The 107,496-nt window shown below is 40.6% G+C and overlaps 8 protein-coding genes across 11 annotated transcripts; 5 read left to right on the top strand and 3 right to left on the bottom strand.

Moving 5' to 3' along the window:
• The first annotated feature begins 341 nt into the window (after positions 1-341).
• Positions 342-9,106, top strand: LOC140271894 (interleukin-17 receptor E). The gene is given in 17 exon segments (XM_072367201.1): positions 342-745; positions 925-937; positions 1,058-1,165; positions 1,252-1,334; positions 1,439-1,519; positions 1,628-1,730; positions 3,079-3,221; positions 3,326-3,373; positions 3,489-3,555; positions 5,152-5,330; positions 5,431-5,478; positions 5,570-5,615; positions 5,712-5,863; positions 6,737-6,802; positions 6,888-6,939; positions 7,050-7,157; positions 7,278-9,106. Coding segments are annotated over 17 exon segments (2,376 nt in total). The 5' UTR covers positions 342-658; the 3' UTR covers positions 8,270-9,106.
• A 3,317-nt stretch (positions 9,107-12,423) lies between these two features.
• LOC140272008 (interleukin-17 receptor C) lies at positions 12,424-21,592 on the top strand. Its single transcript, XM_072367313.1, is given in 16 exon segments — positions 12,424-12,712; positions 14,891-14,918; positions 15,014-15,145; positions 15,432-15,488; positions 15,623-15,731; positions 17,227-17,379; positions 17,381-17,463; positions 17,637-17,770; positions 17,870-17,932; positions 18,026-18,083; positions 18,184-18,404; positions 18,899-18,946; positions 19,060-19,111; positions 19,200-19,295; positions 19,383-19,421; positions 20,593-21,592. Coding segments are annotated over 16 exon segments (2,211 nt in total). The 5' UTR covers positions 12,424-12,592; the 3' UTR covers positions 21,411-21,592.
• Positions 21,593-22,916: 1,324 nt separating this feature from the next.
• On the top strand, positions 22,917-45,995 carry plod1a (procollagen-lysine, 2-oxoglutarate 5-dioxygenase 1a). 2 transcript variants are annotated; one of them, XM_072367247.1, is made up of 19 exons: positions 22,917-23,097; positions 25,738-25,829; positions 26,073-26,206; positions 27,864-28,027; positions 28,777-28,889; positions 29,190-29,253; positions 30,768-30,865; positions 31,303-31,404; positions 31,505-31,636; positions 32,595-32,716; positions 34,726-34,830; positions 34,916-35,041; positions 36,500-36,641; positions 36,752-36,865; positions 37,741-37,806; positions 37,897-38,001; positions 38,118-38,264; positions 40,643-40,768; positions 43,724-45,995. In XM_072367247.1, the coding sequence occupies exons 1-19, from the start codon at positions 23,007-23,009 to the stop codon at positions 43,877-43,879; spliced, it is 2,199 nt and encodes a 732-aa protein (XP_072223348.1). In that variant the 5' UTR covers positions 22,917-23,006; the 3' UTR covers positions 43,880-45,995. The 2 variants fall into 2 exon arrangements, with proteins under 2 accessions (XP_072223348.1, XP_072223349.1); XM_072367248.1 differs by lacking the exon at positions 40,643-40,768 and adding an exon at positions 40,302-40,427.
• Positions 45,996-47,011: 1,016 nt separating this feature from the next.
• tpx2 (TPX2 microtubule nucleation factor) lies at positions 47,012-54,430 on the bottom strand. The gene is made up of 16 exons (XM_072367200.1): positions 54,259-54,430; positions 53,216-53,329; positions 52,991-53,099; positions 52,580-52,642; positions 52,320-52,448; positions 51,187-51,296; positions 50,963-51,111; positions 50,524-50,695; positions 49,789-49,927; positions 49,500-49,722; positions 49,304-49,399; positions 49,021-49,194; positions 48,785-48,931; positions 48,586-48,697; positions 47,411-47,595; positions 47,012-47,254 (listed from the first exon to the last, which is right to left on the bottom strand). The coding sequence occupies exons 1-16, from the start codon at positions 54,362-54,364 to the stop codon at positions 47,144-47,146; spliced, it is 2,139 nt and encodes a 712-aa protein (XP_072223301.1). The 5' UTR covers positions 54,365-54,430; the 3' UTR covers positions 47,012-47,143.
• A 2,196-nt stretch (positions 54,431-56,626) lies between these two features.
• Positions 56,627-65,159, top strand: rhoaa (ras homolog gene family, member Aa). Its single transcript, XM_072367136.1, has 5 exons — positions 56,627-56,669; positions 59,856-60,011; positions 61,100-61,220; positions 61,313-61,443; positions 64,444-65,159. The coding sequence occupies exons 2-5, from the start codon at positions 59,856-59,858 to the stop codon at positions 64,615-64,617; spliced, it is 582 nt and encodes a 193-aa protein (XP_072223237.1). The 5' UTR covers positions 56,627-56,669; the 3' UTR covers positions 64,618-65,159.
• A 2,743-nt stretch (positions 65,160-67,902) lies between these two features.
• tpk2 (thiamin pyrophosphokinase 2) lies at positions 67,903-72,172 on the bottom strand. Of its 2 annotated transcripts, none has more exons than XM_072367639.1 (8): positions 72,016-72,172; positions 71,704-71,945; positions 70,428-70,491; positions 70,209-70,339; positions 69,992-70,110; positions 68,943-69,075; positions 68,773-68,869; positions 67,903-68,695 (listed from the first exon to the last, which is right to left on the bottom strand). In XM_072367639.1, the coding sequence occupies exons 1-8, from the start codon at positions 72,083-72,085 to the stop codon at positions 68,649-68,651; spliced, it is 903 nt and encodes a 300-aa protein (XP_072223740.1). In that variant the 5' UTR covers positions 72,086-72,172; the 3' UTR covers positions 67,903-68,648. The 2 variants fall into 2 exon arrangements, with proteins under 2 accessions (XP_072223740.1, XP_072223741.1); XM_072367640.1 differs by having other exon boundaries at positions 70,428-70,488.
• A 1,473-nt stretch (positions 72,173-73,645) lies between these two features.
• On the top strand, positions 73,646-83,223 carry gmeb2 (glucocorticoid modulatory element binding protein 2). 2 transcript variants are annotated; one of them, XM_072367534.1, is made up of 10 exons: positions 73,646-73,755; positions 74,637-74,793; positions 76,702-76,787; positions 76,897-77,045; positions 77,142-77,245; positions 79,951-80,108; positions 80,465-80,533; positions 80,660-80,797; positions 82,152-82,274; positions 82,378-83,223. In XM_072367534.1, the coding sequence occupies exons 2-10, from the start codon at positions 74,651-74,653 to the stop codon at positions 82,962-82,964; spliced, it is 1,557 nt and encodes a 518-aa protein (XP_072223635.1). In that variant the 5' UTR covers positions 73,646-73,755; positions 74,637-74,650; the 3' UTR covers positions 82,965-83,223. The 2 variants fall into 2 exon arrangements, with proteins under 2 accessions (XP_072223635.1, XP_072223636.1); XM_072367535.1 differs by having other exon boundaries at positions 73,657-74,001; positions 76,921-77,045.
• Positions 83,224-88,092: 4,869 nt separating this feature from the next.
• On the bottom strand, positions 88,093-89,868 carry pdyn (prodynorphin). The gene is made up of 3 exons (XM_072367218.1): positions 89,792-89,868; positions 89,412-89,559; positions 88,093-89,013 (listed from the first exon to the last, which is right to left on the bottom strand). The coding sequence occupies exons 2-3, from the start codon at positions 89,532-89,534 to the stop codon at positions 88,435-88,437; spliced, it is 702 nt and encodes a 233-aa protein (XP_072223319.1). The 5' UTR covers positions 89,535-89,559; positions 89,792-89,868; the 3' UTR covers positions 88,093-88,434.
• Positions 89,869-107,496: the final 17,628 nt, after the last annotated feature.

Raw genomic sequence — 107,496 nt, 5'->3', positions numbered from 1 at the left:
AAACCCACCACCTTCTACTCCCAAAACCTTTCAGGGCCTCCTGCAGAGAAGCATGCCCTCATCATGGCTGTGTGTGTCTCTTCTCAGTGGAGCTGCTATTTCTATGCTTTGGACACGTTCATGGTAAACTTTTACAACTGCTCTGGATGTTGTTGTTTTGTTTTTTTTTACGTTTTAGGTGGTCTGTTCATATTTAGTAGGATTTTCTTCCATAACTATTTATTTTTTTCATTTCTTTTATTTATTTTGGTGGTCTGTTAAAAAAAAAAAAAAATAGACACACTAAGACCTAGACGAACAAGGAGGGGAAAAAAAGAAGAAGAGTGTGGGGGAGAGAGAAATAAAGTGCTGTACATTGCAACATCGGTTCCGGGAAGTAAAACAATGACACTTGGATTCAGGGTTCTCGGTTTTGGGCTCTCTGTGACGCCTTTGAACGCACCTGTGGTGTCTGAGTATTCGCGAGGAAAAACGAGCCTTTATTTTTAAACAACCGCCTTACCGCGAGCCTGGGAAATGTGGGCTGCGTTGGGGGTGGCGAAAAAACCCAAAACACAGAGGCTTGTACCGTCAGCGGCTGTGACGAGCGCACACACAAACTAGGAACAAACGCTGCGCTTAGTCGCGACATTATTTCGCCCTTTTCAATGAGTTTTCCATGTTTGAAATGCGTTTTCTCGCCGCGTTGGTACTTCTTACCGCCGCAGAGTGCCGGCTGCCGCTGGAGGGTCAGAAAACGTGCCGGGTGAGTTCAACGCCAACAGTTTATTACTTCAGTTAAAATGTTCATTTATGAAGCTCGTCCGACCAAATTGTGCCTTGACATTTTAGCCACAGGCAGCCTTTTTCTTTCTGTTCAAAACCAAAAGAAAGACTAAGCAAAACCCATAACGCTTGTGTTTGTCTTTCTTTTCCTTACTTTAGCCGGTAAATAATGGTAAGTTCTATTTTCCATCGTTTTGCTCATGTTAAACGTCTCGTCTCATCAGCACAGCGGCTACATGTGGAGACCGCATGTTCCACCTGTTCCACTAAGGCTTTTCTCTCTGTGTGACAGGTCCTGTTGGGGGACAGTGCCCCATAACTCTGTCCTCAGTCCCGTCTAAAGACCTAAAACAAAGGTACTCTGAATGCATCACTCTTCGTGTCTGGATGAAGGATGATGGTATGTCTTCTAACTAGAGCTCCCAATTCCATCGTGTTGTCGCACAATTGTCCACAAAAAAAGTTAGTTACACCTCTTTCTTCCAGACTTTTCTCAGTCCCCGAAGATCGAAATTTTTGCATCCAAAAAGCTGATCTTCAGGCCAACCCTGAGAGAAAAGAGAAAAAAGGTTCTTTTTTTTTTCTTTCTTCCTCTGAACATCAGACATCATCATCGTGTGTCAGATGCATGGTGTTAACAGATGCAATGTTTTCATCTTTTCCTGCCCTCCAGGGTCATAAGGCTCCCAATGAAGATCTGTTTAGGTGTGGCAGGCATGTGCCAAAGCAATCGCAGCATTACAATATGACCTCGGTAAGAAGATTTACCTTTTCTTTGTGGGCTTAGGAGAGTTATTGAAGAAGTTTTTTGTTTTTTTTTGGCAATAACTGACACGGAAAGTGTGCTTGTTTTGTTTTTCAGTGGGAGTTAGTTTATAATTGTTCCAGGGCTGAAGCAAATCGTGAATTTTCTGCGACGTATAGAACAAATTCAACAAACTGCAGTGTGACATACACAGTACGAGGTGGAGTATTTTGAATTTCTCCCACCCGGGGTTGACTCCTATGTTTCCTCTCTGCCAGCTGTCCTCTGGCCTTTCATCTTCTTTCTTTTTTCCTTTTGTAACTCTGTGGGGGCAGCCTGCATAGGACTGGGGCAACGTGTCAATCCGGTGAGACGCTTTTATCTCACAAAGATTAAGTAACAAAAAAATAACTATAGTGAATCTAAGTAGGTATCTAGTTTATTACACTTAAGTTTCTCAGAGTTTCAGAATTCTATTGTGTCAGGTGACTTCAGACAAATGCTAAAGTGCGTCTATGGCTTTCCATCTAAATGTAAAATGTCATCATGAGAATGTCAGGTTACATGTTATTAAATGTGAGCTTTGTGCACGTCACTCCAGCAACCTGCAGGTGTGCACTGTGGTCAAGTTGTAAACGATGCCTGAACAAAGCATACTGCGTTGCCAGGTTTGATAGTTGCCCCCTTTTCGAAACCACGTTCATTTGAATTAACAGGAGAAATATAATACGGAGGTTTGCATGTTTGTAGTGTTATTTACGTATTTATTTGTGTATTAGTGTCGCACATCATATTATATTAAACTATTATAGAATATTGTTTAATTTTAATAGGCTTTTGAGTGGTGTTTCAGATGGGCTTTTGCGCTTGTGCATGCGTGTGTCTGATTTGCTGGCAGTTTGGGTCTACAATACTTTATTGGTGACTGCTGACTGCAAAAGTTGTTTGTGTGGTACATTATGTGCCCACTGAACTGTAAAACCGTGTAAAATTTGGTTCATCATCATTTACAGACTGCAGACATTTCGTTGAACAAGTAATACTGTAAGGATTGTAAGACTTCTGTTAACTGAAGCGAGCGCTGCCCCTGTATAATATACTGTCACTGTATGATTTGCACACTGACAATAACCCACCAGTTGCCTCTGTAACGCTGTCGGCGCACCGTGGAATAGGTTCGACGCAAACTCCTGACAGCGCAACTTCCCCTGAAATATTTCCGCCCAACATCTGACATCCTTTCCGTCCATTTGGCTTCAGATTGAAGGCCGCAAAGGGATGTGACTCAGAAACATTAAATGACTCATCGCTAATTGAAATAAACATTAAACCATCTGACGCAAACCATCACATTAATGGTTTGCGTCAGAATGGAACTCCTTTCCAGAACATCAAAGGGATGAAGAGAAAGTAATTCTGTGTGGTTTAGCTGAGATGTGAGTTTGCTTTTTAAATGATTTATCCACGCTTCTCTTTCTCCTCGTCTCTTGTCTCTGCATATTTACCTGTCGGCCGTGAGGCTCATATCCCGCAACCTTTTTATTTGTGTGTGTGTGTCTGTGACTTAGAACCCCGACCTGACTACAGTGTGTCTGTGAATAAGTCATCTAAAACCATCTCCGTCTCTGTGGAGTCTGGAGACAAAGTGAATATCCGGTTGTGTTATGAAAAAAAAAGTCTATGCACAGGGACAGGCACCCTTCAACAAACTGTGAGTATTCGAGGCATATTCTTCTACCCTTTTCTAGAAGAATAAGCAGTAAGATTGGATTTTATTTCTCTGACATACTCGTGTTTTTCACATTCCAGTCGCAGTCGGCTCTTTTCCAAATCCCCTACCTGCTGCCCTGCGTGTGCGTAGAGGTGAGCTCCGTGTTGGTTTAAAAAAAAAACAAAAAAAAACTGTGACATTCTTGGCCATCAATCAGTTTTTTTGTTTTTTTTCTTCCACATTTACTTGTCATGTCTTCACCGGCAGGTGTTTCACAAGTATCAAGATGCGTGGCGGCATAAAAAGTGCCCATTTCAAAACGGAAGCCTCATGGGTGAGTGTGACACACGATTCTGCGTTACTCTTCATGGGTAAAACCACGGTTGCTTTGCAGCTGATAAGTCAGTGTTGTTATTGCGAAATACCAACCAGAGGTTTTGGCTTTTTAACATTTTCTTACGACCAGAAAACACAAACCCTGCTCAGGCTGACTCCTACTGAGTCATATATATTACGAACATCACTGGTGTTATGCAGGAGTATGGGTGTTGTTGGGATTAAAGGCGTTGCACATTCCAGCCCTACTGACAGTTCTGTAACCCAAGCTTGCAGACATGCACTCGTCATGAAAGTGTTATTTTTTTAGGCAAGAGCCATCTGACTAAGAACTGGAAACATCTGTGGTCTGAGTGGAGCTTATTTGGGTTTTGGGCCGTTCGAGTTTTTCTGATTGTTTGGGAAAGGTTCTGGCTTTCAAAAGAAACCAGAATCAAACATTTACTCCTTATGGCCGTAGAACAGCTGGAAATTGACTTTAGGATAGTTTGACACTTTGGGAAAGACTCTTATTGTTTTATTTGCAAAGATTTAAATGAGAAGATCAGTAGCCTTGTCATATCGGTTAAGTAAATATGAAGCAACTAGCAGGTGTAATTAGCTCAGCTTACACAACTGCCAACACAAGCAGGTACAAATGATTAACTCCCACGTAAGCCACATAGGTCTGCTCAGTAATATTCATTCCAAGCAACTTGGAAGTCTCTATCAGCTTGTTCTACTGTAGATTTACGTACATAAAATGGTTAGGAGCATATTATCAACCCCGCACCCACCTTTACTGACCTCGGGTCCAGAAAAATGAAAGGCATTTGTCACAGTTTTGTGAATGGCATGTATCCACAAGTCGGTGCCACTTTCAGCTGGCAAGCCAAACTAGTTTTCCGTAGAATTAATTAATTCATCTTATCTATCTCGCAGAATTCTTTCCAGGACTTTTGACAAAAACATCTTAAAATCTCTGTAATGATCTAACTACCTGCATTACTGGCTTTGTCCATAATAACTTGCACCAACAAAGAAGGCAACATTGTGCCAAAATCAAGGCAAGATGAGGATAGAGATAAGATTCAAAACCTACACTTTATTTTCAGAACAGATTTTTAGCAGCGCCTCTTCAGACCATTGGATCATAAATCTTGTTAATATTTCCACGCTGCACAGATCTTTTTGGAGACGGATAACTAATGCTGCTAATATTAGAAACATTATTGCATACTGTGCATTCTGAACTCCCCCTGCAGTCATGTCATCATTGTTGTTTCAAGGCTGAGCTGAGAGACTCCCGACTAGCTTCTCTGAGAGATTTTGGGGGGTGGTGTTGATCTGTTATGTGTAAATGTGTTTCTCAACATGTCAAACAAGGCTCGCTGGTATGATGGAGGATATTTCAGAAATGTGTGTCCCTAAGCTGCAGCACATAGAATAAAAAAAAACATCGGCATGGAAAGAGAGGGTGATAAATATATCTAATCTGACACTTTAAAAGCAGATCTTTATGTCCTTTCGGTGTGACACGCGGTTGAATCCCAGAATGAGCCGCGCTGCAGCGTGATGGTGTTGTAAACTGCATCTATTTTACGTCATTCGACAGATGTCGGAGATGTTCTGCGAGCCTCTGCGGTCAAGGTGTTCAAGTCAAACGTGACGTGGACCTCCAAGTGTCCGAACAGCAAGCTGAACATCTCTGCCTCCCTCTGCTGGAAGCAGAGCGAACACCTCTGCGTACCTGTGTTCAACTCCACTCTGGACAAGAGAGATGGACCAACCCTGGTAAAAAAAATCAAAATAAATAAACTGCTTATGGATTTTTTTTTTTTTTTTAAAACAATGAATGTGTTTTTCTTGAACAGCCACTGTGTCCTTTTCACAGATATTTAACACATCTGCGGTGGACAAACACCCTCAGATGTGTGTGCAGGTGAGAATCAGCTGGATGTGCTTGCAGTGAGATCTGTCCTTTTACCTTCTGTTCATTTGCAGAGTCACACGTTTGTTTTCCCTTTTTACAGTTTTCTACACAAGGCAGCCGTAATATCTCTTGCCTCTTCCAGGATAGTGAGTCAGAACAAGAAATGATTTAATTAACTTTCATGATCTGTCTCGGTTCACTGCTATGTACCACTTGACATCCTCTTTCCTTGTCCTTCACAGTTGTGTCTCCATGGGAGACGTATATTGGACCAGGAAGACAAAGCATATCGGTGTTTCTCACATCTTCTTCCCCAGCAAAGTTCTCCGCTCAGCTCTGTGTCCTCACTGAGAGGGGATGCACACCCATGGGGGCAGTCCACTCTGTAACAGTGGTTAGTATAGATGTTCGGCATAAAGCAAAAAGATGCAAATCAACCAAGTTTGTGTGATGAAAAATAGCTATGTGAAATGATCGAATACACGAGCGAACAACATGAATAACTTGTGTATTCTTTGGGGGAAAAATTAATTGGGAAAATTATTATCGGCACCCTTTCAGTGAACTGAAACTTGTTCCTTAGAAAGAAAGAAACAAGACTCATCTTTGCTTCATTTCAGTTTTCACATGAACTGAATACCCAGAATTATGAAAAACTATAACAATTCAAAAGGCAATGGCAAAATATCAGAGTTTTTTTATTTTAATTTTAATGAGGCACACACATATAATTTGCTAAATCGGCCATCGCACTGTGGCCAGGTACAAGCAGCGAGCTGCCAGGACTCGCTCTGGCTGAGCCAGTGGGTGCTTTGCACTGCTGGTGAGCTGCAGTCTCATGGTCACATGCACAGAGGTAACCAGAGCTGAGCTCTGCAGTGCATCAGTTGGTTTCTATGTGACCAAATCATGAAAAAAAAACAAAAAAAAAACACCTTTCCGCAGTAAATCATGGCAGAGGTTATATCATGCTGTGGGGCTACTGGGCTGCATGTTGTACATTTACAGTTTCTAGATACAAGAAGTTTTTGGAGGTTGTCAAAGTTTCTTTCAATAAATATTAGTGAAGGGTGCCAGTAAATTTGATCAGTGGTGCATTACACATTTGTGTCTTTATTTCCCTTTACTTGTGCTTATTTAAAAGCTTTTCAAACGATCAAATTACATGAAATTGGTAAATTTGCATTTGTCTAAAAAGATATTCAAAGTTCTGTGAGATTGCTAGAAGAAAATTTCATGTGTGTGACTCCTTTAATCCATTTTACAGGAGATAAATCCCTCTGAAAAGATAAATGTGCCCGTTTACAGTCTTGCTGAGAGGCCGTGTGTACAGGTAACGATTTGCATTGTTGACTGTTTATGTCTGGTCTCGGTGTGTGACATTTTCTCTGCTCTGACTGTCGACAACTTCTCTGCAGGTGTGGCAGTCACATCCTGCTCTTCATGGAAGGAGAATTCTGTGCCCGGACTGTAAGTTTGTACAAGATACACACATGAGCTCCAACTGCGCCAGTTAACGCATGAGTGGACATTCAACTCCTACAAAGTAAATGAACCCGCTGCTTTCTGTTTATATACAGACACACATAACAGATGGGGGGTGTATGCAGCAGCAGCTTTGCTATTTCTGACCGCTGTGGCGTTACTTGGATGTTTCATCCACCGCGTCACCAAGAATGGAGGTGCGGGTAAGCTTGTCTTCCCTTATGCATAAAGGTTTAATTTTGATTTATTTTGAAGAGTCATTGCCTTTGCGTGTCCTCATCAGCCAACACTCCTTGTCCTCTTGTCATTTCCCACATATGTAGGCTGGCTGATTATCCAGAAGCCGTTGCTCCTGGTGTGTTCGTCAGAGGATTCGACCCATGTCTCTGCCGTGTGTGCCTTGGCCTCACTGCTTCAGGAGGAGTTGGGTGCCACGGTGCACACCGCTCTATGGGCTCAGAGCTCACAAAGGCTTGCTGGGAGCGGGCCTGGCGTGGCTGATCTGGGTCCACTTCCCTGGCTGTATGGTCAGTGGGAAGCTGTCCGTAAGGCACAAGGAAAAGTGCTGATTGTTTGGAGTCCTGAAGCCAAGAGCACTTACCTTAAGTGGAGGGAGGAGAGGGCCAACATTGGTAAGAATGAGGGCAAGAAGGAAGCTTGCAGGAGAGCAAACGTGACACATGAGAAAATTAGAGTAGATGAGGATTTAAAACTGAATGGAAGAAAACTGGGAAAATGCAAAAAAAAAAAATTTTTCGTTGAATTTTGGGATGATGAAGACAGGCACTTGAAGAAGGAGTCTTCGACAGTGATAGAGCCGGTATTTGTGGCTGCCCTGACCTCTTTAGAGGGGGCGCTGCAGGACTGCAAAGCTCAAGGAGTTGCCATCGTCTATTTCCAGGGCCTTTGCCACAACAGGGACATCCCAAAGGCCCTCAGAGGTGTCCCTCGGTACTGTTTACTGCAGGATTTGAGTGGTTTAATTCAGGAGCTGGGAGAGGTGAGAAAAGGGCCAAAAACTGGTGAGTTCAGTGGGCACTGCTGGCCCAGACTCCTTTCTAAAGTGCTGTCAATATGGCTGGCACGGCAGCTTGCTCAAAGACTGCAAGCACTGCTACCTCAGATGCAAGGACGTAAAGGGGAAGAGCTAAGTGTCACATAATCAGTGAAAATGGATTTAGATCAGGCACAGAGCAGGCGGCTCCCAGGCCACAAAGCGGACAGGAGCAAGAGCTTCTCCCGGGGTCATCGTGGAGAGCAGAGAGGCTTCAATCTCAAGTTTCACCGAGCAGACTTTTGTTCTGCTGGAACTTGATCCTTGAGACATGGGAGCCGTCCCACTGTTGAGCGAGGGCTGCTCACCCGTTAGGAACTAACCACCACTTGATTTGCATATTGAGAAGATGTAAACAGTGCGACCAGTCTCCTGCTTTTATCCTCCAACAGAAGCTCCATTATGACTGAAGCCATAGCAAACACCTGTCTTATCTCTGTAAATATGCTAACCACTATGAAAATCTTCTTGCAAATTATACCTCACCGTCTTTGTGCACGCATTTAATGTTTTTAAAATGCAGTGACAGCACAGGTGACGAATTGCATCTGCTAACAGAAGCGAGCCCATTTGCATGCGACTTTCTAAGCAGAGACACTGAGCAAAAGCTGTCTCAGGACATCTGAGGGAGACCCCTCAGGCTAAAAGCAGAGATGTGTTGAGGCCTGTTGCTTTATATTCTACCTCCGCATACCTACCGTATTTTAAATTTGATGCATAGATTTATTTATTTTTTGTGTTTCCTCAGGAGCAAACTTAAATGCTGTAATCATAAGCAATTTAGAGGATAAAAAGTGAAAGCCAGTATTATTCAAATATCTCACGGCCAGTTGTTACTTCAAAAATCTCAGAAGATTAGGAGAAGAAACTACAACTGGGGTGCTTTCCCCAGTCCTTCCCATTTTTACTCAGTAAAGCTCAACGGTAGAATTTATGCAAAGCAATTTCACGTTGTACAGTCGGGCCTCTTTGGGCAGTATTTGTTAAGCTCTCCACGGTTTGATTTAGTTGCTCCAGTAAAAAAGTGTTGAGGTTTTATCCTAACATTGCTGGCATTATGAGTGTGAACGGAGAATAAAAGTACTTTTGAGAAAGAAACGCGTCCTTAATGCTGTTAACATGTGTTGAGGTAGCAAACGCCACTAATTCTGTCATCACACAGTCTCTAAAGTACAGGTTTTTTGTTCTTTGGGTTGAACCCAGTTTCCTAAGCTGAGTTACACTGGAAGACCTTAACACTGATTAAACAATCTTTGCTATTTAACTCTGATGCTATAGTATCAGTTGAGTTCCGAGTGTACATGATGGTTGGGTCCCCTCGGCCACATAAGAAAAGCCTCATGATACGGTCCCGAACTATAGAGATTGAGAGCATGGTCCATGGGCACGTGTTCGTCATGGAAACAGAGTAGTACATGGAAGAACCGGTATGATTTTGCATTTTTATGATTGCACCAAGCAGCGCAGGTGTCTCTGTGTGCTAGATAAGAAAGAACACAATTTGCTGGTTTTAACTGACTTGTCCACTCGGATGGAGATTAATGATTAAATGCTAGCTTGAGGCGGCAACCATAAACCAGCAGTCACTATCTGAAAATCAACTATCACAGCCAAACCACCAAAGGCTCCATTAAGACGCAGGCCTTGAAGTATTCTGCGCAGTTCTGTAATCTGGACATCTGTCAAAGTTGCACGAGTATAATTTTTGTTTTGTCTAGGTTATTCTGGAGTGAAGGAGCTATGACTCATCCATTAGCACTGTTAGAAAGGGCCAGGCCAAACTTTCAAACCTTTATGAATACATCAAGCGGTTGCCTCTGAAAATGGACACAAAGACTGTTCATGAAGGTGAAAAAAGGAAACGGCAGAGCATTTACACAAAGCTGTTTCCCCCAATGCATGACGTAGTCAAGAAATGGCAGCTTGTGCGATTATTTGCATTTTAAAAACTTCTCTGCATCCTCACTACAAAATTCCTAAGTCTGTTATGAAGAATCCAGTGAACTTATGTTCATATGGAATTATGTTAAAACCAAATCTTTTCGGCTGCAGTGAGTAAAAGCAGGCTTTGAATTGAATGACAAACTTTGTGAGAAGATCCCCTCTAACCTTTAACTATATGTTGGTCTCTACAGCAAGATAAGGATCCTAAGCGCGAATGGAAATGCACAATGGATGTCACGGGCCTCACAGTCCCCAGACTCTGAACAGGCTTTAAAAGAGCAGTTTGTGCATGGCACGCTCAGAAACTCACTGAACTAACAGACACACTGAGAAGAATAAACAAGGATCCCTATAGAACAAATGAAAAACTCTACACTGACAACTACAAAACAACCTAAAACCTGTTGACAAAGGGAGTGTCTCAGATTGAGTTACAGACCTCAAACCCTTTTTCTTAACTGTTAAAGATGAAAATGTAAATAATCCTTCCTCAAACATTGTGTTAGTTTCATTACCTGCCTTTTGGAAACGATGTCATGTTTTATACACTTTGCTATTCACGGCTAAATTAATTTTGACCACAGACCGCCACAATTAAAAGTAGCCTGGTCCTCACTGAACTAATACAAAAACACACACAAGTACACACACTCAGTGCTTCTTGGAATTAGGAGATAATTTAATCTACTTGATTAATAGATCATTAAGGATTATGAACACCTCTATAAAAGCGGAAGTTTTGGCAGTTTGCTGGTATAGTGGAGAGACTGTAAGGTGCTGGCTCTGGGTGTCATCACCAAGTTCACATAGAGGGTCAGAGCACTTCTTAAGGCCAATCAGAGTATGGATCAAGAAAGGACTGGGGGGGGGGGTCCTATAAGAAATAAAAAACACAACTTATATTAGGATAAATAAACCTTTATAAATTAACTTAACCTGTTACTGTCACCAGACTGGTATAAACAGTATAAATCAAATAAGGTTGTACTTAAAAGATAACAATCTTCTATTTTTCTCATTACACCAGTAAGCATAATAAATCTGCGGACTGATCTCTCAAACTCGTCAAGTCATCGGTATTAACACAACACTTTTTGTGGCGGTACTGGCATGGCGCTCTTATTGTGAAAGTCCACGTATGCTACTTCCGGTGACTAGTTAGCGTTTGCTTTAATCATCGGCCAATAGAACATCACTTCAAACTAATTACCGCATTTTAGCGCATAAAAAAAAGCATAATTCAAAATGAACATGAGGCAGTCAGGCTCAGGCTGCAGGTACAAGTGAGTTAGGTGGTTCAGGAATAACAAAGATAGCCACATCAACTCAGAAATATAACAGGTCATACAGTCATTCACGCTACTGAAACTGGAATTCGGGTCCCGCACAACTGTAGCCCACCATGAGACGAACACACACACACACACACACTTTTTACTGTGCGACGTCACTGACAATACAGCCAAACCGTGAACTGTCTCACCCTGCAAGATTAACACTTAAATGAACACTGATTCACAATTAATTAAAGGCACCCAAACAATAACTGGTGACTTGGGGTCTTTAGCATTCAGGTACACAAGAGTTTTAAGACCATCTTCCAAATGATTTCGAGTTCAACATTCTGTAGTGATAATGACTGTACAGAAGTGGAGAACATTCCAGACATTTGCTAATCTTCCCAGGAAGACAGGTTTTACCCCGAGGTCAACTGCACGATGTTCAAAAAAACTGACAAAACCCCCAGAGCAACATCTGAAACTTTACTGACCTCAGCCAGCATGTTCAACGTGAAAGGTCACCAAAGTGCGGGTAGAAACAAACTGAACATGTCTGACTTGTTTTGGAGGGTTGCCAGAAAGCAAAGGCGTGCGCAGACTTTTAGAAGAGATAATAATTTTAAAAAAGGGCCACACATAATGCGTCCTCACCACTGTAGAGGGCACTTTAGCACGCGTTTTCAACAATTGAACGCCCCCCCAAGGTGTTGAAAAGGTCCAGTTGAAGTCCCTGTGGTTGGCCCTTCAGACAGTTGTGTATTCACGCATGTGAATCGATGTTTTCAATGAACAGAAGCGACCTTATATGGATGAGTGGTCCGAAATTCCTCCTCAATTATCTGAGAAACTGGTAACCTCAAACAGAAGCGGTTGCTGCAAATGATGGCTCTAAGTTGTTAAAACCACGTGTGTACTTAGTTTTTCCAACGTTTCTTTATTTGGGTTTAGTTTCTGTTTAAATGCATGATGACGCGGTGTGATATGCCATGTTTATTTATCTGAGCTTGTATTTAAGGTAGGCTTGTATCTCATTTTAAGATTTAGGGAGGACCAAATGATTTGTTTTCTTTTAGAACTGTCACATGACGGCATTTTTCTGGCAAGCACAAGTTTGTTTCATCCCACTTGAGCGGGTGGAGCAACCGCATGCCTATTCCCCCAGCTGTCAATAAAAGCCCTGGAGTGTCAACGGTAAGGGGTTATTGTTGATCCCGACGTGGCCATGGCCGTGTTTGCCTTCCCAGTCATTTCGCTGTCCGGCTGTGCTCCGGGGAAAGACGTGTAGTGGGGAAGCCGGAGACGTGCGCCTGAGAGGATTTTTTATCTGTGGCGGGCGCAAAGGCGCACTCTCCACCCCGAAATGTCTCTTTCTTCCCAGTGGGGACGACATGCTGTGCCTCTGCTGTTGTCGCTACTGTTCATTTCGGCAGCCGCGCTGGAAGTCTTTGACCAAGACACATCTGAACTCGTCTGCGGCGAGGTAAAAAAGGAAAGGAAAAAAGATAAGCCTCATATTTCTGAAGAACTGTTGAAAGATAAGCGATTATGTCACAGAGCTTGCTAACTTTGAAACAGAGCACATTAACCATAGAAGTGAAATGAAATGGCTTTACTTTATATTGGCTGTGCCTTGCTTTTACTAATTGTTTTTATGGATATCCATGAATTATCCAGCTAATGTTACACCGTGAATAACTAAATGTAATGTTCAGGTTTCACTTTTGGGTGTTTTAGGAGAGACACACACACACACACACAGAGATCCGAGTTTAATGTCCATTACTTATTTACTATTGAGCCTGAGCATGACACCTTACTCCACCGCTCCATGTCCTGACTTGTTGGTTTCAGAGAAGCAAATGAACCAAGGCAAACATTAATATGTGGTCTATAGAAACACTCGGTCCTGTGCTAGATTTCATTTTCAGACAGGTCTCTGTACTTTTCTACCTTTTGTTTTTAAAAGATCGCAGTTATTGATGTCTCTAGGAGACAAATGTGTCAGATTCAGTCCCTTGCCCTTTTAATGAATCAGACAAACACGCAAAGCAAAACCACGGCACCTACAAGAGGATGCAACCACAACATGAAAAAAGCCACTGAAATCCTTAAAAAAAAAAGAAACTTCAAAACAAGGCATGCAGCAAAGTCAAAGCAGGCGTCAGTTAAGCAAAATTTATGGATGCAAGATAGCTCACGCACACACACACTTTTATAGCCGTGTGGGGTGTTTAGACGGCTCATATCTGAAGACGGTTTAGAAGATTTAGACGGCTGTCGCTCAGGAGAAAGTTTCCATCAATGTATTAATAATAAAGGAAAAAGCCCCAGGTAGCCTGTGACACTGTACAGACTAAGAAGAGCAGTGTGTGTTTGTGTGTGTGTGTGTGTGTGTGTGTGTGTGTCTATGGGTGATTGTGGGTTGTAGTGTAATTTTACTTTTAAGTGCTTTGAGTGGTCAGCGAGGCTAGAAAAAAACCCGCTATGTAAATACAGTCCATTCACCCTTGTTTTTAAAAGGTGTTATAGGGCTTTATGGTCCTTTTGGAGGCACAGATGGTATCTTTTAATAAATGTTTAGCAGAAGTTACTGTTCTTGTACGGCCAACGTGGAGTTTCTTTATTATTGTTACTATTATAACCATCAGTTTAGTCACAGTAGGAGTCATTTACATTTCGTTTGGACATTTGTGAAATGAGATGATGATGACATTATGAAAGAATAATGCAAGGTGAAGTTTCATCAGAGAAATCCCATGTTTTGAAATTGAGCTTCATTTGTTGATATTTACGTCCCCCAAAGGATGTGATATTGGATCAGAGCTGACTCGGTGGCTTTTTTGATAATTTGGTCCAAGAATGGGCTTTGTGTTTTCAAGAGCAAATTTATTTATCCCAAGACTCTGAATATAACATATTCATGTTCGGTCTAAGTGAACTCCGTGACCTTTTCCCACATCTCGTAATGATGCTGTAACGTGGCCTGTTGGCACTGCACCTTACTATAACCACTCATTTTTTTATCTTCGGGGATCATTCTGTTTGCTTTCTGCACTGACTCTTAAATATTGTAGCTCACTTGGAAAGTCCTTTGGATAAAAGCCTCCTCTGAATAAATAAATGTCACGAAACAAACGTATGACTCAGCTTAAAACGGCACTTTTCACAGATCAGCTTTCGGGGATGCTTTGACAAAACGTGGTATAAAAGACATTCTAAAACATTGGTATTTTGATAATAGAGGTCAAACGCTTTACAACGTGCATTTGTTGAAAACTGAAATTGCCTCACAGCATCGTGCATTACGGCTGTTGGTCTTTTGTCAGCCTTGTGCCTCTTGATGCTGGGACCCAGAGGACGAAGACCACACTGAAAATCTTTCATGTAAAATTGGAATGAAAACGGACACTTCAGACGATGATTTACATTTACATTAGACTTTAGGAACTCATTGTGTGTGTAAAGCTTTAAAAAGGGCAGTTTAAATTTGACTGAAGTTTGTGACATCGGAACAGTCAGCTTTTCCATAACATGATCACGTGAAAAAATCTTACTCAATCTTACTCTTACGATCTTATGATTACAATCTTACGATAAGGCATTTTGGGGTGTGTTACTTCAACTTCTCATCCAAATTATATGTTGTTTTTCTTTGCAGGGTTTCACTGACTGCCACGTGAGCTCAGGTAGTGATCTTAACAGTGCATCATTATTATTATTGGATAATAACAAGTTTCCGTGCCCTGATTTTATATGAAGCAGAAACGGTTTGTTTTCACAGCTCAGTTCACCGCTGCACTGTCTGATCCATACGGCTCTGTGGATGTCACTCGGGTGCAGCTCAGTGTTGTTCTCTGCCGCTCAGTCGCACAAGACTTTAAACCATGTCTGCAAATCAATATCACTCTCCAAGGTAGTTTTTTTTTCTGTCTTGTCTTTGATTTTGTTGGGTAGGGTGATGAAGCAGAATTTTTATGTTTTTCAACTGTAATATTTCTCATCTATATTGTTAATCTTACTATCTTGACAGGTGTTTATTTAAAACATTTGTGCTGATCTTCTTTTCATTTCACTAAGCCACTGAGGGTGATTGTTTCTTCCATTCTTTTCAAAGCTGTTTGTCCTGTGGCGTTAAGGTTTTAAAGCCTTGCTTTTCTTCTGTTGTGTAACTACTAACCGCGGTTTGCATTGTTTTGTAGATGTGGGTTCAGCAAAGACTGATTCTGATGAGTCAGGTGATGACAGTGATGAGGAAGGTATGAAATGAAATGGAAAGTGGGACGTTTGTGCCTTCATGGGGATGGAACTATTTGGTTAAACCCTGTTCACAAAAATGTTGTTTCTTTATACTTTTCCATTGTAATGATTTAAATTGTTTTCTTTGTTGCAGCTCTGGTGAAAGTGTGTCTCTCCTATCCGGGTATCATTGATATTTGCAAGGCGGTCCATTTTAAACCAGCAAATCCTAGTTCAAACCAGACGTCCAACCAGTTTTCACAGGTAATTTTGGGCATTTAGGAAGGAAATATCTAATTTAGGTTTTCTTTTTGCTTTTGATTGATTAGTCAAGTCTCCTTCTGTTGACAAACGTGTGAAGCAAAAGTCTTGATCTACCCCTCATTTCCTTACATTATGCTCCTAGTGGAACAGAATCTCTGGTACGCTTGTCTGTGGTGGTCTTGTCAAATAGTTCTCCAGGCTTTCTGAGGGTCTTTCTAAATTTTTCTTTGGACATTTGTTGCTTTTTCTCTAATTTTCAGTCCTTGATCCTGATCATTTTCAGAGGAATGATTTTTTGTTAGTTAAGCCACTTAATACTGACCTATGAAACACTTAAAAATAAAAGAGACTCCTAAGTCTGTGGCAACAGGTCTTATGGAGGGATGAATCCTCCCCAGAGCCCGGACCTCAACATTATTGAAGCAGTGTGGGATCATCTGACAGAGAACGGAACCAAAGGCAGCCAACATCCAAAGAAGAGCTTTGGGATGTCCTTCAAGAAGCCTGGATAACTATTCCTGAAGACTCCTTAAAGAAATGACAGAAAGCTTGTTTAAGAGGGTTCAGGCTGTGTTGAAGAATAAAGATGGTCGTACTAAGTATTGACTTTCGAGCTTGTTAGAATTGTACAAACTCTGGTTTTGCTTTATACACTGTATTTTCATTTATATATGCACGTTTCAATGTGTCACTGCATAGAAAAAAAAAAATTCCAGTCTGCATATAAAGAAATGAAAGGTAGCACAAGCCTTTTCCTCATTATGGTCATTGCCCTTTACTTGATTTCATCCATATTCAACTTCTGTTCCTCTACACCAAAACTGGGGAGGTACTGCTTCACTACTTTTTTATATTCCTTAGTCATGAGTTGGACACTTTAAGAAAAAAAAAAAAAGATTGGCTTCTAACCAACAAAACGGCAGTAAAATTAATTGTGCTGCTTCACCTTTTCCTGCTGTGGCTGCTTGCGAAAGATTGGAACATGCTCTCTGCCTCTGGTTTCTCTGCATTCCTGTTAAATTAGTTATTGATTGACTCAGTCGACGCTAACTAATCTAACCGAAACCTAATGTTGTAGATTAGCTTGAGAGAACAAAAAAAATTGCATGAAAACGTCTTATCAAAGGTGCAGGAGATTTTAAGTTTGAAAACGTCCACAATGAACTGAAATCATCAACAGTGAGAAGCAGTTCTCACACTGTATCAAAAATGTCCATGAGTTGTAGAGGTATCTGCTGAAGTTACCGCGGTAACCAGGAAGCACTGGCCCATGCCACTTAGATAGTGTCATGTCCTAACTGACCTCAATCCAACAAACAAACAGGGGTTTGTTTATGACGTCATGTCTCATGTGGTGCTTCCTCTTTGTAGCTCATGGGCATTACCAGAGACAGAGATCATGTAGATTGGGCTGGCCTATTGCATATCTAAAGAGTTTTCAATATGATTATTGTCTGTCAGTGGCTTAAATACTAAAGGTTTTTCTTTATATTTCCTTGAAATGCAGCTGCTGTTGACGGAACAAGTAGATTTTGGCATTACTGTTGTGGTGGTCACAGATTCCAAGGAAACACACAACGTCCAAAATATCACAATCCCAGCTCTCGGGGAAGGTGAGTTCAAGCGTTGTAATCTGAGGGAAACTAGGAAACTGCAGGGTAACTGAGCATCTGTTCCTCGCTCTTTCAGTGTGCTCCACCAAGATCGGGAGGAATGTAAAAGAATGTGATGGTAAGAAGTTTAAGTTCATATGGTTAATATTTACAGTTTCTGCCTCAAAGTGTCACTCCATAGTGCATCTGCAAATAACATGTTGCCAACACGTTCATCGATCTTTTCATGTTCTCTGCAAGATTGATGAAGCTCGGTTGTTTTTCACGATGACTGACATGTGCCCATCTCAGTTCCCAGACTCCAAGCTGTGACTGAATATGAGAGAAATGTGGTGCGGCTGCAGCTCGAAAACACAGATTCCGCACAAGAAGAGCTCTTTTTGCAGATGGTGTGGAATGAAATACCCGGAAAAGTTCTTCCATGGGTCAGTCAGTGCCAAGCTGTTCAGTGTTCGAGCTTAAATGCAAAATCAGATTTATTTTTCTTTGTATAAATTTGTGTAAACTCTGACTCATCTGTGCAGCCCAAAGGCAAGAGGGAAAAACTTATCTCATCAGACTTTGTTGCACCATGCCTGTGCTTCCAGGTAGCTGACATGTTAACTGAGGAGAAATGAACAGATTAATCAACTTATTTCAAATGAAACTGAATTAAAAAAAGACAACAACTTGATTTACAGGTATGGTGGAAGGGGAGAGACAGAAGAGGAAACTATTGCCCTTTTCAAGATAAACAAGGTAAAGGGTGTTGCCTCAGATCAAAATCTGATCAAGATCTTTTTGCTTGGCAAATTATTTCATTGTTGTGTAGCATAGCAATTTGTTTCTTTTTTTCCAGATGCCCTTGAAAGAATGCGGCACAACGTGTCTGTGACTTTGGTGGAATCTGTGATGAGGGATGGGTTGACGGGTTTGAAATGGAACGCGACATCTCCTTGTAGACTGGAGGCGGAGGTGTGGCTGTGCAAGAAAGACATGGCAGGGGGCCGGTGTGAAGAAGTGACAGGCTCCAGACAAAAACTACAAGCTCGCTGGATTGCGACACACAACGGGCACTGGGTAACGACGGTTTAAATCCAGGGTGCACAGGGTCTCTTAGGGCTGAAGGAAATTTCTGCCATTTTCTCAACCTTGGCCTTATTTTCCCGTGTTGCATTGTCAAAATGACACTTTCTTTTGTTGCTGACATCTCTGGATGTCAGGTTGTCCGACAACTTCAAAGATAGATTCCGTGTGATAAGGATATGTTGACATGTTTGATGTAACCTTTCATCTTGCTACAGGGTTATTGATCAGTATTCCAAACACCTTTGCCATCCTTTATAATTTAGATGCCAAAGATAGGGAAATAGGTTTAGAAATACTGTCATTTTCCTTTTATTTCCTTTTTTTGTTCCAGTAAAAATAAAACTGGTCAACCCATTCTGTTAAAATGATAATGATGAAAGTTTTATGTTCAGTCTGTGGGAAGCTTTTATGAAATCCTGATTTTCTTTATTGGTGCTATTGATTAATTTATTGTTTATTTTGTTTAACTCTTTTTCATTTTTCAGCAAACAGGAGAGTTCAACGTGTCATCCCATCCTCTGCTTTGTGTTCAGGTGAGATTTGTATTGCTGCCTAATAAATGGGAAAATATTCTATCAGATATGTTCTTGTAAATGTTTTGGACTTCCTGTAGTGCACTGACAATAATGCTGTTTCAATTCTTTAGATGAAGATAAAAGGGATGGAGTCATACTTGGAGCCCCACTGTCCCTTTGCCAGTAAGAGTATTAACGGATCCACATTAGATTTGGGATATCTGATCAAATCTGAAAACAGTCACATGGTTCGCTGCTCTTTTTTTTCCAGGGTCTCGAGTGAGATGGATCCTGCCGCTCCTCATCGGACTGCCACTGATGTGTTTGGCTGTATTTGGAGCCTATTTCATACAAGGTGTCCTAAAAGGTCAGCTTTTCTTGTTTTGGCCTTTGATTATTTGATGATTGCAATCTAAAAGAAAACATCTGAATATAAGCTGTGTCCTCCATCCAGGCTACGTTTGGAGATGGCTGAAAGAAGACGACGTGAAAGGTATGAGAAAGTTTCAGAGACCAAACCCTATTTTCCAAAGCTCCTTAAGATGGTTTATAGCACAGATTTGTACTTTGTAAAAGGAAAAAAAATCTCTCATCTTGGGCCTGTGGCATACTCTTAACCTCTTGGGACCTCGCATCCGCATGTGTGAACATCAAATTTTGGGTGAAATTACCACAGTAGTTGATTCTGCTTAACTGGGGCCTTATGGACACTGTGGACACTTACACTACCATCTAGTGGTGTCAGAGGTGTACATACAGACGTGTACTTTTTATAATTACAAGGTTCCAATAAGCCCAAAAAGCAAAGAGAAAAATAAATTAATATCAAACAAGAGCTCAGGTTTTAAGAAACTAAAGGAGTGACACGACAAATATTCTACGGGTGCAAACCAGACAATTAGATAATACCACCCTCATATCTGAAGAGGTAAAAATCTCCAGCTACACATGTAGTAAATAGAAGAGCTTTATTGCTACTCCAACACATTTGGGATTAAATGTTCACTCGGCTTCTACAACAAATTTATACACTGCCCGTCTGAAAAAAGTCATCTCTTTGATTTAACTAAACTAATGATTTCGGTTGGTCAGGTCTAAGTTTGGCAACATTACGTGCTCAAACAGTGAGGTGATCTGGCTACCCCAATCTACTGAATGACTAGGTTTTAATATCAGTAGCCTATTTCCCCTTGTGGCACAGGCATATTCCAAGATGACAACGTAATAATTCATCTGGCTCAAATTGTGAAATAGTGATGGGGAGCGTGATACATCCTTTTCAGACATGGTTTGGCCAACGCAGAGTTAATCTCTTTGAGAATTTTCGGGGATGTGCAGGAAAAAAACTGAAAGCACATCCAGCTCTAGCTCCATAGATTTTGGTAGAAACTTAAAGCGATTCTGGACATGAATTAATGCTACATTAATGTGACGTTGCATACGTTTATTCAAACGTAAAAGTGCGGCGTATTTTTCTGACAAAATATTAGTGTCAGACCTTTGGTTTGGCCAGACCCGTATCTGCCTGTTTAAAATAGGGCCACTAGCATACTTGGGTACCTTTTTTAAAATATGAGATACAACATGTTTGAAAATATTGAATTCAGTATTCACATTGTATTTGATTCTAAAAACCTCAGTCAGTATTTTACCCTCTCTTTCAGTTGCTCTGGGTGGCGGTCATGTGTTGCTGCTTTACCCGCCCGATGATGATGACCAGCGTCTGCCAGAGTTGCTGTGTCACCTGGGCTCATCCCTCCAGGCCCTGGGTTTCACTGTGTCCCTGGACCTGTGGAGCCAGGCTGAGCTCGGCATGCTGGGCCCTGTGCCATGGCTCCACTCGCGACTGGACCGACTGCAAAGGCAGGGGGGAAAGGTAGTGCTAGTCCTAACGCAGGCCACCTGGACAAGGGCCGAAGAATGGGGAGCTCAGAGCTGCGAGAGAAACGCACCCAGAGAGAAGAACGGGGGTGTGGAGGAGGACAAGGAGAAAGAAGGAAGCTGCCCTGCCTCTTCTCGCCATTTGGATGTTTTTGGTGCCTCTCTGAGCTGTATTCTGGCAGACTATTTACAAGGCCGTGCCGGTGAGCGGTTTATGCTGGTGCAGTTTGAATCACTCCCACCGGAGCCTCCAGGTAGTTTCAGGCCACTGCCTCAACTTTTCCGCGGCCTTCATGTCTGCAGCCTTCCATCCCAGAGTCTGGGTTTTCTGACTGAACTAGCTGGAGCTAAGCAAATGGCTTCAGCATCAGCCAGAAGGAAAAGGACGGGGGGGCTCAGGATGGCATCCCGCACTCTGGCCCAAAGACTGTCGGGGTTCACAGCAGGGACAAATGTATTACGACTTACTGGGGTGTCACAGGGTTGTGTCGGTGTGGGACTGGAAGAGTCTGGGGAAACTGTGCCCTTACAGCCATGTCTTCTTACGCCCCCATCCAGCCCTGACACCGACCCTAAGGTCAGTGAAGTGGAATGGGTCTGACAGTTGGAGTAAACGTTCAAGCTCAGTTTTGGGATGAGCAGCCAGTAATGGCATAAAAGTACCTCAAGTGATGCAGAAGGAGATGTTCAGAAGAACACCAGTCAATCTGGCAGCTTTGTGAACTGCTGGTGAAATAATCTGTGATGTAGCAGCTACTGAAATGGAAGGGTTTACATTTTTTTTAACAGCAAAATACAGAAGCTTGATTTTTTTTTCTATTTAAATCAGCTAAATACAGCTTAACCTCCAAAGAAATTAAAAGAATTCAGCATCTCAAGAAGATTAAACTGAAGACTAGAGATGGCAGATCTTAGTGCCCTGTTCCAAAGCAAAGCACGAGGAAAGCAGCCTGACTTAGGCTACGAGAATGCAGAAAGAGTATCTCAGTGACAATGCTTCTTACATTTGATGCCTACCTTGTGGCTGTCCTAAATGCCACTGTGTGTGTTATACCTTTACCTGTACATAATATTCATCATGCACATATTGCACATTTAGAGCCCTGAAATGTTTGGTTTGTGAATCCCTTTGTTTGCTGTATACACTGAAGGTAAATGTGAATATATTCTACTGCTTTTGTTCATATATAGCGAGTTGGTTTTATACGTTTCCGTTGAATTAGTGTTGAATAAAACATTATTGGTGACTTGCTTGTTTTTATTGTTGCTTTTGGCAGAAGAAAACAACAAAAAATGTTTGGACAGTTACACATACTGGATAATTATCTATTTGACATGTTTCTGTCTCGCGTTAGAGTGTAAACTTAAGATCTTTTCATAATCCAAAATTTTGGTGAACATGGCCCTGGATTCAGCGGATGACATCACAGCAACGTGCGTCGAGCTGGGTGTTGAGTGATTGGTTGATTGATTAAATCCCAGCGGTTTTGGTCGGTGTCGTTTTCCAGCGTGGCAGCTACTCTGTGGTAAACATAGAAGGGACGGGAAGCTGATCATTCATTCCTACTGATAGTAGTCGATCCGTGCCACTGCAGCCCAACAACGGACTAGCCTCTATTAAACCTACCGACGTTAGCTAACAAGGTTGTGCTATAAAATCGTTAAAAGTGGCCGCCCAAAAACGCATCAGTTCGTGGCAGAGGCAACTAGAAAAGTAACTTCCGGTGGCAGCTACAGCTTTGCAGAGGCAGTTTCCAGATGATGCCAGAGCAGCTATAAAAGCCGTAGTTCTTTAATAAACAAGAACGACCAATAACTATATCGTCATTTTAAACTAATTATTGAGTATCAGGCAATAGATGATAATTATACTGACAACTCATTTGCGGATAATCAGCATTGGCTTCCGCAAGCAGCGGCAGCAGCCGTGGCAAGGCTATGGCAGCATCTTAGAGGGTTTTACAGCTGCTCTGGCATCTCTGGCACCCCCTGTGGCAGCTGCCTCTCCAAAGCTTTGGCAGCTCAGGCTGACACCGGAAGTGCCATTTCTAGTTGCCACTGCCACGAATTGAGCTTTCTGTGTCTCCTTGCAGGGTTAACAAATAAGGCGAGGTTTACTGAGGCAGTCATTCGGAAAAGTAAACTTTTCGGTCCATACCGGGAATCTTCAACAGATTTATCTCAACCTTGTTTAAAAATGAAACCATCCATTTTGTTACTGTTTTCATGGATTTCTTTCTGTGCACTTCTCCCGCTGACTAACGGAGAAGAGAAGCGAATCCCGCAGGGTAAGTTAAAAGTTCCGACAGAGGCAGCCCACACTCGCACCGTGTTTATAGAGGTTTATGTGGCTTTCAGAGCGGTTTCAAGACAGTGTCTCATCGTTAACAGTGTCTAAATTTAGGTTTGTTAAGAGCTGAAGTAGACTCTCCCGTTCATGTTGGCCCGAGCTGGATAAAAAAAAAAAAGGTTACTGGGCTGTAACTGTCCATAATGACTAAACCAACCGTCAGGTAACAGAACATTCCAGCAGAGTGTCGTGCAGCTGCACCAATCTGAAAAGTCGCTCTTGGCATTTTCCTACTGCATATTAACAGTTTGCTTGAGTCTAAGTTAGCTAATTTTTTTTTTTAAAAATCACTACATTTCCTGTTAATTGTGCATGTATACACGCCGAATAGTTACCTACAACTCAATGCATATTTCTAACTAATTTCTTCAACTTGGAGCGTTTGTATAGTGATTTTGAAAACGAAAAACTTTTAATTCAACATTATTTGAGTTCAGTATTTTGCTCCGTGTGTTCACGAGATACGTAAAATCTACGTAGCCAGCCGTTGAGGAAACCTCCATGCCGCTGACGTGGACGGGACTGCTTCACTTTTACAGCCTTTTAGCCCTTTTTTGTGTGCATTGCAACAATTTTTGCTGTGGACAAACTCTCATCTTTCACAATTTATCATGAAAGCAGGATCACATGTTACAGTGTGGCATTAAAAACGAAAAAACAAGACACTATGCAGTGGTTGTGGAATTGAAGGAGGGTGTGCTTTGGTGTTCACTGGACAATATCTGCAAATCTTTTTTGTGGATATGACAGATAGTATGATGGGGGAAACATAGCCTTGTTCAAAGCCTCCACAGCCTCTGAAGGAGAGATTTACTTCTCGCTCACCTCACTGTAGCCTCTGGACATGCAAAATGGAACATCCTCATTATTCTTCCTGTTTTTCTTTAGTGCGCTCCTCAAGTAGCTGCTCTATTTCCTCTAGAGACTTGTGTGAAATGAAAAAAGAAAGAAAAAATCTGCCTATTTTGTAATTATAGCTGTTTATTTTGTAGTCTCCTTTCGGGTGTGCTCGTAAAAAGAAAAGTGGTAGTTTGAAAAAAAAAAAAAAAAACTAGAAACGGAACACAGCAAATGTCTGTTGGTTGGATTGGACCGATTAAGTTTCAAGAGTAAATTCACATGTGAATTGTTGTATTTAACAGCATGCCAATCACTTCACATTAACATCCTCTGTCGTCAAACTAATATGACTAAAGAATCAACAAACACAGTATTTTATGGTTAATTTGAGAGTTTATTTGGCCCAGACTAATAAGACACGCATCTGATCTTGTAGATTTATCATAAATGTGGTAAACCAGAGTGTCCTCCAAGGCGATCATTTGTCAGTTTTAATTTGTTTTTGACACCTCTATAAACTCACTCATAAAGTCATTGATATGCTGTCTACACTGTCTAAGGCGTTCCCAAAACCAACATTTTCCTGTCGTAAACAGAATCTCTGCGTGTGAGTGCAAATGTGATAGAAATGCCATTTTTTAATTATTATTATTATTTTGTGTGTTTAAATTAGGGGGAAACTGAATAGACGGCCTGGCCTTTGTAACAGGTTCTGTTGGGCCTCAGTATCCTCCAGGACTCTGAGTAACAAAGCAAAGTCATCCAATGATTGATCAGTTAGTGTCTCCAGTTAAAGTTTGGTTTTGCACTTTGCTGAGAAGTCTGTCTTTAAAAAGGCTCACTGTGTTAAAAATCAAACGGAGACACAGTGGAATGATTTGCAAATCATTTACACCGCTGAACACGGCAGAAAGACGACACATCGGAGGTTGAAACCGAGGAATTGTATAGTTTTATTAACATATTTTAAAATAGCACACAATAATCCCACACGTGAAGGAAATTAACTGATTTTTACGAGTTAAACGAGCTCTTTTTAATTAGTTTTCTCCACAACGATTATGGTTATCGTCACATTTAGTTCTTTTCCTGTTAATCTCTTCCGATCTTATATTGAAGTAAAAAAGGAGACGATTTAATATGAAAGCAGATTATTTGTGGGCTTTTTCTATTCATCACTTTGGATTTGTTTTTAAGACTCGAGGATCTGTTTCCTTCAACTGATGACAAGACACTTTAATGTAAAACTTTATGGTAAATCATGTAGTGTCGATTAAAGGTTTCTATAATGAAACGTACCACCCAAATCAATGTTTTTATGCTACATTTTTGTTGCTACAACTAAGATCAGACGGTGTTGTACATATTATTTGATTATAGTTTGAATATGTGTGAATTTTCTTAAAGGAAAAAACTCTCAAAAGCTCAGTTCCAATAATTGAATGCGTTATCTGCACAGTTATCTGTATTATTTATTCTTGTGGGCCTGTTTTTCCTGGGAGTCTGTAATTAAATGGGAAAAGCCAGGGCTTTGTCCATGCTTATGATTTGAATAGTCAAAGCTCATACCTGTAAGCTGCTGTTCTGCCTGTGCAGCGTATGAAGAGACTCCTGCTGTGCACAGCCGGGCATAGGTCACAGATTTGTACCGGTACGACGGGGATTCTTCATCCGTAAGGTAAAAGAAAAAGGCGATTTAAAGCATTGTGTGTCTAAATTGTTCCTTTTTCTCCCCCAGAGAAACTTTTAGTTGTGACTGTTGCAACCAAAGAGACGGATGGCTTCGGGCGGTTTTTGAGGTCGGCGAAACACTTCAACTACACTGTCAAGGTAAGATCCCCGGCAGCAAAAACTCAGCCACATCTTCATTCCTCGCTGTCAAGACGTCTCTCCATCTCTTTCAAAGAAAAACTAATCTCACCTCCCACACAATCATTGCTCTGTGTTTAGATTTTTCATTGAGTCTGAGGAAAATACCAAAGCTACCGACTTGTTCAAAAAGAAGCCTCTGACGGGGATTTAATTAAGCTGATCTGTTTAAACTGCAGGTAATAAATCTGTCTGTGCTTCCAGGTTCTTGGCAGAGGTCAGAAATGGAAGGGAGGCGACTACCTGTCAGCTCCAGGAGGAGGCCAGAAGGTGCGACTCCTTAAAGAGGCTCTTCAGAAGATGAACTCTGAGGACCAAATCATCCTTTTTATTGACAGGTAGACCCACTACACTGCAGGCACAGATTCAGTCTCAGATTTTACCGCAGTGCTTTGCAAACAACCTGAGCCACCCTTTAACTTATTATATATTCCCTGGAAAGGAAGATAACATTTCAGGATTAATTCAAACATGGTCAAACATAAATGTAAATAGGTCGGGTTTGTGCAGTTCTAAGGAGCTGGAAAGAGAATATTTGGTCTGAGCACCTTTATTCTTCAACACAGCCTGAACCCTCTGAGACAAGCTTTCTGTAATTTATTGTGCTAATAAAGTACAAGAAATGACAAGAATGTCTGAGTACGAAACTAAGCAGCCAACCCCAGAAAGAAAAATGTTATTTAGTCAATCTTTCCCTGCAGTTGAACAATAAATCTTCTCTCCTCTGCTTGTGAACTGACTCAGAAAACTATTGATCCGTTCTTCATGGAACATTCGGCTAAATATCTTTGGCTGAAATTTTCCAAAACAGTTTAAACACTAACAAGGCCCATAATCATTTTTTTTAATGATTATCTTCATGGAAATGTGGATTTAACTAACAGAGATGTGACTTTTCCACATTTTATTGAGTCAGCACCTTTTAATGATGGCATCTGGCTCCCCTGTTTTTGCTGTTTTCTGTGCAGGGACGTCTCCAGGATTTAAAAACAGGGGGGCTGAGCCCTCAGGAGATGACTGTCAGCTAGTTGGGAGGTCATATAACCAGTAAAAAGCAACAGACATTCACTTCTATGTCTCCTCTGTTGAAAAACAGTATTACAAAGTTCTTTTAAACACATCAAACCTGTTGAGGGCAGTTACCGCGACCTGTGAGAGATGACATAAATGACATGCCATACCATAGGTCCATAGGTCGCTCCATCCATCTATTTTCCACACACAGTCACTTTTTGAGTCAATTTAGAATCACCAGTTAACATTCATTTCTTTTGTTTTGAAGAACATGTAAAAGAAAGGCCTGAAGAATGTTAATTAGCCAATTATTACCATGTTTTACTTAGTAAAATAGTAGTTTAGTAAAATAACCCAAGAGAGAATTTAATGCTCATAGTGAAATCTGATGAATAGGAAAATTTCTCAAATAACTAATTTATTAAAGCAAAATAAAAAAAGACAAATAGGAGTAAGAATCGTGTCTTTACGATGTTTTTATTCTGAAAATAAAGACAGACGGACAGAGTCTTTGACCGCTATCATGTGATTTACATGACTTACTTAAAAAAATCTCTGTACGCTGTTTTTAAATCAGAGACTGCTGCATTGGGCTTCGGTGCAGCTGCAGTCGGAGTGAAAGCTGAGAATGAACTGAATGGATCATTAAAGCCAGTGACATGATTAAATAAAAGATTTTAAAGGATGTTTTAGGGTAGCTGCAGGCCTAACGACGTCCATGCTTCTGTCTGTCAGGGCAAGGTTTTTGATGATTTAAAACTGTAATTTAGTTTTTATCAATGTTTCAGGCTTTCATTCTTCACAGTAAAGAGCCTGCTAACATGTAAACACTTTGATGTGGGTGTTCTGGTGAAACGTGGACGCATTTTATTCAAATAAATGTCACCACAGGCAGCTTAACTCTGCAGATGAAACCCCTCCATTTGAGCCACACAGCAATAAATCCTCCTTTTTTTTTTTTTATCCTCCTACTTGACACAGCTACGATGTGGTTTTCGCCTCGGGTCCCAAAGAGCTGCTCAGGAAGTTCCAGCAGGCTAAACACAAGGTGGTGTTCTCCTCCGAGAGCCTGATCTGGCCCGACCGACATCTGGAGGACAAACACCCCCACGTCAGGGAGGGAAACAGGTTCCTGGGCTCAGGAGGTACGGCAGCAGGGACACAACATTGACGCTAGGAGGAAACCGTACAGAGATTTTTTTTACTTTGGGTCAGCCTGAACAAATGGGGTATTCTCCTAGATAGTGGGAACGTCTCATAGTTTATGTTCGGAATAATTCATAGGAAGGGAAAACCCAGCTGTTCTGTGAGTTGGGATTCATTTTAGTCACTTTTTGTCAGAGCTGTACCGACAGAACCTCACAAGACATCAAACACATGATTGTGTGGCTGTAAAGCTACCCTGTGGGGGGGGGGCTAGAGTTGTAGCTGCATCTTGGAAATATGTTGCTGTGGGCCGACAGGAAGCAGAGGTCCTGGCAGTGGTGTCATACTGGAAACAGTCGGTAAGAAACAGTGAAAACAAGTCAGCTTTCAGTGTTTACTGCGACTTTAAATCTGTGAAGGAGAGAAATGTGTTAAACATCAACCTCGTATGACAGTTTTACGTTATTTCTCATTGCTAATGAGGGCCGGGTACCACTGCTGATTTCCTGAATCTATTAAGTTCCAATTCAGAGGGTTTAAATTCAATCGAATTCAAATAAATCCGTTTCAGTACAAATTCGGCTTGGCCAGAAAAGAGGTTTTCACAGGAATGGTTGCAAAACAAAGAACAAATGTGTGTGTGAGCCCATTAAAAACAGAGCCCAGCAGCTCCAGACATGAAAGTAGAAACTTAAATCGCTGATGTTTCATTTAAATGTGCGTCCTCTGGATTTTCTTCTGCCTTCAGGTTTTATCGGCTACCTTCCCAACATTAAAGAAATGGTTGCTAACTGGACAGGAGAGGACAGCGACAGTGACCAGCTGTTCTTCACTAAGATTTACATTGATCCAGCTAAAAAGGTGAGATTTGTCACCACATTTAGTCCTCATGGAGTGATAAACTTCAAGCTTCTGCTAATGAGACTCAGCACCTCCTGCACGCGTTTCATTTTAAAAGTTTCCAGTAACTCAGTGGGTGTAAACCCTCATATTCCCGGCACAGTTAATTTGAAACACGAGCAGCTGATAAGCGAGCGTTTATAAACCAGTAAATCGTGTCAAAAAAAGAGAGAAACGGTCTCCATCAGGGGGCAGAAAATGCTGTTGTTACGATGGACTTGTTGCACTCAACAGGTGATTTCTTGTTTTATTCATTTTCAGAAATCCCTGAACATCACCGTGGACAACAAATGCAGATTGTTCCAGAACCTTCACGGAGCCCTCGGTGAGCGCTGTGAATTTTGTTTCTCTGTCAAGCAGGTGGAGGTTATGTGGCCGACATTTCAACACCCAAAGTGTCTTTTTACTCTGCACCGGCCACAAATGTCTCTGCTACGGTGGTGGAAGTTCATCAGGAAGAACGAGGCTGAACAGTTGTGTTTGTCTGTGTGTTCCAGTCAGGATTTATTCCGTGATGTGGGTGAATACTCATAAACACTGTTTCAATCACCTGTAAATACAGGCAGAATGCAATGATTTTTACATCTGATAAACCAGTATTTTATTCACAAAAAAACAGAAAACAAATAAAATGTTGAAAGTGAGACATTTTAACTATTTCATGAAACATGTGGGCTCATCTTGACCCTGATGGCAACAACATGTCTTAAAAAAGTTGGAACGGGGGCAACAAAAAGCTGGAAAAATAAGTGGAGCTAAAAAGAAACAGCTGGAGGAACATGCTGTAACTAATCAGGTTAATTGACAACAGGTCCGTAACGTGATTGCGAATAAAGAGCACCTTAGAGAGGCAGAGTCTCTCGGCGGTAAAGATGGGCAGAGGCTCAGCAATCTGCAAAAAACTGTGTCAGAATAATGTTCCACAGAATTAAATCATCCATTATCTACTGAACATAAAATCACCCATATACAGGTTATAGAGCAACATCTGCTCCCATCCAGACGACCTCTTCTTTGGGAAGGCCTTGCATATTTCAGCAGGACAATGTTGAACTACATACTGCACCTGTTCCAACAGGACGGCTTCATGGTAGAAGAGTCCGGGTGCTGGACTGACCTGCCTGCAGTCCAGACCTTTAACCACCTGAAAACATTTAAAATACAACAAAGAAGACCCAGGACTGCTGAGCAGCTAGAATCCTATATCAGGCAGGAATGGGACAACGTTCCTCTCCAAAAGGTCCAGCAGCCGGTTTTCAGTTTCACCTTTAAGGTCTGAGAGCTCAGGAGGTTACAGTTGCAGCAGTTTAGACGGAGCTGCATGTTTGCACAGGTGCCGAACTGTCAGCAAAAGTTTGAAGAAATTTCTTCCTCTGGCCTGAGGGAGGAATTTGTGAAGTCTGTGTCAAAGCTCACAAAGACAGGAATTCAGAGACATGAATGAACCCCCTGAGGCCCTCCTGCTCACCACAGATACTCATTCTGGAAGCTCCCCTATTAACTGCTGCATCTTCAGACACCCAGCAACGCTCACGCATTTCCTTTGTACAAACAATCCTAGTTTTTTTTGTTCAAAGTAATCCTCCGTCAAGTCATGAGGCATTTGTAGACGTCCCAGTTTTATTTCTTCACACATTTTTGCGTGTAATGACACACGTGCCCGTGTAACCTGGTTTAATACTGAAATCTTTTTATTTGAGGGGATCTGGGGATGTTTGCAAAGCTTCAAGTGGTCAAAATGAAAAAAGATATGCTAAAAGTGCATAAAATGACCTGGTTTTGGCACATGTCATCACCGTTTAGGCTTCATCTGAAGGCTGAATGTGCTTTTGTTTCCAGATGAAGTGGTGCTAAAGTTTGAGGACAGTCGAGTACGAGCCAGGAACGTCCTGTATAACACCCTGCCTGTCATCATTCACGGGAATGGACCTACTAAGGTAAGGAGCACTCAGACTTTAATAAAATGGTGCAGATACAGTTACCGTAATTCAGCCAACAAGTCACGCTGTAAATGAACAACTCGCAGAATGTGTTTGAAAGTCATTTTCTGTTTAAATGGTGGTTTGTCAATCACAACAAGACCTGCCGATTCCAATTTTAGCTGCTTCAGATTTTCCTTTTTAAGAATTATAATTGACAACATGCAAAATCATTGTTGCAACTTTTTGTTTTGATTGAAAGTTAATCTGTGTGATCATTAAAAAATAGGCTTCTGTGATGGTAAATAACATGTTTCATGTAGTTCTATAGTTTTAGTGTTTATTACTGCTGCCCTGAGTTTCTGCCAGAAATATTTTAAAGATCAAGAGTTTTATGTCTTTGTTGAATAAGACATAAAAAGATATTTTCTGAATATAAAATATTTGTTTTCCAGCTCCAGATCAACTACCTGGGTAACTACATCCCCAACACGTGGACATTTGAGACCGGATACAACGTGCACTGGGAGGATCGACGTTCATTCGCAGACATGAAGGTCCTGATGTGAAAACTGACTGTGCAGCGTGTCCCAAAGCCAAGAGGCACTCGACTTTTTTTTCTTATTGTAATTATATGAAGCCTGTATTTTCCAACAGGAGAGTGAATACCCTGTGGTTGTGATCAGCATCTTCATCCAGCAGCCCACCCCATTCGTCACAGTGTTCTTTGAACGCCTCCTGAAGCTCCAGTACCCAAAGAACCGGCTCAAGCTCTTCATTTTCAACCAGGTAACTTCTCATCGACATGTGTGTAGATGCAGCTGACCACTAAAAAGACCAAACGAACTTGTTTTCTCCTGTTTTTCCTGCAGACCCCCACTAAAGCGACCCCCTCACAGTTGTACCAGACACACTGTCATAAATCAGACTCATTGCTCTCCCTCAAAATCTGATCCTGAGTCTTGTCTGACAGACACAGTGACATCCCTTGCTGTGGTGCGCTTCAGGAGTAATTAAACACTTTAAAGCAGCAAAAATAAATATCATAGCTTCTTTTAAGGCTTGTTGTTGAAGATCAGTTTGACGGCCTGAAAAAAAATTAAACATTTGTTGCTTTGCGAATTAATCGGCTTGATCCGAGAGACCCAGTGATACCTGATTTGTGTCTTTAGTACTTTTAGGCCAGAGGTTGCTGCTTTAAACATGTTCCTGATTGACTGAATGCTCCCAAGGTCTTATTTCTGCCTTTATTTGTCAATCGATGGCTTTTATTTGCGCTTTGGGACGTAACTGCTTTGTTCTCACCATCACTGCTCCTTCTGTACAGCTGCTGGGAGGTTTGATGTGATGCTGCTTCCACTGTGGCTCAGCACTCCTGAGACAGACCTGCAGCAGACAAAGACATTTTTTCTTTTGTCAACAATCTAATTTTCTTAAAGGGGAACTCTGGTATTTTTAAACCTAGACCTTATTTCTGGCATGAAATACGTTCATCTACTCACCGAGAGCAGTTTGGTGAAAGTTGGCGTCCTTTGATATTTGATACGAAAGATATTTAGATTACTAGAGAAGGAGAAGATGCAGCCTCTAAATAAGGCATTATCTGTCTTTATTTCACCAATACTTTAAGACGAATGAATGAATGAATGAACGCATACTTTGTTGAGGTCAAACAAAGCTGACTCTGCTGGTTTGTAGGTCACAGAAAAAGTGTCTTTATTACCTTTAATCTTTCCTTTCCCTGCAGGTAGCTCATCATGAGCATCAGGTCAACTCTTTTCTAAAGGATCATGGAAGTCTTTATCTGGACATCAAATCCATCTCACCTGAGGAGGAGATGGATGCCACGGCCGCCAGGGACCTGGTTGTGTGAGTTCCACGTCGCCACCAAGTGTGACTCTTTTGAAAAGTTTCTCTGCAGAACTGCACAAAACCACATGTTCAACAAACAAGCAACCCTTAGATTTCATATCTATGAAGTTGTTTTTCTCATTTGTTTGTAATTTTTGGGCAGTTTGTGCTGCTTTTCTGAGTTGAGCTCATTGATTCCCAGCATATGAGCACAGCCCTGCCTAGAGGCAGTTTTAGAGTTCACAAAAATTAAACCAGAGGAGAAAATCTGGAGAATACAGCAAAGTTTCGACTGCAGGAGCTTCCCTCGAAGGCTGAGAGCATTTGTAGCAACTTCATAGCATCGGACATATTCTGTCCTTTTTTTCACAAGACGACGCAATTTACTCAATGAAATCTCTGTGACATGTTTTGGTAAATAAAAAAAAGAACACACAGAAAGACAGTACAGCAGCTCCTTTTTCTTCCATTAATTTACACCTCTGTTCAAGTGGATCTGTTCTGGCATGGAGTGACCCACTAGACTCCACTCCACCCTTCTCTTCTTCAGGGTTCTGCCGCTTTGAGAGATCTGTAGTACTTAAAACCCTTGAAATACATTATTATAGTATGAGAGAGCATACAATTCTTATTCTGAGAGCTCAGACCAAACACCAGACTTTTAGAAACCATAAATAAATACTTAAGTGGTGGGTTTATTCTCAAATAGTTCAGTTTTACGAGTCTGGCTACTGATCCCTCTTTTGGTCTTGCATTGAATATTTCACTGATTTTTTTTTTTGCTGTTTTCATGCTGTTGATGCATTCAATGACAAATGAGAAAGACAAATTTCCAACTTCCAGCCGATTATAAAGTAGTTAGGGTTTAACTGTTAGAATAACAGAAGTCAGATGTCCTTGTCGGCATATAAAACATTAAATGAAGTACTGGTTGAGCATTATTAGCTCTTTTATTTCTTATGTTAAGTGAACTTCATAACTAATGATATTTTATGTTAATATCAAAGCAGACGGCAAGATTAGGAGTTTCAGTTTCCCCACTTTTGAGGTACAGCGAACACAGCATCATCTTAAATTGAAGTTAAGATGAGATCAAGTCCAGCGACGCTGAATAACCCTGAAAATCTAAGTGTCTCTCTAAATGTCACATTTTCAGATATATGAGGCCCAAAACAAATGACACAAATGTGTTTTGTCTGTGTTTTTCAGTTGGTCGTGAATATGTGCTCTCAAACAGAGAAATGAGTCATTTTTCCTTCAAATGTACCCTTAAACAAAGTACCAAGGAGGTATTTTACTCTTATTCCTGCTACTTTTTGGGCTGCTGCTTGCAGCCACGAACATTTCTGGTTGGTGAAGTATTCCCAACGTGTTATTTTTGACTTTGCGTCTCCATTTGTTATAGTGTTTATAGATGCAATATTAAAACTAAGACATTCAAACAATTTCAAACAAAAGCTGCAGTAAAGTCAGAGAATTGGAGAAATACGGCGTGATGATTTCTGATGGTTTTTACAGCAGTAATTGAAGGCACTGTCAGATGTTGTGTGGAAATGTTTAGTTATTTATTTTAGTTTACTGAAAATGTCTCACAGCTCAGATAGTTCTGGGGACGTCCTGAAGGTTACGGGGACCAGGAAGTTCCTCAGGGTTTGTTCAGTCAGGGTACAGTTACATGACTTTAGTTCATCTCATGCTGCTGGATTACTGAGCTCTATGAAATCTGATTGGCTACAGACAAAGACAAGAGAAAGCACCTCATGGGACTTAAAGTACCGGTTACTTCCTGTGAAAAATGTGGTTTCAATGTGAGCAACCCACTAACTTCCAGAAGATGGCTCGATTGGTTTTCACAGATGAACACTGTAGAATTTAATGAGATAATAAGACATTAAAAACTAGAAAACACACACAAGCTGAAATTTGAACACAGTTTTATCTAACGAGGCAATGCAATACGATCTAACCTTTATTGTGAATAACTTTTGCTTATGCAGACTTTATAAAGTTGATGTCCTTCCTTTCAGTGATATGTGCCGGAAGGACAAAGACTGTGACTATTTCTTCAGCTTGGACATTGAGGTGGTCTTAAAGAATCAGGACACACTCCAAATCCTCATTAAACAAAACCTGTGAGTGCATTTATCAATGATGAATTATTGATCAGTTGTAGAAACACCGTGTGTCGAATCCCTCTCTTCTGGAATTGCTCCTCAGGCCTATTGTGGCACCGATGATAACTCGAACTGGCCGACTGTGGAGCAACTTCTGGGGGGCGCTGAGTGGAGATGGATACTATGCCAGGTCTGAGGACTACGTGGACATCGTCCAAGGACGGAGAATGTGAGTTAACCCACGTTCCCTGACGAAAGATTCTGGGTTTCACTGTTCGTTTAGACTGAAGATGCAGACGGCTTCACAGCGACTGAAGATCTGAATCAAGTATTCAAACTTCTGGTAAATTCTGAAATAAATTTGCCTCACAAACAAATAAGAGCTGGATAAAAAGGTTAAAAGCAGTCATTTGCACCTTTTGTGCACTGACAGTAATGTGGAGCAGAAAAGGGAACAAACTTAAGACTTTTTGAGAAAACAAAAGAAGATTTATATCTTTCCTGAGGCCAGCTACTTATCTAGCCAATGGTGCAGGGAACAGTTTGGCCTCCTTGTGTTTAACCCAACAATCCACTATTCCAGGTTCTGGATTAGCTGGTAATTTTCACACCAAAGCTGGTAACCCACCAGATGTGGTTGAAATGGCAGCCCATCATCTATTTGTTGTTAAGACTGGAGTGCAACCATTTAACTAACAGCCGTAATTATGAATGTTTTAGCTCCGAGTGAGCAGAACTGACTAAATGTTTTCTTTAGCATTAGCTCCTTAGCTGATGTGGTTCTTTTGGCTTCTTCAAGCCACAACCTTCAGCTGCACCGGAGCGGTTCACTGCTGAGTTTAAAGCTGCCGGGATGAAAATCAGGTTTTCCAAATCGGAGGCTATGGTTCTCAACCGGAAAAAGGTGTCGTGCTCCATCCAGGTCGGCAGAGGAGTTTGAGTATTTCTGGATCTTGTTCTCAGTGATGGCAAGTTGGAGTTAGAGATGGACAGATGGATTGGGGCTTTGTCAGCAGTAATGAGGGCACTGGTCCGGTCCATTGTGGTGAAGAGGGAGCTGAGCTGGAAGGAGAAGGTTTCAGTTTACTGCTCCATCTTTGTTCCAACCCTCACCTATGGCCTCAGCCTTAGAGATAGGGGGAGGAGCTCCACCATCCAGAGGGAGCTTGGAGTAGAGCCACTGCCCCTCCACATAGAAAGGAGTCAGCTGAGATGGTTCATCTGGTTAGGATGCCTCCTGGTCGCCTCCCTTTGGAAGGTTTTAAGGCACGCCCAACTGGGAGGAGGCCCCAGGGCAGACCCAGAACTCTCTGGAGGGATTATATATCCAATCTGAACTGGGAAAGCTTCTTGTTCTCCAAGGAGTAGCTGAAGAATGTTGCTGGGAAGAGGGATGTCTCCTGGATCTCTTCCCTCTGTGACCACACCTCAGATTAGCAGACAATAATGAATGGACAGATGGCTTCTCAGTAGTATATCTCTGTTTTTGTTTCATAGAGTTGGCACAGTGGAAATTAAACTGTTCAAGTAACCGGAGTGGACTTATCAGATTATCACTTAAGAGCTAAATTAAAACAAGGTGGATCAGAAAACAGGAGCATTTCTTCCTTAAAACATTTTATAAATTTGAAGTATCCGGTTCCTGAAATCAGGTCATCGTGTTGGTAAAGATTGTGCTCTTTTGTAGAGGTGTGTGGAACGTCCCGTATGTGTCCAATGTGTTCCTGGTGAAGGCCAGCCTGCTTCGATCAGAGCTGAAAGACTACAAGCTGTTTACCTCAGACAGCTTAGACCCTGACATGGCTTTCTGCCACACCGTCCGCAACAAGGTCAGTCAGAGAGGACAGAGGGTGAACTCTTCTGTGAAGTCTGATAACAGACATAAATATAAATGTGAGAATATCCACTACAACATTCGACCTGTGACTCTTTCTCTTAGGGGATCTTCATGTATGTAACCAACATGCACACTTTTGGTCGCATCCTGTCGACAGAAAACTACCAAACCAGTCATCTGCATAACGACCTGTGGCAGATCTTTGAAAACCCAGTGGTGAGGCGGCTTGACTCGAAGCCTGACTATCAGCTGCACACTGTTCAGTACAACACAATATCAGTAGCTGTTTTAGTGGTAGAATTAGTTGTAAAGGTAATAGAATGATTTGTATAATAATGATCATTCTTAAATCTTCACATTGAGCATAAACATGTGCAAACTTCATACTGTTAGGAGATAAACTTGGTACAGTTGGATGGATTTCAAAGTGCTCCCAGTAGAAGTAATAAAACCGATAATAAGATACCTGTGTAAAGGTTGAATAAAAGTGTCAAACGACCACATATTTTCCTTGGAACATTACACATACGGTATATTCAGATCATGAGATCTGACCGATGCCAACCTTTATTTTGTGTAGCACTAAATGCTTTCACGTATTTGAACTTTTCTGACTTTATTATAATCATATGTCATGTTTACAATGAAATTCATGAGAGCTTCTCTCATTTGTGCCATTTAAAAGCAATTCTAATGAAGTACATGCGTTGGACTAACAGTAAAACAGTCAACGCTTCATACATAAATATATATAGATATACTCCCATTTAAACAGAAGCTAGGAAGTCTGATCCTTTTACAGTACAAAAAAACCCCAGTCTGCTCTGATTGGTTAGCTCTGGTGGCCTGATCAGGCTCTGCCAACATTTAAAAAGGACATTTATTTAGGCGGCAGAAATAAAAAGCTCGGTGAATCACATGGTGTCATCTCCGGTCAAATTTTGAAATATTTTTCGTCCCGTGCCGTCGGGATCTTTTTAGGCATTTGTCAGTTTAATGTTAGCAGACAGGAAGCAGTTTCACCCGACACGGGGAAGTGATGAAGGGTTTCCCCCTCACTGTGGGTCTTAACTGTGGTGTCTTTCCTCCAGGATTGGCAGGAGCGCTACATTAATGAGAATTACACCCGCATCATCAGAGACAAGCTGATTGAAACTGTGAGTTGCAACGCAAACTGACCTCCAGTCAGATTCAGTCGCTAAGAGCGTTACTCGGTTGTGATGTGTGTCCTCTCTGATGTCCTTCAGCCTTGTCCAGATGTTTACTGGTTCCCAGTTTTCTCTGAAGTTGCTTGTAACCACATTATTGAAGAAATGGAACACTTCGGGAAGTGGTCCGGAGGAGGCAATGTGGTATGTCTGAATCAGAAATAATCCCACTTCACTGAGCGCTGTTCGCATGTTTTTATTTGGGCGATGCGTCACTCATGTTCACCTGCAGGCTAAGTTGATATCTGCTCATTTGCCAGGACACGAGAATCCAAGGCGGCTACGAGAACGTCCCCACCATTGATATCCACATGAATCAAATCAACTTTGAAAGGGAATGGCAGAAGTTCTTAGTGGAGTATGTAGCTCCAATTACAGAGAAAATGTACCCTGGTTACTACACTAAGGTAAGACCCCCTCACACCGTTCCTTCCTTCTACATGTCAACACAACAGTTGATGAAATGATATAATTACTGTTTACTGGAATTTGACTGCCTTCTGTTAGCCCGATTCTTTCATTGGAAGCCCAAGAACAAGCTGGAGAAAGCGTTTATTAAATAAAGTATTTATTAGTGGTCACATGTAAAGTATATTGCAGCGCTGGACTCGGAGTGCCAGAGCTCCCGCAGGAAATCCGTCAGGCCGAGCCCCGATATCCGGAAACATTTCATATTTATATTCAGCTTTATCTCACAGAAGTTGTACTCACACTTGTCAGAGTATAATTGGACAGTTTTTAGTGGCATGAGCAGGCCAACCACTGTCCTTGTTGTGTTCTTTGGATGTGATAAACAATGTGTGTGTGTGTGTGTGTGTGTGTGAGTGCTGTTTTAGGCGTGGATCTAATGTACCAGACCTATCTACTCCAATAGAGATGTTTTGTCTGACCCAGTTGTTTATGTCATTCTAAGGTCTTGGACCATTTAAGGTCATCTATTGTGCAGTATGAGCAGAGTGGAAAAGTACCAGCTAGGAACATAGGTTATTTAGTAAAATACAGAATATGAATTTATAATGTCTAAGAACAAAGCCAATTATAACACTTCTTTGTTCTCATTTACCCTAACAGACAGTGTCAGCTGTCTGGCAGGCACTGAACATCTCAAATATCTCAACAAGCAGCTGCTTGAGAAAAATGTAGCTGGCCCGGGTTGGAGTCGCATCCTGGGGTCCTTTGCTGCATATCTTCCTCTTCTTTTTTTCTACCCACTGTTGAATAAAGGCCACGAGGGTCCTTAAAACCTTGTTAGGAATATGTGGAACCATTTGTTTGTCTCATCAGCCAAATTAACAGCTGCACAATCACTTTATTTGAACTTTTAGTTTGAACCTTTTTTAAACACTCAAGTGGAGAAATGCAGCTATTTAGGACGAAACAAACAGTTTAAAGGTGACGTATTATGCCCTTTTTTTTTTTTTTTAAACAATTTGATAGAATTTTCTTTGGTGTTACTGAGATGTATGAGACAGGCTGTGACTGAACAAAAAGTGACTCCCTGACAGAAGTGTGGAATTAAATCGGTTTAAACTGAAGTCAAAGGACTCCAGGAGAGCTTCAACCAACCAGGCTGCAACAGGACGTTGGTGTTGGTCTCTTTGGAGAGTTATGGTGTGTTTATGTACGTTACCTGTCATCAAAACCTGGACATCTGCTGTGTAATTTAATGCAGTAAACACAATGAAGCCAGTCCTCCAGTCACATGAAAAACACTCCAGCTCCATAGATAGTTACTCTATTGATCCCAGAGGGAAATGGTTCAGCAGTGTAGCTCTAAGTTAGCAGCAGATGCTAGTAAACAAAACTTTCTCATCCACAGTAATGAACCAAGCTGGAGATGTACACAGCGTAACTCGTAGTAATGCATGTGTACCGTTAATTACGGCGTTTAAACATTTAGTATATATTAACCTCATTAAACAGTTGTACTTGAAGACCTGCATCTTTATCAGAAACCTGCCGATAATGTAATGCTAACACACAGAGAGCGGTGCGCGGCGTTCATTGTAGCAATGAGAGTGAGGAGAGGACCGGTGTTGTGTTGAAAACACACCTTATCCACACAGCTGCAGGTTGTCTGAATTACAGAACGTAACCTTTCAATTATAAAGCTTCAGTTAACAAAGTAATGTGGTAACAATAATGTTAATCTTTCAGAAAGTAACAGCAATAACTCCTTAGAAGTTGCTGTACGTCATCTTCATTGGCTAAGCTGTTAGCGTTAGCTACTGCTAAAGTGAAAAATAAATCAATGAATAAACCATGAGGACTTATTTCTCAGATACTTCCATTTCTATGCTCTAAAGTTTGGGTGGCTTCAAACAAAAGGTATTTTTCCATAAAATGTCCCCTTTAAAGCTCAGTTTCTGGGTATTATTTGATGATGTGAGTATTTTAACCCCTCTTGTTGCAGCCTTTCTGACCAGCGTATCTTTTTTCATCAGTGTTCCAATCCCTTGAACTTTGTGGTGAGGTACAAACCCAACGAGCAGCCCCTGCTTGTCCCTCACCACGACGCCTCCACATTCACTGTTAACATAGCTCTCAACAGCAAAGACGTTGACTACCAGGTAAATGTGAGCGCTCGCAGGTGGTAGAAGCCTCAGGACATGACGATGCAGGTGATCTGCGGCTCTTTCTCTGCTTCTCTGCTCCGTGAATGCTGGACGAGCTGACGCTTTTTCTCCCCGAGCAGGAGCTGTGAGGGCGTTCCTGTGCACGGCGCCCACATGAGCGATCTGTGCACGAATGCTTGCATGACTTCTGTCTGTCTCTGTGTTCGCAGGCTCAGTTTGACTTGGCCTTTGTAGTTAGGTATAAGCCAGATGAGCAGCCCTCTTTAAGGCCACACCATGACGCCTCCACATTCACTATAAACATTGCACTCAATGAAGTGGGCCTTGATTACCAGGTGAGTGTTCAGAGACGACAAAACCCTGAGTTTCATCCTGATGTTCAGCTGATTTTGGACAGTAATGATATGACTATAAAGAGTTGTATTTTAACAAGGAAGGAGGCAGTTATTAATCACAGATGTACCCCAAAAATGTCCTTCATTTTTATTTGTATAGCACCTTTTTATAAAAGAGGGAGCTTCTCGAGCATGCTCTTATTAAGCAGCTTTTATTTAAACAGGCATTCTATGAATTGGACTAATTTGAGCTTTTAATGAATTTTGTTTTGTTGGATTATGATTGGCTTGAATTAAAGATCCTTGAGATGACATTTGCGGTTATTTGGTGCTAAATGGAGAAAACTGAACTGAATAAATCGAGTTGAGGAGAACCAATGGCACGTTTAGACAAAATGTAACGCGGATGTTCGTTTAGCTGCTGAAATATTTCTGCAGCATTTCGAAATAAGCGACATTTTCATCCTTTGGTGAAAAAGGAGCTGGGATTACCGCCACATCAGAGCTAACCTAGACCACAATAACCATGTTGTTGCAAAAAAGACTTCATTCAAATTAAATCCTGCGCAAAATAGGAGTTAAAGAACTTTTAATGTTGTGCAAAAACCTCAACCTTCATTAAGTTATGTTTAACTTTACCAGCTTAGATCAAGTTATGATATAATAACGATGGAACCGAGATATTAAAGTGTTCTCATGGCACTTTTCACTTCGCCTTTTAACCCTTTGGCGTATAAAATGACATGTCAGATCGTTAAAGTTATGGTACAGCATGGTGGAGGGTGTACGGAGAGTAAAACAACTCTTAAAAGTACAACAAAACGTTGTAATAATGCACCTAATGACGGCTTTTCACGAGAACGACTCCTTAGATACGACCCTCCTTAGCTAAACCTGTTCAACCTGTTCTCCGCTCTGGAGACAAAACGGTTTGGATCAAACTTTGACCAACAGAAATGTTATTTTCTCCCTTTTGTTAAAGCATGATGCTAAGAAATAAAAAATCATGTAACTGAAATGGGAACGTCATCACATTTCTGGCATGTGCCTCTACTGTCAGGGTTTCTAGTCTGTGTTTGTGAGTCTTCTTTGTCTTCTTTGCATGAAGACTTCTTATTGTTGCTTCCCTGTTGTTTCCCTGCATCTCCAACAAACTGGACTTTGAGTCCGCAGTGTGTTTTGTTCCTGCGACACGGGTCAGAACCGTGTGGGCAAAACTGAAGCTGCTGTAAAGATTTATCGGTTAATGCATTAACTTTGTTTCACAAAATGTTGGAAAAGTGTTTTGAATGTAAATTAAAAACATAATACAAACAGACAACATGTGAAATGTTAAAGATAGTGTTTTTAAATTTTTTTAAAAATTTTATGCCATCAACATGTTTGAAGACTTGAAGCTAATTTCCTGTTTGCAGTCACAGGAAATGACTGGATTCCGTTTTTCATTTGTGGTTCATTTTGATGTTGCTTGGAAAAGAAAAATGGAGAGCTGATGACCAATAGTTCCTCAGAATTAAAAGAAAAGAAAAAAATACTGAGTTATAATCAGCGAGGATTCTTGACTTTTGTAAGTTACACTGACAGTGAATCTTAACATAGAAATTAATTTTTCGGTGGCTCTATTATGGGACTGTAAAGATGAATATAAATGCAGAAAATAAGGCAGAAACTATTCTAAGAAGCTTTAAAGTGAGTATTTTGTCTGAGCAGCTCTCCAACACAGCCTGAACCCTCTGAGACAAGATTTCTGTCATTTCTTTAAGTAGTAATATGTTTTAAGGACACACAGCACACCATGCTGAGATATGCCAAGTTTTCAGCTAATAGCTCTTTGGGAATCACCTTGTTGCTGCAAAAAATCCATTTTCTGTCTGTCAAACTGTGTTATCTTTGGTGTTTTTCATAGATAAAACTAAAGTAATGGGGACAAATAGTAACAAAGTGCCTGAAGATCCAGTTTAAAATGGCTTCTTTGCTAAGTTGTCTGTTATGTGTCGACACAACACTGGCTCATCCCTTGAGTTCGGAGCCTTTTTTCTGCTTGAATGATTCAGAGGTCAGAGTTAAGTGGCTTAGCAAAGAAAAAACACATTCCTCTGAAAACAAGGTACAAGGACTGAAAATGAGTGATAAAGCAGAAAAAACGTCCAAAGAAAAACAAGAAAAGCCTGAAGAACTATTGCTGAAGACCACTTTAAAGACGACAGAAAGTAAAATGTAAAGAAATGAGGGCTGAGTCAGGACTTTTAAACAGAACTGTAAGAAGTCTGAGGAAACTAATCAGGTTACAGACTTATGATCTGTAATCTTCTACATTTAATATTCAGGTGAAAACAACAGTTAGTTTTTGGCCCTAAAAACCTCAGATTCACTCTTCAACTATGTACGTCCACCTTTCTGAGTAATCTTTCCCCAGGATTAGTCTTTTAATTCACACGTGAAACGTCTGTTTTCACCTGCATAATCTAACCTACATCCGGAACATCCTGTTCCAACTAATATTTCTCTGCAGGGTTTATTTTAAGATGTATTTTCTTATATTGGTATTTTCCACGTTGCTTTGAGGTGCTGAAAGTCTCACTATTGGTTTTTACTTTTGGCATCTGCTCTGTACAGCACCAAATAAAGTTGAGTTTATTCAGATGCAGCACAAAAACAGCAACTTGGCTGCATTTAATGAAGCTCCTGTAGTTTAAAAGTGAGCTTTCTGACTAGTTTAGGTCTAACACCAAGTTAAAAGCCTTTTTCCAAACACTTTGACGACCAAACTGGTCATCATTTAACTCAAATTAGTTCTGAAATGTCCCAACAACCTGTTGCTGGCATCAAATTCTGAAAGAGCTCCTAGTTTTTGAGGCGGTTTGATGATAATGTTTAATCAAATATTTATGTTTGAATGATATTTTCGGTGCTTCTTGAAGTCTCCGTTGTTAACGTGCCGTTTTATACCTGCAGGGAGGCGGATGTAAGTTCCTCCGCTACAACTGCTCTGTCGATGCTCCTCGTAAAGGCTGGGCTCTCATGCACCCGGGCCGCCTCACCCACTACCACGAGGGCCTGCCCACCACCGCCGGCGTCCGCTATATCGTCGTGTCGTTTGTGGATCCCTGAACTACCACCGACGGCTCGCCGCACCTCTTCAGTCCAGACCAAACGGGTCCCACACCGATTACGTTCTCCAGCATCTCTATGTTCTGCTCCGGAGTGGTGACCACTTCCTCCTTTCTGCTTCTGTTTCACCTCCATCTGTGAGGATCGGTGCTCTCTCGTGAAATATGACAAACATTACAACCTTTTGACTCAAAAACCAAAGTGTTTGTTAGCTGTGTGCTTGTTGGTGTATCATGATGTAACCAACTGGTCTGGAAAGTTTCACCGCGACAAGAGCACCATGGGAACTTTATTGTGTCTGGATCCAAATGTCGTTCATCCTTTTAGCTGTGACTGCTGTGGAAAAAATGCCAAAACCAGGTTAAAGATGAAGAAATCTGACTTTTTGTGGTGTTATTTTAGATTTTCCCAGGTTGGAGATTACATGTGCGGCAGGTCAACCGTTGCATGAGTTCCTAGTTGTTCCCAAAAGCAGCTTAAATATAATTTATCTTGGAAGTCGGAGCTGGGAATGACGTCCCACCTGCACTGACCACGTTCCAGTTTACGAGTTAGAAAACCAGTGATGTTTGCTCACTCACCAGGTTAACCAAACCAGTGGATAACCAGTGGACAACTTATTTTATGACAGGTTGGTGAGGTTCCTCCAACTTCCAGTCCAGACTTTCATGTCATGTTAACACGAAGAATCCAGACACTCCAACTTCCCACATTCATTAAACTGTGAATATAGCTGACAACATTATGACTTGTGGGAGAATTCCTTGACTTAGCATTTCATGAGAAGTTTTTGGACTTGAAACCACCAGTGTTTTAGCAGCAGCCCCTTGAGGCCATTAGTGGGATTGTAATTAATGTCAACCTTATGTTTGACCCCCAGATGAGCCTTTTTATTGGGTAAAATCTTATTATAGCCCTCAACAAGCTGGCAGTGTGAGGTCATTTGAATGAACAGGAATAGTTGTGTGTTACTAAGTGTGTGTCGTATGTGAATCGGAGCAGCTGGATTAATATACACGTACTTACTGTTTCTACTAAAAGATGAGAAAGATGGAACTTTGGAGCATGAACTGAGCAGCTGGGACCATCTAAGTCCAGTTTATTGTGTATTTAGAGTTATTTATACCCAAAGTGCTGGTCTGGCTTTGGAGAAGCTCCATTTTTATACAATTTTAGTTGAATTCACATGTTTACAAGCAATTTAAAACAATAATTCTCCTTTTTTTAATGTCATGTAAACGTGCAATGTGTCCTTTTCACGAGTCATTTGTACATATTTGAGCTTGTGGCGTGTCATTTCATGTTAGATGGTTAGAGTTAGGGTACAGTCTGGAGGAGGGTCTTGCATATCATCAAAGGGACTAGGTTAGAGTTGGGGCTAAAGTACAGGGCGTGACTGCATATTTTCATGAGACCAGGCTGAAACATGCCAACCCCACTGGTTTCTGACACTTTTACTGGAACACAGTCAACTCAGGAGCGATTCTCAGCTCCCACTTCTGACTTTCAAGGTAAAGGGAAATCAGAGCAACAGATGCATCATGGGAAGTGTAGGATCCGGTTTTCTTTAGGAGCTTCATTTATGAGATTAGACGTGTCTGTTGTGTCATTGGAGACACTAGGGGGCCCTGAAGTGAATAAGTTGGTCCTGAATTAACTAAAAACACTATGAATGTCACAACCTGATGTGGAGGCGTGTCTGTGTTGAACACGCAGCAGTAAATGCATCATCGTCACACGGAGCAGCAGATGCTGGAGCTCCTTTTTGGTCTGGAGTTGGTGCGGATGAGAAATCAGACTCTCAGGAGATCACCAACAGTTCAGGTTTGATCCTTTTATACACGTGAAAAACTCAGAAAGTTACACTCTTAGTGCCTTTTATGTTTCCAAAGCGGTTTGTAAACTGAAACACTTCAGATAGATTTTATTTATTGTCTGTATACTTGATTTAAAGCCATGCTCCTTGACTCTGCTGTGTCACTGCTTTCTCTGAGATTTCATATTGGAATCCGAGCTCGAGTTTCCTAAAGCGTGCTGATGTCAGCTTTCAGTTTGTATTAGTGCAACTTTATATTTTGGTGCTTTAAACACAACTTGAATAAAACAATGAACCCAGCTGAGCTGTTTCACTGCCTAAAACCCAATTGTCGAATTGATTCTGTTCAAAATGCAAGCTTTATATCTTTAATGCTTGACATTTTTTATCAAATTTATTAATAGAAGACTAAATATATTCCACTTTAAACTTTGTTGAGTCATCTTTGCCAGCCTCAAATCTTCCTTTTATTCATTTTGACAGAAAGTTAAACCAGGTTGGACGTGAGCTTCTCTTCTTATCAGGATATTTTCAGTCATTAATTTATAATCCAGACTCATTTTTGTCCTAGTTTACACCCTGGTAACCAGCTGTGAGACTTTATAGACTTATGTGCCTTTCCCAGATGTAAACATCGATTTCAGGCTTGAACTCGGGTCATATTGGACAACCACTGTAAAAAAAGTACACCTGGGAGGTTGATTCAGCTTTTTGTTTTAGCACAAACAATCAACCAAACACAAGTATGACAATGCTTTAAAAGTAAAGGTCTCGGCTTGAAAATTAACTGAATAAACTCGCTTTACTGATCAAAAGTATGTTTGGAAAAGATTTAGTCATTCAAGGATGAGGATGCACCTTTTCACTGAGCAAAGAAGGTTCAAACTTTTATTCTGGAACACAAATAAACTCAAACAATCCAGATCTCAAAACGAGTTCAGGTTTATGATGGAAACTGAAATGAAAGTAGTTTTTTTTTTTTTTTTAAATTGGTGAGGTCCTCAAAGAATTTAAGCTGTCAGAAAAGAGGACAATTAAACTGTTTCGTGTCATCTGTAAGTTTACTTTCTTACAAACCAAAAAAAGCTGAATGAACTTCCTCAATTTTCCAGGAGTTGTCGAATCATCAGGATGCAGCTCAGTTCAATTATAGCAGCTCAGAAGTCATAAAATAGATATTCTATCTAAACCAGTTAAAAGTACAAATGAACCTCAGCATAAGCAAAACAAATTTTAACACTCATCCATCCTAAAAGTGGAACTTTACATTTTCCAACTAACTGATGAATTTTAATATAAAAATCACCAGTCGACGCTGAAGTTGTGGCAGATTTCATATTAAATGTGGCCACTTTTATTTAGAAATAGCTAGAAAAAAAAAAAATAGACTAGAAAAACAAGTTTTCAATAGTAAAATGCGGAGGTTAGAAACAGAAGCAGGCGGCCGCTCACAGGCGGAAGCGGTCGGAGAAGTTGGGCGATTCGGGAATTGTGAGAGGAACTTCACTCTTCTTCACTGCAACAGGTTTGTAGTGTCTGACTGGCTGAGCTTTGTGCACCTGAAGAGGAGGAGAAGAAGAAGAAAAGCCGTCAAACAAGTAAGAATCTGTAGTTAATAAATCATTTGTGGTGTTTATGTACATATCCAGAACATTACGAAGCCCTTCCCCTGCTGTTCTGCATCAGTTAACTGGACAGCTTTTAGAAAGCGTCACCTGTTCCTGCCGCAGCCTGGCGATCTCCTCCCTCTCCTTCTGCTCCTCCTCCCGTCTCTGCTCCACCTCCATGCGCGCCCTGAGCGCCTCCTTCTCGGCGACCAATCGCTCGTGCTCCTGCCACTCTCGGGCCCGGCGCTCCGTCGCCAGCTCGAAGGCGTCCACCACTGCAGAAGAATTAATGTCTTCTCAAGAGTGCCATGGTGGAGGATAGTGAAGACGAGAACACAGTGAGTCACACAGCTCTGAGGGGCGCTTCGGACGAAGCCAAAGCGCCCCTCAGCACATCTGGATAGTGTCAGAAGGTGCTTTCAGACTGTAGGAACATGTGGGCTGTAGTTGGCGGAATCGTTTTGTGAGCCGTAAATAAACAAGTTTCAGAACTAGAAACGCGAGTCTATAAGCAGAGGAAGACTTCCTGCTGGCTGTTTGATCTGAAAGCACCTACAGACAGTATTAAACATCGCTGCAAACAAACCTTTATTTATTTCTGACAGCCGATCGCGTTTTCAAATACATCGGGATAACAAACCAAAACTAAGATTTTTGAAATGCAAAAACATAAATAAAATAATCTAATGGGTTCCATTTAACCGGTACGATACTTCATTGACACGATGCTGTCGAAACAGCAGAAACAGATACTGGGCCATGCAGATAACGTCACAATAAGGACATTTTAACTGAACCATCAGGCTGAACTTCACATGTTTCGAGTCTCATCTGAAGGGAGAATAATAAATATTTCTGTCAAAACGTCAGGTTTCAGAAGAAAATTAGATTGATCTGATATCCGTTTGTGAATTACTCGTCATTTTGAAGATGAAACACAAGTCTGGTGTTTTCACTGGTAGGACAGTGAAGCTTTGGGGTGTTTTGCATGCACCAGGACTGAATGTCTGGTTAACTCAACAATCCGACTAACACAAAGCAAAGGTTCACTTACTTTGACCACTCAGATATTCATACGAAATTAATTTCCTCCAAAGAAAAAGGAGCAAAACTGGTCGTTATTTTAATGAAATTTTCTTGTCTGAAGTCTCTAAACCAGGTCGGGGTTATGCAGAAATGAAAATTGAAAGGTTCACAACCTGTCGTACTTTCTCTGACAGGTTGACATGTCGTCAGCACAGGGCGCTTAAATAGTTTATATAAATCTAAGGTGCTCTTCTTACCCACTGCACTCCGGCTCTCTTTCTTGGGCCTGAAAGGCTCTTTATGAGTAACTGTGTTGGGTCTGGCTTTGAAAAGTGCCGCCTCCTCTTGATGCTTCTGCTCCTCTTTCACCTGCAGGACACAGAAGCCAAACGATGTAAAGACTTGTCGCTGAGAATAAAAAGCAGCCGGTGCTGGCGGTGTCTCCGCCTGTTGTACCATCTGCTCCCAGCGGCTGTTCTTGGTCGCTCCTCGTTCATCCAAGCGCAGTCTGAAGGGCTCCGGCTTCGTGGGCTCCAGCTTCTTCTTCTCAGGAAGGACCACCGTGTCGAAGTCTGGCAGCGGTTGGGCCTTGAACTGTGGGACCTGGAATCATTCAGGGAAGAAGACAAAGCGATTCAGATGCGTCTTCACTCTGAGGACTAAGACTTCTGGGTCTGGAAGAGAGACTCCACCTCTTCATTTCGCATCTCCTCCAGTTTTTTCTCTTTTAAGGCCCGTCTCTCACGCTCTCGCTGTTCGAAGGAGAACGGACAGACCTCCACCTGTTGTTTTTCTGGGAGCCGGGGCACGAACGGGAGGCCGAAGTGCGGCACCGGGGGTACCTTCATCGGTGAGGGCGGTTTTACCTGAACAAACGAGCCAAAAAAAAAAAAAAAAAAAAAACACCCACCAAAAGTTAAAGGAAACTCTACATGTCTGTACTTACTGACAGAGGGGAGCAAAGCATTTCCTTACTTCCTCAACCTTGCGGTCCAAACGAACCCTCTTCTTGAGTGCAAACGCCGGGGATTCCGGCACAGTTGGATACAAAACTTTTTTTTCTGGCAATCCCTGTTGAGGGGAAGATATCCGCTTTACTACACAACTGGAAAGACCTGCAGAAGCAGGTTTTCTGAGATAAAAAACAGTTTCAGGTGACTGAGACACTCACCAAAACTCCCTCCAGGACCTTTTTGGGCAGGGGATTAGCTTTAAAATTGTGGGGCTTCTCCTCACTTTCTGGAAGAGTCTTTGTGGCTTGTCTCTCCTGGAGCCTTTTCTCAATCTCCAACTCAAAGCCTTCAGGTACAGTGGGTTCCTTCACTGCTGGCTTCTTCAGCATCTCTGCACTCTCAAGTATCTTCTTGTTGAGCTCCAGAGGTTTTATTTTAAACCTGTGATAGACACCAGTTAGTGTATGGCCCCCCCAGAATCTTAATATATAAAGTGAAGGTCCTTACTTATTGAGTTGTTCCACCTCCTCAGCTTCCAGTTCTGTGCTGCTCTTGAGCGCAGTTGGTCGGCTTCTCTGACGCGTAATCAGGTGAGGGGAGTGAGGCTGTGTGAGCTTCAGGTGGTTCCCCTTCACTGGAGATGGTCCTGAGACAAAAACAGACCTCACGATAGAGTTTAAACCTTAAAATACACTTGAAACACTAAAAATCCTCTCTGAACATCAGACTAATCCCAACTCCTGCCCTCGGCCCAACTTCTTCATCCCATTATCCATCTTCTATTAACTGGCCAGCAGGGGGCGACTCTTGTTGATTTGTGACCTCTGCAAACATTTCCACCATTAACTTATGGTCTTAATCACTCAGTAGAATTAACAATAAAAACCAAACCAGTTACGTTTAGAAAACATAAAACTCCCCCTTGTGGTCTTTCACAGAAAGAAAAAAAAAAAACTATCTCTGTAAACTGTTGCTTAATTTAACTATGCATGAAAACAAAATGACATATTTTATAAATCAAGGCACCAGTCCTTAGAATATACAATAAACAGGGAATGCTTTAAGGTGGACGAGCCATTAAACATGCGCAGTTTCTGACATTCTGATTGAAAAGTGTTGAACGCGAGGCGTCGGAAAGGAAGTTAAAAACCAGTACGCGACATCAAAAAGTCCCTTTTTGTTACGGTTCATAACTTTGAAAAAACAAATGTGTTTGTAAACATTGAGAAATGTCCTTCGCACCTCTTTCTTGAGTTCGGCGGCTGTGAATATGGTAGCGGGTAGGAGTCCGCTTCTCGAACTGTTTGATCTGCTGAGCCATGGGCACATAGGCGCCCGGCTCCTCCTCCGTTTTCTTCATGCCTTTTGACAGATTGAAGGGCTTCGGCACCGTGGCTCCTCTCCTCATCTTTGCCTTTTAAAAGAAAGAGGCAAAGACAACAGTTAGGTCGTGGCTTCATGTGTATTCAGCACGTACATCTAAAAACAGCGAGTTAGGAACACTTGTGTTTAAATATTTAACTCCAACGTGTCGGAGCCAAGCTCTTTAGAAACTATATGCGCGGTGATGAGTGAAAGCAGGCACTGTGGCTCAATACCGCTTCAATACTTTTAACATGCGTTTGAGTCGCAAAGTGTCTGAATTCAGTCGCTTTCCCCTTCAAACTTCTGAGTTACTCACTGCTGAGGAGGTTTTACGGAGCTGATGGATGAAGTCCACCTCCTTGTGCGTGGAGTTTAATGTAGTGGACACCTTTATACGAGTGTCTGTGTTGAAGTGGAATTCTTGAGGCACAGTTGTGGAGAGGAGCATCTTCTTTGGTGGGGGATCTAAAATAAAACAGCGCATTAGAATTCGGAGCGGTTAGATGTCGCATCTTTACTAAAAGTCTGACATGAACTCACTGCCTGCCAGAGCAGCCTTGTAGCTGGCCTCGTTCTGCTTGCGATGCAGCGCCACCTCTCTCTGGAGGCTTCTGATTCGCTCCATCTCCAGTTCTTCAGAGGTGACTGGCCTGTGGGCACAAAATGATCATTGTTGACAATGTTTACTGATCTGACTTCACATACTTTTTCTACAGGCACTGGAAGATGAACGTGAACACTGGAAAGTTCCTTTTAAACTAAACAATCTCACCCCCACACAGCATATTAAACAGTAACAGAATTAATCATCATTCCCAATGTTGTAAAAGTCTTTCAGGCTGTTTTTTTTGTTGTGACCTTGTGTAATCATCTCCAGCTGGATCTCAACTAAATTAAACCCTTTTTGGACCAAATTCTGGTGCGAGAGCCCCTCTGGAGCTGGTTTGACTTTAGATCAGTTGAAGATCTGGTTTAATTTTCCACAGAACTGTGCCGTTACATCACTTTAAACAGCCCTTCAGCAGATGTTTTGACTGCCTGACTGTAGCTCTGACTGAGTTCCTCTGAATTTATTTAGAAAACCCACAGTGTGGAGAGACAGTTCATTACACAGATCGGTGTTAGTCTCATTTTCTTGCAGGGAAAATAACTTACTATGCCCTGTTTTTAGAAATCCAGCTGTAAACGACAACCGAATCCTTCTTTATGCAGCACAGCAGGCAGCATTCACAAAACTGGAGATATTAAAACGTTACAGAGCGAAAAACAAGAACACTAAGCTCATGCTTTTTCTCCGCTTTGTAACCAGCTCCGAACCACCTTTGGTGTGGAGAAAAAGTTTGTTTGTTTTCTCTTCTTTCCAACAGAAAAACTAAATGCGTCACAGCTTCCCTTCCAATTGTTTAACAACCATCCATCCATTTTCTGGGGGTGGGGTACACCCTGGACGGGTCGCTGGGCCATTCACACTCACTCTTTGGGACATTTCAGAGACACCAATTAACTCAACATGCAAGTTTTTGGACGGTGAGAGGATGCCGGAGAGGAATCCACATGTGCACGGGCAGAACAACCCAGCTGGGACTCCAACCAGGAACCCACTTGCTGTGATGCAACACAGCCAACCACGCAGCCCTCTTCAACAACCTGCTTTTCGTTTTGTGATCACTCACTTTGCATTTGTGGAGGTGGAAGTTGGTTCACGGGCTTTTTGTGCCGCCCTGGAGCTCAGCCGCTCACTCCTGCGGAAACTGGGTCCGGACTTCAGCTGCACAACTCTGGATCTTCGAGCAACGGGGTTCCTATATCAAAAAGCTACAGTTAGAAACTAAGAAAAATAAAACCCAACACAAAGTGGACGACCTTTCAGGTTACAGTGCAAGAAGCAAAGCAAACAATCATAAAAGAGCACAACAGAACTGGAAGAACTTACTCTTTGGCCTTCTTTGGCGGCGGTGCAACTGTACGGCTGTTCGCTTCTTTACGCTTTGAAACCCTGTAATTAATAAAAATGATATTCAGAGACAATCGAGTTTAGATATTTGAATTGAAGTATAATACAAATTCCCTAAACTAATGATAATGTCATTTTCATGAGGCCACCTTGCTTGGATTTCTGGTAAAAATGCGTCGTCTTCAAACCCAAACGAATACAACCGTAAAACCAGACTAATAACACCGAGCCACAGACAACACACCCGGTTTACACTCCGATGATGCTCCCTTTAACATGCAAATTGTTCATGTGTATATCTGTGTCGTTTTGGAATTTGTATTTAAATTAAGTATTTAATACAGTTGAACACTCTTTGAGAAAAAGCAGCACTCTTAACAATGACTTCACCTGCGTGGCTGTGCAGAGTCGTTAGCAGTCTTTGTCCGTGGTCGGGCGGCTCTCTGAGTGTCAGCATGCCAGGATGTGACGATGTTTGGTGCCGGAGACATGCTCTCAACTGGAATATCAAGCAGTCCATATTGGGTATTCATTAACAAAGTGATCAGGACAGAAAATAATCTCTTAAAGATTGGTGTGTTTTTTTGTAAACCCCCACCCCCCCAACAAACTGACCAGGGGCTGATTTTGTCTCAGGGTCGCCATTGACCCCCGCTGCATCACCTCGCATGAACAGCTGGTCAGGTCTTGAAGGAGTGATGAGGTTACCATCTGTACCCCCGATCTGTTCTGCTCATAAGAGGCAATAATTACAATCATTAATCAGTGATCATAAAACAATGTGATGATTTAATATGCAATGTTAAAACTGTTGGATTACAAGATGCTTTTCAAGAAATTACAACATTTTTAAACCAGAATTTTTTATTTTTTTTGCAGACTTCATGTGCTGTTATCCTATAATTGACTCCCTCATTACCTGTTCCTGCCACTGCGGTTATTACATTCGTTCTGTTTGGCAAAAACAAACAATATCTGGACTGACTGAGCACGACTACATTTCCATGAATTTGACCCGATTACCGACTATGATGCACCAACTGTATTCACATTCATGTATGTTGTAAACTACCACGGAACAGTTTATATTCTAGAGTTAAAGATCTGTGAATAAATGAGCTAAAAATCTAATGAACTAAACAATCAGCTTTTGGTTCATTTTACAGAATCAGACCATGAATACTACTAATCATGCTTATGATAAGATTTGCTTTAAGTCTCTTATCTTGTTAAAGATATTAAACATGTCGAGTAGAAATGGACTGAGACATGATTTCACTGATCAGGATCAAATACTTTCACAACATGGCCTGTGAACATAAAAATGCCCTCCTCTCTCAACTACACATCCTGTAAAGCAGACACCATCCAGCAGGGCCGCACTTTTTTCAGAAAGAGACACGAGTCAAAAACACGTATTGTTTTTAAATAAGAAGGGGCAGGCACTAACAGCTCACTTCCTGTACGTAAGAAATATTTCTCCTTCAAATGAAAGCAACACGTCGAACACAAATAAGACATTTTACACTGAAAGTCCGCTTTTAACAGGGTGTGGGCTAGTAGCAAAGCAGCAAACAGAGACTTATAATGTTTAAAACGGTCAGCCACTGGAGGCCTAATACATTACAGTTGGATTTAAGTGCTGATCGGACACTTACCAAACCACTTGTCGTCGGTTTCTGAATTCACCAGCTCCTTAAAATCCACATTAGTCGGAGCGTCGAACTCGTAGCGCTCGGATGTATCAGAGTCGCTTTCGGCCATAATCACAGGCTTCAGTTTGTTTGTCAACTGATCTAAAACCCAAATGAAACACAGATCTTCGATTAAAGCCTCTTCTGATTCAGTAAAAAAAAAAGACCGTGATGCGTTCAAGTGTAACAAAGCTAACATCAAGTTATAAATACATCTAAATGTGTTGATGATGGAGAACTGACTACTCGGTTACGTTAAGAGACAAAAAAGAAGAAGAAAGAAAATACGTGGAAAAGGCCAATGACAGACACACACTTATCCGCAAAGACAACCTTAATGTCTATTGTTGTTATTGTGACATTACTAATAAAGTTATCGAATGAATCAACTGTCGGGCTAACGTAACTCATCCATTAGGCACTATAAAATAATCCAAATCGTGATCCAAAGCTAATAAAATCAAATTAACGGGAGCCCAGTCCGTGTTGCTATCTTCATGCGTAATCATACTTATGGTAGAAGATATATTTAGCAATATCTAACACAAATAAAAATGTCTGAAAAGCTCACCGTAGACGTCTGTTCTCACAGCGACTCAGAATAAAAATGCAACCGTCGCACGAAATCCAACTTTACCGTTTAAATTGCCTCCATTTTTAAACCAGCCAATAGCTACCGCGTTCTGCCAGCAGCTTGCCGCTTATTGGCTCGTACATTCAAGTTCTCGCGGTTGGATCACGTGATACGTGCCGAAATCTGAGCGCATGAACAACAAAAACACGTCCGCATTTAGTTACCATCTGCAACGTTTGTAACACAAATTTTTCTCTCCTACTTTCAACAAAACGACGGTAATTTGAAATTTGAAAATCTAGTCTGTCCAGACAATGCAGATTTACAATAGGGAAAATAGCATGATAAAGGTAAATAAAGTAGCATAATTTGACACTGGATTATGGTACACTGAAAGGAATATGTGATATATTTAATACACCATTAAAAAAATTATGTTGATACTGCTTTTTCTCAGTTTGTGCCTTGATTTACTTTATTAAATTACCCACATCTATTGACTTTTTGCCATTTCATGAGATTGCCTGCGTTATCTTTTAAAAAATTACTCTGTAAAATGATGTGGAGGACAGCAACTGGAGAACGTGAATGCGTTACAGCATGTAGTTTGCATAGAATTAAAATAAGTATTATGATTACATATTCATCATCATAAACTCTGTCCCACTCTCATAGTCTGGTACTGGTTTGTTTTGCTGTTTGAATCACCAACACCCCGAGTACATGTTGAGATGGGTAGGTGTCTCTCTGCCTCCTGGGTGGAGTCATGATGTCCCAATCTTCCCACCCACATCTCATCAGATTCATCACCTGGCGGTATTTAAGGTCTGGCTTCAGCACTCAGACCAGACTGTCTGCCTCCTTGGAGTGGTAATCAGGCCAGTTTATGTTGTCTTGCTAGTTTCTTTGTACTTTTGTTTATGTTTCCCTGTCTCCAGTATCTATTTCCTGTGGTTGAAGAGTAGAATACTTTCTTATGTTACCTGTCTGTTTTCGTCAAGCTGGTCAACGCCTCCTGGAACCCTCTCTGGAACACTGGTACAATGAACAAAATAGTGACCCCTCCCTTGGGAAAGCACCTCCAGTGCCTCAGCTATTACAATGCAACTTGGTGGAATATTGGACTATGTACAATGGAGGAACCCACTAACCCCTCATCACATTTCCCAGTTTGCACACACTCAGTTACTCCTTTAATTAATCTCCTCTCCAGTGATGCAAGAAGAGGAGCCTCTTATGGTTATGCACTGGTTGGGATAATAATAATAATAATAATAATAATAATAATAATAATAATAATAATAATACATTTTATTTGTTAGGCGACTTTTATGGCACTGAAGTTTGCCTTACAACAATCAAAATATAAAACACAATTTAAACAACAGACAACAGCAGAGTTTGTAGCAGAACAAAATAAGTGGGTTTTCAGATCAGTCTTAAAAACTGAAACTGAGTCAATATTCCTGATGTCAGGGGGCAGGGAGTTCCAGAGACGGGATGTGTATGTGTCCTAATAACATGACATTTAAAAGTTAATTTTGAATTACTTTTAATGGGAGAGTGAGCAGCAGTGGAGGACCATTCATATGAAAAAAGAGAAGATGTATATATCCTTTATTTTGGAGTCCGACAAAACCGTTCGACGTTTGATGCGTGTTTTTGCTATCGATTGGCCAACTTACCCTTCACTCACGACGTAGCCGTGTCTCATTGGCTGGAACTGTATATTGTGGGAGGTAATGTTTTTTTACGCATTCTGGGGCGGGACTGTTGGGTCCAACAGGAAAACTACAGAAAGGCGAGTATCTCACTTAAAACGATAAAACTTTAGAAGTGATTTTCTAGAACGGGTCTGCACTTAGCTGTTTTATGTGTTGGTGTAACTATTAGATTCAGGGGGTTTCATAATAGTTTGTTGCCGCTTGACAAGAAGCCAGCCGTATTAAAAAGAAAACTATGCAAAGTTAGCAAGCTAATAGTTAGCTTCTTGATTTGGGCTAGGCTACGTTAGCTGACACTCTACTTCCGTAAGGAACATTAGTAGACCAATACCTTAAATTACAGTTAAAGTAACCTTGAATTTACATTATGTGTAACTTCAGTCATTTAGCTTAAGGTTTAGCTGCTAATTTAAATAGCCTTTAAAGGTAAATGTCAATAAGAGTGAAGAAGAGAAGTTTAAAAGCAACGTAAAGTTGCTAAATTCTCCAAATACCACTTAGCTAAAGAGCTTAAACGTTTAATGATCTCTTTTTAATTTCAGGCAGTGTTTTAAAATATTTAACATTGAAGTGTCCAGAAATACTGCCATTCATCTGAGAGTGAATTTACTTGGAGTCTGTACTTAAAATATTTCTTTGAATATACAGAAAATTTAATAGAAATGCATCCTTATGTTATCTGTTTTGTAATAAAGGCTATGGCAGAATGAGCCTAAAAAAACCAGTAAAGTCGGTCTCAAATATTTAACAGAGAGAATAGAAATAATGCTGTCACTTTTCATGATAAACAGTGATTTATGGAGGTTTGTTAATCAAAAATGTTGAAAACCGGTTGGTGTATTGCGTGTTTTGAGGCATACATACTGAAGAAAGCTCGCTCGTTCTTTTGAGATTTTGCAACAGAGTTCAGTCGTCAGAGATTTATGAGGAGTGGAAGTAACAAAAATGGATGACATGAGGTGATGAGTTAAAGATAGAGCAGGGATATGGGTGTAAATATGGAAACATACGGATTTATCAAAACAGTTTTGTGGAGTTGCATTTATCATTTGTCATTTGCAACACAAAATCTGCATTTCATCATGTCAGGAAAGGGGCCTAAATGGAAGTTATGAAATATATGTCAGCTGAAAAGTAAAGTGATGATTTGCTGCTGACTTGAAACTTTGTTATATTATTTGAGCCTGTGTTACTCTGATAATGTTTGCAAATTTACCCTTTACACTGAGTCAAGAACAACAACCCATTCACTCGTAGGAGAAGCTTGACTTTCAGATATTTTTATCACCAAAAAGGAAAAATACAGTTTATTTTATTTCCTCCTTTTTGAAAATGTTTGTTTCTTCCATTCTGGAGTCCACTTCCCTAAAATGATAAATGAAGGATTTTTGTTAAGAATCATTATTTTACAGTGCTGTTTGTCACTATTTGTTGCCACTTAATAAGCATGCTAATAGTAAAAGTACACGTGCATGTTGTGTTTATTCTAAAGCCACATTAGGGTGAAATATCTAGCAGTATTGTGCAAAAGTCCAGCCCTCATTACTTATATATTTCCATAGAAAATAGTTTCAGTTATTTACCGAAACATGTTGAAACATAACTATAAATACAGAAAATAAGGTAGAACAGAGATTGTACAATTCTAAGAAGCTTGAAAGTGAATATTTGGTCTGAGCAGCTTTATTTCTCCAAAAGAGCCTGAACCCTCTTAGACAACCTCTGTTATGTATTTACATCTCAAAGCTCTTCTTTGGATGTCGGCTGCCTTTTGTTCCGTTCTCTCTGGGAATCACCTTGTTGCTGCAAAAATCCTATTTTCTGTCTGTCAAACTGTGTTATCTTTGGTGTTTTTCATTGATGAAACTAAAGAAATGGGAACAAATGATGTGTCTTTGTGACAGGCTGCCAGTAACAAAGTGCCTAAAGATCCAATTTAAATTTGCTTCTTTGCTAAGTTGTCTGTTATGTGTAGACACAACATTGGTTCATCCCTTGAGTTAATGTTGTGTAATGTTTTATTGTAAGAAAGACAAAGAAATTCAGCCTTCTTTTGTCCAGCCTCATCCTATCAACACAGAACTGCACAACAAGTTGCTGCTAGGTTGTTTATGGTCTGCTTTGGCTGGAGATGCCAGCAGGATGCAGTGAGTTGCAGCAACATGACTGTTACCAAAGAGCAGGGCAGAGGAACTTGAAATAAGTTCTGATGAAATCTTCAGAGCATGTGATTGATTTGCTCACGACTCAATGGAGCTGTTTGTCAGACATTTATAAAACTTCCAAAATGGCCAATCTCATTTCAGTTTTTTGTTTCCTTTAACAAAACTAGCTTTTCATTTGGGCTCTCAATAACTTCTGCTTTTATAGAGATGCTCACACTTACTGATGATCAGTTAATCAGTGCATTCATCAGCAGCATTTGGCTGCTCCTTACCCTCTTAACTCACGTGGAAGCAGTAAGGGTTCACTTGATTTTTCACATGCTGCTTCTGTTTTGTTCAGTAAAGAATGACACAGTGACACAACCACATGTTGTTCACCTGAGGTTGGATTTACTGAGTTTTAACTCCTGCTAAGGACCAGATTATCTTTTATGTTCTTAGATGTAAAGCATTAGAATTAGAAAAAAAATAAAAAATTGAAGTAAAGATTATTGTGTTGGATCAAAACTGGACTTTAAAAATACATATAAACACGTTTGTCGGACAATAATTGCACCAAATTGAGCTTTTCTAAGCTGAATAATGCAGTTGGGTTCCGACTCAATGTGCTCCACAAATGCTCCAAGTTCCCATCTTTGAGGAAAAACACTAAAGTGTGTATTAATACAGCTGAATTCCCAATAAAGCTGCTCTCATTCACACATTTTTCTGTTTCTTTTGTCAGAAACTGGGACTGAAAATCAGACCATTAAGACTGTGTGTCAACTCGCTGCTCTAATAAAAAACAGATTTTTATTTTGTATTTTTTTTTATTATTATTTTGTTTTATAACCACAGCCTTATCTGACAAAATACCATTGAAGTAACTTAAAGACAACGTCTGTGCAGTGAATTCGGCTCTACTTACATGTACCGTGATGTCCCACAGAGGAAGTTGGAGGCAGCAGGATGACTGGAAGGTTTTCCAGGCTGTCTCGTGGAGTTTTGATCTTAGCTTGACTCGGCTGTGCATGTAACTGTACTGACTTTAAACATGAGTATTTTGTATGTGTGCATGTAGAACTTGGCTGTAAACGCTGCGTTTAACTTGTCTTTCAGATGGCTGCAATCAGAAAGAAACTCGTGATAGTCGGCGATGGAGCCTGTGGGAAGACGTGTCTCCTCATTGTGTTCAGCAAGGATCAGTTTCCTGAGGTCTACGTTCCCACAGTGTTTGAAAACTATGTGGCAGATATCGAGGTGGATGGTAAACAGGTGAGCTTTGTCGTTTTTAAAGTAAAATCTCGTGTGGTTTTAACCTTTAGTTTTGTATCCAGTTTGGTTTTTATTTGTTACAAACATCAGATGAAACGGTGTCAGGCCTTTCAAGTTTTCCACACTCTGGCTGCTATGACAACAGTTGAGCTTGAGCACTGGTCATGGCTGCCCACACAACGTTGCAAACAATTGTTTGAGCCAGAGTCAGACCCTGAGAATGGATATACTCTAATGTTTGGCACACAGAAATAGGTTTATGCCGACGGTGGCCGGAACTTCGCCGTCAAATGAAACTTTATCCACTCCCGTCGTAGGTCCTCTGAGACTGGGGTCTTATGCAGGATCTTGTTCTGATCACTGCAGCCAACAACAGAGCAACTTACATGCTTAGCTCTCAAATTCACCATACTGCCAACTGTTTTTCTTCACTGCAATGAATGAAATATGGGCGCCTCAACTGAGCTTTGCTGTTTTATAACCTCAAGGGCGTGGTGGGTGGAGATTGGGTGTTGGCCACTGCTGGAGTTCAGAATCTGTACGCGTCAGACTAGGGGGACAAGAGAGTGAGTGGCCGCAGTAGCGCACACGAAATGGACGCGGTTGTTGTTTCTCACACTGGGGGGGGGGTTGTACGCACCTGGAATTCAAATATATTAGTGTAAAAGAGCTGGAAAAGTGATTTTTGCATAATATGTCCCCTTTAATTTCGATGAAACTGGTGTATTTATCATCAAAATAAGTATCAGCATTCATCCATCCGAAATCCAAAGAGTTTCCAAACAACAGATGATGATCCACTTCCAGGGATGAGCTCTTTGGTTTCTGTTTCTTTGCTCTGCTCTCTGTTCTCGTTTATTTGAATTTGATGAACTGTGCAGCTCTGGTTAAAGCACAAATCCATGGGTCAATTATTTGATTCTAAAAATGAAATGAATTGATTTGTCTTCGTTCTGGATGAACAAATGCTTCATCTGTGTTTTTCATCGTTCTTATTTTGTTTGTACAGACCTTTGTGTCTGAAGTAAAGTTTGATGTAAAGAAATATCGAATAAAGGTGTGTCGAACCCTTCTGGTTGTCCTTCCAGGTGGAGCTGGCTCTGTGGGACACAGCAGGTCAGGAGGACTATGACCGCCTGAGGCCTCTTTCTTATCCCGACACAGATGTCATCCTGATGTGTTTCTCAATCGACAGCCCTGACAGCTTAGGTGAGGTTTCCTCTTTGTTGCTGTTGTTTTCAAACCAATGTTCAGTTTGCCTCTGCTCCATGCTCAACTCCTCCACCTTGTGTCTGATCCAGAGAATATTCCAGAGAAGTGGACTCCAGAGGTCAAACACTTCTGTCCCAACGTGCCCATAATTCTGGTGGGAAACAAGAAAGACCTGCGAAATGATGAGCACACACGCAGAGAGTTGGCCAAAATGAAACAGGTTGGTAAAGCCTTCACTTCCTGAGTCTTTTAAGATGTTGGTACATGGGGGGTTCAGGGTTCTGGCTAAATGTAGGCCGCAGTTAGCATTTTCAGGAAAAGTTCAAACAAATTAAAGTCAACTTGGAGCTTTTTTTTTTCTGAAAAAAAATAGGACTTTATTCTCTAAAGTAATGCTTTGTTTAAAGGTGACATCTTAAGCTCTTTTTAACAATTTGGTCTAATTGAGATGTATGAGACAGGCTTTGGTCGAAAATGCCTTTTGTTTTCATGACAGTGACTCTCTTTTGACACATTTTGACAGGTTTATATGAAAACCTACAGGCCAGTTTGGCAGGTGATGAATGAAGCAAATCATTGTGGTTATTCATCCTGGCAGTGCTAACCCACTACAACACTATGCCACGACGGGTCATACAGCCATTGGCTGCGTGCACGGTGTCGTTTACACGCTGCGATCTTGTCTGCCTGGACTAAGTGCAGCTGAATGAGGTGTGAAATTTAAACGAAGTGACGTGTAGAATGAAAAACAAAAATGCGGTGGTGGTTGAACGGCTTGGAGAATGAGGCGGGGGAGAATGTTGACAACAAAAGAGGAGGTGAGACAAAGAAAAAGAGGTCGTTCATTACAAAATGGCTCACAAGTAGTGATCGGCTGGTGTTTGACCAAGAAAAAAAAAACAGCCGCATCTGTGAAAGAGCAGGAAACTGCGCCTGGTCACCTGAACCTTTGAGAAGACCTGGCCTCAGTCTTTTTGATCCTCTTCTCACCATCCCAACAACTGCAGCAGCTACGAGCATTAGTGTCATGAAGCACGTAAAGAGTGGCTGGTGCTCAAAGTGAGATGCTCCGTGAGCTGAAAATCCAGCTGAGCTCAACTTATGTCTAAGTATAAGACTTTGATTCAAGCAAAGCCATTGAGATTCGTCATGAAGATAGTTTGTGCTCATGTGGGCCAGAGTTTGTGCGCTAGCATCAAGCAAAAGGAACTGAGAATATTCAGAGTGGTTAGGGTGGCTGTTTTATATCTTAATATTCCAAAATGTTGGACAGCCAAATGTCTGCATGTTATTTAAGTGTTGTAAAAAAATCTACCAAGCTAAAGGTTAAAGTTTGAAATGTGTTGAGAGCAACCTTTGTTCCTTTCTGGAAAAGAGAATGTTGTTGTTTTGCATTTTAACGAAAATGAGCACAATCGTATGAATAAATGCATTCCGTTGCACTCATCTGCCTTATTTTCCCCAAAAGAAAATATAAGCTAGTGGAAATTCTGATTGGTAACTTGAGAAATCTACCAGCCGTGTTGGCAGACGATCCGAAAAGTTGCTGATTGCTGAGTACTCAGCTTATGTATCAAGCAAGCCGAAACGCCCCAGTATGGTTGCCACGATGACGGCAGGGTGTCATGCCGGCCATATATAGTGACACGAGTCGATGCGCCAGTAGTTGCAATCTTCTCTGTCACAGAGGTGTCGCTGCTAGGTGAAGGTTACCGCTAACTACTCTGCAACAATGAAAATGCAGAAGAAAACAATTTCCCTGTCAAGAGCAGGAAGAGTAGCGCCAATGATCAGCATTCTCACCTCTGCTTACCTAACAGCTGATGAGCCTACAGAAGTTATCATTTCAATAGGCATGATGATGCCCATCTCACCTCCAAATACCTGAGCATTCTCACCTCTGCTTACATAATAGCTGACGAACCTGCAGAAGTTGAAATTTCAATAGGTGTGTTATCACCATCACAGTGATATATTACCTTTTCTTTGTTTGTTTGTTATGAAATAGTGTGCTTCAATGGACACACTCTGGAATTCTCGTTGCCTTTCAGGATGCAATAATGATCATAATTGATCGGTTTGCTGTTTTACTTATTTATGCTCTTTCAGTGCAGACGCACTTTCTCGTTGAGCCTGTTTTCGAATTGGTCCATCCAGTTTGTCCTTCTCCGCACGCTCTAAGTTACAAACTTTGACTGGTGCATGACTACCCGCCGCCTTTTCATGGCACGTGACGTCTAAATGATGCATTTCCGCCTAGCGCGCCATGATGCGTCAACTACAAAACAAACTTAAGAAAGCAGCATGAAGAAAGTTTCTGAACAGAAAGTGACAAAACCCTGAAATTCTATCAGCTTGAACCAGAGTCCAGGAGCTATGAGAGAAGTTCAGTCAACATAGTTGCAACAGGATGTTGTCGAAGCGTTAGTTTTTAGGATGTTTGTACGTTGGCTAAGGACACTGTCATGCTGCTGTGGAGAGTTACGATGTGTTTACGTACGTTACCTGTCGTTAGAACCTGAAAATCTGTTGTGTAATTTAATGCAGTAAACACAAACATAATGAAGCTGTTCCTCCAGTCATATAAAAACACTCCAGCTCTATATGTAGAAATAGATAGTTACTGATCCCGGAGGGAAATGGTTTAGCAGTGTAGCTGTAAGTTAGCAGCAGATGCTAGTAAACAAAGCTTTCTCATCAAAAGCAATGAACCAAGCTGGAGATGTACACAGCGTAACTCGGAGTAATGCACGTGTACCGTTAATTACTGCGTTTAAACATTTCGTATATATTAACCTCATTAAACAGTTGTACTTGAAGACCTGCATCTTTATCAGAAACATGCCGATAATGTAATGCTAACACACAGAGAGCGGTGCGTGGTGTTCAATGTAGCGACGTGAGTGAGGAGAGGACCGGTGTTGTGTTGAAAACACAACACATCCACACAGCTGCAGGTTGTCTGAATTGCAGAACGTATCCGTTCAACTAGAAAGCTTCAGTTAACAAAGTAATGTGGTAACAATAATGTTAATCTTTCAGAAAGTAACAGCGATAACTCCTTACTGGGGGCTCACACCAAGAGCATCTTGAGCTGCTGTGGTTGGTGGTCACAACTCGAGTTGTCACGATACGAAACCAGACAAAGTATCACAGTTCTGGGTATTATCGCGATACGGCGGCCTTTTTTTATGATTTTGATTTTGTTTTATCCAAACAGGAACCGGTGAAGTCGGAGGAGGCGAGGGACATGGCTAACCGGATCAACGCCTTTGGTTACTTGGAGTGCTCGGCCAAGACGAAGGACGGAGTGAGGGACGTGTTTGAGATGGCCACCAGGGCGGCGCTGCAGGCCAAGAGGCGAGGAAAGAAGGGCGGTTGCGTTCTGCTATAAAGCGTCGGGTCAGGGGGGGGGGGGGGTACAAACATTCCTTCTGGGTCTTTGTGTGATGTCAGTGGGCAGATTTGAATCCAAACCAGGTCAAAGGAGAAAAAAGGAAGAAAAAAACAACAGTAAAAAAAGGGAGAATATAAGTTCAAGTCCAAGGTTAGATACTTTAGCAAGCTTATAGACTTACTGTATACATATAGTTTGTTTTTGTTTTTTAGAATTACTTGTAGCTGAATTAAAGAAAGCACAGAAATAGGAACATCGTCATCCTAAACTGAAGCTCTGTGGTTTGTGAACGAGATCCCAGGTTTTCCCACAGATGTATGCCTGCATCAGTAATGGTTGTAAGACTTCCACGGCGTAGAGTGTGAACATACCTGTCTCTTACTAAACCTGTGAAGATGTGAGGTGCCCACTGAACATGGGCAAAGCTCCACAGATCATTTACACCACGCCTGAATAGGTTAATGCCTTCTTATCTGGAAAGTTTTTCTTTTTTCTTTTATTCCCTGCAGATACAAATCTGCTTTATATCTTCTTTGGACCCGTAGTGTTGGATCCATTTACATAAATGCATGGTTTTAATGAGACCATTTCAATTAGATTTGAGATGAATGATGCTTTCAAGCTAGAAAACTTCCATTCAATTGATTTAATTTGACTGAGACTCTAAATATTTAAAAACGGTTTTAGCATTTTGTTTTTTCTTCAAACCACAAGATGCATTAATATAGAAAATAAAGTAATAGTTAATTAATCTTCTTTTTACAATAAAGAGAACAGCTGTGACTGAAGTTGAAGGAGCCAAAATAAAGGGCAAAATCTCATTTATTTTATGCAGCTAGAATTTACAGATTTCCCCTAAATGCCTCATGTGCAAGCAACTGGTATTTGAAAAAGTCTAAAAGCCAAAATCTGGAAAAGCCCTTGTCCAAACAGCTACATCCCAGCTAAGTCTGGGGTAGATTAAAAGTTAAAAGTTGTATATTCACCTGGATATTATTTAGTTATTACTGAGTGAATATCCGGTTCCACTGTAACGAAGGCAAAGTTTATTATTAACAGTCTCAGCTATGATTTGTACTGTTCCAGCCTTTTAACCTAAGTAATAATCAGATAAAAACTGTTATGACAATCTGACAGACTGAAGCTCTCATCATGTTTCAAACTGGTTGTTAGAAATGGCTTTCAGTCACATTTATGTCTGCAAAGCGACTATGATAACGGCAGCCTTTACAGTAACGAACACATGTCAACCACGGAGGCTAAAATAACCCAGCAAGAACAAAAAGATGACTCCAAAAAGATCTTTGTACCTATTTTCCCTGGCAGACTGTTAAAAACACAGAGAGCCAATCAAAACGCAGCCGGATCACGTTTCTGCTCCATGGTTCTGAAAGACAAACCTGAGCTTCACACAGTTTCCTTAAAATCATTCATATTCTTTGTAGGAAGAATCGATTAAAGCTTTTCTTTGTCATTTATGAGCGAACTGATCGCTAAAAAAACAGAAACCTAAAGGCTAAAGGTTAGCCTCGCAAAATAGCCAAAAGTTAGAAATGACGCAGTAAAAAAAGCAGAAAATTGGCTTCAAATTTCTCTGAGGTTTGTTCTTAACTGATAATTGGCGCCGTACGGCTCAGCTGGCAGAGCAGGCGTCCTGTGTACTGAAGCTTAATTCTTCCCTCGCGCTCTCTTCTGGTTTTCCTGTTGAATAAAGGCAGAAACAAAAAATGATAAAATGTAGTTTTTATACTTGGTGTGGACGGCTTTAACTCAAACCCTCCGTCTGACTCACGGTAATGCATTAAGTGAAAGTCAGCGTTTGTCTTTTCGGAGGCCAAACTTGGCTCTAAAGTTCTCATCATCCAGTTCAGACGCAGCGTCCCTTTTTTTTTTTTTAACTTACAGAAAGGCGAGCCCACGATGGTCACCTGACGCGGACACACGTAAATCATCTTTAATATTTTTCAGCATTTAGAAGTTTCAGTCTCACATTTGGGGAAGATTCCTTTAAGTTATTTTGAGTAAATGCAGCTTCTGAAGCTGTATTTGTTCCCTTTTCTGAGAGCTTGAGAGAGACTTCTAATGTGTTAATATCCTGAGATTTGGATGTAAAACTGGCTCCTTGCTGCATGAGGCAGCTATTCAGATTGGAATCATCATTTTCTTTATGCTCAGGAAACAAAGGCAGATACAGAACATCCCGAAAAGGCTCATCTGCAAACATAATGTGTAGATTTGGGTTTTAAAGAGTTCAAACATTTATGCTTTAAGCGGCTTTTGGAATCTCTAACAGTAAGAGGGGGTGTGAATTTATGGAGAAGCAGATCTTTGATTAAAACGGTCATATTTAAGGCGAACGGGTGTACTCAGTACTATATTTAGGAAGAACCCAGTATGTTTAGCTGTTGTCTTGATCAGTTCAGTACGTTTCCACAGCATTAATTATCATGACATGAGATTTTACTGTGATTTTAAACCTTTGCTAAGCTGCCATCGATGAAACAAAAAACACTTCATTTCCACATTAAAAGTCCTCCAGCAGCTCGCGGGACAGATTTGTTCTTGTTTTGAAACTGTTGAAAGTCGGTGTCAAAAACTTCAAAACAACAAAAACCAGTAAAGTGGAAACAACTGGTGAAAGACAACAGGATTTCTTACCTTTGTGTGTTACAGATCAGATGAATTATTCTTATTTTAACATGTTAAACGTCCTGCATGGCGCTCTGCTTTTATTTAAAAATCAACCTTTTGATTTGAACATTTATGGTGGAACGAAGCTTTCTTTACTGTCTGCCACTTCTCGCTTTTTCTGCTTTTTATTCCATTATATGTTACTTTAACTTCATGTGATATTCTACTGGCTTACCTGGTATTATTTGCACAAAAGGGTAAACAAATAGGTCAGCGTACGTATGAAAACATTATGGTGAATTCTGAAATACAAAAGAATTGGTTACTTGTAAAAGTTGTTCTTTTATATATAAATTTATCCTCAGATTTCTGCAGTTGTCCTTTTTTTTTAGATGTATTCTAAAATAAATAAATTGGACAGAGAATGACCAAAAATTCTGCTTTATTCTTATTATATGAAAAATTGTGAGTGTGTGTGTGTGTATATATCAATGTGTATATATGTATATGTATATATATATATATATATATATATATATATATATATATATACACATGTATATATATATATGTGTATATATACACATGTATATATATATGTGTATATATACACATGTATATATATATGTGTATATATACACAGTACAGGCCAAAAGTTTGGACACACCTTCTCAGTCAATGCGTTTTCTTTATTTTCATGACTATTTACATTGTAGATTCTCACTGAAGGCATCAAAAGTATGAATGAACACATGTGAAGTTATGGACTTAACAAAAAAAAAGGTGAAATAATTGAAAACATGTTTTATATTCTCGTTACTTCAAAATAGCCACCCTTTGCTCTGATTACTGCTTTTCACACTCTTGGCATTCTCTCGATGAGAATTAATTCATCCCAAAACTTAACTTTAGTTAGACTGTAGTTTTATTTAAAAGTATAATAAACAATTAATTAATAATTTTTTTGTCTCAATCCACTGATGTCACCTCAGAAAATATCAGAGCTGTGGTTTCTTAGTGAATACATGTTGACACGTGGAACTTAAATAACCCCCAAAAACATGTTTCACCAAGCTAAAGTCCAAATCTGAGAGCTCAGGGGCCTCGAAAACGTTGCCTACATCTGGTCTCACGCACCTTTCCTCTGTAAATCTCCATAAACAGACACTGAGGTCAGGTGCACAAGATAATCATCTCGCCTGGGTTCCTCTTAAATAAAGAAAAGACTACGCAGAGTACAGTACCACACCCCCCGTCACCTGTCGTCCAACCAACAACCACAAATCCTGCCTCAAAGAAGAAGTTTACAGATTGTGAGCAGCCGGAGAAAAGAGGGGAGGACCATCGGAGTGAGTCTAACGTCTCCACGCCTGCTGACGACTTCACGTGAACGGCGTCTATAATGTGTGATGGAGACCTGCCACAAAGTCCTGATAGCACGGCTCTGCAAAAGGAAACACAGCTCATTTAAAGACATCTGCGCTGCTTTCAGTTCTGCTTTCAGGTGCTGTAATTCCGCACCTGCGTCGGGCTCAATGAACGAGTGTCTGATGAGGAAGTCCAAGACGACCATGGCAGAGTTGGGTTTGAAGTCGTCAGTGGCCAGGAGCTCCTTCACCTGAAATAGGAGGTGGCGTGCTCAGTGTCACCCTCAGAACACAGAAATATTCCAATCTATCAGAGAAGCTAACCCTCTGTATCGGCAGCAGGTAGAAATCCTGCACCTCTCCGTCTCCGACTCTGGGCTTGAACTCGAGAGGAAGTTCCAAATCGAAGACGAACTGGCTCTCTGGGAACACCCCCTCTTCATCCTCGTACGTGTAGCTAAAAAATAAGACTGAAATGCTTAATGAAATAGGTGCAAATATCTACTAATCTGCTAATTTACTGCAGTATTAAAGCCAGAGGAGTTAAGAAAATGATCAATAAAATAAGACAAATGAACACACATGATGTTCAAAGCATAAATAAAAGAATGTGTTTCTTAGCCAGATACTCATTAAATACTCAACATCAAAGTATTTGTCTCTGTTGATTCAATTAAATCCTCTTCAGGTTATTTTCTATCAATTTAGACAGAAAAAATGCAACTCTGTCAAAAATATGTGTCCATTAGTTAACCGTCTTATTTACTGAAGTTTATTCAGTTTTAAGATGACATTCAAAACATTATCAGAAATTGTTCACCAAATTGTTCACCAAAAGGATGAACAACCCTAAATTAGAGAAAGCTAGGGCGGAATGGAGAATATAAACAGTGATTCCTGCCTTAATTGGACTTTTATTTCATTGAAACTGGTGCAAAACCAAAATGTCCCATGTTCTGTCTCATCAACTTTATTTAATATCTCAATTTATATCCATTCCTGCATTTCTGTGCTGCAACATGTACCCAAAAGAATTAGGATGAGACAATTTAGGGCAAGAAATTATCAAATAAATGAACTAAACAGGTGACTGTAACCATGATTTGGTCCTAAAGCAGCCTCCATGACTGGCTGAGGAGCAAAGATGCTCTGAGGATCTCCAGTTTAACCCTAATCCTAATGTACAGCGGGAGCTGCAGAATTCACCTTATGATGTAGAACCACATTCACTGAGGATTAGGTGCATGAGCTTCTTCATGCACAGGGTACTTGTTAGTGGATACACTCCAAGTCAGTTTGGACCCTTTCAAGGGATTTTTAGAGAATGAAAAAGTAAAATATTCCCTGACTTGTCTGGGATGAGCCAAGCTCACCTGACTGTTGCCACGGGATGAGCCTTCACAGCAACGTCTGCAGGGATGCAGGCTTCCTCCTCACATTCTTTAATCAGGGTGTGTTTGATGCCAACACCTGCAGCCAGACCGCCTGCCGCCTGACAAAAGACAACACGGTGCTTCATCCGCAGAACTCTGACGGTTCAGATGGAACCACCGAGCTTCCGACCTTCTGTAAGTTACAGTCTGCACTCACCATGTTGTCCAGCAGTCCAGGATACGTCTGCTTAGTTTTGGAGCGTCGTGCCAGCCACATGCTAACTTCACCACTGTTACTCACTGTGTATCCATTTATGTGGACTCCATATCGCTTCACCCCAAAGAGACCTGCAGTGTAGCAGCAGAATCAGCTCACAAACCCCCCCCCAAAAAAGAGGGAAAACACTCAGAGCTGAAGGCGTCCATCTGAGCTTACTTGTAGCTGCTCTTTCCATCCACATCACTGGCGGGTCAGAGAATCTGGGCATCACGCTGTACTTCTGAAAGATAAAAATGATTCAGATTTAACTTAATTTAAGTATTGAGGACATTTATTATCGGACAGAAGAAAGTTTTATAAATGTCAGCAGATTAGTAAAATATCCTAAGTAAGTAAATCAATTCTATTCAAATAGCTCTTTAAGAACATATGTCACAAAACAAAGAGATAATAATAGAAGCACAATTCAATATCAAAGAAAGACCAAACCTACCACATAATATACAGAACAGTTGAAGGAAAGAGCTTTTTAAAAATGTCCACATTGCTCAATCAAATTCAGTTCAGAGTTTAGGAGCAGAAACCTGAAAAGCAGCGTCTCCTTTAGTTCTGATCCTGGATGGAGGAACAACCAACAAACCCTGATCAGAGGAGCTCAGAGTCCTGTGGTTCTGATCGGGCTGCAGCAGATCTCTGAGCTCAGAGTCCTGTGGTTCTGATCGGGCTGCAGCAGATCTCTGACAGATGACCATGCAAGGCTCTGAGTGGAAGAACAAGAACTCTGAACTGGATTCTGAACCTGACCGGGAGCCGATGTAAATACATCAGACCCGGTGGAATATGAGAGCTTCTGGAAGGTTCTGTCAGCAGCCTGGCAGCTTCTCTGGACTGCTTACAGATGGTCCAGAGAAGCTCTGCTCAGACAATAAAAAGGTAATTACAATAATCAGGACAGGATGACATGAAAACACGGACGATCATTTCCATCTCTGCTGGGACAAAACAGACATGATTCAGGTTTATTCCTAAGCTGAGAAAACATGAAAGAACTACACTGTTTACATGCTGATCGAGGCTCAGATCCTGGACCATAAAGGCACCAAGGTTACATAAAGTAGGTTTGACTGAAGAAGACAGTAAATCCAGACTTTCTTACACCTTTGGGCCAAAACCAGCTGGAACAGGAATGAATGTGTCTGTCTTTTATGGACTTTATGCATTTCACAAACACAGAGATCTTAGAAATGTCATGAGGCTTAAAAAAAACTTACAGCTGGATATCATCTGTGTAACAATGGTAAGAAACACCTTTAAATGTACTTATTAAGTGACCTAAAGGAAGCATGTATTGTGCAAACAGCACTGGGCCCAGAACAGAACCCTGGGGAATTTCCTACAAGCTCTACAAGCTGTTGGATCATATTAGTTTTTTTTTTACACACTTTTCGACAGAAAATCCAGTCAAAGAAAGATCTGTTTGTCAAAGTCTCACCTCATCCCTCCATCCTCTGAGGCAGGTCAGAGAGTCCTCCTGTCTGAGGGTCTGCAGGACAGCATCCACAGCCTCGGATCTCCTCTCGTAGGAGTCCAGACTGTGACAGAGGCTCACTGCGCCCCCGTGTGGCGGGCTGAACACGTGCGGATGCCGCGTCAGCAGTGACGCTACGCGAGGAGGAATCCAACCAACCTGTGCTCCGTCTACCTCAAACCTGAAACAGCTGGTCCTACATGAGCCTGTGGGAACAAATGGGACTCTTTAAAAACTCCCTCCGCTCCGCCAAACTGAACGTTTAAATTCCACTACCTGCTAAATGAAAGTTGTTCATTCGGTGGAGCAGCTGGAGTATTTTTTCTGACCAGGCGGCTGAAGACATCTTAATGTTCTGACTGTCAAATTCTGCAGGTGTCAAATATGAACTGAGTGAACGAGCTGACCCACTTTCACACAACTAGTAAACCCTTCACGGGTTAACTGCGCATGCGCTTTTTTTTTTTTTTTTTTTTTTCCACTTAATACTTTATTGACAAATTAAAAGCTACAAACTGAGTTACAGAATCACTGGATTGAGTGCCTTTAGCAACAATCATAATCACCATATTTGACTCCCTGTTTGAATTATAAAGGAATGTTTTCCCCATTCTACCAAAACTGAATTAAATCTGGACAATAAAATTAGTAAATGCCAAAATATGAAGACTAAATGTTCAAGATTGTGCCACTTTAAATACAGGCTCAAAATTCATCAGCTCGAGTCATCCCACTTTTATTTTAAATCTCGTAATATTTTGGCCAAACTTTTAGGTCTAAATCTGATTTTTGTTTACAGTGACCAGCTGGTGCTGCTCTCTTGGACATCCCCGGTGAAAAATATATGTACTTTTTTTGCTTTAAAATATATTCTCATTTTCAACAGTATATTACCAATGTAACTATATAAATGTAGAAGTATGCTGAAGTCACACTTTACACACACTTTGAAGTAATTGTACTATTGTAAACTTTTTTTGGGAAAATATTAAAAGAAAACATGCTTTAAGTTAAAGTTAACTAAGTTAAAGTGAATTTATGAAACTTTTTTATTTTTATTTTTAAAGATTGTAATCTCAGAGGTGCTATAGTGACAGTGAACTGAAAGATATCTTTTAGATATATATTTTAATACCTTAAACTTTTCGTATATTTAAATTTTTGCTCTTATATTCAAACCCATAAAGTAAACACAAAGTATTTCGGTAAATTACTATTAAGTACTAATTATTTTAACGTATATTAAAGGAGCTGTGTGAAAAGTATGACTGAGCATAATATTGATGAAATAAATATGATGCGTGGCACTTTTTCAATAGATTTTATTTAAACATGTTCGACAAAGTAAGTTAACTTTATTTTACTTTTCAAACATGTAAATGAGTAAATATGCAGCCATGTACTGTAAGCTGTTCCACTTTAGCACTCAAAAGTACAATAAATACACTTCAGATTCAGATTAATATTTAGATATACTTAGCACAAAACTAGTTGTTCAAAAACTTTAAATAAATATACTTAGCAAATGTATTCTTCACCAGGGCATGGATGAGCCAGACTATAGGGGGACATGGTGAGGAGGAAAACACGCATTTTTAGATTTTTTTGCATGAATTGACTATTTGTAAAAACGTAGACGCAGTGTAAGTGTAAAGTGTAAGGGTTCCAGGACGGGGCTGTAATGATAGACCTGTCAGGGAAGAAAAATGTTCCTTCAACAAAAAAATGTGTTCAACTTAAGAATGTCGTCATTACGCAGAAGTGCAGAGGCCGGTGTTAGTAAACCTTATGCGAGTCACCAAGTGAGAAATTAAACCATTTTGGCGTTTTCTTTGACCTTTTGGCTGCTTTTACAGCTGGATGCAGTACCACTCCTATCCAGTCTGAAGGGGGCAGCAGAGCGGGCTCTAATCTTCCCGACTAGCGAAGAAGAAGAGGAGGGGGAGGATGAGCGGTAGGCGAATATACACAGAAGAGGAACGTTAATTTATTGTTATCCATGCAGGGAATGAGAAAGTGAGTTTAATTGTCCTTCTCCAACCGTTTAGTTTAAAGAATATTTAACTGTGTGTTATATATAAAGAGACGCCTGCCAGCTAAATGGACCTGTTAACTGTACTTCTGTTTTGGTTGGTCTGAGTACATCAGGCTACATTCAATATCTAACTAGCAACCTCTGTGGCGGGATAAACGTTCACTTACCGGCACGTTTTACCCACAAGACGAGGCAACATTAACCAGCCATCGACTCACTAAGTGAAGGTAAGATTCATTCAATGTCTCGAATAATTTATGCCTGCAAAGTTAAGAGAAAACGCCAAATTACAGGTCTGAGGTTGACCTGTACTCATAGCCAGTAAGATAGATGCCCCCAGTCTTAGACCATCAAGTTTGGTGATGAGTTTTGATGGGATAATGGTATTAAATGGCGAACCCACCATGTTGGATGAGGACAGTGTGTGTAACATGGAAGATGAAGTGTTGCTCTTTTGTGTTGTTTTTTTTTTTCAGTTTTTTTTACATATTTCTTAAGGATTCCCAGTGTATGCTTGTGTAGCTACTGAACATATTGAGTTTTATTTTACATTTAAAAGCCACCCCTTAGTCAAAAGAGGTTGATATTCACCCGAGCTACACAAGTGTCCTCCCAGTCTGCCTGAGAAGAAATTCCTCCTCTTGCTCTCCACAGTTTGTTTAGTTCTTATCCGACAATTCTTTGGTGTGTTTTTCTATCAAATCAATTTCAGTTTTATTTATAAAGCGCCAAATCACAGCAAATGCCATCTCAAGGCACTTTAAATATAGGAAGAAACATCCATCGGAAGCAGAACCAGGAAGGGTGTTTTTTAAATAATAATTATTGTAATTTTCCTGTTGTCACGTTATTTGTCGCAAAGCTCCTCTGATCTTCATGGCTTCATCGGATGTCGGCATGCAGGAGATGAACGAGGTTGTTATCGTCACCATCCCAGAATCTGTGGGCGATGACCTCCCCTCTGTGGTGGAGGAGGACAAAGCCGTGCTGGTGACCGAAGAGCTAACGTCTCAGGCTGGGTAACGTGTGCACACCACACACACAACTTTGTGGTCATCAGCAAAGACTAATTTAGCAGAATGACTAAAACAAAACAGAGTAATGTTTTTTTTTTTTTCATCTGAAGAAATGCAAAGAGACGATAAAAGAATGTAACAAAATTACCACAAAGACACCTGAATATACAGTAAAGACCTTAAGGAGACTGAACACAACATGAGAGATAACTGCAGGGAGATGCAAGCCAAGAGCAAAGATCAACAACTAAATATGCAGAATGTTTTTAAGAGATGCAAAACGGCTACTAAAGATTGTTTTTAGTTATTTTATATTGATGTTTGGTTGTAATATGGCTGGACATGTATGTTCATAAAGCAGCAAGATAGCCTAAAATCAGAGCTTCTTCTTCATCACTGTGGCTTTATGATTGTATGTCAAGTACCAGAGAGGGATTTAGGACGCAGATGCAGGGTCGTGGTTTCAAGAGGTTTATTATTATAAACACGAGATCACGGCACTGCAGGGCGCTCTCCCGGCAGTGCAAACGAAACAGGCTAGAAACGCCTAAGCGCTCCCCTCTGTAACTAAGGTGGAGGAGGAGCACGGCTATGAAAATTAACAAATGTAAAATCTCTCCACAACGGGAGGAAAACAGTAACGCTATGAACACTTAACAAAGCAAAGTCACACTCTCAAAGTGAGGCGGAATGAAACAAAGGCGCACTCTTTCAAAACAGAGGCTCTATCAAACTTTAGCTTTAACTTAAAGGCTCTCCTTTAATGGAGGCGACTGTAACAAGTAAGAACGAAAACTCACTCCGTGAAAATGGAGGAAAAACAAAGGCGATGAAACTTACCGTTCAATAAATAACTAAGGCTGTGGAATAAATTACAAAACAAGACGCACCACAGGAGAGTCGCTCACTGCAGGCTCATTGAACGAGGGACAAGACAAGGAGAGTGGCTCGTAGTGTAGCTCGAAAAGAGACAACATACTGGCACAAGACAAGGGAAACGCAGACTATTTGAACACACGAGGGACCAAGGGGAACAGGTGAAAACACTTGGAATCAGGGAAGACAATCAGACGCTTGACACGGGAGGAAGGGCAAGTTACCTGAAACGAGAGGACAAGGTTAGTGATCTTTCAAAATAAAACAGGAAATGACGAGACAAGACGTAAAATGGAAAATAAACCGTGACATTATAATTTTAAAGTAGTGTTTGATCTCATCCACACAGCACATGTATTCTGTACCTGAATTAAAACATTTGAACCAATATGATTGAATCAGTGGGAGCCAACTCCTTGTTTCCCTGTAAGTAGACAGAAAAACTGGTGCCACGTGGGAAAAGTAGAGTAAACTTTGTCCACACAGAAACAATGAAAACAATTTCAAAAGATTTTCACTTTGAAAGGTTTAAAAAAAAAAAAAAAAAAAAAGTTTTTCTGACTAAAAGCACAGTTCACATGCGAATGAGAGGTGCACGAATGTGTGATTTTTAAAAAAAGCAAGTTTATTATTCCATAACATAACTGCTGCTTTAATGAGCTGATAAAACCAGAAAATTTACATTTCTGAGAGTTGCCAAAATGATCTAAAGCAGGTTTTTCAAAGTCTGAGACAGTGAGTCCCCCTCAGATGAAGTCTGGAAGAGAGATGCCACCTTTTCTCTAAATTCCTGGATACTTATCAGTTTGTGATCGTGTTCGCCAATATAACTTACATAAATGATCTCTCCTATAGTGGTTATCAGTCTCTGACTTTCCCAGAACTCATCTTAGCTCTTCGACCACATCACCATCTTATTCTTTGGAAACTAATGTAACATTTCCTCACCTCCATTCACCGAAACTCCTCGGGAAACTGTTTGGAGCCTCCTGGGGAGGTCCAGTTTTCTAATTTGAAACCTTGTGGCCATTCCAGGGAGGATGTTCTCACGGTGGCTCCAGTGGAAGCAGAAGCTGAGGCCAACAGAGCAGATTGTTTGTTAAAGGAAGAGGCGGTTATCGGTAATAAAATGAGCCAATTCACATTTCTGTTTCTACATGAGATTTTGTTGGTAAATAATGAAATATTGTGTAAGATTCTTTTCTTCTTACACTGTAATGGTGTTTTTAGATCATTTTCCTGTGTTCTGTGTAGTGAAGTTATCTGAGGAGGTGGACGTAGAGGCTGATGTCTTCTACCCGATCACCTGTGGAGATGCCAAAGCCACTTTGGTTTGGAAGAAGTTCGTCTGCCCTGGCATCAATGTGAAATGTGTCCAGGTGTGCATTTGATTGTGTAGAGTCTTGTTTCTCTGCACACTAAAAGATGATGTTTGTGATAAAGTGGAACTTGTTTTTCCTCTGCTCTTTGTTCAGTTCAACGAGCAGCTCATCAGCCCGAAGGAGTTTGTGTGTTTAGCTGGAAAATCCACGTTAAAGGACTGGAAAAGAGCCATCCGCCTCAACGGCACCATGCTCAGGTCAGGGCTGCCTCAGAAGTACACTTCATGTTACAGGCGTCTTTCCTGTGCAGCATTTATCTGAAAAATGTGGTTTAGTTCATTATTAGATTAAAATTCATGCAGATTTTATCACTGTGCAGAAGAAGAATTCAAATTAACTTTATTCCAGCTTTTATCTTTAAAAGAAATTAGAAACACCGCTTGTAATAAACTTTGATTGGCTATTTTTTTTACAGTAAATGTAATAACTTGCTTAAAAAAAACAGCATTTACCGGAAAAAAACAGACTTTTCTAGAACTTCAAAGTATATTTACAGACAGTAAACAAAATGTACTTTTGGAACAAAAAATTAATTACATGAGATTGAGAGGAACGTATTCGACTTAATTCTAATTTAAAACATTTAAACAAGTATGGATGGCTGTAATAAACAGCTCAGGGCAGTCCAGGTTCTCCTCTGGCTCCCATGTGTTGTCAGCATCTGTAAATCCGTTCCATGTCAGGAAGAATTCCACTTTCCCATTCACAAGTTGCTGGTCAAGAACTTTTTCCACAACTAATTCTTCAGGCTCCTCCAGGGTAATATTCTGCTTCTTGCCCATTTTCCCTCCTTAAAACTACAAGAAAACTGTGACTGATGCCTGCCTTTTTTTATTTTAAAGGAAAAATGTAAAAATGGTCAAATGAACACAGAAGCTTGCTATAAATTCCTTCCTTAGATGAAATAAAACAGGAGTTTGGAATTTCTGAAAGCTGAATTTTCAGTTTTTCCCCCCAAATTATTTATGATAAATGCATTTAAGATGGAATAAATACGACCCTAATCTGCTCCCCTGTGTGTGGGGATCTTAGAGCCCACAGCATTCTGTCTTTTTAATGAGCCGCTTCAGCCTCATGATGTGTTTTCCTTCAGAATAACCTAACAGAAAAAAAGCATCCTGTTGCATGAAGGGAAGCCATCAAATGCCTTCTCGTAGACGGTGTCTGTTTTGGTAGTTTATTGTCCAGTTTTATGCTCACGCCCATGTAAGATGTACTGCCACATAAACTCTTTACACCCATACTAGTTTTTTATCAGTTGAGAGTTGTTGCTTCGGTGAAACCTCATCTCCCCCCAAAGGAAAAACTCATACAGACGTTTATCACTGCTGTAATTCTTTATAATTGGGCATCGATCAGTCTTCTGTTTCTCCAAAATACAGCAGCTCGTCCGGTTTCAACTGGTTTTACAAACCCCGATCACACAACTCCGGTCTTGTCTTGCCTTCATTGGCTCCCAGTCTGTTTTTGGATTTATTTTAAGGTTTTTAAACTAACTATCACCGCCCTACTTCTCTGAGTTTCTCCACATTCACATCCCAATTAGAGCTCTTAGGTCAGCCAACCTCCACATCTGTACACTTCAGTCTTTCATCACTTTCAGATCACTGATGAACACGCATCTCTTCTTCTGGCATTCTGTGCTCTGCCTTCATTTTGTTTATTGTCTTTTACTGCAGCGTACAGTGTTGTGTTTTAATGATTTTACTTAATTATTACTTAGTTTTAGTCTTAGTTGGTATTTGTTTTAGCTGGTTTTATTGGATTTTATTGTCTTTTCTTAGTTATTTGGTCAGTAAATAACAAAGAAGAGAAGAGCACTAAAACATAAGGAGAGACAGATTTAAAGCACGAATAAAGATGACTTCCTTAAGAAGTAAGAATTAAATGATGAAATTATTCAGTGTTAAAAAAATAAAACACTTGTTAAATTTGGTCATCTTGACTTAAAGGTTTTAATATCCAACTAAGTGGTCTGGACTATGGATGGAGAACGTATTGAATAATGTGATTTTAAACCTTTATAGAGGCTTTATTAATCTAAAGTTACGTTTGGGTGTGTAGTGATCGTATATCGACAGGAGCGCCCCGACCCAAAGCCTCCCAGCTTCATCGTAATGAGACGATTAATCTTATTCTCCTACTCTTCACTGGTTCTAATTTTGTGGCCGATTCGTGTCAAATTAAAACATAATAAAATATTAAAAAGTCTATTCTTTTACAAATAAACGGCCAAAGTGAGTCCAGTAACTTTGACTCTCACTTGTGTTATTTTGGGGATAAGAGTAAATGCTGCAATGTAACAGTAAACAAAGACACTTCTGTGAATGTTGCACCAGTATTTAGCCCTCATATGATACGCTTTATTGCCCCTGTAGGGAAATTAGTCTTGGACTGTACGTAGTTAGCTGCCATCTAAATTAAGAACACACTGGCTTTGTTATTGCACAACCCGTGACTCTGAAGAAAGTTAATTCAAGATCTTGATTGAGTTTTTAACCTTTTTAGTTCACATTTGACGGTAAAACACTGTCAGTGCCTCACTGACAACAATCTGCTCATATATGGACTGTAAAGAGAGGGTTTCAGTGTAAAGTTAGATTTTATTTACTAGTTTCACAGATTTGATGGCTTCAGTTAAAATAAATAGGACTTTATTGAGGGATCCTGAAGCGTTGGTGAGATGGCTGCTGCCTAAAATCTAGTTTAGTACTGCTTAATTTACCCTTTAAAACATAATGTACGTGGGCTAAGATGGATGGTGTTACTGAGAGCTCATCTCAGCAACTACTTCCTCTCAAGTGGTTGACCTGCATTTGAGAAATGAACCTCTAGATGGCACAGTTCCCTCAGTAAACAAACATCCTGATGTCCTTAAAGCCTTTCACCTCTTATTTCACAGGAAAATCATGGACTCAGGTGAGCTGGACTTCTATCAGCACACGAAGGTGTGCTCCAACACCTGCCGCAGCACCAAGATCGACCTGGTGGGAACTAAAGTGTCCATCAGCAACGATCAGACGGCCGACCTCATTTCTGCCACCACCTCCTCAGCTGACTGTAAGTTCTGCAGCTTCAGCCATCGGACCAGTTCTGAGTTCAGAATGAGCTCCAGTTTGCATTGGCGAACATTTTTACCTTTTGGGAAACAAAGAAAAGCTTAATTGTGTTTCAGAAGTTTGAATTACAGTTGATCTCAATTTAAATGCATTACAAAAGTCTACCACATGGAGGTTTCATATAAAGACTTGAAGTCTTTACACATGAAAGTTGATTTTTGTGTATTATTTCTTATTAAAATATGATCTTATGATATTTTTCACACCAAAGGTGTAAAAACTTTGTTTTCTGGTTGCATCAGGTTATTGAAGCGCCATCAGTTTGCATTTTGAGCTGTTTTGCTGTCTGTGTTGTAGTGAACGGAGCAGCTGTCTCATTTTCAGAGGTGGCGGAGGAAACTTCAGAGTGGGTCACAGCCATTGGAGGTGATCAGCAGCCGAGATACTCGCTCACAATCATGTCGAACTCACTTGGTGACAGCAGTGTTATTATCTGTGTTATCTGTACAGTATTTATATATACGCAGTGTGTGTGTGTGTGTGTTTACCCAGAGGACTCTGTGATGTTCTGGCGTGCGGTAAAGGAGGCGGGGCTACTGGAGGATGTGGTGGAGGACTTCCAGAAGGAGCTGCAGGAGGTCCTGAAAGGTCTGCAGGAGAGAGTGTGTGATCCACCGCTTCAGGTCAAAGGTTAGACCCACACACAGGTGCTTCCTGATCCACCTGCAGATCAGTTTGACACTTCGTTCACCTGGAAGCTGGTTTGTGTGATAATGATAATAGTGCATCTATTTATGGAGCATGAAAAAGCAATATTACGGTAATCTTGTTAACATCAGAGAAAGACAAGAACATTTAAACAATTGTTTTTCAGTTTTATTTTGAAAACTCACCACTCTAAAGTTTGTATAACATTGAGGCAGGGGATGGAAATGGATCTTTTGCTGGACCTCCAGAGGATAAATTCCCTGAGGGCTCAATGAATGTGTGGGTACTTGTGGAATGATGAGGTCAGTAAAATCTCTGAGCTCTGCCGTTGGATATTTTAAAATCGGAGAACCGTGGCCTGGGATTTGGAAGAGCTGACGTTCATCCCGGCTGCGAACCAGCTCCTGTGAAGCTGAAGGTCAACAGAAGCCAACAGAACAACAACATCTCTGAAAAGCAGAGATGTAACCCTGAGGTTCCCAAACCAGACGCCCTCCATGACAAAGGGCAGAGCTCGTGGAGTCACACCGTAAAGAAGTTCAGCTCTTATTTTGGTTATAGAGTGACCGAATAGCTCAAACACGACACCGGCACCCCGACTCAGTTGTAAGTCTTCTCCAAGTTGACTGAACACATGCAGACTGGATGTCAAATTCCCATGACCTCCTCAGTGACTTTTAACGGGCTCCAACCGAAGGTCACACATCCCTCCAGTTTTGGCTTCTCTTCATTTTGCTGGCAGCAAATTTTAGAATTAATTTAAAAAATGTTTAGTTTGAACTTTTAGGGCCCTGCATGGTCAAGCTCCTCTTTTCCATCTCTGACCTGCTGAAACCTCATTCTTCTTCTTCTTCCCGGACTCTGAGGTCAGCAGGTCAGAGGTCGCTGCTGGCCCCACGCACTCAGGCTTTCCAGGCAGTGACATCGAGGTTGTGGAAATCTTTCAAAAAGCACCTAAAGACATTTTTATACAACAAGCTTTTGACTAACTTGGTGTTTTTATTGTTATGACATGTTCAGCTTTTATTTCTTGTGAAACACTTTGTGATTTGTCTTTGAAAAATGCAACATAAATAAATTTTACAGACTCACTTTTTTTTTTTAAAGACTTAAAATAGATTAAATAAAAAGTCCTAATGTTGGTGATAACACGCTGAAAGAGGAATTCATGCAGCTGTAATGCGTCTTTATGAGTTTTTAATTTCCAGTTGTGTGCAGCACTTTGTTTCGGCTGTGGTTGTTTTAAAGTAATAAAGTCGGTCTGGTATGTTATGGCAGAGCAGCCAAAGCTATGAAGTGGGACGACCTGCTCTGAATAGATCTGCTTGTTTTTCAGATGCTGTTCTACTCAACAACATAGTGCAGAACTTTGGGATGTTGGACCTGGTGAAGAAGGCTCTGGCCAGTCATAAGAGCCAGATGGACCATTACAGAGAGCAGTACACCCGCAGCCTTGCCGGTCAGAATCCTTCAGAGAGTCCCCACAGTGCAGAGGGAATCAGGCTCTTGCTGTAAATGTTGGGAAAACCTTGATGTGTCTCGGTACTTTTGTGTCTTTGCAGCTTTGGAGCAGCAGTGTGACGAACACAGGAAACGAGCCAAAGAGCTGAAGAATAAATCGCAGCACCTCAACAACGTCCTGATGACCCTCACCCCGGTGCCTTCACCGCAGGCGCCCAAACGTCCCCGACTGACTCGCGCCGTTTCTGGCCCGGCCACAGTCAACGCCGCCGCCACCACGCAGATTACACTTCCCCTCAACCAGCTGAGCGGCCTGCAGCTGGGGAAGGTGCTAACTGTGGCAGGAGCCCAGGCAGGCGCCAACCTCAGCGGGTACACCCTCCTGACTTCCCAGCTCTCTGGGTCGGAGCTGGCGGCAGACACGTCTAACCTGACCGTGCTGTCCACGGCGGCGGGTCAGGAGGGCACGGCGGGGTCCGCCTTCGTTAAAGTGGTCGGCCCTCAGTTCCAGCTGGTGACGCTCCCGCTGACCGCCACACAGGGCGCCGCCGTCCGGCAGCAGGTCGGCAGCATCAGCGTGATGGATGCCGCCGCCTCTGCTGAGGATTCACAAGAGGGACGCCAGACTGATGGTGATGATGAAGGTCAGCCAGAGCAGGCCGCAGAGGAAGAGGCGGGGCAGCAGTGAGACGGAGAACAGCTGCCGTGTTCCCTCCTCACAGATGGCGGCTGACTTCTCTCTGAACTGGAATTAATTAGCATTGTTTGTGCTGGCAGAGTCGTGCACAGTCTGACTTTTACACATTTCCCGCTTCGCATCGATTAAAGACGAGCAAGAAAACGAGCTGTGCACTGATCACGTGTGCGGAGTGTTGTCTGTAAATATGTGGTTGGAATATGGATTTGCTCTGTTTAACCTTGAGCACAGTGGCATTGCTTCATTTGGTATTAAATGCTCAGTTTCTAAGAAAAAGACGTGCGTTATTACATGATTGAACCAGGGGACACACCTGGTTTCTTACTTTAAGCTGACAGAGTTCAGTTCACAGCAGATGTGACGATATAAACAACAAACTCTTTTCAGGGCTTCATGTGGCGAGGAGAAACCCAACAACTCACCTTTAAGCAGGCGGGTGAGAACAGTGAGCTTTTCAGGGGAAGAATCGGACAAAGAAAGGCTGCTTTGCCATGCTGGGTTGAAAAAAGGACCACGACACATCCAGCAGGTTAGACGGATCAGAACCACAGATACCTGCAGGAAGGTAAGTTCATTCATCTGCAACATTCCCCCTTCAGAGACTAAAACAGTTGACACTTAGAGAAACACAGCAGAAGTTTGTCAGTCTTAAAACTATGTGCCTCCGACTCGGTTTTGAAGCGCTGAAATTGTCCTGCAGCTCTTTGGGCCCCAGATAAAAGCTCGGTTTCCAATCCTGCTTCGCTCTATAGTCGCCTAACATTTGTGTGCATGTACATGATGAAGGTGTTACATCCCACAACTGTAGGTGGAGCCAAAGCCATATTCTCTAGTGTTACTTTAACGAGTTCACCTTAATTTTTCATTCTTCCGTTTAAAACAAACACATTCAGTTAACAATTAACAGAAAATATGAAAACCAAACTGCTCTATGAAGTCCTGCTCTGTGGTTTCTGTGTCGGTTTCTCCATCTCGGCTCTGGTTTAGTTACTTCTCAGTGCCTTGGTTTGGGCTCTGTTCTGTACTGTTGTTTGATCTTTATTCCTGGTGTTCAGTGTTAGTTTCTGTTGGATTCTCGTTTCCTGTCTTTACTCCTTGATGTCATCAGTCATCTTGGTCTTGTCCCCTGGTCTCATTCACACCTGCTCCTGATAATCACTCCCCTTTCGTCATTCAGCTCATCAACCCTCCCCGTGTTTAAAGCTCTCCGGTCACCTCAGGTATTTGAGAGATCATTGATGTTGTTATTCCTGTGGTTCTCTTGTCAGTTTACCTCTTTGTTAGTTCAGTTCAATTCACTTCAGTTTTATTTATAAAGCACCAAATCACAACAGATGTCATCTCAAGGCAAATATGTTGTCCAATTCATTGTAACATAAAATCATAATCCAATGACATGAATTTGCTTCTAAATTAGTCCAATTCATACAGAGCCAATAAAAAGACGAAAAAAAAGTAGCCCAACAAAGGAAACCAACTGATTGCATCCAAACTTCTCTTTGATCCAATCCCCTGTCCTGAACATGCACAAGGCCACTGTGGAGAGGAAAAACTCTCTTTTAACAGGAAGAAACCTCCATCAGAACCAGAACCAGGAGGGACGGTCATCTGCCTCGACCAGCTGGGGGTTGAGAGGACAGGAAAGAGGGGACAACAAGCACTATAACACCAGACCAGGGACACCTGCTGAGAAAGAGAAACACAAGTTAAATACAACAATAATGTCACATGTACATGGAGAGTAAAGAGAGCAGAGGGAGGAGAGGTGCATCATGGGAGGTCCCCCAGCAGTCTGGGCATATAGCAGCATAACTATGGGATGTTTCAGGGTCATCTGAGCCATCCCTAACTATAAGCTTTATCAGAAAAGGAAGTTTTAATCCTAATCTTAAAGGTAAAGAGGGTGTCTGCTTCCTGAAGCCACACTGGCAGCTGGTTCCACAGAGAGGGGCCTGATAGCTGAAGGCTCTGCCTCCCATTCTGCTTTTAGAAACTCTGGGAATCACAAGTAAACCTGCAGTCTGGGAGCAAAGTGCTTTAAGATATGTTGTTAGTGATTAAGAGCTTTATATGTTTAAATCCTGGTCTGGATCCATTGAATGGATGCTAAAACTGGAGAAATATCTCTTGCCGTCAGCACACTTGATGCATGATTTTGGATTAGCCGGAGGCTTTTCGGAGATTTATTGGAACATCCTGATTTAAAATAAATAAATAAAAGGCACAGCAGATTTATTTATACAGCACAATTCAACAACAAGTCGATTTAAAGTGCTTTACAAAACTTGAAATGTAATAAAACAAAATGAATCAGCACAATAAAAAGTTAATAAAATAAAATAAATCTGATGTCTTAAAATTCCATTAAAAGTAGACCTGCAGTTCTCTGGGAGCCTGTTCCACATGTGGTGCATAAAAACTGAAAGCAGCTTGTCCTTTTTTTTACTTTTTACTTCAGAGATGGAAAGAAAAACTCAAGATGATCTCTGAAAGCTGGAAGGTTCATAACCCATCAGCTCTCTGATGGACAGGAAGCCAGTGTGGGGACCTCAGGATGGAGGGATATGGTCCACTTTTCTGGTGTCATTGAGAACTCGAGCAGCAGCGTTCTGAACCAGCTGACCAGGAAACACACTGTTACAGCCATAAATGCATGGAGCAGCTTCTCTGAATCACTCTGACACAGAGTGCATACAGACTGAAGTTGAGCTCTGGTGTTTAACCGTTCTTCTTTTGCTCCAAATACGACTACTTTGGTTCTGTCTTCGTTTAAGTGAAGGACATTCTGGATCATCCAGTTTTTCAAGACACCAACACCAAGCAGCCAGACTTTCTGTACTCTTTAAAGTGATCTTCAGCAATAGTTCTCCAGGTTTTCTGAAGCTCTTTCAGTTTTTCTTTGGACATTGGCTGCTTTTTCACTCATTTTCAGTCCAGTTCTTGTACCTGACCATTTTCAGAGGAATATGTTTTTTCTTTGTAAAGCCACTTAACTCTGACCTATGAATCATTCAAGCAGAAAAAAAGGCTCCTAACTCAAGGGATGAACCAGTGTTGTGTCGACACATAACAGAGAAATTAGCAAAGAAGCCATTTTAAATTGTATCTTTAGGCTCTTTGCTACTAGCAGCCTGTCACAAAGACACATCATTTGTTTCCATTTCTTTAGTTGCATCTATGAAAAACACCAAAGATAACACAGTTTGACAGACAGAAAATATATAGCATATCTCAGCATGGTGTGCTGTGTGTCCTTAAAACATTTGAAGAAACTGGACAAGTGGAGCACAAAAGAAGAAGCGTCAGACCTAAAAAAAACTATCTACAGCAGATGAACAGCATCTGAAAGTGATGTCCTAAAGAAAGAGGAAAAATTCCAGCAAAGACCTGACACAGGACCTGAGAGATGCATCTGGACCTTCAGCTGATCCATCTACTGTTGGCCCAAGCCTCATCAGAAATGGTCTCCATGGAAGGGTGGCTGTCAAGAAGCCATTCTTAAGGAAGGGAAACAGGGAGAAAAGGCTGAGCTATGCCAAATGACACAAGAAGTGGACTGAAAATCAGTGGCAGCAGGTCTTATGGAGGGATGAATCCTCCCCAGAGCCCGGACCTCAACATTACTGAAGCAGTGTGGGATCATCCTGACAGAGAACAGAACAAAAGACAGCCAACATCCAAAGAAGAGCTTTGGGATGTCCTTCAAGAAGCCCGGAGAACTATTCCTGAAGACTCCTTAAAGAAATGACAGAAAGCTTCTCTAAGAGGGTTCAGACTGTGTTGGAGAATAAAGCTGCTCAGAGTAAATATTCACTTTAAGCTCCTTAGAACTGTACAAACTCTGTTTTTACCTTTTCTCACTCAGCATTGTCCTTTGGAAATATTTTAGTCTGAAAACAGAAATGTGTAACAACAGCTTTTACTGCATTAACAAGAACTTTCTGACAGGTGGAGGTTATCAACAACTGAAGAGAAAACTCCACCCAGCAGATATTCACAGATTTTCTTCAGAGGTAAATGAACTTTAACTAAAAGGATCACAGAGAAGTGGAAATATCCTGCTGATATATACTGAATCTATATTAATGTTTGTACGTTAGATGAGGGGTTGTTTCAACATTGTTGCTCACCTCGATATTTCCCCATTAACATGAACTAAAGTGGTTTTTCATGTGAAGGTGTCGACGGCAAAAGACTGATCATAAATGTGGGAGAGGAGCTGCATCATGCTGACTAAACCAGCTGACTAATACTAAACAGAAATGTGAGCTATTTGAATCAAAGGTGTCTTTAATACCAGCTGCAAGTAAAGGATGCAGCAGTGAGAACGTGTTCACTGGCTTGTAAAAGACAAAAACAGTTTGTATCAGTAAGTTACTGCAAATATGAGCGGCTGAGTTCATTTTTATATATGAAATATGTAGGGAATCTGCAGAAATAAATCCACAGGAGCAACTTTTTACTTATTTACTTATCTACTTATTTTATTTTTCGACTTTTTATTAACTTGGAGTCTTTGAAAAAGATGACGGCAATATTTGAGAGGCAACTGCAGGGTAACGGTTTATAGATCAGTGATTTTTAATGGAGAGAAACATGGAACATGGAACCTGCCGCTTTCACGTGCAAACAGGCGGAAACGTTTGTTAGTTAACCACAAGATGGCGCAATAATCTTACAGTCCAATGTTTCTCGCAGATTGAAGTGGTTCAGATTTGCTGTAATATCCAGAAAACTACCTGTTTGATTTCTCTAACAGTCACTAGACTTTTTTTTGGAAAAACACTGAAGCCAAATAACGGCTGCGGTCTTATTGTAGTAAAAAAAAATAAAAAAAGTCTTAAATTATGATTGAATTATTCAGACAGTAAAACCACAACATCCAGTTTTTTGTCATGAAGGTTTTTACTCTATTTGTTATCTTTATTATTTTCTGTTTTAACTTTCAATTACATCGCTCAAAATGCGTCAGTTATGTGACACTAGACATTAAAAATCCTAACATGTGAATTAAGTTGGGGAGGTAAAATACCTCATTCAGTGCACAGAAAAGTTAGAATTTCGACGTAAACTGAATTAAGGCTAAAAGTTTAAATAGGAGGATGTCTAAAGTGCTGCTCCGTGCATGTGATTTTCTTTATTTCATATTTATGAGGTGAAATCTTGACATTTTCCTCCTAAAGCGCCCGCGTGAAGCTTTGAAACGTCCAATGAGTCCATGAGAAAATATGAAATCTGTTTTCTTTGCAGTTGTTGGACAAACAGGAAGTTGGTTTTATTAAACAAGCATTGTTTATTGAATAACTGACGATGAGGCAGGTAACACAGAGATGAGTTTTACACAGAAGGCAACCGAGTATAAGCAGGACAGGCAGGCATATGATACTTTTTCAATAAACGGTGACATTTCATGTCAACCGGCGCAAGTTCCTTTTAGTTTGTCTTCCTCGGCAGGGTTCATCTATAGGCTCAAGTCATCATAGGAGTAATATGGCTCCTCCACTGAGCGGACAGAGATTTTGAAGTGGCGGCGCAGAAAGCCTCCGTATCTCTTGTCCCACTTTAGGTTGTTCAACTTTGGCCGGACCCTCCGCATGAAGCCCCCGTAGCGCTTCTGTAGCTCCTCGGGCTCCTCTGTCTCCTGGCTCTCCTGCTCTGTGGAGCTACTCCGCTTTGACTTGGGGCCGAATTTGCGTAAAAAGCCGCCGTAACGTTTAACATAACTGTGGAGCATCTGGTCCTCTGCGGCGTCGTCTGAGTCCTGCGGCGCGGCCGCATCTCTCACCTCCAGCCGCTTCAAGAAGTCCTCGTATTTCTTGGGCAGCGCTCCGGCCTTCAGGATGAAGTTGTCGCGCCACGGAGAGGATGTGAAGATTTTGTTCTTGTTCTTGTCGATTCTCTTGATAAAGCCGCCGTAGCGTTTGACCAGGTCTGCCTGCTGGCTCTCCTGCGCCTCCGCCGCCTCGTCCTCGGTGAAGTCCGCCAGCCGCGCAGCCTGGCCGCAGCTCTCCAGCTCGCCCTCACATTCCGCACTGCACGACTGCAGAACACAGAGACAAGAGTGTGAACTGACATCTGCGGGCTGTCAACACATGCATGTGCAAAAGGCACCTTAACACATTTGTCGTTTGCTGATATTTAAAGTCTCGGTGCCTGCGCCCTGCTTGTGCTGAGCATTTAAAGATTAAGAGAAAGATTCTTCCCACAAACATTTCAAAATCATTTTTCTGAATATTTACCATAACACATTATTCATTTCATATTAAGGTAAAGTCAGGAAGTTTTTGGGACTTTTGGTTTATCTTTACTCACCAAGTAAAAGTTAGACGTCATCCTAAATTCAGTTTTAGTTTCTTTGGTCAAATTTGAACACAAAAGCGCAGTTAAAGTCCAGCAGCATTTATTTTTCCTTTTGTCTTAGCGTAAAGTTGCTCTTACCAAGCTGCTGAATGCGGCGTCGGGGCGAAGCATTTGTTGCGCGCATTTCTGACACTGTGATGAACAATCTGCGTGGATGGAGGGCGGCAAGCTCAGCATCAGCACCAGGACATACCACTCCATGCTTCACCAGATTAGATATATTCTCCTGTACGGATGGGAAAAAAATCACTCACTTCTTGAAACGATTCTCATTTTATTCTAAATGAAAACACTCTGTTGTACTGCAAGTGTAGAGCTGTGTGCGCTGCGTCATAGCGCATCGTCGCCAACTCTTTCTTTCTTTAATCTCTTAATAAATCACCTACCAATAGGATAAACAAGCGGTTCAAATTAAAGTCTAATTGATATTCTTGAAGTATAAAGTGCAGAGTTGGTACCTCAAGAGTTGGACAGATATTTCCAGCTGTGTTAAGACTCGCAGAGGCGCATCTACCATTTACCAACTCGCTGTCCTCCGTCCAATACTTCTGCGCCGCTCGTCGCCTTTTTTAACGGCGAGCCTTGGCTGTGTCATAAGAGCAGCTTTTATTAACGGACCAATAGGAGGGAGAAGTACTGCATAAACAATCCCACCGCCTTCCTGCTTCAGGAGTTTTTTAACAACGCCCACACAAGAAGGTATGGAAGCGGCAGTGCATTCTGCACATCATCATCGTGAAGCCATCTCTGGGGTGTCTGGATCAAACCTCGAGCGATAAATCAGGCAGAAGGGCTTTTTGATTTCAGTGAGACTGAGGGAAAGTAAAGCTTACCTACAAGACTGTATCTGATCCAGATGTCATAATGGTGCTTTTTATTGGAAACTGCTGGAAGTAAGGCAGAGAACTGACCCTGATACGGCTCCATACCAACCAAGTCACTGCACTCTTGATCATTCTGTGAGGCTTTTTGTCTCAGCACCCCGGATAAGATTTTACAATTAATTTATCATTACAGTTGTGATCAGTCACACAACTCATAACTATTCTGATGTTAATGACATTTTGTAATCTCTCAATTTGAACCTAAATATGCTGTTACCGACCAAGCTTTCAGTTTAGGGAAGGAAAGGTGACCGTGTGCATAACCAGGTGTGTTACAGATACTGTACAAAGTGAATGCAAATGAGAGGGATGCAGCAGAGCACAATCTGGCTGCAGCTACGAAATCCATGCTGACATAGGAGAAATTAGAGTCCTCACAAATGTCCAGAATGTGTAGTGATTTCTTCTTCCTCCTGTATTTAACAGCTGGCAAACACCTTGGTGCATGAGGGCAAGTTCTTACTCAAACAGTTCAGCCTACTAAAATCAACATAAAGTGAAACCTTTAGTACTCAATACCTGAGGTAAACATAGTGAAAGTTTGTATTTCATTGGAAGATGCTGTGGTGGATAATTGCTATGAAACCGTGTATTTAAAACCCAATAATGGTCCTTTACTAATCCTAACTAAGCATTTTACTTCCTGAATGAGACATTATCAGTCCCAACTGATAATGCCAATTATTCTTCTGTGGCGGTAAGTGACGCACCAGCTTCGGCAAAAATAAACGGTAACAAGGAAACATCATTCTGTTGTGCTGGCTTGTCATCATGTAGCACAAACAATGTAAGAGAATCTGAGGGGGAGGGTAACCTCACTTTCAAGAGTGCGACTTGTGTTTAAGTCCAACCTCTATGTGGCTGTTTTTGACTTCTGTAGCTCTACTGTTGTATTAATTTGTTATGTTTTGAAAATCAATGGTAAAGGGTAGAGATTAAAGTGAGCCAACAAAGGGTCAGGCATTAAAAGGACTTTGTTAAGGAATAGCAGTCCGGGAACCTGGGGATTAAAAGTACTTGGTTAAAGTTTAGGGATTAAAGTGAGCAATCAAAAGTATTGGTTGGAATTATGTGATAAAAGTATTTGGTTGAGATTAGACAATACAAGTATCTAGTTAAGTTTAGAACATCATATGTAGCTGCAAAGATGAACAAAAATATAATTTTTTTGTGTGTAAAAAGCTTCATCAATATGTTTCCTGCCACTTTCATGTTAGCAGTTCTGGAAAGCCTGCAGGCCCAAGAGTGAAGCAAGAAATGATTGTAAATAAGGAAGTGGATAATGCTTTGTGAAAGGTGGTCCTGTATCTTTACTGCATCCTTCATGCAGCAGCTAGTCACCTGTTCATTAATCCAGTCCCAGATCAGGATGTAGATTTAGTTTTTTCACTCATTGTGGACATTCATTGTCTCGGCCTGTCCTCGTGTTCTCCAAAGTAAGAAAAACTGAGGAAAAAAAAGTGATTTCAGACCCGACTTGAGAACTTCAAATGAAGCCACAACTTTTATATGTGCACTGAAGACGTGGCTGACATATGTCCCACATTCATTCAGGGTACTTTGACGGTTGCCATTAATCATGGTTTTTATTTGATGCACCGTGTTGTTGCTTGTAGTGGTGACAGAACCAGGACAGTTTTATAGATTTATCCATATGTGTTGCTCTGATAGATAATACACTTCTTGCATGTTTCATAAGTTTTGTTTACCTGCTCTGCCTTGGCAGGTTTGTTGGTGATTCATACTCTTTCATTTTGAACAAAATGTCTAATAGATTTTATATTGCTTGATGTTTTTGTTATCGCTAAACCTGATTCTGTAATTCTGCCGAACTTTGTCTCCGACCTGCATGGAGAGCTTTTTTTTTTGGTCCTCATTGCCCTCTTTGCTCGGTGGTGTATCAGACACTGAGGCCTTTCACATCAGATGAGTGCATACTCAGATCATGTGACACTTGGATAACACACAGGTCGACTAAATTAAACAAATGCACTTCTAAAGGTTACTTCTAAAGGTAACTGGCAGCACCAGATGTTCATTTAGATGTTCAAATCAAAGGTGAATACTTTTATTTTGTTGAGTTCTCAGCAACTTTAAGTTCACATCACTAATTTGGACGGCTTTATGCAAGGTCCATTACATAAGATTCCAACAAAATAGGGACGACACTAAGGTAGGAGAATGATTTTTTAAGGCAATGGGAATCTGTGGTGATGCTTCCTAACATGAAGTCATAGCTCATCAATGCTTTGATTTATCAAAACCAAAGGTAGTACTTTAACTTGGAACATTATTTAGCACCACGCTAAACTGCATTTCCCATCTTTTTTTCTTTTTTGATATTTGTTTCCACAGAGGTTCCAGGGCTGAGACGTCTCAACTTGTCATGTCAGTCTAATCGTTGCGACAGAAAGTAGCACCAAACTAAAAAGCTGGAGTTTCAGTTTTTGTGTGTTGAAGCAAACTGAAACCTGCAGCAAAGCCACTAAGCAGGAAGTGAGGTCATACTTCACTTATGTTTCACGTATTGATACTAAACTTGGTGTTTGGACTCCTGCGGTTGTCCAAAAAGCTTTGAATCATTTGATTGCCATCTTGGGGGGCATCAAAGTGACACTTTTTGTGTGTAAAATAACCTTCTCATTAATGACAATGGATCTGAGGTTTTATAAATAATTTTAAACTTCCCGGGGGAGATTTGATTCTTCACAATGAACTCAAAAAAGATACTCAAGCACAAATCGTACAGTCTTTATAACAATAAATACAGACTGTAATGTTCTAAGATCAAGCTATTCATCATTAGAATCAATTTATTGTGTGAGGCTTCCTTTGATACCAATTCATCAACTTTTCCCATCTTTGAAATTGGAGATTAATGTCCATAAATCTGCAGGGATGCTGACGTTGGGGGATGATTGTTGTCAAACCAAGATTTGATCTCATCTTTCCCTTGGCAACCAGGGAGTAAACAAAGTTAGATGCAGCAGTGAATTCTCCAGGAAAGTAATTCAGTTCTAAATGGTGTAATTTTTTATAACGATGGGAAATCTTTGGTGAGGAGCTCTACATTGTGTGGAGACCATCTTGAGACTCAGGGACCCCAAAGGTGAAGAAAATTGTTTGAAAATTAGTTTCCATTAGTCTAATTTCTTAGGCCAGCTGCAAACATGTGTGGATGCATTTTAATAGGTTGTCTGCTGCGGACTTTATCTGACTAACTTTTAGATCGTTTAACAATTTCTCCGCATGTTGCACAATTCGACACTTTGCAAGATAATGATTTTTTTTCTTCTCATCATTGTTTTCAAAAAGAAATGAAGAGAAATGATTTGGGAGGAAAACGTCAACTTAAATCTGGTGTAAATGCTATGTAAATCCCATTTCATTTCAAGGCTGAGGCAGGGAGAGCAGAGAGGCCTCCCCATTTCCAGCGATCTTTTCCAGATCCTTCTGGGGATTATCTGCTGCTCCCAGACCAAACGGGAGATATTATCCCTCCAGCTTGTTCTGGGTCACCCCTGGAGCCTCTACCCAGGCTTCATCATTATCAGGCGATGTTGCCTGAGTAAAAGTAATTTCTAATGTTGCATTGTCAGAGGATTCATCCCTCCATAAGACCTGTTGCCACTGATTTTCAGTCCACTCCTTGAGTCATTTGGCATAGCTCAGCCTTTTCTCCCTGTTTCCCTTCCTTAAGAATGGCTTCTTGACAGCCACCCTTCCATGGAGACCATTTCTGATGAGGCTTGGGCCAACAGTAGATGGATCAGCTGAAGGTCCAGATGCATCTCTCAGGTCCTGTGTCAGGTCTTTGCTGATTTTTTTTCCTCTATCTTAAGGACATCACTTTCAGATACTGTTCATCTGCTGCAGATAGTTTTTTTTAGGTCTGACACTTTTGTCCTATTTCAGCTAATAGCTCTTTGGTATTTACCTTGTTGCTGCAAAAAACCTATTTTCTGTCTGTCAAACTGTGTTATCCTTGGTGTTTTTCATAGATGCAACTAAAGAAATGGGAACGTGTCTTAGTAATAAGCTCTCTGACAGAATAGTTACTATGGTTACCATGGCAGGTTTCATGTGAACAGACTGAATGCTGTGTTAGATTACTGTAAAGTTATAGTTCACGTACAAGGAAAAATGACCATATAAGGACCCTTAGTAGTTATAAAGTAAGGGACATTTCAAATTGAACTTCCCCCATGAGTGTCTTTGGTAAAATATGGAAACTAAATATGAGGTTGCAAAACTGCAGGATATGCTAACACTTTTACACATCTTTCAGCTTATCATTATTAGTCTTTCATATGTGAAGGGTTCAACACTGTTATTTCTCAACATAAAGTTTAAGAATAATTTGGGAATTTAATCAGTATGATGTATGTAATACTAAAAGATTCAGAGGCAATCTTCTTGATTGGGACAAAGCTTAACCAATATTACAAACCTCATATCCAGAAAAGTTGGGAAGTTTCAGTAGAAATTCAAATCTGTTACCTAATTAATTTGAGCATTTGACACAAAGTACAAAGAAATTGTCTTTAGTATCTAATCTAGAATTTGCAACAACCTAAAGTGGCAACATGATAATAATAAAAAACTTGGGATAGAGGCAAAGAAAAACAAAGTTTATAAAATAGTTAATAGTTAGTAAATTCTCCAACCAGCAGATTATCTGGTGACAGGTAAGAGTGTCAGGATTGGGTATAAAAGGAACATCCAACAAAGGTTTCGTCTTTCCAACAAGGATGGGTCATGGCTCACCACTTTGTGCCAAACTCCATCACAGAATCATCAATGAGTTCAACAAATATTTTTCAGAGTAAGATTGTGAAGAACTTTGGTCTTTCAGCATCGGCAGAGCAGAATATTGTGAAAAGATTCTAGGGAAATCTCAGTGTGGAAAGGCCAAGGACAGAAACCACTGTTGGAAAACCTTGGAGCCCTCAGGCAGCACTGCATTAGAAACCGTCACGCCACCATCATCAATACAGCCACATGGGCTCAGGGCGGATCAATTCCTCCTCTCGCCACTCAAAAAAGATTGGTGAACTGGAGGGGTGGTAGTCCACCTGTGTGTGTTCAACAGGTGCCAACATGGATGGGTTAAATGCAGAGGACAAATTTTGTGTGTTTCCTTGCATGACAATAAAATCTGATCTTAATCTTAATGAGAAAGAGCATCCAGGCTGTTATTAGAGAAAGGTGAAAAAGCTAGTCCATACAACCATACATTGCACCAGTCTACATCTGTCTCCTTTTGAAAACAAATGGAGCATCATGAAGAGGAAAATTGGACAACGACAAGCACGGACTGTTGAGCATCTGAAATCTTGGATTCAGCAAAAATAAACACAGATTCCTCTGAAAAACTGCAACAATTAGTATCCTCAGTTCCCAAAGCATTAAAAAGTGTCATTTATAGGAAGCTGATGGGAAACAGGACTCTGGAACAACTTTTACTGAGTGCGTTGACGCATCAGATTCTACATATTTATTTTCTAAATGCAAAGTAGTTGGTCAGTGAAGACAAAATAATGTTTTTGGACTGAACAAATTATCGATTTGAGATGTAAATGTTGATAATTACAATTTTTTTTTAAGAAAACGTAAACTAAAAATATGAACATTTTAAGATATAATGGAGTAGATAACAGAAAATTAAAGAAACAAATGTGAGAAAAAAATAGAATATAGTCATTTGTCTAAATTAAGATTTTTAGAGCATGTGCGCAGCATATGCTGGTAACACAGTGACAAGATGCGTTTTCTTTAATCATGCATAAATAAGATGAAGAAGCTACTTAATGTGTTATTCTTGTTTGTGTCCCTCAAAGAGGGCTCGACTGTTAAGTGTTCGAGTAACACATTATCTCATTTGTAATGAGTTTCAATTCCAAAAGGTTCCTAAGCAACCTGGAGTGGGATTTCTCTCTGTGTCCCTCCTTTTTTCTATCGTATACGTTATGATCTGCTGCTCATTGTAGCGTTGACTGAAACACTGCGTGACTGGAGTGGCTGCTGTTTGTTTTCACCGACGGCTCTTATATGTGCGTGCTAAGGTTTCATCATTTGACAGAACAACTCTGCATCATTTACCTCTAATGTGCTGGGAGAGGTCCAACACAATGGAATACATATGGAAGCGTCATTTCTCCGTTTGCACCCGATAATTAGTTTTATATGTATATATATATATATACACATATTCAGGCATATACTGTATAGTGAGGATAGTTATTAGTCTCCGCACAAAAATTCCACAAATTTACTAAAATAGGACACTAAATGAACAAGAAGAGTAAAAACAGGAAAATTACATATGGAATGACTACAGAAAAACCAAAAATGATGATAACACTTTTATTTTATACTTATTTTACTATTTCATTATCAAGTCAAATCAGTCATTCTGACATGTGGAGGTCAGTAACTTATTTTGATGACGCTGGTGGGCAAATTGAAGTCCAGATGTAGTAAATGTTCGCCAGAGGCTGTGCTGAGTTGTTGGCAGTGGCAGAGCTGGAGGTGAGGTGGCGTGGAGCAGGGCATGGCAGCTTTGACCTGGATCTGACACATGAGGACAAAATTAATACAAACCTCAAGATAAATAAGGATAATAATGCAACTAGCGACTGATGAGTTGCGTGGCTATCTCGACTGGCTGATATATGGCAGGGGAAAGCTTTCCTTGTCTCAACAAGGACAATTTATGAAATATTGCAAAATAGTTTAAATCGCCTGGTTTGGAGGGAATAAACTGGGGCGGTATCAGCTACGTTCCACATGGCAACAATAAACAGAGCAGTGTTTGCTAATCAGAGACAAAACTGACAAAGAAAATCTGACTTCCTGTTTGCATTTTCTTCTGTCAAAGTTGGAAATTCTAAGCTACAACTTCCATTTGTTATCGAATGCAGCATCAGCAGACACATACGAGCACAATATTGGAACTAGTGGGCCATTTCGTTCCGCCGTTTGAAAATTTTAACTTCAACTTTTCATGAAATATGAACACTACAGACTTGTCACATGTCACACCATAAACAGTGTACGATAACAGCGCGCTGCATCAGCAGAAACAGGTCATCATGCAATGTTTGAGCTGCCAGAGCACGCTAATGCTAGCTCCTGGCGCTAACTTCCATAGCTCATCATTGTGATTTAAAAAAATGAACTCTTTAACCCCGTGAAGTCTAAGCAGTTTGCATGTGATTTTTCTGTTCCTGCTCCATTTCAATCTGACGAGGTTTCACTTTTCACTTCACCTTTATGGAAACAGCAGACTTTCAGTTGCATTTAGCAGTGCAGATTTTATTTATCTATTAATTTATCTATCAATTAATTAGCTAACCATTCATTTATTACAGTATCTTGTTAGTAATTGATTATTTTGGTTAAATGACACATGCAGAGTGGAGAAACCCAACTGCGAGCAACAAAGACCATCTACAACTGAATATGTGCCTTTTTTCTTTGTTTTTGTCTTTCATCCCTTTCTAAAAAACATACTTATATAAATGTGCTTTTATCTAATCTTTTCATGGCGTGGATAATTAAGTCAATTGCATTTTTCATTTTAGCTCATAATACGGTCATTTTAATTGAATTCTGTTTTTTATTTCCGCTGCCTTGAACCACTTAGAAACTGTTTCGAAAGAAGCTGTGTGAATAAAATGTATTATTATTATTAGGATAAACTCAGGTTGTTTACTGCACCTCTGGGCTACTAATTATTGTTGATGTTCTAGCGGTTCTAACACTGCATCTGAAACTAATAAAAGCAAACATTTAATGCTTTCTCTTTGAAACAACTGATGTATTAGTCAAACTGAACCTCAAGCATTGTTTGTCATCTTTAGCGGTAGAGTTAGCAACAAGCCCACACCAGAGCAGCCATTTGTGTTTTTTAAATGAGGTGTCATATTTGGGCTGAGCAGAGCCTGAAAGACTGCCCTTGATAAACAAGTGTGACTCAGGTCCAGAAAAAAAGCAAACACTTGTTTTGTGTGCCATTAAATGTCTGAGGATGTGAAAACGTGACCTGGAGCACAGTGAAAGGCAAAGGCAGAGAAACAAAGGGTAAGATTAGATTAGCCCAGTTTGAAAGTTATAAATATGTTGTTTTTTTTCCCATGTAAATTTGAAGCTGCCTTGTCAATGCTTTATTATGAACAAATGAGCAAATCACTTTGGTCTAAAAGTTCCCATAGCAACAACCCCATAGAAAACTTGAACCACTACAAATCTTAATTATAAACGATTATAAGTGGATCTGGTCAGCGTCTTTTTGAGCATCACAAATCATGTCTACGACTGTAGTTAACAACTGCTCATCAGTGAGGTTAAACGTGAACGCAAAAAGGAAGCAGTGTTTAAATACTGACTAAAAACAAAGACATTTAAGTACATTCATGTAAAAATAAACCTTCATAAAGGTAATTCTACATCAGTGCTAGATGCAGCTTGTTCTGAAAACCCAAAATAGTAAAATTATGAGTCCAAACAAAACGCAGCAAAACAAAAATAAAGAAACAACTCAGAGGAATATTGAAGTTCAGGAGGTCATTTAGAAACTCTATTGTGACTGTATTCCCAAAGCTTAAGTAAACACATACTAATAATGGCATTATATTTGAGCATATATATTTTATTATCAGTATTTCTCACATAAAGAAATATTTCAAGTTCAATTACATAGCACTACAGACTACATTCACAACTGTTAAAATTTTTGCTAAACTAGAATCTCTTCTAATATTTCAATTTATTAACCTGGCAGGATGCCTTGATGTTAATCTGCCATAAGATTATGCCTTTAAAACTTAATGATTAACAAATGATTGCCTATATTTAACAAACATGTATATTTAGTAATGACCACAGAAAAACTGATGGGAGTGGACAGTTCTGAGGGAGCAGGAGAAATGAGAATATAGAAAAATCTATTGAAAATATCTTTATGATAAAATTTGTTTGATCTGATCAAACCTTAGACTACAGATTTTATCTCAACTACATTCAGATTTCAGTTTTTATGGTTTAGCACCATTGATCTCACATGAGAAATCTGATTATTAAGTCATTAACCTTTAGGAGTCAATAAGATAAATGTCACTTATTGCTGTATCTGCCTTTATAATCACCTTTTAAAGTACTTCATAACCTGATACCCCATGTGTTGCACATGAAAATGTGCAGAATAACATCTTTTACACAAAAAAACTATCTAAATTGATGTAAAAGTTATTTTTATGCGTGATTTAAATGCTGAAATTAATAAAACATGCAACGCCCTGCAGACACCAAAGGATTAAAGCCCAATGTGTTGTAATAACAAGAAAACTTATTTCATAGTCAACTATTACTGTAGCTTCAATCAGACATTCAATTTCTGTTAAAACTAGTTATTTTAGAAAATTAAAACACATGAATATGAAACTTCCAGGACCAGAATTTCTTGCTTAATTTCTTTAAAAGCCTCCAGATGATGACCACAACTCCAGACAGATGAATGTAGAAGATTTAAAACGAAAAATCTAAGGCATACAATTGCCATCTGTAAAGATGTAAAGTAAATCTGTTCCAGAGTTAGTTTTGTTTCTCTGTGGTTTTAACAGACTCTGAACTGCATATTTACCACCCCTGAATAAAATATGTTGCAATATACTCTTTCTCTTATTACACGTTATTAAAATAAAGAAGGATGTATGTCTCCAGTCCAGTCCAGAGTTAACATGAGGCCACTGGATGCAATAAATGAGCCTAAAGCTAATTAAAGATAACTTAACTGGGTGAGTTAACAGTGGATACAGAGTACAGAGTAGAGACAAACTCATCCCTGACATTTGAAATGATTCTTTACTCACCACCTTTAAATGAGATATTTTGGGTTTTTGGTGTCTACATCAGTCATATCTCTCTGGGCAACAACCACATAAAACATCAGCTTCCGGTCCAACAAACCAAATAAGAAACTGATGTTTCTGCTCACCTCCTGAAGGACATGGCTGTGTTTGTTTCTGCTGTTTGTTTTTTTCAATAAATGATTAATCCACTCCTTAGGCTTTTCAAATTCACTCACATACATACATACACACACACACACAGTATTTAGGACTGGGGTGATTATTTCTTATTTTCTATTATCAAGAGCTGGTGTTTTAGTGTGACTTACATGTCAAATAACCTGAACTATCTTCACATGACTACTTCTTAATCCTGGACAGATGCATGTGGAACAAAAGGCTGGAAAAAATCAGTGATTTTAAAAAGAGCTGAAGGAACATGCTGCAACGTATTGGGTTAAACAATAAAGGGTAACATAATTGGGAATTAAAAGAGCACCTTAGAGAGGCAGAGTCTCTCAGAAGTAAAGCTGGAGAGACGCCCAGCAATCTGTAAAAAACTGTCTACAAATTGTGGAGCAATTTCAGACTTTGAATATTCCATCATCTAAAGAACATAAAATTATCCAAAAATTCAGAGAATCTGGAGCCCGTCAGCCAGCTCTGCATTAAAAACAGACCCGATTCTGTCCTGGAAATCACTGCATGGACTCAGGAACACTTCCAGACAGTGGCGTGCAATTGTGGCCCAATTGTTGAAAAACGCATACTAAAGTGGCCAAAACGTATGTTAAACTACCTGGGAGCCAAAACGCGTGCTAAAGTGCCCTCTACAGTGGTGAGGACGTGCTATATGTGCCCCCCCCTTTTTTTTTTTCTTTTCCGCCCCAGCCCTTCAAAAAGTCTGTGCACACCACTGCTTCCAGAAATCATTGTCTGTGAACACAGGTCATTGTAACATCCACAGATGCAGGTTAAAGCTCTATCATGCAGAGAAGAAGCCATATGTGAACATGTTCAAGAAAAACAGTGTCATCTTCTCTGGACCAAAGTGTCTATGGACCACACACGGCATCTATTCCAACAGCACAGCTTCGTAGTAGAAGAGTCCGGGTGCTGGACTGACCTTCCTGCAGTCCAGACCTTTAACCACCTGAAAACATTTAAAATACAACAAAGAAAACCCAGGACTGCTGAGCAGCTAGAATCCTATATCCAATAACCACAACAGTTGTGGTTACGGCTTAAGCTAGGTTATAGTTTAGAATATTAGCGTGAGTGTTTGGGTTTAAGAAAAAGTGGGGAAAAGTGACCACATACTGGCTGGGAAATATACTCTGATTCAACACCCTAGACTTATTAGTGGAGGGTTTTGGAGCTGTTTGCATCCAGAAGAGAAATATGTGCAAATGCTGTAGCACAGAAAGTGTTTTTTGTTTAAATTCATTACAAAACTTCCTCTGAAATCTGAAAAAAATTACCATAACTTATTTATTATTGGTTTTAATGGTTAAGCAGGTGTAAAAAGATTTGTTGGGGGATATTCAGCAGAATAAGTGGACAAAGCTACCATGATTTACGTTTGTAAATGTCTGGTTTCAAGCCTCAAGTTCAGAACTCTGCTTTTATCGAGTTAAAACTTAACTTCAGACATTAACTGGTGAATTTGGTGATGTTTTTAGGTATTCATGGGGCTGAATCATAAATCTGCCTTTAATCCAGTGAGTTGGATGCATGTTCTTAGGTAGGAAAGTGGAAAAAAATCAAACTTTAATCAAAGCTTTATTCTTGTTAGTGATGCTAGACTTTGATAGAATGTCGTTCCTCCACCAGCGTGAGAAGCCAAATCAAACGTCACGAGTAATAAAAGTGAAGAGTCTCGATAAGAGGAAGGTTTAGAAAGCTTGGACTTATTCCTTTAACAGACATTCTTTCTATCTTCTGTTCAGTAGCAGGGAAATAAAAAAGGACAACAGAAAATGCAGCAACAATCTGTTACAGTCGATGGGCAGACAGCATACTCAGGTAAGACAAACGAAGGCAGACTCTATTCACATCAGTCATTTTGTATTTTTGTCACTGCAGTTTATGTTCTTCCAGATGCAAATTTAAAAAAAAAATGTATAGAATATTTAAGCAGAATTTTCTATGCAGTTGGAATTTAGTTTGTCAGGGACACTGAAAACAAAGCTTAAAGGAGACGTTATGCTGTTTTTGTCTCAACTTGATTCCATTTCCTTCGGTCTTAATGAAATGCCTGACGTGCTTTGGTCAAAATACCAAAGAGAAATGCAGCACAACATCTCCCATTTTAGCACTGTCCTTGCAGCAGTGTTAATAGCGGCTGATTTTAGCAGGTGGAGACGTACGAGTGGACCTTTCCATAAGATCTTTCAACGTATTTTGAGATATGTCGCACAGAGCTACAAATTACACTCAATAACCCTCGAAGCACGTTTTTGATATGTAAGAGTTCATGAACTACATTGTCTGATAGCTCACACTGGCTCACAGCAAACTTGTGTACATGCTTATAGATGCTGTGTTTAAAAGCAGATAACAACCTGATTACAATGAAAATGTTACGTTTCTCAGTTCTTGATCGAATAAAACATCGGACAAAACACTAGAAGAGTGTTATTAGCTAACTATATAACTGCTGCTGAGAACAAAAGAGCAAGAGCAAAGAGATGATGAACCACCTCCGTGGTACAGAGAATGCAGCATGATTTGAACCGATGGGAGGTGATAAAGATGCTTCGGCTGGATATTTCTGCTCTGAGCTGGTACTTTGGCATAACAGGAGCCCGCTGATGTTCTCTATTCAGCTCTGTTAGAGGAGTCTGACAGCAGCCTGGTGACTTCACTGTAGTGAAAAATACAAATAGATAAAAAGACACACTAAGAATTTGTTGGACCACCTTTAACTTTGATTACAGCCAGGGGCATAGCCTTAATTTCAAAAGTGAGAGGGACAGAGGGGAGGGGCGGTCTGCTCAGAAGTAATATGATTTCTACCAAATTATGGTGTTTAAAGAAAGAAAAACAATCAATCAAAAAGAGCTGATAACTTGAGAAAAGATAACCTTCTGCATGTTAAAAGTCAGCCATATCCTTTGAATACTGTATTTCCTGAGCCTGCTATCATTTCTCTCCATAAATTGAACTGCCTCTGCCTCCTTGTCTTGACCCTTGTTGAGGGCTGCCTGCTCTTTGTGTTGCAAAAAAGTTTAATATGTGCAAAAAGATAGAGGAACTCAGAGCACAAACTAATCAGTGACTCTGTTTCTAGCATTAAACCAGCAAGCTAACGCCTTATCTAACCGCGGTATTAATAACTGCATGCTCGTTAATGGCATCGAATTAATTTGACATAATTTAGCTAATGTTATTAAAAAAAACAGATTCTCACTCTAAGCATGGTGTCTGTGGTGGCGAACCCATGTGTGAAAACACTTAATCATGCACCCTGAACCACTCTTGGAAACTGTCTGTGCCATCAGGGAAGTAAAAATTTAGCAATGGGAAAACCCAGTCATTCAGTCATTCACTCTTACCCCGATGCTTCCATCACTCCTGAACAGAGTAAAATCTGGACTCAAACCATATAAACTTTTTTCCATTGCTTCAGTCCAGTCTTCATACCCTCAATTCTTTATTAACCTCACTGATAATTGGTCTAAAGACTTCACAGCTATTTCGTCCAAATATGCACATTATGTGTAGAAATGCTCTAACTGTTGATTTTCTTCTGTTCAGTCTCATCAAACATTGAAGTTATCTCCAGTCGAGATCACATATCTTCCTGAAAGATGGATCGTTCACCTCTATGTTTTAATCAGACAACTTAGTTTTAGTTGTCTTGTTTGCTTGATGCACACAAATAATTTGTCCCTTCTGAAACAGAGAAACATCTTTTCCATGGTTGTTTAAGGAAAATAAAGCTCCTCTCTGCATCACTTTGGGCTAAATAACGTGTTGCCAGCAGAAACATATTAATCTCTGAAGTACTCTGATCAATTATCGGATTTAATTCCAGGCCTTGACACCAATACGCTGCTAAATCTTCCCACAGCTTAGTTGTTTGCCGTTTCTACGGTTGTCTGAAATATTTTTAAATCTAAATCTTTTTTACTACAAATATCTGTGTTGCATCAGCAGACTTCAGAGTAGTTTCTTTGCTCTAAACTGTGAGATGACCTAATTCCAGTTTTATTTGAATTTCTAAGAATTTATTTATTGATATATCATTCGATTTATTTTTGTGTGAAAAACACAGCGCTACATTTATAATTTAGTGAGACGTTATTGATTCTCACCCCTAAAGAAAGTAGAAATCTAGGACAAAAACATCTCAACCTTGTCGCTCTTACACTTTGAGAGTTTCTCCCTCATACACACAGCATGTAATGATGTGTGCAGCCCCGGGTTTTATAAACGCTCCCCTCTCTTCTGTTTGAGCAGCCTTGTTTGCATTTACATTCCCCAGTAACCTGGAGACACCTGCATCTCATCCAGTCCACAAGCTCACTACTCCCACATGCTGTTGCTCTTACACACACACACACATCACACACTCAAGCCTGGCGTTATCTTCCATGTTATGGTTTACAGCACAATTACACATAGTTATCTTGTGTTGTTTGTCTTGTGCTCAATGAGCATTAAATAACAACATTTACATCCCATTTCTTTGCCCTTATTCAGCAGCGAGCTCCTGTATGTCTGCAAACACACAATCGTCGTGACAGAGTGGCCGATAAAGTGTTTGAAAAGTAACCTGCGACCTCTCCCCAGGCTTTTCCATGCATCATCGACATCATCATCATCATCTAACACATACACACATATATATGAACACAGCGCCCCCGTCCCCTCCCACCCACTAACTCCTTGGTGACGCCTCACACCTCCACCAATGAAAAAGATCTGTTATGAGACAAAAGTGAGGTGAGTGCACAAGCGACAACAACACCGCCAACCTGAGCTCAGCACCATATCTGGTGTGAAGGTGACTATAGCAGCCGTTAAGAGAAGCTGCCATCACGACCATAAATAAACCGTCTTGATGGGTGGAAGATCACTTTATACATTTTCACCTCTTTTCAATGAGACAAAGTGAATCATGAGGTGGTGACTATGGCGACGAGTGGTGAAATATCAAAAACAAAAGACAGTTTAACTTTAATTTACGTCACCCTCTATTTGCACGCAGCTAATGACGTTATGAAAGAGTTTTTAGACTTATCAGAGTTGATGGTGTTCGTATCGGCTGCATTTATTAGGCAATGTGAGTCAGAACAGAGCCGTAGTGAATGAGTGTTTGAATGAAAGGCAGCTCAAAGTGAAGGTGCTGCAAAGAAAGGCAACCTTTACTGATTAAATGTGCTTGAATAGGCAGCCTTGATGCTGATAATGCCGATGGTGGACACTGACAGAATTTTATGAAAAATTACAGTCTCTCAACAGACAGCAGATCAACTCTGAAAATGACCTCTTGGGGATTAAAATGTTTGATTTAAAGAAGGTACCACAGAACAAAAAAATTTATTCTGTGATTCGTTTAAATAGTTGTTCAGTTGCGTGAGAACAAACGTAAACTTGTTCCATTCTGAACGCCTTAATATCAGGACAGGATGAAAGATCATCTGGTCCATATCAGGTCTCCAAATGAGGTCAATCCAACCTCAGATGAACAACAGCACACGACATATTACACTGAGTCATTATTTACTGAACAAAAACAGAGAAAACATGGAAGCAGTGTGTGAAAAACTAAGTGAACCCATGATCCAACAGCTTGTAGAAGCACCTTTAGCAGCAATAAGTTGAAATAATGTTTTTCTGTATGACGTTATCTCTCACATGGTTGTGGAGGAAGTTTGTCCCACTCTTCTTTCCAACGTTGCTTCAGTTCATTGAGGTTTGCAGCAGTGGTTTATGCACAGCTCTCTTAAGGTCCCACCACAGCATTTCAGTCAGGTTGAGGTCTGGGCTTTGACTGGACCATTGCAACACCTTGATTATTTTCTTTTTCAGACATTCTGTTGTACATTTGGTGCTGTGTTTGGGATCATTGTCCTGTTGATGACCCAGTTTCAGCCAAGCTTTAGCTGTCGGACAGATGGTGTCACATTTGACTCTAGAATACTTTGGTATACGGAGGAGTTCATGGTGGACTCAATGACTGCAAGGTGCCCAGGTCCTGTGGCTGCAGAACAAGCCCAGGTCATCAGCCCTCCACCACCGTGCTTGACAGTTGGTATGAGGTGTTTGTGCTGATATGCTGCGATTGGTTTTCTCCAAACATGCTGCTGTATATTATGACCAAACATCATCTCCACTTTGGTCTGGTCTGTCCAAAGGACATTGTTACAGAAATCCTGCGGTTTGCTCAGATGCAGCTTTACAAACCTAAGCTATGCTGCCATGTTCTTTTTAGAGAGACAAGGCTTTCTCCTGCAACCCTTCCAAACTAGCCATACGTGTTCATTCTGTTTCTAATCGTGCTGCCATGAACTTTAACATTTAACATGCTAACTGAGGCCTGTAGAGTCTGAGATGTAGCGCCAATAAACCTTTACTAAATTAGAGGGTAAGTAGCAGCCAGGTGTTGCTGATCAATTCACTGATTAATTGATCATCAGTGTGAGCACCTCTATAAAAGTTCTGTCATTTTGCTGGTCTGGAGCATTCAGCATTCAGACAAACACAGCTGGCCAAACTACTCTGTCACTATAATGCAGCACAGGACCAGAAGAAAGATAAGAAAAAAAAAAGACTAAAGTCTTTGAACTAAAACATGTAGCATTAAAATCTACTTTTTATTAGTTTTACCATCGTGAATAACTGATGACGTACAAGAAGCATGTGACATTTTCTGAAGCTTCAACTGCAGAGACGGGGAAAAAAAGTAGAATGATGACGAAACTGTAAAGTTCCATAGTAACACTGTAGCAGTGCTGTTGCTGTTCAAGCTCTGACAGCTGATATTTAGATAAAATCCTCTTCTTCTGCAGTCATGTAATACCGCCAACTGCAGAATTAGCACCAACATTTCCATCTATAATGATGGTAGATCGGTATTTTAATTTATTTTCCGCACTGTTACTTGCACAGGTGATTATTTGGTTTGTTTGGCACTAGAGGATGGTTACAAGCCTGAATTAGTGAAATAAGCGCTGCAGCAATTAATTAAGTAAGTAATTGTGGAAATCAAGGGGCTCAGACGAGAGACATGAATGCCTTTTGTATGAGAATTCTATGCAGGAAATGGCTGAAGGCAATGATTGGCTGAAGTCTGGAACCTATAAATATCAACAAATAATATGTTTCCTTCGCTTTGGTGCTTTATCAGGCCCAAATTCTAGCTGTATTCAATTGTTTGCAAATCATTCTGTCTTCAGTTTTGTCTTCAGGGAGTGAAAT

The sequence above is a fragment of the Leuresthes tenuis genome, unplaced genomic scaffold (genome assembly GCF_036924035.1).
Source record: "Leuresthes tenuis unplaced genomic scaffold, fLeuTen1.0.hap1 SCAF_16, whole genome shotgun sequence".
Lineage (NCBI taxonomy): Eukaryota > Metazoa > Chordata > Actinopteri > Atheriniformes > Atherinopsidae > Leuresthes > Leuresthes tenuis.
This window is presented reverse-complemented; position numbering and strand designations above follow the sequence as displayed.

What these genes read in the sequence shown, in the direction of transcription:
- plod1a (XM_072367247.1), top strand. Translation starts at nt 23,007, where the DNA reads ATGAAACCATCCATTTTGTTACTGTTTTCATGGATTTCTTTCTGTGCA. An exon ending in ACGGGAATGGACCTACTAAG is followed by an intron (nt 30,866 to 31,302) that starts GTAAGGAGCACT and finishes TTTGTTTTCCAG; the next exon opens with CTCCAGATCAACTACCTGGG. An exon ending in AAGTGGGCCTTGATTACCAG is followed by an intron (nt 40,769 to 43,723) that starts GTGAGTGTTCAG and finishes TTATACCTGCAG; the next exon opens with GGAGGCGGATGTAAGTTCCT.
- rhoaa (XM_072367136.1), top strand. Translation starts at nt 59,856, where the DNA reads ATGGCTGCAATCAGAAAGAAACTCGTGATAGTCGGCGATGGAGCCTGT. An exon ending in TCGAGGTGGATGGTAAACAG is followed by an intron (nt 60,012 to 61,099) that starts GTGAGCTTTGTC and finishes TTGTCCTTCCAG; the next exon opens with GTGGAGCTGGCTCTGTGGGA. An exon ending in CGACAGCCCTGACAGCTTAG is followed by an intron (nt 61,221 to 61,312) that starts GTGAGGTTTCCT and finishes TGTCTGATCCAG; the next exon opens with AGAATATTCCAGAGAAGTGG.
- gmeb2 (XM_072367534.1), top strand. Translation starts at nt 74,651, where the DNA reads ATGGCTTCATCGGATGTCGGCATGCAGGAGATGAACGAGGTTGTTATC. An exon ending in AAAGGAAGAGGCGGTTATCG is followed by an intron (nt 76,788 to 76,896) that starts GTAATAAAATGA and finishes TGGTGTTTTTAG; the next exon opens with ATCATTTTCCTGTGTTCTGT. An exon ending in CACCACCTCCTCAGCTGACT is followed by an intron (nt 80,109 to 80,464) that starts GTAAGTTCTGCA and finishes TCTGTGTTGTAG; the next exon opens with TGAACGGAGCAGCTGTCTCA.
- tpx2 (XM_072367200.1), bottom strand. Translation starts at nt 54,364, where the DNA reads ATGGCCGAAAGCGACTCTGATACATCCGAGCGCTACGAGTTCGACGCT. An exon ending in TGGACCGCAAGGTTGAGGAA is followed by an intron (nt 49,195 to 49,303) that starts GTAAGGAAATGC and finishes TCGTTTGTTCAG; the next exon opens with GTAAAACCGCCCTCACCGAT. An exon ending in AGGAGATGCGAAATGAAGAG is followed by an intron (nt 48,932 to 49,020) that starts GTGGAGTCTCTC and finishes GAATGATTCCAG; the next exon opens with GTCCCACAGTTCAAGGCCCA.
- pdyn (XM_072367218.1), bottom strand. Translation starts at nt 89,534, where the DNA reads ATGGAGTGGTATGTCCTGGTGCTGATGCTGAGCTTGCCGCCCTCCATC. An exon ending in ACGCCGCATTCAGCAGCTTG is followed by an intron (nt 89,014 to 89,411) that starts GTAAGAGCAACT and finishes TGTGTTCTGCAG; the next exon opens with TCGTGCAGTGCGGAATGTGA.
- tpk2 (XM_072367639.1), bottom strand. Translation starts at nt 72,085, where the DNA reads ATGTCTTCAGCCGCCTGGTCAGAAAAAATACTCCAGCTGCTCCACCGA. An exon ending in GATGGAAAGAGCAGCTACAA is followed by an intron (nt 70,340 to 70,427) that starts GTAAGCTCAGAT and finishes GCTACACTGCAG; the next exon opens with GTCTCTTTGGGGTGAAGCGA. An exon ending in CTGGACTGCTGGACAACATG is followed by an intron (nt 70,111 to 70,208) that starts GTGAGTGCAGAC and finishes GTCTTTTGTCAG; the next exon opens with GCGGCAGGCGGTCTGGCTGC.